This window comes from Sceloporus occidentalis, unplaced genomic scaffold (assembly GCF_023333645.1).
Source record: "Sceloporus occidentalis isolate IW3139 unplaced genomic scaffold, rSceOcc1.0.p SCAF_65, whole genome shotgun sequence".
NCBI lineage: Eukaryota > Metazoa > Chordata > Lepidosauria > Squamata > Phrynosomatidae > Sceloporus > Sceloporus occidentalis.
This window is the reverse complement of record NW_028317045.1, coordinates 1,579,323-1,723,501: the sequence shown is the minus strand read 5'-3', so window position 1 is coordinate 1,723,501 and position 144,179 is coordinate 1,579,323. Positions and strand designations below refer to the sequence as shown.

At 41.2% G+C, this 144,179-nt stretch overlaps 2 protein-coding genes across 4 annotated transcripts; both read left to right on the top strand.

Moving 5' to 3' along the window:
* Positions 1-4,142: 4,142 nt before the first annotated feature.
* On the top strand, positions 4,143-15,991 carry LOC149286951 (ras-GEF domain-containing family member 1B). 3 transcript variants are annotated; one of them, XM_089493552.1, is made up of 14 exons: positions 4,143-4,319; positions 5,268-5,390; positions 5,813-5,950; positions 7,853-7,855; positions 7,912-8,124; positions 8,216-8,290; positions 8,575-8,670; positions 8,845-8,947; positions 9,601-9,680; positions 9,894-9,989; positions 13,818-13,913; positions 14,676-14,799; positions 15,303-15,375; positions 15,967-15,991. In XM_089493552.1, exons 1-14 carry the CDS (start codon positions 4,143-4,145, stop codon positions 15,989-15,991), a joined length of 1,422 nt encoding a protein of 473 aa, XP_089349678.1. The 3 variants fall into 3 exon arrangements, with proteins under 3 accessions (XP_089349678.1, XP_089349679.1, XP_089349680.1); XM_089493553.1 differs by lacking the exon at positions 7,853-7,855; XM_089493554.1 differs by lacking the exons at positions 5,268-5,390; positions 7,853-7,855.
* Positions 15,992-77,505: 61,514 nt separating this feature from the next.
* On the top strand, positions 77,506-138,317 carry LOC149286950 (cGMP-dependent protein kinase 2-like). Its single transcript, XM_089493566.1, has 18 exons — positions 77,506-78,044; positions 87,806-87,972; positions 90,028-90,141; positions 92,202-92,307; positions 92,855-92,918; positions 100,176-100,253; positions 115,388-115,482; positions 116,626-116,691; positions 116,809-116,907; positions 117,091-117,235; positions 117,892-118,028; positions 118,673-118,762; positions 122,605-122,746; positions 129,569-129,732; positions 130,610-130,732; positions 131,758-131,820; positions 132,391-132,457; positions 138,222-138,317. Exons 1-18 carry the CDS (start codon positions 77,506-77,508, stop codon positions 138,315-138,317), a joined length of 2,355 nt encoding a protein of 784 aa, XP_089349692.1.
* The last annotated feature ends 5,862 nt before the right edge of the window (positions 138,318-144,179 follow it).

Genomic DNA, 144,179 nt, shown 5'->3' with positions numbered 1-144,179 from the left:
CAAACAAACGGTCTCGCCCAGAAGTTTACAATCAACTGCAACATTCTGACATGACTGCGTGCTATTTAAAGATCTTTTTGTACAGTTTGTTTGAGAAAAATACCACAAGTATGCACATGCTATTTTAACAGGTGTGACTGTTTAGTGATGAAAAGGGCTGTGACTGTCTCTTCCAGTAGCAGTTCAGAAATATTCCTCTCTGATGGCTAAATTTGGAATCACAGAGAAATTAAAAGCGTAAAAAATGTTGGCAGTGGTGTGTTAGAACAGCTATTGTAATTTGCAGAGTTCATTCGACCTAAAAAAAGGTCAGAGAATGAAAATGCCTAGATTATGTTAGACAATTGAGATAACAATACATTTTTGGTCTATTGCGTTAATAGAAAGTTACACAGCTCTGGACAAATTATTCTGCTAATCTCTACCCATGATGTATGTGGAACATTGTCACAGAGCAGTCTAAATAGAGACAGACATTAATAGGCTTGGTCAGAGACTTGTGGTTCTAGGCTGGGCATTCTTGTGGCATCATGGCATCAATAGCCCCTTAATGACAAAGCCCGTACATGTACGGACTCAAAATGCATTGTTTTCAATGGGTTTAGGGACTGGCCATTCTCCTTAAGGGGATAGAGAACTGCATCATGTTTATGTTATGCAAAACATAAAGAAAGCATAGGCATGTACTAACCTTCTTTGACTGGTATACCATTATTGGTGAACGATTTCAGGAATTATGTGTATCCTTGCCTGAAAACAAGTAATTTAATGAATTTTTTATTGTGATGCCCATGCCCTTGGAGCCTGTGTAAGTGAGGTATTTAGAATGTTTACCTAAATGCCTCACATCACTTTGTACAAATATTAATATATAATATATAAATATTAACATTGGCCCTTAGTAGTTGAATTAAGAAGGATTGTCTTTATCCTTGATTCAAAGTAGCCTAATATTAAAAGTTGGGGGGGAAAGACTACTTTTTATGTCTTTTTTTTTTTTCCTTTCAAAACCCATTGTTTATCATGGTGACACATCAGTCCCACGGACTCCTTGTCACCTACACTCTAGCTGACAAATAAAAATGATTTGTGAATGCTGTCAAAAATGATTCTCGTCTTTTGTCCTGTCTAGACAAGAGTCGGCCCGAAAAGGTGCGTAAATGCCTTCAGTCAGCATAATATAAAAGAAGAAATCAGCAAATCCCTACATGCCATGTTCAGTCTATGGATTTCATATATTTATTACTGCATGAACTGAATTTTCTAGGGCTGTTGTCAATTTAGTTATACACTCTCGGTTAATGCACCGTGCATACGATGATGTATACGTCTATGACAATGCATGTATACTTATAACCTGGTTACCTCTCTATGGAGGCTAAGTATCAAGTACTGCAGTTATTTCACACTACGTTAATAACCTTGAACGGAAATTCTCTTGATATATGACTATGTGTTATATCATTATTGCTATTTTTTGCTATATCATTATTATATATTGCATACAATATATATATATATATATATATATATAATGCAATTTTATGTAAAGAACTTTTGAAAATAACATTGTAGATAAGTGTTAACTGATGGTAGAATCAGGTCTATGCTGCTTTGTCCTTTAATTACACACATAAATATAAATACAAGCTTTTTAGTTCCTACAAAGATCAAAGACAGACTATGTATGGCAAGGAGATAAGGCAACCTGTCCTTCTTCCAGTTTATTTCTGTGGGTTGGACCTTTGAAGTTGCATGCCTCTGAATCAATGGGGTTGGTATTGTTATTGTATTTGCATGTTTCACAACCAAAAGGAAACGGTCAACAAGCATCGCATTTATTGGTTAATTTATACTGCTAATACATGTTCTTGCCTGGTGATTTTATGAATCACACTTCCTTTACCAAACAAGGAAGTAGATAATTCAGAACGATTTAGAGATTTTAATAAATAAAAATGCATTTTTAGTGTTATTTGTGATTTAAAAATCAAGGTTTGTCAGGCGAAATGTTGGACAAATAAAATAAAACACACTAACAATAGAAAGGAAACCAAGCATACCCCCAAAATACTTTATCTCTATTAAAAGGTCCTGGCAATTTTATAAAGGATGGTTTTCTGTCAAACAGTGTAGCAACAACATACTTAAATAGATTGTTTCCAAATGTCATACATATTCGGTTAACCCTTATCATACATGTCATACATATTCGGTTAATCAGTCTTGCTGTAGTAGGATTTGAGTATCCTTCATCTTTATGGTTTTGTTTTGATTCCCTCAATACAAAGGCAGTTACTGACAAGTACCACCTAATTCTTTAATTATCACCAACTAAGCTCTTTAGGCCTTTCTTGTATAATCGTTAATGCAAATTAGACCCATTGTCAAACAGAAAGGAATGAGAGGGTCTTAATTTAAGCACACATCTTGTTACATTCTTCCACTGTATATCTCAGTGTGCATATTGAAGGGGCATTCAGTTGTAAGTTACCCTGACAGGTACAATCACTATTGTTGCTTTGCTGTTAATGTTGTATTTTTTGTATATAGGCCAAGCTGCAGACACTTAAGCCAAAACTAATCTATTAAACCTATATTAATATAAAAAAGGGAAAACACAGACATAGCTAATAAGGTTTTCTTTTAACCATCAATAGATATAGTGAATAATCATCACTAGAATTATCATAGCAACTCTCCAGATAAATTACTGTCATACTGAGTAGGGTTGGCAAGATCACAATTGCAGAGTCGGTTGCATGGAGAATTGTTTTTTACTCATGCAAATGCAAAGGGGTATTAAACTTACATGGGGCTTTTCAATTTGTCTACAAATAATATTTAATAGTCTACAATTACCAAGAAGGGAAATTATGAGTTATTACTAATTGTGTTTTAGTTCTTGGTGTGCAAAAATAATGCACTAAATTTCAAGGCTTTACTTATTTGTTTGGTCATTAAAGGGTGTATTTTGTAATGTTAAATCCTGCTTTGTATCTGGTAAACTCAGTCCTATAATCTTGACCAGAATGTCCCAATTCTTATTTGTTTTACATTCTTGGCTTCCAGCCTTTGTGTCTGGCCAAAGAGACACAGTTGTACCCATTATATCAGCATTCAAAATCTCTAAACTGGGACACGTGTATTATTTAATTTCTCTTGTACTGCAGTGACGGCTGTCCTACTTGCAGCTGAGCAGATGCATGAAGTGGCTTTTATTTTTACTTTATGTGATCAGGAACTGTGCCCTATTTTAATGCAAATATTCATTTTTTTTGGAGTAGATAAAAAGAACCATTAGTGAGGCCTGAACTCCCAGCAGCCTCCATTGTTTATGTGAGTGTATGTGTGATGGACTTCTCGTATTGTGTACCCATTGATATAATCTGAATAGTTCTATTGTTTAGCTGTGCTGCCAGGGGCTGTAAGTGTTTGTGTGCTCTAAATTTTTTCCCCAGGAATCTAGCTAATAACTTAATAGTCCTGCTGCTGAACCCTTTTTGAAGACTCTCTTGTGCTGACAGTATAGATGTACAGATGGAAAGAAGCTACTTAACTGCAGGCTGTCACTTCACTCCCTGCATTTGTGATCATATGGCTGCACAGACTGGTGTTTGCTATTGTCCACAGTTCCAAACAAGGCTCCACATAATGTAGATAGCTCGAGAAGTGGGGGAGGGGAGCCATAACATCTGCTCCTTTATAAAAAGAATAGCACTCCTAAATTAGCCATAATGGATGATATTTTATATGAGCAACTTTTATTTCCTTTTCTAATTTTGGTTTATTATATATATATATATATATATAATTTTTTTTTTTGTTCTTAATTAGTTACATACAAGTTTTTCATATCTACACAAGCAGTAAGGAGGCCATGGACAAATACAGAGATTCTAAAATGGATGAGTTTTGAAAAATATAGGTTTCTATTTTCTTATTCAAATATCTGAACGTAGGCATATCATTTGCAAAATGTTTAACTTTTATTTTCCTATTAACACGTGTACCTGGAAGTCAAAATATCGTCTTAAATTAAGTTTTAGTTTTTTTCCAGAATATATGTTATTGTGTTTTCTTGAAATGTGTCAAATTATCATATACTTTTTTTCTATTCCTTTTTATTAAACTAGGAGAGAATGCCTCAGACGCCAACTCTTGTAGCCATGTTTGACAGCAGCGGTTTTAACCGGAACTTAAATCATTGTAAAGAAGAGGGCTGTTCTGACCTGTATTACCAAGATAATAACCTGCTTTCTGGATCTCTGGAAGCACTCATCCAACACTTAGTGCCCAACGTTGATTACTATCCGGATGTAAGTTTAAGGAAACTGAAAATAATCTGTTGTCAAGCCTATTATTTCTGGCAATGAATGCTTACAAAGGAAACTTTCTCAGCACAGGAAACACAGATAACTTATCACTGTAACACTTAGGGCTGGTCGATAGATAAAGTTTGCTACGCAACTAGTGGGTGACAATAATGTGAATTGGGAACATTCTGTAGTACTATATTTTTTCATTTTACTTTATTGTGGGGTGTGCCCTTAAACTTTAAATTCTGAAGACTGGTGATCCAGCCTCTATTAAAATAGTAATTTCAAAGGACAGGTTACTTTCCCTGACAGCCCAGATGAAAAAAAAATATAAATATAAAAAAACTGCCTTGGGTAGAAATTGTTTCACAGCTACCCTTGGTTTCACACCACTAATTGGCAGCTTGAAGTATTCATTCAGTGGCAGGGAGTGATGTGGGCACTTTCCGCACCTGTATAAAGTGTATAAAGTGTCTCCCTAAAACCCAGTGTGTCTTTCGGTGAGCCGGTGCTCAAGTTGTGGTAAGTATATAACTTACACGGAGATGCATTCAGCCTAAGACATCTTCTGCCCAGAAATTAACTGGGGGACGGGCAATGAGGCAAATGAATATGTGCATTATTTATCAAAGCAGCATATATTAATAAATATTGTGTTTATATTATTGGTCAATCCGGTAATTCCTAAAATGTAACAATAAAAATATTCTGGTTTAAAGTGATTACACTACTTTTGTCAAAAGTCATATATAGATAGCTTTTTTTGATGATGAATGTGTTGGACCTGTTTGGCAGTGAAGTGATTTTGTCAGACCAATCACTGTAATGAAATAATAATGGTTTTCATACAATGACACACGCATCAGTGTAGGAAATTACAAGGTATACAGTTTTTTTTTATTGCGTTATATAAATATGCATTTATATTTTTTTCTGTTTTGTCTTCAGAGAACGTATATCTTCACCTTCTTGTTGAGTTCTCGGCTGTTCATACATCCCTTTGAACTAATGGCTAAAGTCTGCCATGTTTCTTTGGAACAGCAAAAATTAAACGAGCATGGAGCTGATAAGGTATGTAATGAATGAGCAATTCATAGGCCTACAACCGGTGAGAAAAGTCACTGGTTTTATTATCCGAGCAAAAGGAAGTGACTAGAAATGACAGTGCTGTATAGAGCTGCTTCTGGTCATTTAGCCATAGCTGCAGCAGACATACTTGCAATTTAGCATTATGTCATAGCTTGATCTCATAGTATCCAAAACATAGATGTTACATACTGCACCCTAGAAGGAATCTATATACACACACACACACACACCTACAGATGGGCGATGCCAAGTTAATAACCCAGTTTTTGACAAAGGCATCACTGTCGTTTCATAAGCCCACTTGACTTCTACAGCACCAAATACATTCTAATTGTTTAAAACATGTTTTTGCAGTTTGGTTTAGAGATATCACCCTGAATAACCTCTGTTTGCTTCCTTAATAGAGTAATGTAAGAAAAATTGCTCAGAAAATTCTTCAGCTTCTTACAGAATGGACAGAGACATTCCCTTATGATTTTAGGGATGAGAGAATGATGCGAAATCTGAAAGACACTGCTCACCGAATAACAAATGGAGATGAGGTAGGGTGTATATTTATTTTTGTTTTGTCTACCAATGTTTGTCCAAGTATCTGCATCCTGACTGCAGAATAACACTGTTTGTCTTGACACGTACAGTATAATAAATGCTTGTGTGAACGCAGTAATTTTCCTGCAAAATAAGAACAGATGATTTTTGGCAATTGGCTGGTTCACAGGGAAAAATATCTATACATTTGCATACAAAAACATATAAAATATATGGTAACATTCAGCTATCATATCCACATACATTGCATATGATGGGTGGAATTTAACTATCCTAAAACCACATAGATAACCACATTGTCTACTACTTTTAAATGCATAAATGAATGTGTTCTAAAGCTGAAAGATGGATAGATGATTTTTGTTGGTTCTTGATGTATTGCTCACACTTGAAATGGTGATGTTGTTTTGACTGTTAGGCTTAATTACACTGCCAAACAAAGCAGTATTACAGAGTTTTTATGATTTTTGGGAATACCGTTTAAAAGGCCACACAGCAATATAGACCATTTCACATTGTAGATCTAATGCATTGCATTCAACAGATGGTGTTAAAAGCGTACACAGTTCTCTGTCACCTTATTGTGTCCTTGCTATCACATGGATGTTGCTTCTTAAAACCACTCATGGGCTGTTAGGAAAATAGCTACATGTATTTCCTCTTTTCATCAATCCAAGACTGCTGCAAAAAGTCCCCAATTCTCATGACTACACTTTTTTAAAAACGGTAGTAGAAGCGTTATTTAAACACTCATCTACAGACACCAGACAAGCCAGAAGGCTTGTTTTTCCCCTCAGAAATCTCATGGTGCTGCCACAACCACAAGGGATTCTGGGTAGGCGCAAGGTCAACAAGATCACGTCTTGCCTCTATATCCACTTTATACATGGATCCCTTGAAAGTGATTGCCCGCTGTACAAGAAAGCCTTTAGACAAAACTCGGGTAAGAGGTGCAGTAGCCAGATCACCGCTCATGGACGGCTGTTTCGTCCTTAATGGGGACTTGTCAGCATGAGGTTGTGATACTGGATTAACACTTGAGGCTTTTTAAAAAAAGAAAATTTTACATGTTTATTCATTGATGGTATTTTATTCAGTATCGATTTACTTAATTCCAGCTAATTGGGTGTCCACAGATTATTTTTTCCCCCAGCTTACTGTCGGGCATCTAGTCACAGCTCTTCTTAGACACATGGCAAGCAAATATATACATGGGCTTTCCTTATAGAGTCGAAACAGAATAGCGAACATACACGTGTAATAATCCACATCATACATCTGAAATCAGCAACATCAAATGCTTTCTACGTCTATTTTTATTTTGCAGTAGCTAACAATGGTGCATGTAATCTTGAAAATGAATACTGCTGTGGAATAATTACAGTAATTACATTAACGGTTCTGACTTTCATCTTGATAATTAATCATTTTTTCTGCAAGTATTATTAAAAGTTAGATCTTTTTGGTATCACCTTTGGGATCAAACCGTATAAAGCAATGTTGTATTAACATAGTATCAAAACGTGTAAACATTGTTTTTTAGTATCAAAACGTATAAACATTGTTTTTGTTCTGGCACATTTCTTTTCGGAAATTTCAGGAGGCATTGTGCCAACCAATCTTTGATTTGATAAAGCAAAGTAGGCAGTTGTCATGCTGTGGACTTTGAAATTCACAGCCGCGAACTTTCTAGATGCAAGCATTATATTACTAAGAATTCTACAAAATAACATTTGGGTGATTCACACTGGCTGCAGTGGTAATGTTGCTTATTTTACAAAGATCAACTAGAAACATTACTTTTAACTGTCACATCAGCTTAAAGGTGCTGTTGTACCTATTCTACTTGACATTTTTATAACTAAATGCAGCGTTAACAACATCATTCCCAGTAGCAAGTATACTTTTTCACACATTGTTTATTTTTGTTAATAACATGAATGTTTTGTTGCAGATGTACCGAAAAAATGTACAGCAGATCATCCAGAATCTTATCCGCAAGTTGGCTGCATTAAGTCAATATGAGGAACTGATTGCAAAAATCAATGCACAGTCCACTGATCGTATGACTATCCTCAAGACCAAGCCACAGTCCATACAAAGGGACATCATCACAGTATGCAGTGACCCCTACACCTTAGCCCAACAGCTCACTCACATAGAGCTGGTATGTGGCACCTGACATCAGAATTATATTCAGTATCTGGAATGTGACTTATGTTTCTAGTATTAATATGTTGTTAATGCTTATGTTCCAGGAGAGGCTAAGTTACGTTGGACCAGAAGAATTTGTCCAAGCATTTGTGCAGAAGGATCCATTAGACAATAATGAGGTATCATAAGCCATTTTTATCCCAGTTTTTGACAGTATGGAAATAAATATGCTTTATATTTACATATAAAAAAGAGAAAACCACATTTGAGTGTGCTATACAGCATTATACTGTACAATTTTCAAAACAATGCATAAATATATCAATATATAAGAGAAACTTAGGCATTGGTTTTTTTTTTTTTTATCTTTATACAAATAATAAAGACTCTTCATACTCTTCTCCAAAATGAATAACTTTTCATGAATTCAAATGGAGTAACAAATTGTTTCCCCCTTTCTTAGAGCTGCTATGGTGACCGAAAGAAGACCCGGAATCTAGAGGCATATGTTGAATGGTTCAATCGTCTTAGCTACTTGGTGGCCACGGAGATCTGCATGGTAGGACATTATTATCATCTTTTATTTATATAGTGCCAACCGTTTACACAACACTTGTTACAGTACATATCTTCAATAGTTATGACAAAATTGACAGACTTAAAACGATCAAATTAAAGTCTTGTTCTAAACTTTTTTACATATTTACAGCATTATGTTTACCTTTTTTTCCAGCCTGTGAAGAAAAAGCACAGAGCACGGATGATAGAGTTCTTCATTGATGTTGCCCGAGAATGCTTCAACATTGGAAACTTTAATTCGCTAATGGCAATCATTTGTAAGTGTTACAGCTTGGCTTTGTACCAAAAATGCAACCTAAAGGAACCCTATTTTTCTTTTATAAAACAGTACTAAATTCCTACGGATCACATACATATATGAAACTAACCTAAACCTAACTTGGTGTCGCATGTATTTGATCTATACATTTGATACATGTGATAAAAAGAATACACCAGGAAGGAAAGATTTCACGTTCTGTAAATTGTGTTTGTAACCTGTTCTCAAATCTTGCTAAGAACCAGACACTTTACATTAGCTGTACAAATGTCAACAATAAACCTTGGCTTAATAGCTGTATTGGCAGTACTCTTCTGTTTATCGCATTTCAAAATAATTTTTAACATGAAAAGGCTATATTTAGTTTTAAAAAAGAAAATGATATAGTACCAGTCTGTTTGTTCAAATCATGCTAATTTAGGAATGTGGAATATAAATTAGCTTCAAGAATAAATAATAAAATGCTCATTTGTCTGAATATATCACAGTTACATTTAGTCATGTATTGCAGTTAAACTAAAATGTTTTAGCAAATATACAAGATAAGTAAAAACTCAAGTTAAACATTTAAAAAAACAGGCACATGGTTAAACTCGGCAGAACCGGCTTTCGTATTTGTAATTAATTTCCTTACTTTGTGCTCTCTTAAAGCTGGCATGAACATGAGCCCAGTGTCCAGGCTTAAGAAAACATGGGCAAAGGTCAAAACTGCCAAGTTTGATATTCTTGAGGTATGTGACACAGATTTTATATAGTTTGATGCACACATATAAATATATAACACCAATGTAGTAGTAACCCAGTACAGTTAACAAAGATTCCTCTTGAGATTGGAGGATTAGATCACCAATGCATGTATGTAGAATTGCCAGGATAAAAACATTCCATTTTTGGGAGGATTAGTTTTCATATTTTGTTCTAAAAATTGTTATTTCACCCTACAGCATCAGATGGATCCTTCTAGCAATTTTTACAACTACAGAACAGCTCTGCGAGGAGCAGCTCAAAGGTCGCTAACAGCTCACAGCAACAGAGAAAGGGTATGGCTTAGCAAACAGACTGATAACATGTGCAGGTGGCCTGTTGCCACCCTGCTGTTTGTTCTGTAGATTCTGACAACCTGAAATTATTTCTGTGATATAGAATATTAATGTATACTCGAGGGTCATATAGGAACTGCAAGGTGCCTTCTAAGCATAACAAATAGAAATGGACAATAAACATTACGAAATAACATACAAGACACAATATAGGCTTTGACTCTTTTCTGACTCAATAGTTTTGACATTATTAATATTAACTTATAATTGAATGCTGACTTGATCCACAGTAATATGCAGTAGAGAAAAAATAGTATTAAGTAAAGTATGTGAGTTGCCAAATACTAACCAGTCCAGAAGCTAACCAATCATTTGGATAGGTCCAGTAAAGTCAAACCCTGATTCACTTAAGTGAAAATTCTAAATAATCAGCAGATACAGCTATACAATATGAGTTAAGATATATGTTTTATATATAAGTTGGCTGCCATAGGTATTAAAGCTGACAGGGCTTGGTATTCTTTTGGCCCTGATTCTCCCCACACATTTAAGATATGTACACAAGGTTCTACTGAGGAACAAAGCTCATTCACTGGCCATCATGGTGAGGAGGAGATAAATGATACAGCAATGGAACACTTGTCCACAAAAATCCCCTTTTAAACTACCTGCCAAGATAAGCTTGTGCATGCTAAGAAACTTTTAAATCATGTTTTATTCAGAAGCTGTAATAAACAGTGTCTGTTATGCTACATTGATTTTACAACAGCTTGCTTTAAATGGGACATTACTTTCCAGAAAACATAATTAAAAGCCTTGAATTGCTTGGGCTATAGTCTACATAAATTGTATGCAAACATATTTAATTATTTGTTTAACATGCATGCACAACCATGCAGTAAATAATGTTTATTTACAATATATCTTTTTAACACTGACAGTCGTGTGGCTTACATTTCATTATTGCAATCTATCAGCAATACATTTGCACATGAACACTATAATAGTATTATGTTAATAAGAACAAAAAGATACCTGAAACATTAGGACTCAAAAGTCATTCACAAAAATGCACTTTTCCACTATGACTCACAATAGGATAAGAAATGGAACTATATCAGGAAAATAAAGAAATAAGTTATTTAAATAATACATACATAGTATTTACTATACACATATCTAGATGATTAGAGGTGTGGGGGCTGGTAAGGGAGAGCAGTCGCCCAGGGCCCGGCCCGACAATGGAGCCGAGTGGGGCAACCGCTCCAGGCGGCACTTTTGAAGGGGCGGCACTTTGCCGCCCCAAGCCTTTTTTTTTATTTTTGAAAGCCGAGAAGAGAGACTCAGCGCCCCTCTCTCTCCTCCGCGAGCCCTCTAGCTCGGTCTCGGTGCCGGCTTGTAATGTTGAGCGCCGGAAGATGGCGTCATTTCCGGCGCTCAAGCATTACAAGCCGGCACCGAGACCGAGCAAGGAGACTCGCCGCAAGACTGCTGAAAGGTAAGTATGGGGGGGGCGGCAGGGAGAAGAAGGGTAGATAATGGGGGGCATTTTAAACTTTGCCCCAGGCGGCATTTTGTCTTGGGCCGGCCCTGCAGTCGCCTCTGGGTTGTTTTTAGTTAAAGAATTTGGGGGACCCTCTGAAGAGTGTTTTAATTACCGTTGTTAATACAGCCACCAGGGTCAAGCGTCTGAATTTAATCACCTGTCTAAGGTCTAGACAGACAATTAAGATAGTAAGATTGCATGCTAACATCATACCCACAATTCAGTAATTCATTTCCGAAGGCACAAAAAAAAGATTGTTGATGCACGTATATGGTTTTGTGTATCAAAGAATCAACAGCTAATTGTTAGTAGCTCAGGTTGTTGCTACAACAGAAGCTCATTTAAGGCAATGTGGGATAGTCAGCAGTACATACTACATATGCTGATGTTTATTTTGATGTATCAAAGTGAATACAGTATGGTAATAAATAAGTCTGTGCAACTTCTTCAGTGGCATATAGTTTAGCATAAACACAGCATAGATATTTTTAATGCTACATTCCATGTATCAGCTTTGAAATGGTTAAATTATTAATATACTTCTGCGTGCTAGTGAAGCATGTTAATTTCAGCCTTTAGACAATGCTATCTTTATATATGTGTCTTGTAGATTCTTTACATTTTTCTTATAGTGTGTAATATACGTATAAAATGTATCCATTTAAGTTATGCTAGTGTGTGTGTGCAGCCAATTGACTAACTAAATAGACGTAACTTTGTGTTGATAGCAATGTAGCTTTTCTACATTGTTTCAGGCAAGAATTTATGAATCTATTTGAGGATTAGTCAGGGTGTTGTATTGCAAACAATGCATTTTGAACTGTTTTACCACCAGTTCAGGTTTAGACAAGACACTGAACCCATCTTAAGGTAGTATTTACAGGACTAGATGATGTATAGTCTAACAGGTGTGCTTAGGTCTTGAAACGGCTCACGTGGCTGAATTTTTCTAGCTTCCAATAGACCAGATTTCACTTATGTAAAAGAATGGTGCAACTCGTAGCAGCAGCTATTTTAATGCACGTAATTAGTTATTGATATCACATGACAGTAAGTGATTATGGCTACTCGCTGGAATTAAAGATCATTTTTATTCATATATTTTCATTTTATTTTAATTTGGACACAGAATTACAACACATACCTTGATTTTAACTCGGAAACAGCATTACATAGCTTTATTGTTTATGTGTTTTCCCTGGCCTGTAAAATGTATATTTTAGTAAATCACTTGATTAAATCTATCTTTGCATTAAAAAAAAGTGTTCTTTCTGTAACTTTTATTTACTTAAGGAAATAGAAGAAATCTTTTATTCAGTGCTTTTCAAGTTACGTTTAAAACGTGTGTTTTGTTACATTAAACTCATATTTATTTCTTGCTGACAAGCTCCATTTTCTTAGCTATAAATCTATATTTGTTTTACAGCATGCTATATTAGTCATTTTTTTAATTAACAAGTCAAGCTTATGCTAAACTAAGTGCTACAGCTTTTAGTTTATAAATAAAACATTCACATTAAGCATATGTGGAGTTTATGGCTAAAAAAACCTACTGCTGAATCTATTTTATTGGTTTTTTTTGGACGGGGGGGGGGAGCAGCCAATGTGGCTCATTGCCCAGCATGCATTCTAAGACAGAGTTGTTCAATATTTTATTGCACTCATATAATGCTAGAACAGGGGAAGAGGTTTTCATTCATCATGTGCCATGCCATGAAGAAACTGGCTACCTGTGGTATCTGCCCATTGTCTACATTTTTATAGAATGAATTCACTTAAACTGAACTGCTGTGTTTCATCTTCTAGATTGTAAGCTTGTTTGAGCAGGGCCATCCTTACCTCCTTGTTTCTGAGTCAAAGTCGAATTGTTATGTTATTTACCACTTGTTAGGTCCTGTTTACCCATTGTACAGCTCTGCGGAATATGATGGCTCTATGTAAAACAACAAATAATAATAATGTTTACATATTTTATATTGGTATCTGGTACGGGGTTTTGGTTAAAAAAGGGAATTTGTGCCAGTGCAGGCCCAGTCTCTGTTTTGATGGATATAGACCAAACCCAGAACCTTCAAGATTTGCAACTATCTATCTGGTCTCTTCTTGATCTCATTGTTTGGTTTACTCCTGGCTCTCCTTACATATATACTTGAAATTTTACTTGTTCCAAATTAATCACAACCAACACATACTTACTGCTTTTCATAGGGAATATAAAAAATGAATCAACCGCATAAGAAAAATATGGATTTGTGAATTATCTTTCTTCTGTGTTTTTGTAGATTGTGATCCCCTTCTGTAGTCTTCTAATCAAAGATATCTACTTCCTGAATGAGGGTTGCACCAATTGTCTTCCAAATGGTCATATTAATTTTGAAGTGAGTACTGTTCATTATTCTGTGAAGCTTGTTACTGCAGAAAAAACCTTGGTAATGTCTTTGTGCATACTATGGACTGAAACCTTCAGTACCCTAAACCATGTCAATCTGCCTGATATAATCTAATGCCATCAAGAGCCAGAAAGCCTATTCCTGCTTCATAACCCTGCTGTTGTGAATTAACTTGCAGGAATAGGCATTCCAGTTCTTGTTGAATATACCATCGTTAGGCATTGTTGTGACAGACAGACAGAATAATTGTGAATTATTACAGACCTATGTTTGTAAGCGCCTTACCTATAAGTAAGGAGCATCCTGATCTGTGCTGCCAGATGGAGAACAAAAACAATCACAGAGTACATTAACATTACCATAACTGACAGGGTTTGTCACGCCCAGGTAAGATACTTATATAATGAGATAACATAGGTTTTGAAAATGCAATTAAACTAACTTATTTACTCGTTTACAAAAAAAATGCACAAGCTGTCAAACAGCTGAGACTGACGCAAGCGTTATGAGATCTGCTGCTTGTAGTTCATTTCAGATGCGCTGCAGTTCTAGCTTCTGTTCTAGATGAAATAACACTAGCAGCCTCTTCTATAGTCCAGTAATGGACTGGGTTGCAATTGCTGCTCTCTACATAATTTAATTGCATTGTATATAATTCCTACTCAGTGTTGAAAATAACATAAGTGGAAAGCTTCAAGATAAGTGTAACAGCCCTCAAAATGTTTGTGTGTATGCTTTCCCTGTTTTTAGAAATTCTGGGAGCTAGCAAGGCAAGTGAGTGAGTTCATGACATGGAAGCAGGTTGAGTGCCCTTTTGAAAAAGACCGGAAAATTCTGCATTATGTACTGACAGCTCCCATCTTCAGTGAGGACGGTAAGAGAAGGATGTGAATTAAACCTCTTTTTAACATGATTTATGATATTTGTAGTTAATTGTATTCATTATAAAATAAAATTAGCTTTAACAATACAGAGAGAGTCCAGCGTACATTCAGTGTCATCTGGTCTCTGGTTGTCCTCACAAAGGTCACAATTGGTATTTGAACATTATTTGTAATTTTAGGCATGTTGTTGTAGGAATTATTGTGGACTATATCTGCTCCTTGTACTGACAACATTGTCATCAAATGCCACAACGCTAACTTGGTTGTGAGGTATTTTTTTTACAATGTAAATGATCCTATTACCTAGTTTCCATTGTAAACAGTGGCACCATGCACATTGACAAATGACAATGAATAGTTTGTAGCGTTAACACTTTATCAGTTCTTCAGAGAGATATCAAGTCTTACATTCAGAGGTAATATGAAAAGTCTGTTTCAAAACGTGTTATGGGCAATGGTGCAGTACTAATAAATTTCTTGTTTCTGCTTTCAGCACTTTATTTGGCCTCTTATGAAAGTGAAGGTCCTGAGAATAATATTGAAAAGGACAGATGGAAGACTATGAGGTTTGTGTCACTAGCCATTTAAATCAATCAATCAGAGTTTCATACGAGTCTTGGACACTGGGAAGTCCAGCATGAAAATGCATGCACACCCATGCAGAACATGGCACTATACTATGCAAATCAATAAATAATAATGTTTTTCCTTTAGTATTGTGTGAAACCTAAATGATATATTTAGTATTGCATACATTTGAAATTAGCTGCACGTGTATGCTCACACATAGCATTATTTAACACCCAGCTACATCCACCAGACAAGCCAGCAGACTTGCTTTTCCCCACAGAAATCTCGCAAGGGTTTTGTTTATTTTTATTAACTGTCTATTAACATTGCATTTTTTACATCTGGTCTTTTAACTGAGATTGTACTTCTTTGGAATTATTAAATTTTTTACTAAACTCATAACTTGCAGTGGTATTTTTCTACGTTTATATATAGTTCAGTGTAATGAAAAATCAATTTGTCATGTTTTTTATATTAAATAAATACACCTATAAATCATTTCTTCTCTATTTCATGTGGGAAAAATCCTATTATCCAGATGGTTATTTGTGTCCTGATTAAGTTTAACGTTGTGTATTTTCTTCTAGGTCAGGGCTTTTGGGCAGAGTCTAATGTGTAAAATGACTACGTGTGAAGAAGGCCATTATTTATGGACACATATTGCACTGAGTGGGATATGAGTGATGACAGCTGAGTAGGCAGCTGAAACTTTACCTCACAGTGGAGGTAAATCATGACAGATTGAGAGCAGACAAGCAGAAGAAATGAATTTCTGGTGACTGGACCATGAAACCTACTTAGGACATTAATAATGGAATACTTCACAGTCCCCATTATGCTGAGTTTTCCTTTCTCTGTAGCATATTTTTAGAACTCTTACTGGACTCTGCAACATGCTTATCGATCTAAACACTGCTTCCAGCGATGCCATGTACACTATAACAAACACACGAAATAGAAGAAAACTGAAGCGAAGAAAGGATTTTCTGCGTGATCTTGGATAGCCACTCGCTGGACACTTGTTTCTTTTCTTAAAGTTCATATTTACTGCTGGATGGTAAATAATGTGAACAATATCATTTACTGGAAAACAATGATAATTGTAAATTGCCCACAGCGGTCTGCTTCCCAATGGTACATAGCTAAAGCTAATTTTGACTGCGATGGAACCTCATTGGACTTTTATTATAATAGAGAAATCTGTTTACAAACACTGTATATTTTTGTCGTCTTTTTTCCCAACCATTTTGCAGTCCCTTGTAATATTTTGTTATATATGCTGTATATTTTTTTCCCTATTTATTACTATGACCTGTGCAAAACTGAATGGTACAAAACAAATTGTGCACTGAAGGCATTACTGAAGTGATATCCTGTATTTTGTTCAACATTTTTATAAGAATTATTTTTTTATAATTGGGCTTTATTTCATAAACATCAGCTTTTAGAGTTCCTGTTTGTTGGGCTGAACAGTCATCTGATTTTATGGCATATAACCAGAACGAAACACACATGCATAGATTCTGAGATAACTGCTTGCAGCAAATCAGAAGAGGTCAGACACATAAAGTAAGCATGTTATCTAAATGGTGCTAGAGGTTTATAGAGCATGTGCATTGTGCTCACAGAAATACTTGGAAGTACAGAGACTGGTGGAAATTGATTTAAACTCCCTTTTGATGTTGTTTTTTTAATGGTAGCATAATGAGGGTATGTATAATGCTTGTGTTATATACTGTAGATAGGTATATATTTGTGTATCTGTGCACATATATGTATGATTTGCAAACATGTGCTTTATTAAGACGGGTTTGCTTTATTACTCCAGTTATAAAGTAGGTCACTAAACCTAATGTACCCTAGGTAAAAGGCGATACCAGATCCTTCACCTCTCTCCCCTCATTACGATCCCTTTTTCTGGTAGGGGTGGGCTCAAAAAACACACTTAGCCTTTGCTCAATTTGATCTAATTGGTGGGCCTACTGACCCATATACAATGTGGATTGTTAACATTAAACATTACAAAGCCCTCAGTGTAATTCTAACAAGCCAATGTTATCTCTGTATAATAGAGGTTTAGCAGGGTTTGGACAACATGGCGCCAAATCACCTTATACACTACATTTTGCATTGCCCTCTGGGAGTTGTAGTCCAACAGGCACGAGTACCAACCCGGCTCTGTGTATTCGCTCATTCTGAAATTTACAAAGATATTAATTTTAATTGTGTTGGAACAACCAAGCATATGAATTTATCATTAAACAAATAGCGCATTATTTATTGGATGTGAATGTGATAAGATACCTTTAATAAAGAATTGAGGCCTAATTGTTTAGATGAGATTCAAGTTTTATATACACAACTTATATGATCTGTGATTTTTAGCCAAAACACACACAGGATATCCAGAACTAAAATGTCGCTTTGACCTTTCAAATATTAAGTTTGTGTGATAAGCAGAAAGATTGCTTATAGTGAAAAATGCGTGGTTTGAAATTTTGTATACCCTACACATTTATGCAGATAACTGTGTATTCCTTTAACATAGTTAAATATATTCATTGAAGACTATAGATAATTATTAATAAGTGTTAAAATCCAATTTTATAAATTTTAATTGGGCTACCCCATGTATGGTATAATACACCAAGAACATTGTATACGTTAGGAGTGGACTAACTGGCCAAATATACTTGTGTCCATAAATTATTGGAAAGGTCTCAAAATTCTTGCTTTTAAAAGTGAGCAGACTAGATGGGCTGAGTGGTTCTTATCTGCTGTCAAATTTTGAAATATACATTTAGGGCCCGGTTTGATTTTTAGGAGCCAAAAACTTCTATTTATATCTATCTGAAAATATATTTGCTAGCCCTTGGCTAGCTTTGTTAAGCCCCATTTAAGAAAGGGGAAAATGTATGCTTAGAAATATGGATTTATGTCAGTTGTATGATTACTGTAGGGTGATCTGTGAATCCTTTGATCAAATTTTCTTAAAGATTTGCAGACAAGAATAGGTTTAATTTAAAAAAAAACCTTAAACTTCAAAGCTAAACATTACCTGGCAATGATTATTTTATTTTTATAATTATTGAATGCGTATGAGATGTTTGCCAGCATTTTAAAAAGGGCCACAGTACCCTAATTTAACTGTTCACAGGTGACATAACAGTTGGTTTCAAGGTAATGCAAGTTATATGTTTCAATCACACATCTGTCCTTCGGCAATGATATGCTAAAACATTGCATGTTGGAGGTATGAATTTGTACATATCATATCTGTGGGTTTCTTTAAGGAATATTAATATTTAAAAATTAAACCCTAGGTCCTAAGAACATCATATAAATCCCTTCTTATAGGATAAGATTTACAGCATATATAATTATATTTATTACCGTATTTGCTCGATTATAAGACAAGGTTTTTTCCAGAACAAATGCTCTGAAAAATACCCCTCGTCTTATAGTCGAGGTCGTCTTCTAATCAGACCTCAAAATGTCTGCTGGGGCCATGCTGCTTACCGGGCTTTGGTCGCGAGCAGCAGGAGAACAGGAAGCTAGAAGAGTGTCGCATAACTCTGCCTCCCCACTCCTTCCTCTGGGGGCGGGGCCAGAGAAGTTGCTCGCACAGCCGGGCCCCTGCAGAAGTCTTCCAGTGAGAGATCTGCAGTTCAGGTAAGGGGGATTAATGTGATTAATGTGTGAAGTATGTGTGATGAATGGAATGAATGAGTATTTAAATGTTTGTGAATGAGTGTGTGTTAGTATGGATGTGTAAGGGGGGTGGTGGTGGTGGTAGCATGGCATAGGGAGGCTGTACTCAGACTCCTATCATCCCCAGGTTCCAGCATTTACTGGCTGCCTTGGCTTGATAGGAGTGTGATTGCTGTTAGCAGTTTATATATATATATACCTCCAGAAATGCCTTTTAACCCCCTATATGCCACTCTGGCATATAGAGGGTTAAAAGGCACATCATGGGGCAGAGTGGCAAATAGGGGGTATAAGGCATTTCTGGGGGCAGAGTGGCAACCCTGGGGGCAGATGTGCATAACTGGGGGGGCAGGTTGGCAAATAAAAGGAAATAAAAAAAATATTTTTCTCAATTATAGCTTTTATTAAATATGAAAATATTGTTTACATGAATTAATATTTACTAGTAAAACTTTTTTCCCTATAGGGTAGTCTTATATTCAGGCTTTGTTTTTTTCTTAAATTAAGATTCAGATTTGGGGGGTCGTCTTATAATCGAGCAAATACGGTACATTTTAATGCATGATATGCCAAACTAGCACATTTTTTAGAAACATCAGGATTGTCAAAATTGTCCACTGTAATTCTCAATTGATAGGTTCAGGGTTAAGCTTAGATTTGCTTTCCAAATATGGTAAGTACTATAATAGCTCCCATGCATTTACAAAAAATGCTAAGCTAAAGCTAAAGCAAGGCCCTTGTGGTAGGTATGTGTGTGATTAAAAATTGCTAAAAATGATTTTTAATTTATGTAGATGAAATGAAACTACATCTATAAATACAATAAAACAAACTTGTTAATATTATCTGTGTGATTTTACATATGCTTATAGTCCCCTCCCCTACCCACCAACAGGGAGATTTATGACATCACATAGACATTAATAGGGTTGAGATCATGGCTGTGTGCAGGCCTTTTAAGTTCTTGCACATAAAACTCATCCAGCCATGTCCTTAGACCTTGCTTGGTGTACTGGAGCACAGTCATTCTGGAACAGAAAAGGCCCATCCCCACCAAGTTGGAAGCATAGCATTGTCTTAAATGCTGAAGGAGACATACCAAGACATTTTGGAAAATACTGGCATGCACAGAGCCGTGACATCAACCCAATCCAACACCTTGAGAGCCAACATCAGTGTCTGACCTCAAAAATGCTCTACTGGATGAATGGGCAAATATTCCCACGGAAACACAGAAACAAATCTTTGTGGAAACTTTTCCCAGAAGAGTGAAGGCTGTTTTAGCTGCAAAGGGGGCTAACTACATATTAATGTCTATGAATTTAGAATGTGATGTCATAAAAGCCCCTGTTGGTGTAATAGTCAGATGACCCAATACTTATGTCCATATAATGTACGTTGGGGCCCACCAGTCATTTTGACCAGAATACCGAACGGCCAGTGTGGTTTTGATTTTAATTCAGAGAAGTTGAAAAAAAATGTTTAGGCCTTCCACTTTTAAAAGGTTTACCTAAAACAGGCTTTGTACTGTGAACACGGTGCACAGAATATATTTCTGCAGAACTGTAGCGCCTTAAGGGAATTCATTTTTTTTGCAGTAGTTCATTCACATATGCATACCTGGGAACTTCCCAGGGGACACTACAAAGTCCAAAATATGTTTTCTATCTATAAATCTGCATACATTTCTGTAAACAAATGTGTAGGTCAACCATCCCCAAGACATTACAAGAAGAATTGAGTTGTCAACCTGGCGTAATCCTGCTGAGAATCTGCCCTAATTTAAACAAACACTTTTACCTCTCAGTTTCTCTCATTTGCATCACTGATGTTGTACCGCGGATATATTCATTTTCTAATCTTACCTATATTGCTATATTACAACCTTTATTGTTTGCATAGTTAGCGATACTTCATTTTGAAATTGATAGTTATTTGTTGTTTTTGAGAAAAAATATTCCATTAAAAAGAGTTAAGTAAGTAACTACATATTGTGTGAATGAGACTCCAACAATAGTGGATTTACAAAAAAGATGAAATGCATTTTTTTACGATTGAAAAGTTTTTTATTGACATCCAGGCACAGCAGACGACAGAATATGCAAAAATAAAAATCGTACAGGTCAGAGTAAAGCGGCGCCTAGACATCATTTCCTTTTTTTTGTTAACATGATAACAATGTGCAAGTAGCAGAAACATCAGCAGTCATCAACATAGGTATCATTGAACCAGTGCATACAAAAAGTAATATCGACATCACTAATGTCACGGAAAGTCACAGGCCTCAGCAAGATAAGGTGGTAGTGAGGAGACAAATAGGAGAAAAAAAGGCCCATAGACAGCGGCCCCCAGGAGCATGCCCGGAAAACAAGAACACGATAATTCGTAGTGGGAACAAACAGGGGAAGGGAAACCTCAACAGGGAACGGGCCAACCCGTAGGCAGAAACCCCAGGCGGACACCTCACAAACCACTGGGCAGCAAAAAAGAAAGGCGGAGCAGCCCTATTGGGCAGAGGTCTCAGCACAGGAACCAGGGGGAAAAAAAAAAAAAAAAAGGGAAGAAGGGGAAGAAAGAGACCACACCATGCACCCGAATGGTACCTCACAGAGCAGCAATCCGGCCTGTGGAGCCATCAGCGTAGGCGGAAGACATCCAGGGGGTCCACACCTTCAGAAAGCGTTCAGTAGTATCGTGTATGTATGCAGTGAGTTTTTCCATGTGCATAATATGCCAAATCTTAGATAAAATTAGTGATCGGGGAGGGATGCATGTGTTCCAATGTTTAGCGATAGAGAGTCGCGCCGCCGCGCATATCCTGTGAATGAGCCGCTGGGTGCATCTGGGAAATTGGGGGTCAGGGTGATCCTTATTGAGTAAAGCCGTCAAAGGGCACTTATCAACCCGGGTGCCCACAAGTTCACTGAGAAGATCAAAGACCCAGGTCCACATATCCACGGCCAGAGGGCACGTCCACCACATGTGAAAGTACGAGCCCCTCTCTCCACAACCCCTCGTACAGCCATCACCGGAGCCCGGGAACATCTGGGCAACCCGGGAAGGAGGAAGATACCACCTGCCAACCACCTTGAACGCGCCTTCTTTAATGAGAGTATTAGCGGTAAGTGAGAACGTGTTAGTGTATATTTCCGTCCAGTCTGACTGAGTGAAAGATATCCCAAGGTCATTCTCCCACAAACGGCAATGGGAAGGGGCGGCAGAGAAGGTATGCGCTGTAAGGTGGGCATAAAGCTGCGAAATCGCGCCCGGACGTCTCTCCCCAGCCCAGCACAGCCGCTCGAATGGAGTCATAAGAGGGAAGGTGCGGGGAAGCTTGAGCCCCGCCAAAAACGAGCGAAGCTGAAGGAAACGATACGTTTCCGCAGGGGGCATCTGAAAAGAGCCAGTGAGAGTACGCACGGTGTGTAAATAGCCCTGGTGATATAGGTGACCAACCTTCGAAAAACCATGAGACCTCCACCAGTGGAAGGAAGCCAACGCCAACCCTGCAGGAAAAGCAGAATTGTGGAACAGAGGGGTAAGGGCAGACGGCGTGCGGTACAAAGCGCGGCTCGTTTTAAGTCGGTCCCATAAAGAGAGGGAAAAGGACAGCGTAGGGCTATCGGTACAGGACGGGCGCGCGCTCCCCCCCAGCCAACAGACCCCCGAGACATCAGGTAAGTGACACAGAGCCCCCTCAAGGGCAACCCATCTAGGGGCTTGAGAACCGAGATGGACCAGCGCCAGTTGCGCCAACTGGGCAGCATGAAAATAGGACAGAAGGTGAGGGACCCCCAGGCCCCCCATAACGCGCGACCGGTAGAGATGAGCACGTCGCCACCTCGGCCTGGCCCCCCTCCAAACAAAGCGAAAGATCTCCGCCTGCAGAAGGTCCAGGTCCCGAAGCACCAGAGGGACAGGGAGCGAACGAAAAAGGTAGAGAATTTTAGGCAAAAGTGTCATCTTAACACTGTAAACTCTACCGAGTAGAGAAATATTATAGGGCATCCACCGACGGAGGTCACCCTTCAGCTTCTGCAGCATCGGGAGATAATTAGCAGCATAGAGGTCGGGAAGGCGGGCAGTCAGGTACACCCCCAGATAGCAAAGCCGATGAGGCTGCCACTTAAAATCGAAGTTCAAGGCTATAAGTTTAACGGTGTGGGAAGGTAATGAGATATTCAACGCCTCACATTTAGAGCTGTTGATCTTATAGCCCGAGATGGCCGAAAAGCGGGACAAAAGGGCATACAGGTTCGGCAGGGACACCAGGGGGGATGTGAGGGAAAGGAGCACATCATCTGCGAAGAGACTAACTTTGTAATTAGAGCCTCCCACCTGCACCCCCTTAATGTCGGGATTCAGGCGAATAGAAGCTGCCAGAGGCTCAATACACAGAGCAAATAGAAGGGGAGAAAGGGGACAGCCTTGCCGCGTACCATTGCGGATAGGGAACGGGGAAGACACTGCCCCCCTGGTGTCCACCACCGCGCTAGGGAAAGAATAAAGACCACGCAGAGCAGTGAGTATACCCCCAGTGAAACCAAAAGTCCCGAGCGTCGCCCACATGTAGTCCCAGTCGACCCGGTCAAACGCTTTTTCCGCATCCAGAGAAAGTAACAAGGTCGGAGACCGAGCCAACCGGGACGCATGAACGACACCCAGGGCGCGGCGGATGTTATCAGGGGCCTCCCTACCCAAGACAAAGCCCACCTGGTCCGGGTGGATCAGGCTTGGTAAGCATGGGGCAATCCGCATGGCCAGAATCTTAGCGTAGAGTTTAACGTCCACATTAATGAGGGAAATGGGACGGTAATTGGAGCAAAAGGAAGCATCCTTCCCTTCCTTGGGAATCACAACAATTTTGGCGGAAAGCATCTCTGGAGGTATCGGGGATCCCGAGAGGAATTTGTTGAACAGTACAGTCAAATGTGGGGACAGAATGAGTTTGAAGCGTTTATAGTAGGCGGCCGTGAACCCATCCACACCGGGGGCCCTAGCGCCCTTCATGGTACTTAGGGCCAAATCTACCTCCTCCTGAGTGATCGCAGCGGATAAATGAAGCGCATCGGCCGGGGAAAGCGACGGTAACCGAGAGTCACGGAGGAAATCCCGTATAGATTGGGCAGTGTGGGGTGTATGAGAGGTCTTATGGCCATCGTAAAGCGAGGTGTAATAGTTAGTGAATTGCTTACAAATGACATCCGGATGAGAGGATGTCCCCCCCGAGGACGTATGTATTTGCCGAATATGATGGGATCTCGCGGCTAAACGAAGGCGTCTCGCTAGCATGGAGTCGGGCTTATTGCCCTTTTCAAAAAATTTCTGGTTCGTCCAGCTAATGGCCTTCAGAACATCAGCCGAAAGGATCAAATTAAGTTCCCCCTTTTTGACTAACAAAGAACGAAGGGCCTGAGGGTCCCCAGTCGACTTATGCCTACGTTCAAGGTCGCAAATCTCGGTCCTCAAGAGGAGCTCCTGACGGAGCTTCTCCTTTTTCTTTTGGGAGGCCAGGCGAATAAAGGTGCCGCGGATAACCGCCTTGTGCGCCTGCCACAATGTCCCCACAGCCAAATCGGGGGAGGAGTTCAAGCGGAAGTACTCCTCCAGGGCGTCCGCCACAAAAGCACCCATGGTCTGGTCCGCTAATAAGGAGTCATTCAGCTTCCATGTGGAGCTCGGGCGACGGGGGGAAAGATCAGAGAACGTCCCTTCGACTATACCATGATCAGACCAGGTGATCTCATGGATTCGGGAAGACAACAAAGAGCCAAATAAATTTTGCGATATAAAAATGTGGTCTATGCGGGAGTAGCTATCATGAGGGTTGGAGTAGAAGGAGTAGTCCCTGTCACTGGGGTGGAGCGCGCGCCAGGCATCAAACAGATTCATACGGCGTAAGAAAAGTTGAAGGGGTTTGTACGAAGACCGGGGGAGAGCGACACGACGAAAGTCAGACCTGTCCAGGTAAGGGTCCGGAGTGGCATTAAAGTCCCCCCCTACAATCAGGGCGGTGGACCTGGGCACGTCAAGCAGAGCCTCCAGACGCGAATAAAAACCCGAGAGGTTGGGAGAGGGCGCGTAAACGTTGAGGATACAAACGTCCTTGCCAAACAAGGTACCTTGTAAGCGTAAATATCGGCCCTCAGGGTCCTTGACCAAACCAGTAAGGAGAAAATCGAGCCGTTTGCGTAACAGAATCGTGACCCCATTGTGTTTCGTGGGATTGGTAGCATGAAAGTGTTGGAGGTAATGTTTGCCCCAATACCTAGGGACATGGTCATGTTTAAAGTGGGTTTCCTGCAAGAGGACTACGTCCGCGCGAACGGCAGAATAGTTTTTGATAGCTTTGAGACGTTTTTGTGGGGAATTGAGGCCATGTGTGTTATGGGTTATTACCTTCAGGGTGGACCCCCCAGACGACTCCAGCGGATCCATCAGGCACCACAGCCGGCCGGCTCAAAATCAAAGAGGCGTGAGGTGACCCTTGAAAAGAAGAACACAAAATAAATAAAAGGGAAAAGAAGAACAAAGGAAGGAGAGAGGAGAAAAAAAAACAAAAAAAAAAAAAGGGGGGGGTACCACAGGGGCTGGGAAGGGGAATCCACCTACAGGAGCCCAGTAAAGGGGAACGTGGAACGATCTCAAAGAAAAGTATAAATGTAGCAAAAAAACAATACGTAACAAGGGATAAGCACCCCAATCACAGGAGTGAAAAGGGAGTGCCTATGAACTGAGATCACAAACGAAGAGCAGGACCCACACCGAGACCGGCGAGCCTGTTCTATGGGGGGACCTGGGAGACCAGACGGAACCCCCCGCCGAGAATAATATAGCGCAACGGAAATAAAACAGAATGTTAACTCAAACAGGAAAACTGCCGTGTGTCGTGGTGTGTGCAGACTTATGTGTATATAAAAAAAAAAAATAAAAAAAAAAAAATAAAAAAAAAATAAATAATGGGGGTGGTCAAGGATCGGAGGCAATAGCAACCTGAAGCCCCCTAAGGCGAGAGACGTCAGGGCCCATAAAGCTACAATTTGAGGAGAAATAAATGTAATGAGGGGGGGAGAGAACAAAAACAAAAACAAAAAAAAACAAGAAAAAAACAAAAAACCTAAAGGTATACAGAGCACATAGTAACAACGTAGGTGGAGCCTATCTACCCCTGACATGAACAGTAGAGCATGCGCCTACAAAGGCTGTAACCCCCTAAGGGGAGAGGCGCCACCAGGGGAGCAGTTGAGCAAAGGAATGGAGAACGCACATGTAAAAAGAAACAACCGGAGATATACATACGTGTAATAATAATAATAAAAAAAAAAAAAAAAAATTAATAAAAAAAACCCAAACAAACCAAAATTACAGAAAAAGCGAGCAATAAGGAAAAAGAACCCCAAAAAAGCTCTTAGTCCCTTTGGGTAGGAAGCGCCGGAGCGGGATCCTCAACAATGTCAGCGGCCCCCAAAACAGTCTCGGGTGAGGAAGAGGACAAAGCAGCCAGAGTAGACCGAGGACGAGGATCCATCAAATGTTGCAGGCGCAGGACTTCTTGGGTGGCGGTGATCCCCAGGTGTTTCAGAAAATCCGGGCCTTCGAAGGGGTCCCGGAGAACATGAAGAGTGGAGCCATGGTGCGCAATAAGGCGAAACGGGAACCCCCATCTGTACTTTATCCCGTTCGAACGAAGGAGCTCCGTGATGGGTTTAAGCACCTTCCTCTTCTGCAGCGTAGATGGAGCGACGTCCGCGTAAAGATGAGGTGTAATACCGTCCAAAGACGGAGAGCCATTGCGAACCGCCCGAAAGATCGCCTCCTTCGTCGTGTAGTGGTGGCATTTAAGGATAATATCCCTCGGATTATCCGACGGTGCAGGACGCGGCCGAAGCGCACGATGAACCCGGTCCAAATGTAAATCCTCAGCCGAGGCCCCGGGCAAGAGAAGGCGGAGGTAGCGGTCAATAAAATCAGGTAAGAGAGCCGTTTCAGGCACATTACGTACCCGAATATTACAGCGTCGCGACCGATTGTCCAGATCCTCGACTTGTTCCTGTAAAGCGTGGTATTTGGACCGGAGGTTTGCCATGTCCGCGGCAGCGGCCTGGTGATCCTCGGCCATAGCCACGTGGCCGTGTTCGAGCTCTGTGGTGCGGGTTTGCAGGTCACGAACCTCCTTGGTTAGGGTCGTCAGACCATCCTTGATATCACGGTGGAGGTCCTTTTTGACCGTTTTGAGGAGGTCAGCAAGGTCCGCTATGTCCTTTTTGGTGCACGGGGAATCCAAATCCTCATCCCCAGGATCCGGGCTGCTCGAGGCACGTGGTGTCGCGGAATCCTTCTTCCGAAAGTAAGAAGCGACCGCAGTCGACGAATCCCTCGGGGGATGTTTAGGCATCTTTGCCTGTCGAGATGGGGCGCAATAAATAGCGTTTAGCGCTGAAAAAAGCGGAAGTTCTCGGCCGATGAAATGCATTTTAAAGATTATTGATATCATTAATCTCTTCAGTCAAACTAAAAAAAAACCTAAATGAAACACATCTTGAGTGGTTTGCCATTTAAATAGAAATATTGATTTACCCTGCAAGAGCTGAACACCCATAAAATTAAGGTAAACATAGAAGCTAGAAAGTGATGGCAGATAAGAACCATTCAGCCTATTTAGTCTGCCCAAAGACAGCAGAATGTAAAGAAAAATATATTGCTGCAAAAATTGCTAGTTGTAGCAAAAATGTTGGTAAATGTTTGCATTTATAAATTATTAGCAGAATTCATTAATTAGGTTTTGTTCTTAAACTACTCCATGGAAATCTATTCCACAGCCTGACAGAACAAGATAAAAATTTAATTTGAAAGGTCAGTTCAGCTCTTTTGTTTTAGGGGTAATTCACTGGGATACCTTGCTACTTGTGTTCAGGCCCGGACTGGGACAAAAAATAGGCCCGGGCATTTCAGACTGAGCAGCCCATTTACATACACATACATAATAATTGGTCATTCAACATGGGAAGCCTGAAGCCACAATTTAGTGCGGCTAATCCTTGAAATAAATATTATAGCGTAAATAACACAATACCTTATCTTTTCCCCTAAATGATTTCAGGGCCTTGAATGTTTTGTCCCCTGAAGTCACAGGAGGACGTTTTATCTCTGGATAAGTAAAAATGAAATCGTTCCTACTGTAAATTAAGGAAACAGATAACCAAATACACACACCAGGACAGGCTTTTCCACACCGACGCCCAGACACACACACCAGGATAGGTTCTGCCACACCGACACCCAAGCACACACCAGGACAGGCTTTGCCACACCAACATCCAAACACACACACACACCAGGACAGGCTCTGCCACACCAACACCAGGACAGTTAAAAAAGCTGGATGCTAGCAGGAAAAAAGGGACAGCATAAACACTTTTGAAGTATACGAACACAGAAAAGAATCCCAGCACACCAATCAGCTTCCAATCCTTAGGTTACTTTATTCAGAGAAAGCAAAACAAAAAAAACAGCGTTCCGACACACCAACACTCAAACAGACACACAGAACAGGACAGGCTCTGCCACACTGACACACAAACACCGGGACAGGCTCTGCCACACTGACACCCGCATCCGGAGGGTTTCCATGGACGGTTTCACTTTGGTATTGATTTATGTGATGGTCGCTGCCCCCAAAACAGCCTGCCTGTGGCATCTTTGCCCCCAAAACAGCCTGCCTGTGGCATCTTTGCCCCCTTACACATCCATGCTATCACACACACACATTCATTCACTCGTTCACAAATATTTATTCACTAAGTCACAGATTATCATTTACTCATTCAGATATTCATTCATACATTGATACTCATTAATTCCCTCATTCAGATACTCATTTACATATACTTATTCACAAACATTCATTCACTCACTCCTTCACAGATACTCATTAATTCACTCACTCACTCAATTTCACATACTTCTTCATACAGCCTCACTCACCCCCCTTACCGGAACTGATAATGTATGTACCACTCGCAGACTTCCGCAAACAACCTGTTCTACTGCACAGGGGAAGCAGACGCACAGCAGGGTCATGTGACGTACGTGACGTACGTGACGTACGTGACGTACGCGACGTACGCGACGTACGCGACGTACGCGACGTACGTGACGTGATTCTCTTGGATTCCTGCGCCCCCCTGGCGGTAGAAGAGACGCTGCTCGCGCGTCTGCAAGGTAGTAGCGGGCCCGGTCGCAGTTGCTGCGGGCTTAAGGGGCAGGTGCCCCTTTTGCCCTGCGTTAAGGACGGCCGCATTTTAAGGTAGGGGCCTGGAGCTGCAGCTCCATCAGCCCCTTCGTCAATCCGGCCCTGCCGCCGGCCCACTGGGCAAATGCCTGGTGTGCCTGATGGCCAGTCTGGGCCTACCAGAGATAACTCAGAAAGCACCGATCTGCATCTAGTCACCAACTGTTTACTAATCCTACGTGAATTTGGTACCATATATGGTACAAAGACCAACTGCCAATTAACATTCTGTATGTAAATGAGCAAATACTGTATAACACATGACATGTTTATAACATTACATAATGAATCATAACTTGTGCATAACAGTTAAGTTGTTAAATATTATTTGAGAACCTGTACCTTCTTTTTTGCTTCTGGAATGAATTACTGATGCATTTCACCCAGAAGAATACAATTTTAAAGGTGATTCAATGCTGACACCTGGTGATCAAACAAGGGAACTAGTGTTCTTTTCAGAAAAGCATGTAAATATTCAAATACATTTTCAAGGCAAAAACATGAAATTTGTGTATACATAAAATACCGTATTTACTTTAATTATAAGAAGGCCCTGATTAAAAAAAAAACGAACCAAAATTTGAATATTAATTTAGGAAAAAAATAAAAGCCTGAAGAAAAAATATTTTCTGAAGAAAAAAATCTACCCTATAAGAAAAAAGTTTTACTAGTAAAAAGGTCACTTCTCCATTCTACATCATCACCTCTTCCACTTTAGGTTGGCATCCCCCAAGGTTCAGTCCTTGGCCCTCTGCCTGTTCTCTCTTTATACTTCATCTTTTCTTCTTTTGGCAAACTAATCAACTCATTTGGCATCTAGTATCATCTATATGGTCTACCTGTCTTTTCCTGCTCTCTCTCCATCTCTCATGTCCCGTATTACCAATTGCTTGTCTGCTATTTCTTCACGGATGTCACAACTCTACCTGAAACTTAATCTTTCTAAAACGCATTATCTTCCCTCCTTCCATCTCCACGCCACTACCTGAATTTTCTATCACCATTAACAACGCGACTATCTCTCCTACTAACCAGGCCCTCACATTCAGTGCCACACCAGATCTCTCGCATCCGCCCATTCCTCACCCAAGAATCCACAAAAACTCTGGTTCATTCACTTATCATTTCCCGTTTTGACCACTGCAACACTGGTTGGCATTTCACTTCTGGTCTCGACTCTCTTCTGCAGTCTGTCCTAAATGCTACTGCTAGGCCTTGCACACCGCTCCTCTTATGCTTCCCCACTCTGTGAAATCCTCTACTGGCTCCCTATTACCTTTAGAATTAAATTTAAAATCTTGGTACATATAAGGCCCTGCATAACACTGCTCCTCCATATATTTCTGCCCTCATAAGCAAATACTCACCTACTCGATCCTTACGTTCTTCCCATGGGCTAAGGCTGTACTCCTCACTTATCTCCTCTTCCCTTTCCCATCTACAAGATTTCACTTGGGCTGCCCCATATCTCTGGAATCTACTTCCACCGAACCATCAGAGCATTAACCCTCCCTCCTAACATTCAAGAAACATCTCAAAACTCACTTCTTCAGAGAAGCATACCATCGTAGCTGCTAGAACTTCCTTGTCACTGATAAAACTGATAAAAGGAGGGTAAGAGAAGAAAGATCAGGGCTGGTAAATACATTAACGTCTTTGACCTGATCAAAGAAGCAGTGAAGGCCGACGAAGATGTGGAGGAGAGCGGGAAAGGTTAAAAGGATCAAAGAGGCATAAAAATATATTTTAGTGGATTCGGGGTTTCTACGTGTATGCTTGAACCGACTTGATACTAGAACTGTACACATATGTAGGGTTACATGGCACGAGTATGGTAGGGAATTCAGAAAAAAGGAAGGATCGAAATCGTTAAGCTTTGGGAAAAAAACATTGATGTGTGGACAAGGGTGGTGTCCCTTAGAAAAGGGCTGAGCGCAGAGGGTGGCACGCAGAAAACTCATCTATTGGGCCTTTAACAAGAAAAAATTTAGCAAAGGTTTCAATTGTAAATATAAACACAAATGGAGCATGTGTGGTGGGGGTCACCCAGCTCCTAAGAAATACATGAGCTAAGGGCTCAACATGGTAAAAGCTCAAACACCAATAGTAATAGGCAAACTCAGTGAGTTGCTGGACAACTATCCAGATAGAAAGAAAGCTGGGTTTTTATTGAATGGGTTTAAGTTTGGTTTTAAAATTTCTGTTAGAGACGTTGTGGTACAATCAGACCTTACAGGTGCCAACTGGGGATCACATGAATATGAATATTGGGGATACATGAATATTGGCTGACTCAGGAAGAGAGGAATGACAGTAAAAGGACCTCTCGCATGCTAGACCAGGCATACCCCTCCGCTGAAGATATGGGTCAGTGGCAAGCACTGACTTTGAGGTCGGGCCTTTTTCTCAGGGCTGAATGGGGCTTTTGCCAGAGGCACGCCAGGGTATGGATGGGGAGGGAATTTCTGATAATGCCCCGTCGATCCTCCGCTGTAGCAGCTATCTGTTTATCAGGGGGTGGACGGGGTGGACGGCTAGTTTAACTCATAGCCAGCCCCTCAGACCCACGCGTCACTCCAGATGCAGGTTAATCTGGGCACTGACTGGATGCTGAGTGCACGGTGACTTAGCAGCAGTGGCGACTCTAGAAACAATATATAGGGGGGCACACAAGATACCACAGTCAAACTGGGGGGGAATTAATAATTTCCAAAAGTAATGTGCTATGGAATTATACTTTTGTTATTGGGCTAAAATAATACTTGATCATTCAACATGGGAAGCCTGAAGCCACAATTGAGAGTGACTAATCCTTGAAATAAATATTATAACACAATAAATAACTTTTCCACTAAATGATTTCAGGGCCTTGAACGTTTTGTCCCCTGAAGTCACTACAACTTCAGGAGGGCATTTTATCTCTGGATAAATATAAATTAAATAATTCCTACTGTAAGTTAAGTGCCAGGAAACAGATGACCAAACACACACACACCAACACAGGCTCTGTCACACCAACACCCAGACACACACACCAGGACAGGCTCTGCCACACCGACAACCAAACACACACACCAGGACAGGCTCTGCCACACAGACACACACACACACCAGGACAGGCTCTGCCACACCGACACCCAGACACACACACCAGGACAGGCTCTGCCACACCGACAACCAAACACACACACACACCAGGACAGGCTCTGTCACACTGACACCCAGACACACACACCAGGACCGGCTCTGCCACACCCACATCCAAACACACACAAACACCAGGACAGGCTCTGACACACTGACAACCGAACACACACACCAGGACAGGCTCTGCCACACCAACACCCAAACACACACCAGGACAGGCTCTGCCACACCAACACCTATACACACACACCGAGGACAGGCTCTGCTACACTGATAACCAAAAACACACAAACAGCAGGACACAATCTACGTCACAGACGTCTACATCAGGATGGATTTTTCACACTGCATTGTCATTTATACCCCCCTTAGTGTTTTTGCCCCCTGTGTATTGATGCCCCTGCTGCCCATATATATTAACATTAGCCCCAGTTGCCGATAGCAGGTAAAGATCAACACATTAACACACAAACCAAGCTTTGCATGTCTATACATGCAACTGAAATTGAAATTCACTTGTGATCTCAAATAAACAGAATCAGACATACAAATCCTGTATTTGCAGGTATACAATAGTATATGAAACGTAGCATTGCAGGTATAGATCAAATAAATACATGGAAACAGCATTGCAGGTATTAATCAACTGAATAAGACATATTAACCCTGTATTTGCAGGTATACATAAATAATGTATGGAAACATAGCATAGCAGATATGGATCTACAGAATAACACACAACCCCAACTTTGCAGGTATAGATCAATTGGAATTCACAAAACACGTAATTAAAAAGGTATATTTAAAACCCCCTAAATTACACGCATAGATCACAGGTTGCATACCCCAAAGCCAGCCCTGGCGTCCACACTGCAATCACACTCCTATCATACCCAGGCAACCAGTAAATGCTGGTACCTAGGCATGATGGGACTGTGCTTGCTGTGGTTGCTGTTAGCAATCACACTCCTATCATGCCAAGTCAGCCAGTACATGCTGGTACAGGGTGGCTGTAAGTGATGTGCAGACCCCATACTGCTGGCAGCATCAATACACGAGGGGGGCAGCTAGCTAGGTTTCAGCATGTACTGGCTGACTTGGCATGATAGGAGTGTGATTGCTAACAGCAATCACAGTCCCATCATGCCTAGGTTCCAGCATTTACTGGTCGGATGTGTAAGTGCTGGAACCTAGGCATGATGGGACTTTGATTGCTGTTAGCAATCACACTCCTATCATGCAAAGTCAGCCAGTACATGCTCGAGGTGCGGCCCGCGTAAGATCGGTTGCACTGGCTGGCGAACTTACGCGGGCCGCACCTCGAGGTCTCGCGGGCCGCATGTTGGACGCCCCTGCCTTATCACTTTCTAACCCCCTCTCCCTCCCTTATCACTTTCTCACCCCCTCTCCCTCCCTTATCACTTTCTCACCCCTCTCCGTACTCACTATCTACCCTCCCCCTTTGTAGTTCTCTCACCTTTAGGTCCAGCGACGGGAGCACGAGGCTTCTGTCTTCGTTCTCTGCTGCGGTGGCCGCTGCTTCACTGCTGAGCGCCGAAATATGACGTCATATTTCGGCGCTCAGGATGAAATGCCAGCACCGCGACGGAGGTAGAGGCCTCGTGGAGGAGAATGGGGGGCGCCGAGCGGTTGCTAGGCGCCCCTCTATCTCCTCCGCATTAAAAAAACAAAACAAAATGGGATTTAAAGTCGCATTGCGACTTTTTTCCAAATTCGGCAGGGGGGCAACAGCAATTGTCCCCCCTTGCCCCCCTGTAGCAACACCACTGCTTAGCAGCTGTCCTCGGGAGAGGGAATGCCGCATTATACGGGAAATCCTTGTTTTTTTTTATGCGTAATCAGTGGCGTTTCCAGCTTTCATATTTAGGGGGGGCACATGGGGGGGCAGGGACCAAAGCGGGGGGCCAATTATAAAATGCTACATATACACTATATATCAGGGGTGTCCAAAATGCGGCCCGCGGGCCAAATGCGGCCCGCGGGACCTCGAGGTGCGGCCCGCGTGAGATCGGCAGCCAGGATCACAAGAGCCCCGCTGCTTACTTGTGGGAGGGTCTATTCTCTGCTCCAGTCCTGCTTCCTCTGTGGAGAGAACGAGGGAGGCCGCGCCCCCTGCTGAAGTCTGTGATCGGCATTGAGAGAGCTGTAGTACAGGTAAGGGGGTGGGGGAGGGTGTTTGAATGAGTATGCCTGATTGAGGGAATGAATCTGTGAATGAATGAATTTATGTGTATGTGATAGCATGGATGTGTAAGTGCTGGAACCTAGGCATGATGGGACTGTGATTGCTGTTAACAATCCCACTCCCATCATGCCAAGTCAGCCAGTACATGCTGAAACCTGGCTAGCTGCCCCCTTGTGTATTGATGCTGCCAGCCGTATGGGGTCTGCACTTACAGCCACCCTGTACCAGCATGTACTGGCTGACTTGGGATGATAGGAGTGTGATTGCTAACAGCTAACAGCAATCACAGTCCCATCATGCCTAGGTTCCAGCATTTACTGGTTGCCTGGGTATAAAAAGAGTGTGTTTGCTGTTAACAATTACACTCCTATCATGCCAAGTCAGCCAGTACATGCTGAAACCTGGCTAGCTGTCCCCCTTGTGTATTGATGCTGCCAGCAGTATGGGGTCTGCACTTACAGCCACCCTGTACCAGCATGTACTGGCTGACTTGGGATGATAGGAGTGTGATTGCTAACAGCAATCTGCTAACAGCAATCACAGTCCCATCATGCCTAGGTTCCAGCATTTACTGGTTGCCTGGGTATAAAAAGAGTGTGTTTGCTGTTAGCAATCACACTCCTATCATGCCAAGTCATATAGTTGATTTATTTGTCCAATTGTGGTGTGTTACTTTTAATAAAAGCATGGTTACACACTAAAATTGGACAAAAAATACAATGCCCAGCCAACCAGTACATGCTGGAATCTGGGTATGCCTGAGATTGCTGTTAACAATCATAATATATAATTTTTTGTACAATTTTGGTGTGTAACTTACTCTTATTAAAAGTGTGTGGGGGGTCATTTTCAGTTTCGGCTAAGTGAACCCTGAATTTTCGGTTTTGGTCCAGAATTTTCATTTTAGTGCATCCCTAAAATAAATAGAACTATTTTATTTTTACTTATACAGAATCCTGCATTTGTAGTCACAAAACTTTCTAGGCCCAGAAATCAGTGAGAGGAAAAGTAAAGGTTTTGTGTCATTTAATTTATTTTAATCTGCATATTTTATTAAAGGCCATATTTTCTCACAGTGAAAAATGAGTGCGGCCTGCGCACGTATACAATTCTGATGATTTCAAAACAACAGATGAACTGGCAGTTATTTTTCATTCTTTAATATTAGACCCTGCTGCCAATATATACTTATATTAGCCTCTGCTGCTGATATATATACTCATATTATACCCTGCTGCCGATATATATAAAAATTATACCCTGCTGCCAATATATATTAATATTAGCCCCTGCTGTCGATATATATATATATTTGACCCTGCTGCCAATATATGTTAATATTTGACCCTGCTGCCAATATATGTTAATATTAGACCCTGCTGCTGATATATATTAATATTAGTCCCAGCTGCTGATATATATTAATATTAGCCACTGCAGCCAATATATATATATATATATATATATATATATATATATATATACAATATTAGCCCCTGCTGCCAATATATGCATACATTTTAGACCCTGTTGCCAATATATTTTATAGTGAAAAAATTGAACCCGACCCAAGCATTTTCTTGGGCCCCGCTCCACGCTCCCTAGCATGCAAACACTCCCTCCGCTACCACACAAAAAAACGTTTGCTACACTGACTGCAGATCAGGGGAAGACTGTGAGAGTAAGTACAGTCTTCCCTCCTTCTGACTGCACCGTGACATTGAGAAGTCCTCTCCCCATAATCATCCTCAGAGTCCCTTTGTCCCTCATTCACTAAACCACACCTCTCTTTTACTTACTCCCTGTAGTTCAGGTATATATCAAATAAACAACACATGGAAACAGCATGTGCAACTGAATAAGACATAAAAACCCTGTATTTGCAGGTATTTAAATAATGTATGGAAACATAGCATTGCAGGTATAAATCAACAGAACACACAAACCCAGCATTGCAGGTATAGATCAACTGGAAATCACATGTAAACTCAGCACTGAAGGTATAGATCAAATAAACACATGGAAACCGCACTCCAGGTATTGATCAACTGAATAAGACATACAAATCCTGTATTTGCAGGTAAACATAAATAATGTATGGAAACATAGCATAGCAGATATAGACCAACACATTAACACACAAACCCAGCTTTGCAGGTATTGATCAATTGGAATTCACATAAAAACTCAGCATTAAAGTTATAGATAAAACGCCCTAAATTACAGGCATAGATCACAGATCTGCCCTATCTACCCCCTTCTGCCCTATCTACCCCTTCTCACTCCCTTCTGGCCTATCTACCCCTTCTCACTCCCTTCTCCCCAATCTACCCCTTCTCACACCCTTCTCCCCATCTACCCCTTCTCACTTCCTTCTATCTACCCCCTTCTCCCTATCTACTCCCTATCCCCCGTCTCACTCCCTTTTCCCTATCTAGCCCCTCCTAACTATATACCCTCTCCCCCCTTTGAAGTACCTCTCAGGAGTCCTGCGGTGGGATCGCGAGGCCTCTGTCTCCCAGCTCTGCCGCGGTGTGCGCGGCTTCACTGCTGAGCGCCGGAATATGACGTCATATACCGGCGCTCAGCATGAAATGCTGGCACTGCGACAAGACAGAAGCCTCGCGGAGGAGAGTGAGAGGCGCCGTATGGTTGCTGAAAACATGTTCCGGCGCCTCTCACTCTCCTCCTCATCAGGTTGATGAGATATTTTAAAACATTTCACCTTGTATTTCCATAACCCTCTTTGGTTATCTACCTACTTTGTAAACTATGCAGTATTCCCCCTGCCAGACATGTACTCTGCACCTGCGCATGTAAATTTGATAAGGCCTTCTTGCATTGATTAAAATAGTGAGTCCAGGTCAAAACCGTTAAAGTAAAATTAATTGTTCAGAGACTACATGTCTCTGGCCCTCAATAAACCCCTTATAATTTACTGCACAGCATACCACCTGTATGATACAGCTGTCTCAGCCATTATACCGACAGAAGAGAAAAGTGATATTTGGTGCAGTTAAAAACATATGCTTTTGAGGTTTCCATTTTCAACTAACTAAAAACATGTGTAGCATATGTACGAGAGAAGCTGTATTTTCAACCAACCAAAACAACTAGACCTTTCTGCGTCAGGCTAGAGAACTGCAATGAAGGAAAAATATACAGAATCTATACCTCTTTATGTTGAAGCGCTGAGGGGAACTTTTTTGAAATGTACTTACTCGTACACTGGCTTCAATTTAATGGAAAATTATACCCTATAAATAAACAGAGTTCAATTATATTTAGATCCACTAATCATATATACAGGCCCGGACTGGGACAAAAAATAGGCCCGGGCATTTAAGCCTGAGCAGCCCATTTTTATTTATTTATTGTTAAAGCCCACCCTTCATATACCATCTTTGCATTTACTCACTCATTCACACAAATCATTAACACATTCATTAATGCAGTCTCACAAATCATCCACACATGAATTCATTAATTGTCATATGCATTCATACAATTCATGCACACATTTATTCATTCACATACGCATTCACACTACCCCTTCTCCCCATCTTATCTGCCCCTTCTCACTATGTTCCCCCTTTTCACTATGTACCCCCTTCCCCACTTCTCAATATGTACCCCCTCTCACTATCTATCCCCTCTCTCCATTTCTCACTATCTAACCCCTCTCTGCCCCTTCTCACTGCACCCCCCTCCCTCACCCTACTTACCTTGTTGCCGGAGCAAGCAGCAACTGCGACTGGGCCCGCGGCAGGGCCGGATTGATTTAGGGGCTGATGGAGCTGCAGATCCAGGCCCCTACCTTAAAATAGGCCCAGTCAGGACCAGACTGAGTGGGCCTATGCGGCCTCTACGGCCGCATTAACACAGGGCCCCTTAAGCCCGCCGCAACTGCTGCTGGTTCCGCCACTCTAAGGGGCCGGAAAGCCCCCACCAGGGCCGGCCTTAGGGGTCTGCGTTAACAAGGACAATGACTCAAAACACAAACATGTAAATATATACAATAAACAATGCACACACCAAGCTTGCCAAGTAATCCAGGTACCATAACCAAATACCACTTAAGGAAGGGACATACCCTAATGCCCTCACCTTGACCTGAGGTTCCCAGCACTGACAGCCAAGAACCTCCCACCAGATGTTACCAACAATTCACTTACCATCACATTAACTCCCTGGATACCTGGCAAGCTGCCGCCCCACAGACTGTGACAAACAACACAAACCAACATACAAAATAAAGGGAGGGAGGGTAGGACACGCAACCAGGTAAGCTTACCACAAGAATGGTTCCTGAGCCCGGGAAACAGCCACTTATATAATCTACCCCCAAATCCACCCCCAAATTTCCCGCTGAAAAAGCCTACCCCTCCTCCGCACAACAGTCAGGGCCCATTATAGCCCATGCTGCCCCCCATGTGGGCATCAGGATTTGCTGGGTTTTTTTGGGCGCACTGAGAAGTTTCTTTAGTTGCACTCTCATAGAATTCGTTCAGTAGGAAGTTGATGTAATTGTAATATCCTTTTAGGAATCCACACTGGCAGGGCCGTAGCTAGGGCGAGGTGAGTGAGGCACTCGCCTCGGGCGCAGCTGTGAGGGGGCGCACAGCCGCTCGATCAGCAGCTGCAGCCTCCAGGACTGGTTGGGGAGATCACGGATCTCCCTAACCTGCCCAACATTTAGGAAACCATATAAACGCATGGGCACTCTGGGCAGTTGCCCAGGGGCCCAGCGTTCTAGGGGCCCCGTGGTGAATTACATTGCTGCCAGCCGGGTGCTCCTGGGACTGTAGAGAGGCAGTATCAAAACATGTGGTAATTACTCTTAGCCCGTAGAGCTTTTTCAAATAGGTGCAGGTCCTCCTTTCTTACTACAGTTCCGTTAGAGGCAATGACACAGTCTGAGGAAAGGTCATCTGCAGTGCAGTTATAAGACATAGTGGTATTGGATGCTGGATACATAGACACGATGGCACTGTTCTGTACTCTCTCTTTCTTGGCTGTCCATGCACCAGGGGCTACGAAGCTGCCCTGTACCCAGGGCATCTCTGGGGGCAGGGGGGACACAGAGGTAGTACCAGAACTGCACTGGTTCAAGGCTGGAGTGGCAGGCTTAACAGACTTCAATTCACGCAGCTGTTGCACAATTGTCCCTCAGATGCTAGGATGTAACCAGGAGCCCCTAGGGAATGCTGTTTGGGGTCTATGATTCTTATTCCTGGGAGTGATGGGAGTGGTCCCAACGGCACTAACAGCCGTGTGGTTATCAATTGCAGGTGTGTCCGTTATATCAGCAATAGAAGCGTCTAAAGACACACTGTCCATATCAGACCAGTCGGTTTCATCAGAGATGGTCTGGAGGTCATCCAACATGGCTACAGATGGTGCAGAAGTGCCAGGTACTGTGGATTGGTTAACCCCAGGATCACCAGGTTGGGGAAGAGATAGGGTGTACTCCAGCTTTGATGCGTTGCTGTTGTCACATGCAGGTTCCTGAGCCTGGGGTTTGTTGGTGTAGGTTGCAGAGGGTTTAGCTGGTTTCAGAGGACATTGGGTGATCCAGTGTCCTTTTTTGCCACAGTAAAAGCAAGACTCATCATCACGCCTTTGTTGCAATTCGGTTGTGGCAAGGGGTTCACGTTTCCTAGATTCCTTTTTCATACGAAAAGGCACAGAGCCCACTTGGAGGGGCACAAAAAGGCACAGAGCCCACTTGGAAGGGCACAAAAGGCACAGAGCCTGCTTGGACAGGACACAAAGCAGGAAAGCAGGAAAGCAGGAAAGCAGGAAAGCAGGAAAGCAGGAAAGCAGGAAAGCAGGAAAGCAGGAAAGCAGGAAAGCAGGAAAGCAGGAAAGCAGGACAGATGCAGCACCACAGCAGAAAGGTCCACAGACTTCAATACAAAAGCCCTGACTGAAGGGCAGGGAAGGTTCATAAAGGCAGGGTAATGCAGGTAACAAGGCCCAGCTGGATGTATTGATTAGGGCTCAACTCAGGTAACAAGGCACACCTGATCCTAGTAATTGAGTTCTGAGTGCTCCAGAGGGCAGAGGGTGGCCACTAGTGGTAGCAGATTTATATACCACAGGGATGAAAAAGCCATGGGTCAGGCAGCGAAAAAAAGTGGTTCTTGACAAGAGGGGTGCAACTTTTGCAGGGTATCATTCAGGCTAGGGTTCATTAAATTAATATGGCAAATAAGAGAGTAGGTAACCACAATTACAGAATAAGGAAGAGATTTTAAAAGATTCATGAGGAACGTCTGTGCCCCAAGGTACTCAGAGATGGCTCCAGCCTGGCTGCCAAACAGGCAGGAACTCCACTGTTTAAACTAAAGCCATTAACAGGATTGCTGCCAGGGGGAAATTCAGTAGCTAAAGGGGATTAAAGGTTGGGTTGTCTACATGTACCTGTTTATCAATGTTGATTTATGTTAATGAAGTTCTGTGGCTATATGAGTCTTTGTTTACAAGAATAAACTGTTAATTCCTGCTGTACTCAATTCAAGGTAGTTGTGTCTACTAATTGGGTACTGTGACATTCTGCAGTGGTTTCCTGGCTCCTGTATTGTGCATTCAGGTTTTTGGACTGTTCCTAGTTCAGCCTCTAGTGGCCACTCTGCCTATGTTTCTGCTCTCCTCCTATTGTTGTCACCTGGCCTCGTTACCTGCCGCCCTGCAGTATAAAGGGCTGTAGCTTCCTGCAAACTGGGCCTTGGCAGTGTAGTAATAGGACTGTTTTGCCTTGGTCCTGTTCCTGAATTGTTCCTGGTTTCCTTTTGTACCTGATCCTGTATTGCTCCTGCCTTCAGCCCTGCGAGTGGGCTTCCTGTCGTGTGCCCAGCCTGAGGGCTTCCAGCAGCACGTCCAGTCCTGTGCTCTGCCAGTGAGCTTCCAGTCGTGTGCCCTGCCGGTGGGCTTCTATTTCAGCATCAGCCTTGCCAGTTTCAGTCCTGCACTTCTGTCTGCCGTGTGCCTGTCTACCTTGCACCATGAATCGCAGTGTACAAACAGACAACGCTATCCCTGCACCGAGGCCCCCTCGCTAACCTGCTTACCCAGTGTGTGACAGAATGCCAAGGCCATACTGAGGAGTCCGCAGGGATACCATCGGTGTTATTGATGCCGGCTGAGGGTATGCTGGTGTTGTGCATGGTTGAGTGCAACACTAGGAGTGCTAGTACCAGTAAGTCCAGGGCTGTGTCTGAACCTAAAAATGTCCAAAACAAAAGTTATAAATGAGAACCCCTCACTAAAGCCGAAAAACAAAAGCGACAGGAGGACAATTTATGCTTTTATTGTGGGGGGATAGATCACAGGATTTCTTTCTGCCGGTTCAGGCCACCTAAACCAGCTAAGTCCTCTGTTGCTGATGAACAAAATATACAAGCCTCAGAACATGAAAGTCATGGGGAAACTAGAGGTGAATCGTGGGAGGGTGAACCCAGTGCTCCCATTAACCCTTTCAATCCTGTCGTTGGGCCTAATGATCTTGAAATGCCTAGTGTGTCTGAACTTACAGGGGAGGAAAATATGTCTTTCAAGGCTCCAGATCTCAGTGAGGAGGACATAACTGAGAATAATTTTTGTAGTCCTATTTGCACTGTTAAAGAGGCTGTTTCTTCTACTCCCCACAGACGCAAAACTTATAAAAGGAAAACTGTTGCTGCAAGGACTCCTATGGTGATTGGTTCTTTCTGGAGTACTACTCCTATCACTCAAAGCAAACGAAAAAATAACTCTGGAAAATTGCAGACTGCACGACATCCTTTAGGGGCCCCAGGTCTTGTCTTGGCTTCTGACGGGACAATCTTAGGTAGAGAAAATCTTGCTCGGTATGAAAAACATTTAAGTGAACACAAGTCACTCCAATGTAAATGGCTACCTAATGAGTCTAAACATGTTTCTTTGATAAGCCAAAATGATTCTGAAAGAACCCCTAGCTCCTTTTCTAAACCCCTTGTCCTTGGCACAGTTCTGGTCTCTGATAAAGCTGAGGTAAAGAAGGAAAAGAAACCTGGTGGTCGCCAAGAGAAAATTATGACAACCCATACAGAGGAGTCGTGCTACGTTCTGACACCAGATTGTACCTATGCCTCTGATGGAACTGTAGTGAAACTTAAAGACCTACAGATTTATGAAAATATGTTGTGTACTAATTCTGACTAGTTACCTGTTCATGCCCTGTCTGTCTGGTTTTCTGCATTAGGGACTGGAGTGTGCTGTTTTCAGCAGCTCCTTTTAGTGTGGCCCCTCTTCGTTTCAAGTTTTGTCGCGTCCTGAGTTCGCTCCTTAAAGAGGGGGTACTGTGACATTCTGCCCTGGTTTCCTGGCTCCTGTATTGTGCATTCAGGTTTTTGGACTGTTCCTAGTTCAGCCTCTAGTGGTCGCTCTGCCTATGTTTCTGCTCTCCTATTGTTGTCACCTGGCCTTGTTACCTGCTGCCCTGCAGTATAAAGGGCTGTAGCTTTCTGCAAACTGGGCCTTGGCATTGTAGGAATAGGACCGTTTTGCCCTGGTCCTGTTCCTGAATTGTTCCTGGCTTCCTTTTGTACCTGATCCTGTATTACTCCTGCCTTCAGCCCTGCGAGTGGGCTTCTAGTCGTGTGCCCTGCGAGTGGGCTTCCTGTCGTGTGCCCAGCCTGAGGGCTTCCAGCAGCATGTCCAGTCCTGTGCTCTGCCAGTGAGCTTCCAGTCGTGTGCCCTGCTGGTGGGCTTCTATTTCAGCATCAGCCTTGCCAGTTCCAGTTCCAGTCCCGCACTTCTGTCTGCCGTGTGCCTGTCTACCTTACACCATGAATCGCAGTGTACAAACAGACAACGCTATCCCTGCACCGAGGCCCCTCGCTAACCTGCTTACCCAGTGTGTGACAGGTACACATAGCAGGGTTCCAAGGTGGGCATGCTGACTGGTGCTGGAAGTGATTCCGGGGACAACAGGAAGATACATCTGGGTGATCTCTGGGAGTTACTACAGCTCTCTTGGTGAACCCGCTACAACGTCATTCCCAGTTACATAGTTACATAGGTTGAAGAAAGACATGCGACCATCAAGTTCAGCCTTTCCCATATCTGTTAATTGCTGTTGATCCAAAAGAAGGCAAACAATCCTGTTTGTAGCTCTTTCCAATTTTGCAACAAACTAGGGGAAACAAAAATCTTCTTGACCCCAGAATGGCAGTCAGATCTTTCTTTGGATCAAGAAGCTGTTTCCCCCTTCATTTAAAAATTATATCCCTGAATATTATGTTTTTGCAAGTATTTATCGAGTTGCTGTTTAAATGTGTGTACAGACTCTGATAAAACTACCTCCGCAGGCAGAGAATTCCACATCCTTATTGTGAAAAACCCTTTGCCTTAGAATTAATCTTCTTTCTTCCAGTCTAAATGTGTGACCACGTGTCCTATGCATAGTCCTGTTTACGAATAGGTTTCCAGACCATGGTTTGTATTGCCCCAATTATATTTATATAATGCTATCATATCCCCTCTGAGGCGCAGTTTTTCTAAACTAAACAGATTTAAATTAGTTAACCTTTCTTCATAACTAAAGTGTTCCATTCCTTTTATTAATTTTATAGCCTGCCTCTGCACCTTTTCCAGTGTTATAATATCCTTCTTTAGAATAGGTGCCAAAATTGCACAGCATACTCAAGATGTGGCCTTACCATTGATTTATAAAGAGGCAAAATTATATCTATAATGATACCCTTTTTCATACATGACAATACGTTACTGGCCTTAGAAACTGCTGACTGACATTGCACATTGTTGCCGAGTTTGTTAGCTATAACAATTCCCAAATCCTTCTCATTTTTTGTTATCCCTAATTCACTACCATTTAGGGTATAAGTTGCTTGTGCATTCCTTACCCCGAAGTGTACAACTTTGCATTTATCTACATTAAATTTCATCTCCCATTTGTGTGCCCAGTCCCCTAATCTAAATCCCTCTGAAGCAAAGTAATATCCTGCTCACATTGTATTACTTTACAGAGTTTAGTGTCATCTGCAAAGACGGAAACATGACTTTCAATGCCTATTGCAAGATCATTTATAAATATCTTGAATAAAATTGGTCCCAGGACAGAACCCTGAGGAACACCACTTACCACTTGTCCAGCTTGAAAAATTACTGTTTATGAAAAAAAACGAACACGAAGAATGTACATGAATATTTGCCAGAACCGAACACAGGAACACAAATATTTGTGGAATACGAAGATTCCCCCCCACACACACGAAAACGAACATGAAGAGTTGGCCGGCGCTCAAGTCTAATACCTACTGTCACTAACGTAAGTGATGCTGGTAGTAAAATGTGGTTCCATGATGCAAGGTTAACATCCACATGGTGGGTTAACAGCTATACCCAGAGGAGAGCCCCACCAGTAGCACAGTTAACAGTGTGGGTAATCAAGGAGACAAAAGGGTTAAAGAGAATTTGTAGTCAGGTCACGATAGCAGGAGGTAGGGAACAGCCAGAAATATGAGTTGATAAAACGAGCCAGGAGTCTGTAAACCAAAAGTTGAAAGGGTAACTAGGAACACCAAATAATAGGTGGATAACCAGCCAACAACTAAGCAATGCTTTAGGGAGCTGCTTGTCTTTTTATATTTAAATATAGTGCCAGTTAGTGACGCACACGGCATGGCCGCTCCCCCTTCTGTACTGCACTCAGCACCCTCTGAGGATGCGTCTTTACAGCAACCTTGTTCATTTACGGGCCAGTGAACAATAGGGGAGGCTGCGGCAGCATCTTGCTTCATCATGGGACAGGTGGTAACTATGACGGTGTCAACCTCCAGGAGCCAATAGACTGTTTGGCCGTTAGACTGCAGGTGGTATTCGGAAGACAGGGCCGACTGAATTCACAATCACATACAAATGCTTGGAACTTGGAGGTGAATTGTGAGCTTCGGTCAGATATAATCTGACTGGGGACCCCATGAAGCTGTACAAGTTCTTTAATAACAAGGTTTGCCGTTTCTGGTGCTGACAGGAGGTGTGGATAGGGAATGAAATGGGCCATTTTAGTAGGTCTGTCCACAAGGACGGTGTTGTTGGGTGGTGGGTAAATAAAAATAAACTCCATAGATACAAAAGACCAGGGAGTCTGTGGTATTTGTACGGGTTGTAGGAGGCCAGAGATTCTGTGATACAAGACTTTTTTATGAGAGAAGTTTGGCAAGAGGAGACATAATATTTTACAGTGGTCATGAGTGGTCATGAGCCAGGGCCACCACTAGGCTTTGGTTCCAGAAATTCCGAGATGTCCTTCAAGAGGGGTATCATGGCACGCACGAAGTACCTCCTATTGACAGTGTGGTGGAATGATTAAGTGACTTCAGCATCTTGTATGCCTGTGTGGTGTGCTTGATGGAGGTAGTATTCTCGTATACAGCTGTTACGTTCCTTTTGTGTAGCTAGAAAATGTTGTGATGTCAACACGTCATGGGAATTATTGGTCCTCTGTCACTGGAGAGATCATCGGCCTTTCGGTTCTTACTCTTGTGTCTTTTGGATTTTTGGTAATTTACGAGAATAAAAGGGTGAATAAGATTTTTTGGACCTTGATGTTGTTCCTACTGCAATGGTTGATGCGTCTACCTCAACTATAAAAGGAAAATTGGCTTTAGGATGAACCAAGATGGGTACAGATATAAACTGGAGTGTTAAATCCTGGAAAGCTTGCTTAGTGGCATTATCCCAGTGAAAGCAAAGGTGTTTTTAAGTAAGACGAGTGAGGGGAAGCTCTACCTTGGAAAAGTTCTGTAAAAATTTACAAACCCCAAGAACCTTTGAACCTCACTACGTGTATGGGGTCTAGGGCAGACAGTGATGGCTGTTAATTTATTTAAATAGATCTGGATGCTTGTGGCCGAGATGGTGAAACACAAAAAATCAATCTGACTCTTCAAATTTTCATATTTCTAATTTAGCATACAAGAGGTATGTGCACAGTCGTAATACTGTTCTGACATCTTAGCGGTGCTCCATCAAAGTAGTAGAAAAATTTGAATATTAAACAAAGATAAATCACTTAAAATGTATCAAGCAGGTCCTGGAATATGTGGTTCACAAAATGTTGGAATGTTGCAGGGGCATTACACAAACCATAGGGCATTACTAGATATTCACAATGTCCATAATGGGTCAGGAAGGCCATTCTCCATTCATGCCCTTTCTTTTATATAGACTAAGCCGTTAGATCTAGTTTTGTAAAGGTTGCTTGTTTCAGTCACACAAGATTCAAAGATGAAAGGTAAAGGATAGTGGTTATTTATGGTTATTGCATTTACTTCACGGTAATCTACGCAAGGGTGAAGGCCATCTTTATTCCCCACAAAGAAAATGCCTGCCCCAGCCGGGAAAGTGGATGGGCAGATGAACCCTTTGGCTACATTTTCATCAATGTAGTCTTAAATCTGGTTTGGCTAATGGGTAGATGCAACCATATGGTATCTTTGCACCAGGAAGCAGATCTATAGTGCAGTTGTATTCTCTGATAGGGTGGAAAAACGCCATAACACCTTTGTCAAAGATATCTGCATAATCGAGCATGCTTCTGGCAGAGAAGGGACAGATTCTAACACCTTTATTTAAAGGTTTAGAACAGATGAGTGTATTTCCTAAACAGTGAGTATGGCAAAATGGAGCGGTGAAGAAAAGACAACTTGTGGTCCACTGGCTGATGGGGTCATGTAAACGGAGCAAGGGAAGTCCCCAAATTACTGAAAACAGAGGTGATGTGGTTACATTAAAGGTTAGGTGCTCAAGATGCCTGTCACCTAAAGTACATAATAGAGTTATTGCTGCTGGCCCTGGAATCAATGATAGGTGGTACTCGCAGACACTGTTAACCCCGCTATAGAAGAAGAAAGATAGAGAGGTAAGTCAAATCAGCTACAGACATAGAAGATAGGCAATTCTTGGTCTCCACTTGCATAGGTGTGCTCTGCCTGATAGGGCGGTAATATGGGAGTCCCCTCCGCAGTAAAAGCAAAGTTTGAGCAAAGACAGAGAGGACCTATCCAGAGCTACTTGCCTGGGGTCGGGGTCTGACGGTGCTGGTAGCTGGTTGCTTGTCTGCTTTACGTTCTCATAAGCGTGGTCAATTGAGATGACTAGTGTCATTCAGGTATGGGGCCACAAGCCAATTCATCCTTGATGGCTTCAGAAAGCCCCAGATGGAACTGATCTGTCAAGGTGAACTTGCACCATCTAGTATCTGCAGCAAGACAACGAAATTCTGTAATGTACTTTTCTACCGTCCTTGAGTCAGGGCACAAATAGCAGCACAGGCTGCGGAGGCTCAGTTGGGATCATCATAAGGAGTACAGAAAGCTTCCACAAACGCAGAGTAGTCATGTACTACTGGGTCATTAATCTGTAGCAGTCAGTGGGTAGGTTCACCGTATCTTAACAGCATCAGTGGCATAGGTACGAGGTTTCAAAGATTATTATTAATAAACCTCTGGAAGATTTTTCAGTCACCGCTGAATTTAGCCAGTAGTTGTACCTGTGGTTCTAACGCTGTAGGGACATTTAAGGTCGAAACAACAGTGGCTGAAGATGTTATATGGGCCACAGGATCTGTTAATCTTGCCTTTAGATTTGCGTCTTCATTGTGCAGGTTACCATAATATGCCAGGGAACCATGATTTTAGCTTAGTTGTATTGTCACTTATGTAAGTGATGCTGGAGTAGTGCATGGCTCCGCAATGCAGAGTTAATATCCAAACGGCGGGTTAACTACTATACCCAATGTGGGTAGGCAAGGAGAAAAAAGGATGAAAGAGAATTCGTAGTCAGGCCATGATAGCTTCAGGTCTGCAACAGCCATAAGGTCACAGAAGGTCAACTCCTTAGGGATCTGCTTGTCTCTTTATTTTGAATTATAGCACCAGTTAGTGAGGTACATGGGATGACCGCGCCCCCCCCCCTGTACTGCACTTAGCTCCCTCTGAGGATGTATCTCCAAAACAACCGTGTTCATTACCGGGTCAGTGAACAAACGGGGAGGCTGCGGAGGCATCTTGCTGCAGCAACGGACAGATGGTGGGTATGACACCTACACTACCTGATCTCTGATTACCCTGGTAATGGTCGTACCCCTGATGGCAGACCTGCAACAAACAGCTAGGCTTTGTGGTAGGCATTTAACTTAATACCCCACGCCAGGGGCTTCCACATGTCTCACTGTGGTTAGATGCCTACCTCTGGGAAAACAGCTCATACACGTTCCGGAAGGAAAAACTATTCATATAAATGCATCAATATGGTTTCAAATGGCTCTGCTAAGGAAGTTCTTTAAACTAATATTTAAAATATACAAGGCAAGAAGACCCTTTAAAAATAAAACGCTCTACCACTGAGTACCTCGCTAATCTTGGGTTTCCATCATATGTTTCTTACAGAAATATTCTTAGGCTACAGTTTGCTGTATCCCAACAGCATGAAACCATTAATGCTTCTGCTCTACTCAATGGAATGAACTGTGTGAAAGAACCCCATTCAGCTAAACACAGGAGTCATGTTTTCACAGCTGTTAATATTTTGTACACTTTCAAATCAAACGGATACTGTTAATACCCAACCAAATATACAGTATACTGTCCCACTCACTTTCATATATTGTTTGTGTTGTTTCTTAAAGCCTGTGCAACCATAGAAAATGTATTGCTCCTTCTTATATATTGTTGTTTTTTCCATAATTTTTGAAAATGTATTTTAAGGTATGAAACCACTGCAAAATAATAAATGTTTCCATGGCAGCAATTATGTCACTTGTAGACTTCTGGTATTACGAAACCAACAATGTCCTAGATGTGCCTGGCCCTTAGAAGATGACATGAGTATGAAATAGAGGGCACAGAAAAATCAATAGCTGTTAGATTTATGAGACAGTGGCAAGCACTGCATGGAATGTGTACATAATGTACACATTCCATGCAGTGCGTGCCACTACCTGATCTCTCATTACACTGGTAATGGTCGTATCCCCCGATGGCGGCCCTGCAACAAACAGCTAGCACCATAACACAAAAAAGAGAAGTGCAACAAAACAAGCAGAACAGATATGGCCAGATTGTATTAATAGTAAAAATGTCTATAACGCGATGGAGGGATGTGTCTCATGCCTCACTCAAGTATAAAATAAGCTGTCAGTCTGCTTCAGCCAATTAAATCAGAGGCTTGGTTTCCCTGAGAGTCTGTCAGCATCTCCATTATGTGTCTTGAAAGGTGGCTAGTTTGCAGTCTTTTTGCCATGTTGGTAAAGTTTGAATAAATGGTTTCCATACAGAGAAAATAAATCCCAGTTTTCTCTTTATCCAATGAAGCAAGAGGCTTCATAGATTTCCATAAATTCAGACTTGGTGAAGATATGTCTAGCCAGATGATCAAAATACATTTTATACCCAACATAATAGAGTAATCTAAAAGCCCAGTGTTAAAGTGGGTAAGGCCTGGTGGGTCATAGATTTTTGGGTAGATTAGTGGAGACGTTCATATTGTATTTCACAAAAAGGTAAGTTGAGACCAAAGGCTCTGAACCCTATAGAGGGTTTTGTGAAAATAGATGGAAGACTAGTAAAGACTTTACCCCATAAGTAGCCCTACTGCATTGTCAGGCAGTCACCCTAAGCCACCATCTCCTGTCTTGTATTTTATTGAAGGGGTAAGGACACTATACAGTTGAAACATAGACAATTTAGATATATATGCTTGTTTGGTATGGTGTAAATTTCTCCTGTATCTGGATTGAAAAATTCAGCCTGAGCCTGCTGGAATTCTTTATTCAACAATATAGGCAAAAACAAAGATGACTGTTTATTACGGAATTTAGCTAATCTGACATGTTTTCATAAGTATCTGACATCCAAATATGATAACTTTACCAGTCAGTAAAAAAATTGGACTGTGAAATCAAATCTTTCGCTATTTGGCAAAGCTTGGCTATGTTGTAAAGATTAAGATTAAGAAAGCTAAGCCCACCATAGCCCACACAACCACAAAATGGCCCTTGCTGTAATTTGCATATTGATTTACAGCTCCCGAATTGTGATAATTGTAAATAAACTATATGACTGGTTATTAACCTCTCATATCTCTTATTTATTACCTCCATTAAAATATACCAAGGATAGCAATAAGATATTCAAAATATGAATTTTAAATAGGAAGATGCTACACACATTTTTTTAGCAAACAAAATATTTGCATAATTGACCCTAACAATATTTGGTGTATTGATGACATCTTAAAGGGGACATTTGTCAGCGTTTTCACCTCTCCTATTAACTGCTTACCTATGTCAGGACTTTGGCCTACCTGCATGGTTTTCCTCATGGTTTTCAGTTTGCTAGGTCGCACCCACTTTCTTTTAATGCCTCTGAACACTGTTAACCACTCCTCGTCGTTTAGGTTGTGTCTTTAATTGCTGAGCTGCTTCAGCAGCTGATTGCCCTTTCATGGTTTCAGACCTGATTAGTGATTTTTTGACCACTGATTCCTGTGTATGACCTGGCCTGGCTGACATTCCTATTTCCTGACTCCTGATCCTTGCTTGTTCTTAAATACGAGTCCTCCCCGTTCCTGTGTGAATACCAGGTGAATACCTGTTCTGGCTCCTGACCTCTGGTTCTACGTTTATGTTTCTGGCTCCTGCTTTGGCATATTTGTTGTTTGTCATTATTTATTTTAATAAAGGTATGTCAACTAGCTTCCGCCCTGATTCTTCGTCTCTTGAATGTGCTAATCTGTCTATAATAGCCATGTGACCATGGGAATTGTTGGTCATGCTCGGTGGGTCACAAGGTGAAGGTGCTGCAGTCAATAGGAATGAGTTGAAGTGCAGGAGGCTCATCCACACTGTGAGCATGTTGGGGCTGCAGAATAGTAGTGTGTGCTGTGTATGGTGTGAATAAACAGCCTTTAGCGCTCCTACCTGCCTCTTTTACACTGCTCTTACACACACCTGCCCATATACACTGCCTTTACACACACGTGCCCATAAACAAACACACACATATACACAGCCCTTACATCCCTTTCTCCCCATCTCTTAGTTTTCTCATCTTGTGGTATGAGCACGAGGTCTGTCACTTCAGGCCTCTACTTTAGTGCTTCCTCAACACTATGCACCTGCTATTGATGCAGAGCAGCCTTCAGCACTCCTACCCTTCCCTTTTCTCATACACACTATAAATGAGCAGCCTCACACACACACACAAACCCTAACTGCACACATTATGGAGTATCAGCCTCCTGCCCCTAAACTCCTGCTCTCCTGAAGATGCACACTCTGTTGCAGTAACTCTACCCCATGGCACATAGTATGAAGTAGCAGCCTCCTGTCCTTAAACACCCCACTACAATGCACACACAGTGAATAAGCAGTAGGCAGGAGAAAGAGAGAAAAAAGGGGGAGATCAAAAAGAAAGTAAGTTGGAGAGAGAAGAAAGAGAGAACAATGGGAGGAAAAAGTGAACATGATTTCTAAATTAATACCGTATTGGCTCGAATATAGGCCGCACTTTTTCCCCCAACTTTAAGTCTTTAAAGTGGGGGTGCGGCCTATATTCGGGGTCTAGCGCCCGACGCCCGGGACATGCAGTTCCGGGCGCCGGGCAGGCAGCAGGGTTAGGATACAGATCCCCCCCAGCGGTGCAGGGGACCTGCATCCTACTCTCTGATACGCTCAGACAGCCTCCCCTGCCCAGCACTTCCCACGGGGGGAGTGTCGGCACGGTAGGTTGTCTAAGCGCATCGTGCAGACGTTCACCGGCAGCAGCGATGCGCGTAAACAGCCTCCGCTGCCGGCACGTCTGCACGATGTGCTTTAACAATCTCCCTTGCCGGGAATTCCCACGGGGGGAGTCCCAGCAAGAGAGATTGTTAAAGCACATCGTGCGGACGCTCACCGGCTGTGGCGATGCACGTAAACAGCCTCCGCTGCCGGCATGTCTGCACGATGTGCTTTTACCTCTGCCCCCAAGACTTACCAGAGCACACTCCCGGGTGACTTGCGGGGCCAGTGGGGGACATCCGCTGAGTGTCGGCACCGGAAGTTGTATACGCGTATTGCGTAGATGTCCCCCGCCGGCCCCGCAAGACACCCGGGAGTCTGCTCTGGTAAGTCGGGGGGGGAGGGCCGAGTGGCAGCATATCTCGGGGGGGAGGAGGAGGACAGTGGCAGCATATCTCGGGGGGGGAGGACAGTGGCAGCATATCTCGGGGGAGAGGACAGTGGCAGCATATCTCGGGGGGGACAGTGGCAACATATCTCGGGGGGGACAGAGTGGCAGCATATCTTGGGGGGAGGACAGAGTGGCAGCATATCTTGGGGGGGGGGCAGAGTGGCAGCATGTCTATTAAAAAAACTTTTTCTTTAAAAAAGCACCCAACTTTTAGGGGGCGGCCTATATCCGAGCCAATATGGTAATATGCTAGTTTTTAGCAAAGCTGTAAATATATATGTAAATCACACACACCCCTTCAAGTGGCAGTACACAGCATACTAAAGGGTAGACACATATAAGATTGGGGCTAAATTCCTCAAATATACAAAAGAAACAATCTAGGGAGAAAATACACATTTACAGAAATATAAAACTGTTCATGCAACTCAGGTGCACCCAGTTCCGTACACTATAATTCTCCTCATTGTGGCTGAGGGTCATGGAAGTAGTGTTTTACATTTAATGAAAAATAACTATATGTATTTTAAATTGTGTATAAGTGTGTTTGAAGTTTTTAAATTGCAGGAGGTGAACAGGAAAGTGAGGCACCAACATGCAGCCATTGTTTCTGAAGCAACACTTATTGCCATTGTACCAGCCATATTATGCTGCCTGCCCCTTGCACAAGTCTGCACCTAAGTGTGAAAGTGTTATAGTATCTAATTCAGAATATGATTATATTATAATCTCATGTTTCTCCTTATATATAGTCAACAAACAATGGGGCGAATGTGCATGCGGGAGAAAAAAATAAACAACAATAGTGCAATATTGCTAAATAACACTCAGTTGTGTGCGAATATAACTCACAAACGAATGAAGTTAGTCAGGCCTGTCAAGGATTCAGTAAAAGTATCTTTAATAAGTTTAAAAAATCTGTGAAGAATAAGTGCCAAAAATAGTGCAGTATCTTCATATAAAGCAAAGGAGAAATAGAAATGCACGTTATGCAAACTCGCTCAATGAATAAGAGTCCAAAACGATAATGGCAAATGTGCAATGATTATGTGGTTCTTCTCAACGCGTTTCGCCAATCAATCTGTAGCTTCCTCAGGAGAATCAAGTAGGAGCTCCTTAATAATAATAATAATAATAATAATAAAAAAAATTAAATTATCTACTAAGCCACAATTAGTCTGATCATATACTACGTAGCCCTAACATGACACTAAAATGTCTTGCTAAGTAACCATAACTTACTAATATTATAATAATAATACTGTTATTATTATTATTATTACTAAATTTAAAATGAACCCTTAAGGGTAAAAACAAATTAGTATATTTGATCACTAAGGATAAACCTCACCCAGCTTGTGACGGTGAGGGGAAGAGAACACAGACATAGCCAATGTTTTTAATATTGCCTTTGAACATTGAAGGTTTATGTGCACATGATTAGTTTAATAAAAAACATGATCACTTGTGTGGAAGAACCCCTGATGGGCTGATGCCAACATCAGCTACTCCACTGGTGACCGCTACAGCAGAGTGGCACTGGAGGACCCAGGACATAAACAATAGGAATATTATGCCCTGAGTCATAATGAATTATGAGTATTTTATTCTGTTGGGTATAGGGAAATAATATATCTAGGCTTAGCATCGATTACCTTGGCCTTTTATTTATATAGTGCCAACAGGTTCACAGCACTGTACACTGAGGTTATACACAAAAGTGACCAATTTAAACACATAAGCTGCATGGTCATCTAGGCCTGGTAGTCCACTGCCTTTGGGATTTTCATCAGACTTTGGAAAATGTGCAGACAAAAGCAATAGCAGATGGTAACAATTGACACAGAAAAATTGCACAGAATTCCACCTCCTACTCTTTAATGTCAGAGTATCATAAAAATTTGATGAGTTCAGCTGTTCGATGACTCTCCATGCACTAATTTCTGACATTAACTTAACCTTTAGATGGACACCAAATTGTGTTTCCCAGAAGCCTAAAAAATTAGATATTAATACTAAACAACAGAATTTTGTTTCGATAAAAAAATCAGAAGCACAAAATACAGAAATACAAAAACACTATCTCCCCACATTAAAGCCTTCCTTTACTACATCTCTGGAATGCCTTGACCAAACCATTATGCTCTACCCAAACCTCCAGATGTTGTTGCATTCTTTGAAAACCTAACCTTTATGTATTTCTTTACAATGCCCCCTGACCTATTCATCTTCCACAATTTAAAAACAAGATATACAGTTACATATGTAAAGAGGTTTAAAAGGCAATCTGCTGTATAGAAGAACACATATATTTTTCACAAGAGTTAGTACAGCTCTTCAGAGTAGATAACACCATTTTTTTCCCATTGGATTAGTTGACTGCCAAAAATTCTATTTATTTTTTAGCACATTTTTCACAACATTTCAACAGCCTCAATTCAATTTACATAATATATCTTATCCTAAATGCAAAGGAATTCCCTTTGCATTTAGTCAATGAGAAAAACTATTTTCTATTCAATAGTCCGAATTTACTAAAGAGTGAATTTGCTTTTCTCAATTTGAATGGATCATCCAGCCATTATTTATTCTTTAATGTATTTGATAAAGAGTGGTTCCTTTAAATTTATGTTTGGGTTGCAGAATCCCCAATATGCATTATCCCCTTTCCCATCCCCCAACTATTTGCAGTGCAAGAGATGTGTTTTAGCTAACATATGTACTGTCAAGTGATAAACTTGTTAAATGCTATGGGGTAAGGTTAACATCCCATTGATAAGAGCACCTAAAGGTAAGTGGTTATTTTCCCCCTAAAATGAACTTTAATATCTATTCTTTGTTGAACATCCTACTTGGAACAGTGTCCCTTTAATGCTATTTAGATGAGCAGGGCTTTCTTGTCTAGTTCAGAGAACCTACAGCGCACTGCCCCTCCGAGAACAGCCTACTTGCAGCAGTCTTAGTTGCTAGAATCAGGCTCCAGAATCCAGAAAAGGAGTTGGATGATGGTAAATATTCCCATGTTTGAGTAATGGCAGGCAGAAGTTAAGTTAACCAAACCAAATTTCATGCATTTGGGGAAATGGAGGAGGCAAATGCATAAAATGATATTGTGATTAATCTCTCCATTAATTTGCAAGTGTGATACAATGGCAATTTAAAGGGGTCATTTATCTATTCCACAAGAATCATTTTTATGATAAAGCTCTGGCAAGATTATTATTTAACTACAGTACCAATTATATTATAATGTCCCTATAAACTGTGTCTACTTCCTACACAGGCCTAGATAAGCTACAAGGAAAATATTGGTTCTTGCAAATTTAAAGGCTCTTGATTGGGCCTTCCAGTAACTAGGGAAGTAGAAAAACATAATTTAGGAGAATATCTGTTGCACTAAAATAATAAAAAATAACAATATAAAAACATTGATTTGTGTGCCATCTAATTTTGCTACTAAAACGTGCCCTTAAACCTTTATTATCTAACCTTATGACTTAGGGAAGCATAGTGATGTGTTATCATGTTTCACACAGCACCAGTGACAGGGGACATAGAAAGTTACATTTATAGTTTGGTTACAACCCGTCGCACATTATTACGTACTCTGCCAGTTGTGCTAGGATTATTTTTTAATATATTGTTGCACCTTCATTACTGATCACTTGTAATACATGATTCTGTTCTGAATTATGTATTGCAAATTATGGTTTGTAGGAAAGTCTGTCATTAAAATAGACGCAAAATAACATTGGACTTTTGGTTATACGTTATCAATGGTCACTGCTATACTATGTGTCCACCAAATCTATAGCTTAATAGTCATTAAATGCTGTTCATCAGAAGTTTTATGTACAATAAGGTTTGCATTATTATTATTAATGTTTGTGTAAAAAATAGGCTTTATTTACCATACCACTGATCACTTCCCGATGCTTCCCGGCCATTGAAAATGGCACCTCACCTAAATGTTGGGGGATCTCGATGGTGCAGCTCTCTTGTCACTGGTTTTCCTTTTTATGTTACTATTTTATATGCCTGTTGGTGTAAGTACTCTTTTTAGGTACATTCTGTCAATTGTTACTTTGTTTTTATAATTTTGTAAGATAGTTTTAGTGTGTGCACCTCCCTGTTTTATCTTAGATTACCATAAAACCAAATAGAAAAGGACAGTAAGGGCAAGGGACATGAAGCTCCCCCGAGCCATACATGCTTTCTAGACACTAGGGTGACAGAGATTGTGCATACTTATTCTCATTGAATTATAAAATTCATCTTATTCAAACCTTGTGTTAAAGTTTATCAAATAATTAAGTAGGTACGTCATTTCCTAGAAATAAAATGCACATGCTGCAAAAACTGCCATAGCCAACTAAGGATAAAATATAGAAAGAATATTAAAATCCTGACACTTACCACTTGAACTTAATTAGGAAAAGTCAGAAACCATATGCAACACATTTTTGATTGTATTAGTTTTTAAAGTCGGTCTTATGTAATTGAATAGATTGTTGGCAATATAATCTTTATTTATTGTATAATTTTCTTAATATAGATGATGAAAATTTCCACTATTTAATATGCAATTGATACAAAACATTTGGTCTCCTGGAAAACTGTTAGTGTTAAATAATGGGTTCTTTCTATAATTTTCTTCATCTACAGCCTTTTATATGCATTATTTTTTATTTAAGATCTTTAGAGCAGCCATTTTAAAGAATTCAGTTGAATTAACATGTAATCCCAAATGTTCTAAATGGTATAACGGACAAATTTAACAGAATAACAAAATTATTCAGGAAAATACAGAAAAATACCTCAGTATAAAACATTTACAAAACATAAGCTGTTACTCAGTAGCTGTTTATTTTCCAATTAATATTTATTAGGAAACAAAATACCGAGAGATTAGGGATATAAAATGATAATTTCAAAGGTTTACAAATATAAACAGACATATTTGCAATTGTCATCCCAGAGGTAAATCCTGTTAATATTCACTTTATAAAGGTCCACTAATAAACAGGAAAGCTGATCATCCTAAGCATTTCACAAGATAATTAAAAACACAAAACATTTCAGGTGTCCATCTGGGACAACTTTGTTTGTAAAGGTAGGTCCAGAAATATTTGGACACTGAGACAATTTTCATAATTTTGACCCTGTACGCCACCACAATGGATTTGAAATGAAACAACTTAGATGGAATTGAAGTGGAGACTTTCAGCTTTAATTCAAGGGGTTGAACCAAAAATATTGTATAAAACATTTAGGAATCACAACCATTTTTTATATACAATTCCTTTATTTCAGGGGCTTAAATGTAATTGGACAAATCAAGACAATCATAAATAAAATGTTAATTCTTAAAACTTTGCCAAGAATCCTTTGCAGGCAATTACTGCTTTAAGTCTGGCATGCATGAACATGACCAAAAACCGTGGTTCTTCCTTTGTGATGCTTTGGCAAGCCTGTAGCCCTCTTCAGTTGTTTGATTGTGGGTCTTTCTGCCTTAAGGCTTGTCTTCAGCAAGTGAAATGCATGGGTTGCTGTCAGGCTCATCATATCTCAGCCCTTACTGGATGTTGGAATCCAGAGCGTAGGTGTCAAGGCTGAGTGGGGTTCGGAGCGCAGCGCAGAGAGACACCGGGTGCAAGGGAGTGAAGTAAGGGCAATCCAACACACAAAGTCCAGTATCTTAGCCAAGGGTCAAAAGACCGTGTAATCAAATAGAAGGTGCGCAGTACAACAAGGGTAATCCAAAGACAAAGTCCATACATCCAGCCGAGGGCAAAGTCCGTAAATCGATCAGAAGGTTCGCAGTACAAGGGGTAATCCAAAAACAAAGTCCAGGAATCAAGCCGAGGGTCAAAAGTCCATATAATCCAAATAGAGAAATAACAGCTACAGGGTATAGGAATCCGGTAGGGAACTTGAACAACCAAGTAATGAAGTTACAGGGTTGCAGGTTTAAATAGCCCGCCTAATTGATACTCCTCCTCTCTCTGTGGCTGTCAATTAGTCCCTAACCCCTCCCCTGGCTGTCAGTGAGGTTTGGGACCGCAGGACACGCCCCCCTGGCTGCCAGTGGTGGTTTGGGACCGCAGGACACGCCCCCCCTGGCTGCTAGCAGCGGTCTGGGACCGCAGGACACGCCCCCCCGCCATACTGCTATTCCCTGCGTCTGCCGCGTGCGGCTGCCGCCGCAACGGAGACCGGGGACGCGGCCTGCGGCACGGAGATGCCGTGCCGTGAGGCCGAGGACGTGGTTGCTCGGCGGGGACGCCGCCGGGTAAGGACCTCCGCCGCCGACGGGTTGGGACCCGACCGGAACGTGGCCAAGGACGCGGGCGCCCGGCGGTGTCGCCGCCGGGTGAGGACCCCCGCCGATTACCGGTAGGGTCCTGACAGGATCCCCCCCGGAGACGCCACCTCAGGGGGCGAGCAGGTGCAGGCTTGGAAGGATGTGCCAGATGGAAAGCACGAATCTTCACTGGAGCATGGAAGTTGGAGGCAGGTTCCCATGTACGTTCTTCTTGGCCATAGCCCTTCCAATGAACCAGGTATTCTATGCGTCCATACCGATGACGAGAATCCAAGATGCTGTCCACTTCGTACTCGTCTGCACCCGACACCGAGACCGGGGGAGGTGGAGGAGCTTGTGGTTTTCTTTGGTGCGTATCGGGGAACCATTTCTTGATGAGGGATACATGAAACGTGGGGTGTACGCGCCATGTGGTAGGGAGATCAAGGCGAACGGCCGAAGGACCATAAATGGCGGTAACGGTGAAAGGTCCTAGGTATTTTGGACTTAGTTTCTTTGATGGTCCTGGTAATTTGATGTGGGCAGAGGATAGCCACACTTTGTCTCCGACTTGATAAAGGGGTGCTGCTTGTCTTCGTTTATCAGCATGCCTTTTCTGATCCAGTTGTGCCTTGTGTAAGTGGGTCTGTAGGGTCTGAAACCCCTGTAGTAGGAGTTGTAGTCGATCAACAGCTGGTGGAACGGTGGCAGTAGGAGGTATGTCCACATGGAACTGCGGGTCATACCCGTAATTAGCCCGAAAGGGCGTCATCCGAATTGAACTCTGTACCTGGTTGTTGTATACAAATCCAGCCACTGGTAACAGAGGGCACCAGTCGTCTTGGAGGTGTGACACATAGCAACGAAGGTACTGTTCCAGAATCTGGTTTATTCTTTCAGTTTGCCCGTTGGTCTGGGGGTGATATGCAGATGAAAGAAGTCTCTTGAGACGTAACCCTTTACAGAATGCAGCCCAAAACCGAGATGTGAATTGCACCCCTCTGTCGGATAGTACTGTCTTAGGGATGCCGTGGAGACGAAAAACGTGACGGATAAACAGGTCAGCGGTTTGTGCGGCGGTTGGCAATCGGTGAACAGGAATGAAGTGTGCCATTTTTGTGAGCCTATCGACCACTACCATGATAGTAGTATGTTGTTGGGATACCGGTAGGTCCACTATGAAATCCACCGCCACTTCTTCCCATGGTCGTTTAGGTATGGGTAGTGGTTGCAAGAGACCAGTAGCCTTGACTGGTTGTTGTTTGGCTCGGGCACATGTATCGCATGATTTGATATATGTTCTGATGTCCCGTTTCATCTCAGGCCACCAAAAGGACCTCTTAGCCAATTCATAGGTTTTCCGAACACCCCCATGTCCAGCTAGAGGATGATCATGCACGGCGTTGAGGATGTCGGGTTTGACTTGATCCGGCACGTAAAGCTGGCTGCCTCTGTATAGGAGACCGTCAGTAGAGTGGAGAGGAACGTCACACACCGGAGATGGTTGAGGGGTGCTGTGGGTTCGGAGTTTCTGAAGTAGAGACGTCCGGAAGGCAAGAAAGATGCCAGCAGGGAGGATGGTGTTTTCGGCCTCTGTGGTCTTTTCTTGTTCATCATATAACCGGGATAAAGCGTCCGCTTTTCCATTGCGGGCGCCTGGTCTGTATGTTATGTGTAGGGGAAATCTAGTGAAAAACAGTGCCCAACGAGCCTGTCTAGGACAGAGTCTGCGTGCTGTCTGGAGGTATTCGAGGTTCCTGTGATCCGTGAACACTGTGACAGGATGTTGAGCGCCCTCCAACAGGTGGCGCCATTCTTCCAAAGCCATCTTGATGGCCAATAGCTCGCGATCACCTACACCATAATTGCGTTCGGCAGGGTTGAGGCGCTTGGAATAAAAGGAGACAGGATGCAAGGAGTCCTTCTCTCCGTGTCTTTGTGACAACACCGCGCCTACTGCGGTTTCAGAGGCGTCTACCTCCAAGAAATAAGGTTTTTCTGGATCAGGCAAAACGAGTATGGGTGCAGTTGTGAACTTTCGTTTCAAGAGTTCAAAGGCATGTTGGGCTTGTGGTGTCCACTGGAAACGGTTCTGTTTGGTGGTCAACTGTGTGATAGGACGGATGATTCGGGAGAAACTGTTGATGAACCGCCTGTAATAGTTGGCGAAACCCACAAACCTCTGTACGGCTTTGACCGATGTTGGCGTGGGCCACTGTAATATGGCTTCTACTTTTTTGGGGTCCATTTCGATGTGACCTGGGGTTATGATGAAGCCGAGGTATTCTATCCTTGTTGTTTCAAAGGTGCATTTTTCAATCTTTGCGTACAGTTGGTTCTCCTGTAGACGGTTCAAGACCTGTCGCACGTGTTTCCGGTGTTCCATCAATGACGAGGAGTACACAAGGATGTCGTCTAGGTATATTATTACGCAGGTGTCCAATAAATCCCGAAATATGTCATGGAGGAAATGCTGGAACGTGGCGGGCGCGTTACAAAGGCCGAATGGCATGACCCTGTATTCGTAATGACCATAGCGGGAACGAAAGGCCGTTTTCCATTCATCCCCCCTCCTTATACGTACTAAATTGTAAGCCCCTAACAGGTCGATCTTGCTGTAGATGCACGCCCCACGTAGCCTATCCATCAGCTCAGGTATGAGAGGAAGCGGGTATTTGTTTTTAATGGTGATTTTATTTAGTGCACGGTAATCCACACATGGTCTAACTCCACCATCCTTCTTACCCACAAAAAAAATACCAGCACCCGCAGGTGACGTTGAAGGCCTAATGAAGCCCTTGCGTACACTACTTTCAATATAGTCCTTCAAAACCTTGAGTTCCGGTTCAGACAGGGGGAATATCCTCCCGAAGGGGATAGCGGCACCCGGTATCAAATCAATCGGACAGTCATACGTCCTATGAGGTGGTAATTGTTCCGCTTCCTTTTTATCAAAGACCTTAGCGTAGTCCTGGTAGGGTATGGGTATCTTGGTTGACGGGGTGGACACGGTGGATGAAACAAAGTGGGGTGTAGGTGAACGTGCATCGAGAAGACAGTGCCTGTTACAGTGAGGAGAGGAGAATGTCAGCGCACCAGCAGTCCAGTCAATACAGGGGTTGTGACGGCGAAGCCACGGTAACCCCAGAATTATGGGAAACAAAGGAGACGGTGCCAGGTTGAAACATAGAGTCTCTTGGTGTCCGGTCCCAACGGTGAGGGAGACCGGTATGGTTTCGTTGGTTACTGGGCCTGATTTCATAGGGGTGCCATCCACCAGATGGATCGTGAGTGGTTGTGCCTTGGATTGGGTTGGGAGACCTGAAGCACGTGCCAGCGCAAGGTCCATGAAGCATTCGCTGGCTCCGGAGTCAATGGTGGCCTTCTGCTGGATCCTTTTTCCGTCCCACTGTAATGAGACAGGGATGGATAAGTGGCTAGACAAGCCCCCAAACAATACAGGATACACAGGTGGAGAACGCTTACCTCTGGAGGCTAAGGCAGGGCACTGGTAGGAAGTGTGGCCCGGGCCTCCGCAATAGAGGCAGAGGTTGGCTTTCTTTCGTCTTTCTTTTTCTGCTTCGGGTAACGGCCCACGAGCCATACCTATCATCATAGGTTCCTCTGTCGTTGCTGGAGCAGAGGCAGGAGTTGTATGAAAAAACGGTATAGGACGGAGAGGACCAATAGTGGCGGACCGTTCCGAACGCCGTTCCCGAAAGCGCCTGTCCATCTGTATCACCAGTTGAGTCAGATCCTCCAGGGTCCCTGGTATGCCTACCCTGGCTAACTCGTCTTTCAATTGTTCAGAAAGGCCCAAGCGAAACTGATGCACAAGGGCTGGTTCATTCCATTGAGTTTCCACAGCCAACCCACGGAATTCCGCTACGTATTCCTCCACATGCCTCCTTCCTTGCTTGAGGACTCTCAGACCGGTCTCCGCTGTGGTGGTTCTGTGAGGGTCGTCATATAAGGCATCCAAGGAGCGTCGGAAGTCCTCCCAGTTATTCAAGGACGGGTGATCCGCCTGCAGAAGGTGGTGAGCCCAAGACATAGGGGCTCCAAGGAGCAAAGAAATGACGGTTCTCACTTTTACGAAATCCGTGGCATAGGCCCTGGGTTTAAGGGCAAACAGCAATTCACAGGTGGTAATAAACGCTTTATACTTGGAGCGGTCCCCGGAGAACCGGTCAGGGAGCGGTACGTGAGGGTCAGGTGCCTGTGCGGCCATAGCGTCGGCAATAGGAGGAGGGACAGGAGGTGCAGGTGGAGCCGCTGCTATGGGAGCTGCTTGTAGGGCTTGCACCTGGGCTTGCAAGGTCTGTTGATTATCCTGCAGCCCTTGCATGGTGTGAGCCAAAGTTGCAATCTGCTGCGTGAGCGCCATGAAGGCATCGGTGACTCCTGCAGGCTCCATATGACTTGGTTGTTATGTCAAGGCTGAGTGGGGTTCGGAGCGCAGCGCAGAGAGACACCGGGTGCAAGGGAGTGAAGTAAGGGCAATCCAACACACAAAGTCCAGTATCTTAGCCAAGGGTCAAAAGACCGTGTAATCAAATAGAAGGTGCGCAGTACAACAAGGGTAATCCAAAGACAAAGTCCATACATCCAGCCGAGGGTCAAAGTCCGTAAATCGATCAGAAGGTTCGCAGTACAAGGGGTAATCCAAAAACAAAGTCCAGGAATCAAGCCGAGGGTCAAAAGTCCATATAATCCAAATAGAGAAATAACAGCTACAGGGTATAGGAATCCGGTAGGGAACTTGAACAACCAAGTAATGAAGTTACAGGGTTGCAGGTTTAAATAGCCCGCCTAATTGATACTCCTCCTCTCTCTGTGGCTGTCAATTAGTCCCTAACCCCTCCCCTGGCTGTCAGTGAGGTTTGGGACCGCAGGACACGCCCCCCTGGCTGCCAGTGGTGGTTTGGGACCGCAGGACACGCCCCCCCTGGCTGCTAGCAGCGGTCTGGGACCGCAGGACACGCCCCCCCGCCATACTGCTATTCCCTGCGTCTGCCGCGTGCGGCTGCCGCCGCAACGGAGACCGGGGACGCGGCCTGCGGCACGGAGATGCCGTGCCGTGAGGCCGAGGACGTGGTTGCTCGGCGGGGACGCCGCCGGGTAAGGACCTCCGCCGCCGACGGGTTGGGACCCGACCGGAACGTGGCCAAGGACGCGGGCGCCCGGCGGTGTCGCCGCCGGGTGAGGACCCCCGCCGATTACCGGTAGGGTCCTGACAGTAGGAGTGTAAGAACGCACACAGTGACAGACACACACTTCACAAATGAGACAAAAGCTGAATGTTTGAATATAGGTATATTGTACTGGGGAGTACAAAGTTAGAATAGTCCAGGTAAGAATCCAAAAGGGTCTAGGACAGGTAACAAGCAAAAGGGGTAAATCCAATAGACAGACATGAACTATAGCTCCAAAGTAACTTAACGAACTCTCACCTCTGTTACTGAGAGGCAGAGATATAAAGCCTGTTTATTAGGCCAGGTGTGGTAATGACATAGGATTTAGGTGAGGGAGGCATGGATATAGCAAAGCCAACACAGCTGAAAATAAATACACACCCCTCACATTTTTGTAAATATTTTATTTTATCTTTTCATGTAACAACACTGAATAAATGACACGCTGCTACATTGTAAAGTAGTGAGTGTACAGCCTGTATAACCCCTTAACGTCCATTGACAGGTCAGGCACGTCACGAAAAACTTAACGACCTATGACGTGCCCGACACGTCATTTCATTAAAAGAGCTTAGAAAGTGATCTACGATCACTTTTTTCGCTTAACCGGTGTTGCTGTAATGCCTCGATGTCGAGGCATTCAGAAACACCGAGATTGGCATCGTGGGCCATGTGTGGCCCCTCCCGTGGGCATTAACATCCACCAAGCACTGTATGACGGCGGACGCCCATTTTAAAGGATCACCCCCTAAACTTCAATGGTGTTGCTGAAATGTCTCGATCACGTGGCATTCAGCGACACCGAACACTCACCCAAGGACACTCTGTGGCGGCTCAGGAGAGCGGCCACTAGCAAGATGGCGGTCGCCCTGTTAAAAAAATAACAAAGTTGGAAAAGTTCGCCAGAGGGTCTCCAGACCCTCTAGCGAACTCTGGCTCCACTTGCAGGTTGAATACAGGTACTGCAATCAACCATGCAAGTCAATGGAGCCCAGCTTTCTAATCACTAATTCCAGCAAAATGTAAAAAAAAAGGCCAAAAAGAATAAATTAATACAATTTGTAAAAAAAGTTTATTATTATGAGCAAGTGCTAAAATTAGCGCTGTATCATCCCAAAAATCTTGACATGGAAAGAGTTAAAATAAAAGAATTTCAAATACCCAAGGATTGTCTAATTTAAAAAAATGAATGGTCTGAGCGCACTTCCCAAATGTGGCCTTTTAACCCCAAACACCAGACAAATCCATGCATGGGGAGTATCACTGTACTCGGGAGATGTTGCTGAACACATAGATTTATACCCAAAGTACAATTTGTGTGAAAAAAAATACAAAAAAATGTACTACCAAAAACTAGCATTTGAAATACCTTGGGGAGTCTAGTTTTCAAAAATATATGGTTTGACGGGGAAAATTGAATTAGCCGGCTTCAAAGATGGCCCTATTAGGGCATGGGGGCAGTAGGACCAGATGTAAAAGTTTCAAGTAAAAAAATGCGCACTTCCTAAATGTGGCGTTTTACCTCCCAAACAACCCGACAAACCCATGCATGGGTATCACTGTACTCGGGAGATGTTGCTGAACACATATTGGGGTCTTGTTTGAAAGTGACCTATACCAGGAGCTATAAATCCATACCTGAAGCTCAATCTTAGTGATAATAATCACAAAATAAATTACTACCGCAAAGTGGTGGTAGTAGAATTAGTGCATGGAAAGGGTTAAAATACCAGGATTAGAAACCTTGAGGTGTCTAGTTTTCAAAAATATATGATTTGATGGGGTAAATTGCATTGGCCAGCTTCAAAGATAACCGAAATAGCACATGGGGCAGAATAACTAGCTTTGGAAAAAAATGGTTTTAAAATAGCAAAACGCTACATGTACTTATTGCCCAATAACTTGCAGAAAAAAGCAAAAACATAAAAACATTTGGTATATCCAAACTCAGGAAAAATAGTAGAATCTATTTAGCGGGATTTTTCATTAGCTTTTTTAGAGTAAAAGATTTTTCGGGTAAAAGTCAGAAAATGTGGGTTTTTTTTCAATTTTCCATCAAATGTTTTTATTTCTTATGGAAAATTAGATAATATGATCAAAAAAATGGTATATGAAAAAGCCCTTCTTGTCCTGAAAAAACAACATATAACTTGAGTGGGTACACTAAATGAGTGAAGAGAAAGTTACATCTAAACACAAGCACCGCAAAAGTGTTAAAACAGCCTAGGTCCCAAAGGGTAGAAAATGTAAAACACAGCCTGGTCCTTAAGGGGTTATGGAGAGATGCTTGGCCAGTCTATCACCTTTACCCTCAACTTCTTTAGCAAGGCAGTAGTCATCTTGGAGGTGTGTTTGGGATTGTTATCATGTTGGAAAACTGCCCTGCGGCCCAGTCTCCAAAGGGAGGGGCTCATGCTCTGCTTCAGTATGCCCATACCACGCAGGTCCAGACCATGACACTCCCACCACCAAGCTTGACTGTAGGTAAGACACACTTGTCCTTGTACTCCTTACCTGGTTGCCGCCACACATGCTGGGACACCATCTGAACCAAATAATCTTGGTCTCATCGGACCGCAGGACATGGTTCCAGTAATACATGTACTTAGTCTGTTTGTCTTCAGCAAACTGTTTGCAGGCTTTCTTGTGCATCTATAGAAGAGGCTTGACATGCAAATTCGTGAAGCGTTCTATATTTTTTTCTAATATACAGATTGCTTTTATGGAATCTAAACAATTTAACAGATATAAAAGGGTTAGTATGTTTTATGTACCAGCAATTGTTAACTAATACTTTTACAGTCAAAATAAAATTATTAGACCATTGGGCAACAGAAATAGAAGAAAAAATAGATGACGAACAATGGGATCAATTGTTTGCTTTACTGAAAGGCCCAACCAAATGTATAAAACTATCAGAACTTTATGCTAAAATACTTCATAGGTGGCACTACACACCTGAGAAATTGCACACGTTTTATCCCCAAAGACTGAATTTATGTTGGCAGAAATGCAACCAAATTGGTACTCATCTACATATATTTTGGTCCTGTCCACAAGTATATCAAATCTGGTCTCAATTATTCAAACACATGAGTGAAATCCTAAAAATCCAGATTCCAATTGATCCAAAGATAGGGATTTTGGGAATCTATCCGCATTATATACCACACAATTCAGGAAACTTTTAAATAATTGCTCAGTGCCTATCTCCAGCTGGCGGGAGGTTTCTCACTGTTGGGATCATCTAAGTCCTGGACTACTGTTGCAGGGAGCTCCTCTCTCAGCAGCAGTAGCTTGGGCAGAAGAACTTCTGCGGTGAGGACCTCCCTTAGAGACCAGCGTAATAGCGACAGTTCCCTTGACCTTGTAATATCTATGTCATTAACCAACACATTTCTTTATTCTGTAACAAAGTTTGATATACATGCAAAAAAAAAAATCTTTAATCAAAACTCTTCAATAAAAACTTATTATATATATATATATATATAAAAAAAAGAGGCTTCCTTCTGGGACGACAGCCATGCAGACCAATTTGATGCAGTGTGCGGCGTATGGTCTGAGCACTGACAGGCTGACCCCCCCACCCCTTCAACAACGCTGGCAGCACTCATACGTCTATTTCCCAACGACAACCACTGGATATGACGCTGAGCACATGCACTCAACTTCTTTGGGCGACCATGGCGAGGCCTGTTCTGAGTGGAACCTGTCCTGTGAAACCGCTGTATGGTCTTGCCCATCGTGCTGCAGCTCAGTTTCAGGGTCTTGGTAATCTTTTTATAGCCTAGACCATCTTTATGCAACAATCTTTTTTTAGATCCTTAGAGAGTTCTTTGCCATGAGGTGCTATGTTGAACTTCCAGTGACCAGTATAAGAGAGTGTGAGAGTGATAACACCAAATTTAACACACCTGCTCCCCATTAACACCTGAGACCTTGTAACACTAACGAGGCACATGACACCGGGGAGGGTTACTCACTTTTGTTGCCAAGGTTTAGACATTAATGCCTGTGTGTTAAGTTATTTTGAGGGAACAGCACATTTACACTGTTGTACAAGCTGCACACTCACTACTTTACATTGCAGCAGAGTGTCATTTCTTCAGTGTTGTCACATGAAAAGGTATAATACAATATTTACAAAAATGTGAGGGGGTACTCACTTTTGTGAGATACTGTACATGGTACAGGTCACCACAAAGGACAGGGAACCAGGCAAGGAACATAGGGGATGGAGTGAGACGCCGAGATCCTCCGGCGCTTCTCCTTTAAGCAAGGGACATGGGGAGAGGAGAGAGGAACCGAGATCCTCAGATGTATAAGGGAAAGAGGGGAAAGGTATATAAAATACAGAGACACTCAGGCCCGGACTGGCCATCGGGTGGCCCAGGGCCGGATTGACGTAAGGGCTGATGGAGCTGAAGCTCCAGGCCCCTACCTTAAAATAGGCACAGTCAGGACCTCTACGGCCGCATTAACGCAGGGCATAAGGGGCACCTGCCCCTTAAGCCCGCAGCAACTGCGACCAGGCCCGCCACTCTAGGGGGCCGGGCAGCCCCCATTAGGGCCGGCCTTAGGGGTGTGCGGCCGCACAGGGATTAAATTAAAACATTGGGGGTTTTTTTACTTTATTTCACATCCTCCATGTTAAATAAAGTTTTTTTTAACTTTATTTAACATGGTGGATTTTAAATAAAGTTAAAAAAAACCCCGGTGTTTTAATTTAAGCCCTGTGCGGCCGCACACCCCTAAGGTCGGCCCTGGTGGGGGCTGCCCGGCAACCTAGATTGGCGGGCCCAGTCACAGTTGCTGCTTACTCCAGCAACAAGGTAAGAAGGGTGAGGGAGGGGGTGCAGTGAGAGGGGGGAGAGGGGATAGATGGCGAGAGGGGGTACATATTGAGAAGTGGGGAAGGGGGTACATAGTGATAAGGGGGAACATAGTAAGAAGGGGAGGGGTAGATGGGGAGAGGGGTAGCGTGAATGTGTTCGAGAATGAATGAATGAATGAATAAATGTGTGGATGAATTGTGTGAATGCGTATGAGAATTAATGAATTCATGTGTGGATGAATTGCTTGAATGATTTGTGAGACTGCATTAATGAATATGTGTTAATGATTTGTGTGAATGAGTAAGTGTTTGTGTCTATCATGAATGTTTAAGTGATTTGGGGAAATGCAAAGATGGTACATGAAGGGTGGGCTTTAACAATAAATAAATAAATAAAAATGGGCTGCTTAGTCTTAAATGCCCGGGCCTATTTTTTGTCCCAGCCCAGGCCTGGATACACTAACAAAACAGCAAGCTGTAGAGAGGAAATCAACTCCAGGCAGACCCCTTAAAGTGGTGGCCACGCCTGGCCGAATCCTGACAGTAGCTTTCGCAGTATGTTTTGGGTCACTGTGCATATGTAAAGTGAAGCACCGGATAATGATATGGGATGGAGGTCTTCCACACACTTCACAGCTCAATGGAATGGTCAGGGGAGATAAGATGACCTCTCCAACTGGACCATAATCCTTATTGCCTTCAAAAGCGAGGAGCATGGTGGGATAGTGCCCAAAAATCAGGACTATCTTGTGGAAAACTGAACAGTTGAGGTATGCCATTCCACCTTACCAATCTGCCAACTTCAGGCCTCCCAAACATTCAAAGACAAAGAGGGACACTCTTGTTTAGGTGATTTGGTTAGAGTAGTGGCTGGGGTTAGGGGTTTATCATGCAAAATAATGCACTTGGGATGTAAACATCCAAACGTAACATATAGCATTAGGAGTCATGCCACTGAGTAATTACATAATTAGTGTTTTGCTATTTCAAAAACATTTGAAGCCGTCCAATGCAATTTACCTCATCAAACCTAGACACCCCAGGGTATTTGAAATGCTAGTATTTTAACTCTTTCCATGCACTAATTCTACCATTAGTCTTTGTCAAGCTTTGTGTAACTTTTTTGCGTTTTTTCCCACACACATTTTACTTCAGGTGTAAATTTACAGCTCCTGGTATATGTCACTGTCAAACAAACACCCCAATTTGTGTTCAGGAACATTTTCTGCGTACAGTGATACCACCCATGCATGGGTTTGTCGGGTTATTTGGGAACTAAAAGGCCACATTTGTGAAGTGGGCATTTCTTTTATTGGAATTTTGACATGGAAAATTCTGCCCACATATCCTATTTGGGATATCTTTGAAGCTGGTCAGTTCAGTTTATTTCAGGGTATTTCAAATGCTGGTATTTTAACTGTTTCTATGTACACATTTTACCTTCATCAAAGTTTGCAGTAGTATTTTTTATGTTTTTTTCCACACACATTCAATAGTAGGTATGAATTTACAGCTCCTTGTATATTTCACTGTCAAACAACACCCTAATATGTGTTCAGTGGCATCTTCTGAGTACACTGATACCCCCCCATTGTTGGGTTGTTTGGGGGCTAAAAGGCCGTATTTGGGAAATCTTCTCACCGAGGCCTTGCATTTTCTAGTTTGCCACTATGTTGCAGACTGTCTGGTCTCTGTGTGTCCGCCACGGGGTGCTGAGTTCTGTCTGCGTCGCAAGTCTGTAGCGGTGCTGTGTCTGCGTCCTTCAAGTGTATCAGCCCCCAGGCAGCACACAAACCACACGTGGACGGTGTTTACAAGAAATTTAGCGGGCGTAAGTGTAAAACTATTATTTAGCCCACTCCAGCTCTAAAAATGCAGTTATACCACTTTACATATCTTGGACCCATCATCTTATACCACCTCTCTTGCAAATTCACAATCAATCATATACCTTTAATTAGGTATTCAGCAAGAGGGCTTGTGGCTATACTATTAATTTGCATATATTTTTATATATATATATATAAATATAGGTAAATATGTATGTTAGATTTAGAAGAAGAATGTATTTTATTTGAATAATTGAGTTTTAAATAACGAGCAGTGTGGCACAATCATACCCAACTGACATTTTGGGCTCTTAAAAAAAAAAAAGAGGACTATCAGGAAAGGTAAAAGGGAGTGACGAAATTAGGTTCCAAAGAGGGACCGTTCACCTTAAAGGAGGATACTTTAGCTAACAGGAGTTAATAACATCTTAAACACAGGATTTGAGAAACTATGTCTGAACATGTATGTATTGTAAACACGTATGTAAATATACAGTTTGTTTGACCCAGACACTAGCAGTGAAGTTCTGTAAGTGCACTGTATTTTTCATATTATTTACAGTAGCTTTCTTTTTTTCTGAAACCCTTTTCGGTTATTTTCTAGTTTATTTTTACATATTAATAATCATCTGCCTGATGAACAGAAAATTATAGGGTTTGAAATCACCATAAATATATTTACTTTTTTTGATTCATCACACACACACACAACTCCTTCATACAGCTTCCTCCACTTGACTCGTTCAATGCCAGCCTAAAACTAATGGAGCCCTGTTAGATAAACCACTAACTGCTGCTAACGATAGTATAGGGCCTTAGTGATCTGCTCCATATAAATCATTTCGCATCTTATGTGCTGTCTGTGTGTAAGATAAATTGCTCAGAGTACACTTTCTCCTACCATGCGACATAATCACCTCGCTCCCATGGGTGACAATGGTGTCCTGCCGCGCCCTGGGCTGCTACCTCCCACCACCCAGGCAGAGGGTGTGTGGGGGGGGGGGGAGTCACAGCAGCCAAGGGACTCCTATCACTTACAGATCACTGTGTTATTGAATGGAGAGCATAACAGTGTCACTTCTCTCTTTTTTGTCAGAACTGTGCCCAGAGGAGAAGAGCGATGTGAAGGAGTTTCATGGTCTGATGAAAGACAAAAGTAGGATCATCCATAACCTTAAATAGAGGTAAGTGTCTCCACTCACTTGGCATTACTGATTATGAGCCTGTTATGAAGCAGGTGCATAATTTATGGTGGTGAAAGGGTTAATCATGAAATGCAAAGATCGTTTGTAAAGTGTTTAGCTATCAAAAGGTTCATTTTATTTTAAAATGACATTAATATTTTTTTAAGGTGAGGCGACTGTTTTGAAAATAAATTCTGCATACTTTGAATGCTTTATTATTTTTCTGGATTTTTGGGGGGAATTGGTCAATATTAGGAATTGTTCCTTAGTGGTCTAATAATTTAAAAGTTATGTACTGGTGCAAGTGTTTTTCCCCCCCTTAATAAACCACATTTGTGTTATTCAATAATTGATAATAGTCAGATTTTGCACTTGAGAACCTTAAACCAATCTTCTTAAACCAAATCTGGGTTATTATATAATATTTATGTGTTAAATACATGTTTTAATACAATGAAAAGGCACGATGAACAGTAAAGTACTGAACAAAATGATTTGTAGCATGAACTTCCCCATTTTAGTAATTACCTATATTGCTCCATTTTTATTGACGTTATCAACAGAAATATTGTACACTCAGATTAGTTGAGAGAAGTATAAAAATCATCACCTTGTATTCCATGATAAATTAGCTTTTTAACTGCCCTGTATAAAATAATCTGTTTCAGACTTTTCACTAAGAGGAAGAAGTAAAAAAACGAAAAACAAAATAAATAAATAAAAAGGTCATTTTATGATTTATTAGTATATAAACAAATGTAATTGTTAAAGAACATCTTATTTTGTGATTGAGAGCAGTGAATGTGATTGATGATTTATTTAGGTTTTAGGAGGCGGTCTTGTACCTTTTCGAGTTGTTATGCTTAGCAATAATAGCATTTCGATGCTGTCAGAAAGCTCTCTTGTCCTCACCATTGTAAAAAAGGAACAGTGAATAACAGTGGCCTTTTAACTATTAAAGCCATCATTGATTAATTGATTAATTTTAGCCATATGAGCTTAAATGCACTGGCAATTTATTACAGGTTAGTCCAACTTTACAGTAATGACATTCTAGCTCTTCTTTTCAAACTAATATGCCAAAAAGTACCGTATTTGCTCGATTATAAGACGAGGTTTTTTTCAGAGCAAATGCTCTGAAAAATACCCCTCGTCTTCTAATCGGGGTCGTCTTCTAATCAGACCTCAAATAGAGGTCTGATTATGAGACTAAGATCCAGATCCCCCGCACCGCTGCAGGGGACCTGGATCCTCCTGTCTCCCCCCCCCCACACTTACTTACCGGTGCTTCCTGCTGTATTGCCGGGGCAGCGGGTTGACGTCTACGCGATCCGCGTAGACAACGTCCGCTGCAGCCGGAAGGAGGTGTGGCTAGCAGCGGGGGTTGTCTGCGTCCGTCGCGGATACCTTCCCCGACTGTCAGAAATCAGAGTTCCCCGCACAGGTGCCGGAACTCTGATCTCTGACAGCCGGGAAAGGTATCCGCGACGGACGCAGACAACCCCCCGCTGCCAACTCCACCTCCTTCCGGCTGCAGCGGAAGGAGACGTCAACCCGCTGCCCCGGCAATACAGCAGGAATTTGGAAGCACCGGTAAGTGTGTGTGCGTGTGTGTGTTAAATGGGGACATAGGGCATTTCTGGAATGCCTTATACCCCTATATGCCACTCTGGCACTTAGGGGGTTAAAAGGCATATTATGGGGCAGAGTGGCATATAGGGAGTTATAAGGCATTTCAGGAAGCAGAGTGGCGTTAAGGGGGCATTTAATAGAGCACTCTGCCTCCTGAAATGCCTTATAGAGTGCTCTATACAATGCCTTTTAACTCCCTTAATGCCACTGCCTCCTGGAATGCCTTATACCTCCCTATATGCCACTCTGCCCCATAATATGCATTTTAACCCCCTAAATGCCAGAATGGGATATAGGGGTATAAGGCATTTCTGGAGGCAGAGTGGCACATAGGGGGTCAAAAGGCATACCATGGGGCACAGTGGCATATAGAGGGTTAAAAGGCATATCATGGGCCACAGTGCCATATTGGTGTGGCAAGCCTGGGGGCAGATGTGCGTAACTGGGGGACAGGTTGGAAAATACAAGGAAATAAAAACAAAAAAAATATTTTTCTCAATCATAGCTTTTATTTAAAAAAATAGTTTACATGAATTAACATTTACTGGTAAAACTTTTTTCCTTTAGGGTCGTCTTATATTCAGGCTTTTTCTTTTTTTCCTAAGTTAATATTCAGATTTTGGGGGGTCGTCTTATAATCAGGGTCGTCTTATAATCGAGCAAATACGGTATTTAATTGCAATGTTTCCATTTTCATACTTTCGCTCTCATTTCTTTTTCTAAATGGGTATTGTTTTATCTTGTGCTGTTCTGTGTCACACATAAGATGGTGTATATAGACTAAAGCTGTTACACTACACACTTTTTATAGGAGATAACCTACAAAATATTCAAGGGTGCCAATAATTGGTTTACCATAACTGTATATGTTTTTTGTGATGAACCATGTAATATTTAGGTTAATAAGCTGGTAGGCTGACGTACAAATTGAATAGTATAAGGAATCCAAGCAAACTAGGGCCCTGAAACAGCAGTGGCCACTATATTTTCATTAGGCCTCCAGTTGTAAAGCCATATACCGGTATTACATACTTGCTTTAATATAATTTAGATGTAAAATCCTTGCACCCTACGCATGACAAACTGATGTGGACTTGACCAGTCCAAGGCTTGTGCACCACTGAAATAAAGTTACTTATCAGTAATAGAGTTATGATGACTATGTAGGGCCCATTGTGGTACCATTGGTCTCTCCCTTAATGTCTAAACTATAGTAAGGGAGTTTGCCATGTGATGATGATGGTAGACCCCCTCCCAAAAAAAGAAAATAAACAGTATTTTGCCTCTGTTACACATTGCACAATGATGGGCATAAGCTTCATAACAACGGTTGAAAAATGTTATGCAATTATGTTTTGTGGTTTATTATAGTAAATAATCAATACCACAAATGGTTAATGCAGACTTCACAATGACATTACGCATTTAAAAAAAGGCCAGAATAAAATGTTTGGTTTATCATGGATTTATTTTCTCTCTTAGCAGAGGAAAAGGGGTTTACTTGCATGTCTTATGGTGCACGTTTTACAGCTTGGTTTCCAAATGCAATGATTTCCAATAAAGGTTACTTCTTAGGAGTGTTTTAGGATGAAATGGAATGTACATAAATAAATGCTGGATACTAGGCAAAATGACCATACCATAGTGTCAGGCTAATTTCAGTCAAGAAGCAGAGAGTTAGGTGGACAAAATAAGCTCACAAAAATGAAATGTTTACATGTTTTAAATATATTGTGTTATTATTTCATAGAAATGTTAAAAGGAGATGGGCGTAAAATCAAGGTGATTTCTGCTCAGGTGTTGTTGTCAGAGGAGGTGCAGATTGTGACTAGTAAACAGTGGAGCTAAACGCCTGAATTGCATAAAAACCTTTATGGTGAGATTAATAGCCCTGTCCTTTTTTTGGAAGATAAATGTGCCAGAATATCTCACAGACATGTTTATGATAGGACATAAAGGAACAGTCATGTCAAAATATTTTTTGGTCTGACTTCTTCATCATAAGTATAGAAGTACATCCCATGTTTCCTGATGCCTGTAAACAATGGCATAACTTACCATTTAATTAGTTCACAATCTAATATTGCCCAGTCCGCATATAGTACCTTTCTTAATTATTATTAACATTGCGAGTATAGCTGCTCTCAAAATTTAAAGTGGCAAAAGAGACATTTTTGTTTTAGTTTAGGGGCAGAATTATTTGGTACTTAGATGAAGAATCATGTATTTTAGTGCATTTTTATTATGGCTTTTAGGGCTGTAGTAGACCATTGTGATATACGATTTGTGCTCCCAGAGGTGGATCCTGCACTGCATTGGCCTCTACCTCTTCTGGTGGTAAACTGTTCAATTTATCTACCACCTCCTCAATAAAGTAAAACTTCATTTTTTTAGATTATGACCTGTTGTTGTAACATTTCTCCCCTGAAATAATCCCTTTAAGCATTTAACATCTCCCTTTCTCTTCTTTTCTTTCTTTTCTTATAATTTTTATCCTGCCGTTTACCATTTTAGTAGCGTTCCAACAATATTTTAATATCCTTCTGGGGATGGGGTCTCCAGAACTGTACACAATACTCTAGGTGAAGTCTAACCAGAGATCTGTAACGTGGCAGAACCACCTCTCTCCTTGGGATACTAATGCCCTTAGCTATACAACCCTGCCCTTCTTGCTTTTTCTGACACTTCATTACATTGTTTGCTTACCTTTAAGTCTTTAGAAAGAATTGTCACTGAAAGAACATGCCCCAGTACTATATTCTGCCTTGGGATTTACGTCCCAAATGCATTATTTTACATTTATTAACATTAAACTGCAGCTGCCACATTCTTGATCATTCTTCTAATTGACTTAAATAATTTGCAATTTGGCTTGTTCCACCAGGAATGTCTAACCTTTTGCAACTATCACGGAAATTGGATTATCTTATTTAATTAAAGCAACTCTAAATGTACAGCAATGGTAAACATATAAAGAAATATTAGAGTTGGTGGCACTATTGCAATAGGGGACAGTGAAAATTACAAATATCAGTAAAACGGATTTTAACAGTAAGATTTACAAATGTTAATCCATACAAGTACAGAAGGAGGCAAAGGATCTGCTCTTATAAGTTTACAATCTATTAGGTGGCATATTCTCAAGGCATTCAATGAATAAATGCCTTGCTTAACAACAGCGGCATGTTTCTAACAGTAATTTATTTTAACCTACTACAAAAGAGGCACCCTAGCAGGTCACACATAACCATTTTAAGTGCTAGGCACATGAAAACACATTATTGTTTTACCTTTTTTCAATAAGTTGTCTAGTGTTTTATGATAAAATAACAAACTAGAGAAGCTAACCAAAAACTTTATGAAAATATAATCAGGTTCCAAAAACTATGATTTACAAGAAATAGCTAAAGTAATAGACTTAGATTTCTTTAAAATCTATAAGGAGTTAAAAGAATCAATATATATCAATTTTAACAGGAGATAAATGTTCTAAGAGCACTCAACTGTCAAACTGTCAACCAGGGAAAACTAATTAAACAACATTTGTCATTTTTTGTAGGCCATCAGGAGAAATGGGAAATGGCTCCATGAAACCTAAGCCGCTAAGAAAGCCAGATGGACAGCTGGTGAACATCTCTGTAGGTTCCTGTAGCAAGCTCCGTAATGGAGATGTTGTTAAAGGTAAAGTATGGGAACTTGAAATAGAACTGAAGAAGAAGAATGAAGAATTAAAAAATAAAGAGCAGGTTCTCCATGAGCTGCAGGAGCAATTTAGCAAACAGACTCAGGTGATTGCCGAAATTACAGAAGAGCTTCAAAGCAAATGTGTCCAGCTTAACAAATTGCAAGATGTCATCAGTTCTCAAGGAGAAAATGCTACGCGTCTACCCACATTTCGAGTATTGCCAGCATCACCAACAAATTCCATGCAGGCCTCAACATCCAAAACATTGCAGACATCACCATTTAAGACATTGTCAGGCTTATTCAACAACAGTAAACGTAAGGGGGCCAAGGAAGGTATTTCTGCAGAACCAACCTCTACAGCATATGACCACGTTGGTCAGTCGAGATTCTCATTTGAGAAGGCGCGTGTTAGAAAAGACTCCAGGTAAGTTCACAGTTTCTGTCATAAGAATTAGCATAATAACAACTGTTCATATATCTGACCTTGAGCATATCAAAACTTAAGTACTTACTAAAAATCTGTTGGAGACACAGAATCGCTCGTGCAACATTTGCATAATTGTAAGAAAGTATGTCTAGGCCTTAAAACGTAAAATATTTGAACTTTTTTGAAGTCTTGAGAAACTGTTTTTGTATGCACTTGCTCTGAAACCACTATTTATAAACTGTATAGGAAGGAGGCAAGCGGAGGATACCACTGAAAATGTTGAGTGCAATTGATAGCTGCCACATCGAGTGCTCTAGCGCTTAGAGCGGGAGATCTTACAATGTTTACAAGCGGGTTCACTAAAGTCTATAAAAGGGGATCACAAGAGGATCTCTAGTGAAATAATTATAACAATGTGAAAAAAAAAAGAGGTCAAATGTGTAAACACCTCACAATACAAACTCAAACAACTCTATTGCGTCATAGCTGAAAAATAGCATAGCATTTCTGTCCCTAAAACGTAAAAATACTATATTTGTGTGATATTACTTACCTTGGTGATGTTGTTGAACATAAATAGTTTTTAATGCAGTGGCATCCAACCTGTAACAGGAATCCTAAGAAAAATTACAAAATAATTGTGTATTTTTTTTTTAAATTTTCTCTAAAGACAAAGTTATACTGGAAGAAGATCAATGTGAATGAGTTATGGCTGTGATGAGTCTTGTGGGAAGCACTGGTTCCTGTGGTGCATATACCCAAATTCTCCCTACAAATCTTCTTTCTGTTCTGTGTCTGCCACCTTAATTCTATCAAGATGCAGTGTCTTGTATGTGGGGGCACAATTTTAAACTATGAAATTGCCTAGGTTTTTATTAGAGTGTGGCCTTTGCCTGTTGCCAGAGTTTCTTGCAATGCAGCCCAGTGGCATGGTTGTAATGTTATGTTTCACTATTTTGCAGTCAGAGTTGCTCTTTTTTTATATGTGTCTCCAGTGGTGACCTTGTTTCGTAATTCCCAGCAACATATTGAACTAAATTTGGGCCTAGCAATAGGCTGTTAAGGGGTTTTGGTTTGATTTTGAACTTTTAAGTTAGCTGTGTTATGTGAAAATATATTAGTCAATGACATATGCAGGAGCAAAAGGGCCCTGGGTCAAAGAAATCACAAGTACCCTAAATATGAAAAGTAAAACAACAAATTGACACTTAAACTACTGTTCAGTTCATACATATTACGTCCCAGTAGGACGTACCTGTTATCACATGCCACAGCTATTTATTTTTTGCCCAATCATCAATCAACCACTGCTGGTGCATACTATCCAGCTGTCCAAGGACACCCATGAGCACATGATGTTATTTGCAAGTCTGCCTACAATGTAAGCAGAGACTTCTCTTTAATTTATTTATCCTGTGTGCATCTGCGGCTATCAGCAGTTCTGATAATTAGGACATTCATGGACATAATCAGGGACATCTGACAACCTGTATATTATTATTAATTATTATTATTATTATCGTTTATTTATATAGCGCCAACAATTTATGCAGCGCATAATACAACACATACCGTATTTGCTCGGAATATCAGGGAGGCAGAGTGGCATATAGGGGGTCAAAACGAATATCAGGGAGGCAGAGTGGCATATAGGGGGTCAAAACGAATATCAGGGAGGCAGAGTGGCATATAGGGGTAAAAGGAATATCAGGGAGGCAGAGTGGCATATAGGGGGTATAAGGCATTTCAGGGGGCAGAGTGGCATATAAGGGGGTATAAGGCATATCTGGGGAGAAGATGTCCATAACTGGGGCCAGGTTGACAAATAAAAGGAAGTAAAAACAAAAAATTCATTTTTCTCAATCATAGTTTTTATTAAATATGAATAAATAGTGAATTAATATATATTTTTTCTTTTTTTCCTAAATTAATATTCAAATGTTGGGGGCTCGTCTTTTAATAGAGCAAATACCGTATATTCAAGGGGTATGGCAAGATGAGACTAAGACAAATCGATGCATTAGGTGAAAAGAGGGCCCTGCTCGGAAGCTTACATTCTGTATATAAGCCTGGTTGTCAAGAGTGCTGATTTGAGACTATTGACAGCAATACTGGAGTTGGGTACCTATATGTTGATAATCTTGCTTTGCCACATAATCAATACAATCTAACATCAGTTATGTTTGCCTGACTGAAAAATATATCATAAACATAAAGCTTGTTATCTTTTCAAAAGCACATAGAGCCAAATATTTTCCAGATAAAGTTTTTTGGGGGTAAAATCAAAAACATATCCTTGTACATGATAAACAGCTCCAGCACTGACTTGGGAAATGCTTCATGTGTTGAAATATATGAAATATACTCCAATTGATTTCAGTTAGTAGCACTTTCCTGAAAGTGATTGGCTTCTTCATAGTCAGACCATGAAGGATGAAAACTGCAGCAGCAGGGTTCGGTCTTTTGTGTTAGGTAAGTGTTTTCGTTTTTTTTTCTCCTTTTTGGAAGAATGCTTATTATACAGTAGTACTCTCAGAGTACTTTAACATGCATTCATCTATAGTGGCCCTGTCACGGACATTAAAAGTGTGCTAACCCGATTGTTTTGTGCTTCTGTGATAGTCAACAGATAATCTGCTTTTGTTAAAGGAGTACAGAATGCAGTATAATGGTTGCCACCTTAAAAGTTTTGTCTACATCAGAAATAAAACAAGAAGCACATATGGGCATGTGATGGAACCCTCCATCACTGGGGCCACTAGAGAGGCCTGACGGCCAGCTTCCTCCCTATGGACTATGGGCCCTGACTTTGTAAAGACTTCTGTGGCTACCCCCAGCAGTATATCATCCCATCACTTGCTGAGGGGATTATCTCCGGCAGACAGCCAGGATCTGCAACCAGGGAGTGACCGCCATTGTTTTAGTTTAATATCAGACCCCTCTACCCCATGGTGCATTATTATGTTGCCCCCCCCCCATTTCCCCCCAGTTCCACTACTACAGACATTTACCCCGGCCATCCCTGGAACTGGTTTCGGCCAGTAATAGATAGTGGAGGTTGGGAACCTATTGTTTTATTTAATCCCGTTACTGCCCCTGTGAGTACACTCCTCACATTTTTGTAAATATTTTATTATATCTTTTCATGTTACAATGCTGAAGACATGACACTCGGCTACAATGTAAAGTAGTTAGTGTACAGCCTGTATAACACTGTAAATTTGCTGTCCCCTCACAATAACTCAACACACAGCCATTAATAACAACATAAGCGAGTGCACTCCTAAGTGGAAATGTCCAAACTGGGCCCAATTAGCCATTTCCCCTTCCCAGTGTCACGTGACTCGTTAGTGTTACAAGGTCTCAGGTGTGAATGGGGAGCAGGTGTGTTCAATTTAGTGTTATCTCTCTCACACTGGTCACTGGAAGTTCAACATGGCACCTCATGAACTCTCTGAGGAACTGAAAAAAAGAATTGTTGCTCTACATAAAGATGATCTAGGCCAGGGCATGACAAATTTGTTGTGAATCTAGGCGCCAGCTAAAAAAGTTAGGAGCCAGGATTTTTTTTAAACTAACAGTTGGTCAGGAGTGATCTGATCATCATCAGCCCACTTACTAAACTAACAGCATTTGACCTGGAACCACCAGGGGGGTGGTTGGGGCTGGTCTCCACACTCATGTGGAGACCGAAGAACCCTCTCCCCTGTCCCTGAAGCTGCCTCTGGCAGCTGGGACGCAATTGCTGGTCTATAGACCAGCCATTGCAGGGGGAGTCTCTTTGATGACTGCTGTAGGCTTCCATGTCTACAGGAGTCATCAAAGGGCTTTTGGGGTTTTTGCTGTTGCTGGTCTGCCTGCTGTTGCTGGTCTGCCTGCCAGCAGCAGAGCCCCTTACAAAATGGGAATTAACCCGGCATTGAAGGGGTTAACGCTGCACTGTCGCTCTCATGGAGCGATCAGGCAGCAGGGGGGTGTTGTGTCAGGTCCCCACACTTGTGTGGGGACCTAATCAACCCACAACTAGACTTGTGCATTCGTCTTCGGGCGAACATGGAAACGAACACGAAGAGTGCGTTTTTGTGTTCGTTCCGAAGACACGCCGAAGAGAAGACGGCGGCGGTAAAACGTAGGCGAAGACACACACCACGAAGATCTTCGTGATTGTCTTCGTCTTCGTCTACCATTCCCCCCCCCTCTTCTAACTTACCTTGTCTTTGCGGCTTCACGACAGTTCCCGGAAGTGGAAATCCGCAGGTTCGCCGTCACGGGTTACAGGGCAGTGCGAATGAGCTTATTGGTCGCCTACAGGGACCTCCTCTGGCATCAACCAATTGGTTGATGCCAGAGGAAGACCCTGCAGGTGACCAATAGGCTCACTCGCACGGTCTTTGTAACCCCTGCCAGCGAACCTATGGATTTCCGCTCCCGTTAACCCCTTCGATGCTGCGTTATCTAACACAGCATCGAAGGGGTTAACGGGAGCGGAAATCCATAGGTTAAAGGGCTGTGCAAGCGACCAATAGGCTCACTTGCACGGCCCCTTAACCCTTTAAAAAATAAAGTTAACCACTAACTAATTGAACAGGGAGGGAGACCAGTGGGATCTGCCGGGTAAGTTGCAGCATTGAGGTTTTAAAGCCCCAATGCTGCAACTTACCCTGCAGATGCCACTGGTCTCCCTCCCTGTTCAATTAGTTAAATGTCCGTACGAGCGACTTTATTGTTCTCTCTTACGGACATTTAATTAATTGAACAGGGAGGGAGACCAGTGGGATGTGCCGGGTAAGTTGCAGCATTGCGGTTTTAAAACCCCAATGCTGCAACTTACCCTGCCGATGCCACTGGTCTCCCTCCCTGTTCAATTAGTTAAATGTCCGTACGAGCGACTTTATTGGTCGCTCGTACGGACATTTAACCCGGCAGAGACTAACTAATTGAACATGGAGGGAGACCAGTGGCATCGGCAGGGTAAGTTGCAGCATTGGGGTTTTAAAACCCGCAATGCTGCAACTTACCCTGCCGATGCCACTGGTCTCCCTCCCTGTTCAATTAGTTAAATGTCCGTACGAGCGACTTTATTGTTCGCTCGTACGGACATTTAATTAATTAAACAGGGAGGGAGAACAGTGGGATGTGCCGGGTAAGTTGCAGCATTGGGGTTTTAAAAGTCTGCACGAGCGACCCCAAACCCCAATGCTGCAACTTACCCGGCACATCCCACTGGTCTCCCTGTTCTATCAGGTAAATGTCTGTACGAACGACTTTATTGGTCGCTCGTACGGACATTTAACTGATAGAACAGGGAGACCAGTGGGATGTGCCGGGTAAGTTACAGCACCAGGACCCTAAAAGTCTGTACGAGCGACCAACAGAGTCGCTCGTACAGACTTTTAAAATCCCAATGCTGCAACTTACCCGGCAGATACCACTGGTCTCCCTGTTCTATCAGTTAATAAATGATAGAACAGGGAGACCAGCGGGATCTGCCGGACAATTACGGCACCAGGAGTTTAACAGTCTGACCCTATTGGTCGCCAGCAGGGGCTCGTCTGCCATCAACCAATGGCCTGCATGAGTGCATGAGAGCTGCCGACAATGGGAGCTACAGTTCATTGAGGGAACCATGAATGCCAACATGTACTGTGACATAATGAAGCAGAGCATTATCCCTCCCTTCGGAGACTGGGCTGCAGTATACCAACATCATAACGACCCCAAACACACCTCCAAGATGACCACTGCCTTGCTAAAGAAGCTGAGGGTGAAGGTGGTGGACTGGCCAAGCATCTCTCCAGACCTAAAGCCTATTGAGCATCTGTAGGGCATGATCAAACGGAAGGTGGGGGAGCTCAAGGTCTCTAACATCCATCAGCTCCGTGATGTCGTCATGGAGGACTGGAAGAGGACTTCAGTGGCAACCTGTAACGCTCTGGTGAACTCCATGCCGAGAGGGTTAAGACAGTGCTGGAAAATAATGGTGGCCACACAAAATATTGACACATTGGGCCCAATTTGGACATTTCCACTTAGGGTTGTACTCTTTTGTTGCCAAAGTTTAGACATTAATGGCTGTGTGTTGAGTTATTTTGAGGGGACAGCAATTTTACACTGTTATACAGTGTCATTTCTTCAGTGTTGTTGCATGAAAAGATATAATAAAATATTGAAAAAAATGTGAGGGGTGTACTCACTTTTGTGAGACACTGTATCTAGGAAGCATATTTCTGCAATATGTATTCAAGGCTATCTAAAACTGGCAAAGGCTATCTGATTAAATATGTCAGCGGAAGCTTGTAAAATACTGCTAGGTTTAAATACACATAAAAAAACATGTTTGCTTACGTAAAAAATAATGACTGTCTTTTAGTGTTCTCCAGATGGAATGTTGAATGACTTTATCCCAATTAGCTGCTGCTGTTACTCATTTGGGGATATGCTGGCAGGCTGCACAAGCCACAAAGCAATTAGTACTGAACATACCTTTTGCTGGATGGGTTAAAAGGATTAATAGTGATGTCTTAATTGATTTTTCTGCCTCCAGGCTTGTAGTTTTAATTGGCAAAGCGAACAACTTATGTAAAAGCTTATAGTGTGTGGGGTATCTAGGCCACAAAATAAACCCAAATTGGAAAAAATTATCCTTTTTTCCATCATAGGAACTACTTATAGATTTGAGCACCTTTGCTTTGATTGGATTTTTAAAAAAAAAAGTAAGGAGTCATAAACTATGTGTGTCATTATATACTTAAAATGTGTGGGAAAACGGTCACCACCAAGGCTTTTAGCATAACTAAATTCATGTATTAAAGCTACTTATAGATTGCGTTTTTCTGTTTCGCAATCAATGTTATTGTATTAGAGATATTTAGTTTAAAAGTATACCTAATGGAAACTTAGCTCTCTGTCTTAGTTAGTATAAGTAGCACATGTAATCAATTTATTGTCCTAAAGTTCTCTCCTATTTCCTTTCTCAGCCCTTACAAGGGCAGCTTGAACCAATCAACAACAATCAGCAAGTTAACAATAGGAGGGAGATAAATAAATGTGGGGAATCCTGCAGGTCCTTAGAATAGGAAGTGAAGGTGGCTGGTATTAATTCAAGGTTGGTTTTAATACCTAAAGATTACTTCATTTAACCTGTAAACACTATTACTAAGGTTTAGTGTGTGGAATCGTTATTGTTCAATATATATAAAGGAAAACTCAAAACAGCTCACACTTAATAGCATATGTAAAACAATAAAATCAAGTTCCCTTCTCACCCCTATACGTGGTATGTGTATTCCTAAACCTTGGGTCCAGGGCCTGGGACTTAGAGTTTTATGCACAGTATCTTAGTTGTTCATAGCACTGCTGTTCTGGAGTCACATCCCCGAGTGCTCCTATGACCACTTGGACTACTTTGGCCTTCACTCTTCACATATTCTCTAGTTCTTCTTTCGGGCCCTGGTACTTCTCCAGCTTCTCATATTCGTTCTTCCTGATGTTGCTGTCACTTGGCACCACTACATCTATCACTCTGTGCTGATGTTCTTGTACACAATGCCATCTATGTGGTTGTGCCGTTCAGTGTACGCTAGTTTCTGCTAGCATCTTAAAACCCCACCTGTGGACTCTCAGAAGCCTCTCTACACAGTCTGCACCTTGGGTCCTGTCTGGTGCAGTAGATGCCTGCTTCTATGGATTTCGTGCTTAGTGCCTGCTTTTGTGCTGCTATTATCCGTGACATAGTACTGTCTTTGGGTCCAGCCATGGTGTACAGAGTGTTGGACTTGGGTCTTCACATCTGCAGCCTCCACGTCCTCCTTTGTCCAGCTCACTATGCAGGCAGGGTATGTGACAAGTGGCAGGGCGTATGTGTTCATGGCACAGATCTTGTTCTTCCCATTGAGCTGGCTCTTCAGGATCTGCCTTATCTTTTGGCAGTACTTGGATGTTGCTGCCTTCCATGCCTCCTTGTCAAGGTTCCTATGTGACTGTGGGATACCAAGGGACTTGTAGCTGGTCTGTATGCTATGTGCTCTGCTGGTAGTTCTACTCCATCGGTCTGAAATATCTTCTGTCTTTTTACTATAATCCGGCTGCAGTTCTCCAGTCCAAATGACATCCCAATGTCTTCACTGTAAATCCGTGTCAGGTGGATCAGAGAGCCGGTGTCTCGTTTGCACAGTTTGATGTCATTCATGTATAGGAGGAGGTTGATGGTAGTTCAACTCTTGAACTTGTACTCATATCCAGTCTTTGCGATTAGCTGGCTGACGGGGTTCAGGTCTATGCAGAACAGCAGCAGGGACAGTGCATCACCTTTGTACATGCCATACTTGATGAACACTTGTGTATCGATTGTTATTATATATATATAATAATAACCCTTTTCCAAAATGATCTGAAATCTGATTATTTTTTTTCAGATAAAGAAACTTCTGGGATACTAACAGGGAGTGGGCAGGAAAGAGGTGTCTGACCTAGTCAGTAGATCCTTTCCTTTTTGACTTCTCCCTGCTGTCTGCTCCATTGTTCTGGTTTCTCACTGAGGTCCCAATGCACTTCTACTCCCTTTTTATGGACCAGAAGTGCTCAGGGGAACCTGAACAACATACACGAAGAGTTCTGGGTCCGTGGGTGGGAAGCCTTAACAACGGAGTGGATACAGCTGAGCAGGGCCGGCCGAAGACTTAACGCCGCCTGGGGCGAAGTTTAAAACGCCGCCCCCCCCCCCCCGCCGACGCCGGGGGGGGGGGGGGGGCGGCATTTTAAACTTCGCCGACGGCATAATCTACGACCCCCCCCCCGGTACTTACCTTTAAACAGTCCTGCGGCGAGTCTCCCTGCTCTGCCACGGTGCCGGCTTGTAATGCTGAGCGCCGGAAATTGACGTCACTTCCGGCGCTCTGCATTACAAGCCGGCACCGGGACCGAACAGGGAGACTCGCCGCAGAGGAGAGAGAGAGAGGGGCGCCGAGCGGGTAAGCTAAAACCACTCGGTGCCCCTCTCTCTCTCCTCCGCTTCAAAAAAAAAAAAGCGCTTGGGGCGGCAAAGTGCCGCCCCTTCTAAAGTGCCGCCTGGGGCAATTGCCCCAGTCTGCCCCATTATAGGGCCGGCCCTGCAGCTGAGGACAGATTCGTTATCCCAACTTATTCCTTATCCGAAATACTTTTTCATTTCGGATAAAGGATTCTCAACCGTTAGTATTCTGCCTAAAAAGTGACTTAACCTAGTGCATGTAAACTGAATTATTGATTTTTTGTAAATTTGAAGACAAAGAGAATTAAGGATACAAAATAGTTCATATGAAAATGTTGCCATAGATCTTAGTATCCCTGGTAAGATTGTAATCTTTTATTGCTTTTCAATCCATACGATAGCCAAGTGGTACCCTTTAATTTTTTGTTTTGCCCCCTCCCCCTTTGCAAATGCATGAAGGGATTCTGCATTAGCCTCTTTCCCTGCCGCCTAGCTTGCCAAAACACATGTGCACTATAGTCGCTGCCAGCAAGGTCATAGTCGCTGCCAGCCAGGTCATAGCCACTGCCAGCCAGTACCAGTGAGTCTGGTGCAAAAAAAGGGTGCTGCATCTTGTCCTAAAGGTAAGTCATTTATTTTTTACAGATTTAAGAGTGCATATGAAAGTACTTAAAAACTAGTGTTGGTGCTCCATGGGACACTGGAGTATCCTTTTCAGTAGTAACAGGTCCTTACAAATAAACTCAAAACAAAACATGTTTCTTTCTCTCTTTTGCCTCATAAATGCAAGTAAGAAAAAGCTAATAATGGATGCATTAAACAAGAATCAATTTCTAAAAAGACTGGATCCTCATCAAGTTCAGGACATGGCCGAATGCATGTATGAAAGGACATATTCTCCAGGAGACTACATTATTAAGCAAGGTGAACCAGGAAGTCACATATTCGTATTAGCTGGTACGTATTTGTCCCTGTTCTCAAGTTTGTCTTCCGTTGAATCTCCCCTTAGAGATACTTACAAGGTTTAGGAAATGTTTAGCATTGACTATGACTAATGCTAGTCATGGAGAAATACAGAGCAGGTGATGTGGTTTTGCACAGCTTTTATAAAGTATACTTGAAAAATATATCTGCTAAAAAGGAAGCAGGGTTCAGATCCGTACAAATAAAGTACTGTCTCTACACAAATAAAATAGTAATGCCAGAGCTATTCCTGGGGCCTAAACTGACCGCATTCAAATTCCAATACACTTAAGGGCTTGCATTTCACTGGTTTACCTGCATTATATATGCAGAGCTTAACCTCTGCAAACATTTTGTGGATTTGACGTTAGTAGGCCATTTCAAGCACGCAATTTAAATTGAGGTACAATCACATGTACAAAACAAATATTTAACTTAAATTTTGTGGAGATTTTAAAATTACCATTCACTGAATTTAATGCCGTTGTATTAGCACATTTTTTTTTTTTTTAAATGTGGCAAACATGTTTTTATCAGATTTAAGGGGACTCAATATAATATTTTTATAACCCTGTTTACCTGGAAAAACAACATGAAATAGTACATTTTAGTTTTAGTTTAGACTTAGTATTTTCAGCTGGTGTGAGTTTACATAAAAATCTGTTTTTTAAATAGTCAACCATAAGCTGTCATGTTTTTTCAACTTGGTGAACTTTCTCACTCACTTTCACTTTCTTTGGACATTGCATACCATTTTATGTACAACATTGTATTGTAGCAATGATGTTTTATTTCCTGTTGTTCTCATAAATTCTTTTTATCTACCGTATGATACTTAGTTTTCAGTCCCTACTGAAACTTTGATACCACTAAGTTGATAAACAATTGTTAAGTCTTTTCCCTAAAGGTCTTCATAAATTATAGGATATCCCTGTGTGATTAAAGAAAATAAAGTATTGTCTCTTTGTGCCCTAACTAAGCCTCCCTTTTTCTTGATTAGCTTGCTTAACTGTTGCGTACAACAATTGCCAACATGGTTCAAATCTCTCCCTACCACTTGGGGAACTGTACACCCTGTTGTGCTGCGTGCCCACAAGTCTTATGAGGTTTATGTGGCGATACACAAAATGTGTCAGGCCACCATGTATGCCGTTATGGTGTTTTGTTTCTTTCTCAGTACTTATTTGGTACTTGCAGCTTGTTTTTATTAGTTGCTCTTTTCAGAGTTTTTAACTTTATCAGTTAACGAATAATTCTTTTTTTTAGGAAAACACATGTGCATGGAACTTTTCGGTTTCCTTTAGTAGACTTGGTACACAACAAGTAATGTGCATCTGCATAAAACACTTTTGGATGCCACTGACATATGTAGACAAAAGTGAGCATTACTGTTCCTGTAAGACCTTTGGCTAAAGATGCAAGAAATTCCTCTGTATACTTAATACCCTGTGGTAAATTAAATCTTCCTGTTGCACATTTCTCTGTGTTGCAGCCTTGTAGACTGTAACCTGATTTGGGTTAAGACCACCTTCCCTAATGTACTATATGTATATTTGTTATAACCTAGAATTAAATATCTATATGGCTGCCTGGAGTTATTGTATCTCGCCTTTCTTATAATGTAAACACTAAAGCACTAAGTACATCTTTTAAATGTAAATAAATAAAACATAAGTACATTCTAAAAGTAACGCATCAGTAAACACTTTTTACCTTATACACAGAAGAAAGCCCTGCGCTCAAACTCCCATCGTTCTTGGGCGGCAGCAACGGCTATAGTATTCATTAGCCCAAAATACATAGAACAAACACCGAAAAATAGTTACCTGCACACTATCCCAAACACCTGTGCTTATTTAGACAAATGGAGGTTTTTAGTTTCACTCCAATGGCCATTAAAATGGAAGCTCGCCTGCCACGTCACGGCAAACCTCTTAGGCAAGTCCTACACTATACAATTCACCTCGCTGCTGTGAGGTAAAGGTAAAAATCTCTAATGAGAGATTCTCTAACTTTTTACCTTATGTTTATTTCTCATTGATTTGTAAGAGGGAAAAACAGAAGTTTTTCAGCAAAACAAACTTTTGACTTCCATTCCTGTCTGGACAACATTTGGTGAGCTTGCAATATTATACAACTGCACAAGAACAGCCTCAGTAAAAGGTAAGCATTTTATATTGTATATATATATATATATATATATTTGACTACTACGCAAGATACTACCATATTAACTATATGTCCCTAAACCAGCCTTCACACTAGGGCCTCTGAAAACTGCACTAAAAAACCTTCAACTATACCACAGAGGACAAAATGACAAAACCAAACAAAGAAGTGGGCACACAGAAGGGAAAGGAGTATAGTATATAGATTAGAGATGCCCCATTAATTCTGTTCCTTTTTTCAGGCTCCCACAGCCCACCAATCCTAAGCTCACCTGAGAACTCCCCTGTCCTGTTTTGCACTCGTTGCATCCATATGGATGCCAACCTGACCTCAAGTTACATCAGAAGGAGCAATTTCCACATTCACATACATGTCAGCTATTCCTTGCAGTTTTCTAGATGACTTAACAATTCACGTATTCATTAATTGTCATGAAGTTGAAAATTGGATTGGATTGGGGTAAATTTTAAAATAACACGGAGAAGGTATAGGATGGAATGTACCTGTCATATGTTATATTTCACATTTTATGCCCCCATTCCACTGGGAACTGCTAGGGGCTGCTGGGGGCAGTGGAGATATAGGTGGGCTGTATACCTTCTGGGGTTAATTATTTTATTACCCCCATCCACTAGGTGAGGAAAGAGGGGTGGGTACTCTTCGACTCCCCTACCCTTAGTTAACAGAAATTCTTCATAGGAGTTTTTCAAATCAATGGCTTGGTCTATTTCATTGGTTTTCATGGTTTTCATAAGAAAAACAAAATCCTTGTTGGAACTCCTGTTCTGCAATAGACATCTGCTGTATGTGATCAACAATGGAAAATGTCACTATATATATACATTCAAATATATGTGTGTCTATAGTATATGTACACTTTTTTGTTTTGATTTTGGTCCATTTGATTTTGGGCAATGAACTTTGTTTGCTGCCCTTTTGGTGCGAATTAAATTTGGTGAGCATTTCCCGTTCCCAAAATATGTTGTCACTCACTCACACACCCTCTCTCTCACACTTACATGATCATTCACTCTCACACACTCTGTCAATGTCTGCCTGCCTTCTCTGTGTCTCCACTTCTTGTTCTTCATGTCCTCTTTTGTCTTCTTACTTCAGCCTTCTACAGTGGTCCACTCATCCCTGGTCTCTGCAGCGTTATTTCGACCTGGTGTTGTGGTTCCGTGACAGGGCAGAGCCAAGGCTCAACTTTGTTGTAGAAGTACTACACCTGGTAGGAATAATGCAGACAGATCCGCGGAAAAAGAGAAAGAAGTGTTTCTGCTCTTCTTGGATAAAATCACTGCCAACCCACCAATATCACTTGGTACAAGCGTATGGAAACAGTCAGGTTATTTTGTTTAAGATGTGCCTGTTATTTTTTTCCAAAAATGTAAGCCTCTTTTCTTATAATATCACTTATAGTGGTTCTGTGTGATAATTTATGAATGAATGCTTGGCCCCCTCACATCAGTTGACTAGTGCGAGTGGCATAGACAGCTTGCTGGCAAATTCTTGAAAGCAGCTCCCAGAGAAGAAAATTAAACACCTTATCAATTATCTAAAATAAATACCATGTTTGCTTTATGGAACCCTGAAAAATACCTGGCATAAAGGACACATCTGCCCCATCAAACTAACATTTTTAAAATAACTACTTCAAATAGCATAATAAGGTCGTATGGCTTTGATACAGGTAAAATACAATAGTTTAAAATTTAGGTATGCCCATGACACATGCAAAAATAAAAAACAATTATTTCTTACCTTTTGCTTTCAATAGTGCATTCAGTGACAATATCTTATCTGTGCTGGCTTTTGTGCCAAATGACAAGGGCACTGAACAAAAATTATGAATGTAGCAAAATTTTACATTGGAAATGTTTGGACAGTTATCAATACTGGAAATTTTTGTAATGATGCATTTAGTTGGATTTTTTTTATTAAATTAGCAGAGTATTTTAAACAGAGCCTTTAATGAACTGAGCATTCATTTTTTTTCATCCAGTATTTATATTGCTTATTGATAACAATAATTATTATCTATATTATTAAAGCCATCAGCCATGTCAGAACATGGGCTCTGGACAGAGAAGTATTTCAGAACATTATGAGGAAGACCACTCAAACAAGACATGAAGAACACAGAAACTTTCTCAAGAGGTAAAAGCATAAATTACATAATTAGATAGATACTTGGGATGATATTTTACCTATTCGCCATATTATAAATTGTTACTGTATGTTTTTTCATAACGTTGGCATCTTTTGTGTTTTACACGTTTTATTTTTTTAAGTTACTAGCTACTTTCTCAGGGCAACTGGCTTGCAGATAGTGATCTATTTGCTGACATTCACTCTCTGCTCTTGCAATAAGTGATGCAAATTTGTAAATCATAAATATATTTATTACAAAATAAAAGTAAAGTTTGTAAAAAAAAAAAACAACACACAGAAAAACTTTGTAAGAAGGCCAGAGCAAAGAAAATATCTACATGTTAATTTCATTTGTAGAGCTAGTACTTGCAGTAAATAATTACATAGCAATACTCATACAGACACTTTAGATGCTTTATTCAAACATTAGTGTTCAAATTATTTTTATTGGTTAGCTACGTTTAGATAAGGTTTCTAACCTAATGAGATTTTATTACCCTTGGTTACCACCAAACAAATGAATCAATCAATATATTATTTTCTTATTTCACAGTGTATCTTTATTGAAGAAGCTTCCAGAAGATAAATTAATGAAAGTAGCTGACTGCTTAGAAGTGGTAAGCCATTCATTTTTATATCCAAATGGAAATATAACAATTTTGCAGTGTTTGTTAATAATTCCAAAGCACTGTTATATTAATATTCTTAAAGGAATAGTTTTTCAAAGCAAAGTATATTGGGTTTACTGTCCCTGTCTCTTTGCAACTTCAGTTGCATTTCACTGGTTAAGCTTTAGTGAGATTACCAGTACACCTCCACCATTAGACTATGTTTAGCAATGAACCTCCAAATTGTCCACATCCTTGACATGGAAGCCTATCAAACAGGCCAAATGTCAGAACTATGGAGGTTCAACAGCTCTGCATAGTTTTTTTTTCACTTGGACATATTATGCATGCCATATGGGGGGTATTTTTAAGGCTAAAACATACTAAATGAAAAACATGTGGTTAAAGAAATGGCCTCATGGTGTAATTTTTCCCAGTTGACTGTAACAATGATCTCCTCAGATATCTGTTCGAGTTCAGTTATTTTCAGTTCACCCCAAATTATTACCCAGGCTTTAAAGGTTCTCAAAGCAAATGGAAAAAAGTTAATGATTTTCTACACTAAAATTATACTGCTTTATCAGTGATCAAGCGCTGTGGCCGAACACTGCAAGAAATACTCGGCTTCTATTAAATTAACTATGATATATTTTAGTTAGTTTTTCTTAAGTGGTTGTGGTTTTTTTTTTGGTTTTTTTTTAAGTGGAATGTTGATATGACAAGGTTTAAACCTATATAAATTGTTTTGCTGTATGTAATGGCTGCATATAAAATGATGTTTTTTCTAGTAATCGTTTCTCAGTGTCATACAGACAGGTAGGTATACAAAAAAATGTGTAAGTACAAATATACTGTAAAAATGACTGTAAAAGTTTATACTTATGTTGGTCAATTTCATGCCATTTTTTCTCTATCTCTAAAATAAAAGAATGTGTAATTCTTAAACAAGAGGGCTCATTAAACAGTAACTGACATGCACGTGAAACAACTTATAAAGAGGGTCTAGTTAGTTTGTTTTTTTGGCTAGAAACATAATATGGAACTTAGCCACTAGAAATACGTGGGCAGGAATCACACACTTTCTTTCTGAAAGATTCAACAGAAAGAAACTATTTTCAAGGTGTTGACTTTATGTCACTCCCGTGTTCCTGATATAATTTCTGAAGAAAAAAAGCAGCCTTCTATTGACAAGTAGTCAAAGACCATTTTGCACTTAAGTGTAAATTACACCAGTAATGTATCAATGAGTATTTCATACAAATTCCCTAGTGTGGGTTATTAATTCCGTGCCATGATGATACAGTGTTTGCTCTGCCATTTCTCATGGTTTAGTATGATGAAGTCACTCAGAACAGGTCTTCTTGGATCTGATCCCTCCAGAGAACCTGACCATGTAACGTAATACTGACACAGATGTTACAAATTAATAATTCAGCGTAATTTTGCTGAAGAGCTCAATTATTTTTCTTTAAAAGGGGAAAATGTGTTTTTAATAGAGTATTTGGATGACACATGTAATAATCATGGGAGAGTTCTATTTGGGTTCCATATATTAGATTGAAGAGAGTAATAATACAGTGAGAACATTTTCACATTTCGGGCAGCATTTTTATATAATTATTTAAATCATTTCTAGAGCTGTTTTTTCTTACCTTGTTATTATGTTAATATCTTTAATAAATTAAACTAACATTTGACTTTTAATGCAGTTCACATTTTAGCAGTTTGATTGGCTAATTAAATAATGCACGAAAGCCACAATTACATAGCATCTGTATGCTATATATATATATATATATATATATATATATATATTAGATTAGGCTAGCAGGAAGGGGATAAGCATATATTTAATATTGTTAGGTAGTGTGGGACTTTTTTACACTTAAGGACCAATAGATTTTTGCAACTTTTCTATCTTGTTTGTAAGCATAATCCCCGCTTTTTTTTTTTGAAACTATACCTACTTAAATAAACCGATAGGAAAAAATATTAATAAAATGAGGGAAAATTTGTGAAAATGAAAACTATACATATCCAGTGTGAATATATATATCGTAAAAACAACAAACAAATGTAGTTAGAAATGGTTTGGTGCCCTGTTATATGCCTCCCTCTGCCCTTGACAAAGTGCAGATGATTGACTCCTCAAGCAGCAATTCTGATGCCGATCGCGACTGTAAATAGCTTAAATGCCAGTTTTGTGAGGATGTAATATTTAAGTGATACAACTATATAAGCAGGCTCAGTCCACAAGTGATCCAATGATCTTTACCTCCATAGCTTTATAATCGTGTTCTCAGATCAAAACGGGAACTCCACCTCGTATTGCCTTGTATTTGTCAACTTTGAATAGATGGGGGAAAAAAGGCAACATTATGAAGTAAAAATAATTGTGTATTGTAGTCCAAAATCGAAAAAAGGCCACAATATGATAGTGATGGAGACAAAATCTATTTGTGCAAAACAGGGAAAGCAAACGTGTTTCGCGCAACTGTGCTTATTAAAACGCCATTATATGTAACACCCCCAGTCCTTAAAGGGATAAAAACCTTTAATGCAGGATTTTAGTTGATAACAGATTTACTCATTTTTAGACATCTCTTATTTTTAGATCTATGTTTACCTTACATCCAATAAAGAAAAAGTGTAAATTAAATGAGATTATCCAGAGCTAGGCCAAGACATTGTGGTGCCTGGATGCAAGAATGAAATGCTGCCAAAAGCATACAGGCCCCAGCAAATTTCCCCAGCAAATTGCCGCCTGGGTCTCATGGACCCACTGGGACTTATGTAAGTGTGAGTTTACCAATGGAATAACAAATGTCCCCGCTGTCTATATTAGTGCCTATGGATGCAAATGTAGCATGGGACTTGTCTTGAGTTTAAATTGAGTATCATTTGTGATAAAATAAAGATATGCCTTTTCAGGGCTGATGATGTGTTAATTGCCTGAGACTTGCAAAGAAGTGTTTTTACCAAACTACCTATGTTTACACGTTTCGATAAAAAATGTATCAAACCTACTTATGGACAAACTTTTATATCTTATTTGGTTATTAATTGTTGTTTTTTAGAAACAGCTGTGTTTGCAGATTCCACATTAGTTTAAATAGTCCTGGTTTAAACATTTTAAAATGTTTTGTACAGACACAAATATCAGTTATTTACAACAGGTTAATCTTCATTTGCTTGTGGTCTACCTCGTGTAGCTTAGCTGTTCCTAACACTGTTTATATCTGGTTTAAAAATAATTTATTAAAAGTGGCAGAGTCTAACACCTGCATCATGTAGAAAAGATGAAAATAATAATTACCAACAATATACAGTTCTTCTTACCCCAATGTTTTGCACCAATGTTGCAATATAAATGTTGTTTATGGGCCCGTAGCACCAGCTTTACCACCCTTCCGGATTTACTGTTAGGCCAGCGCTGTGAGCTGCGTTTCCTTAGGCACAACAGTCAGAGCGCCGGAATAGGAAGTAATTTGTCGGTGATGAGTGTATGTGTTTTAGTATTTGTTGTTAGCACGTGTGTGTTATTATGAGTTTGTGTGTCAGCGTGTGGTATTTCAGTGTCAGGGATGAGCCTAGGGTTAGTTGTGACTGGAAGGGGGAGAGGAGGAGCATGTGTGTATGTAAGTGTATTATCGTAGTGTGAGTGGATGTCAAAGCGAGCTTACATGTTAATATAGCTATATGTATGTTATAGGCAGCCTAGAAAAAACACTGCACCCAAACGCCACTAGCCCTTGGCTTTCCCCTGTCCTCATAAGGTGTGCTTATAGGAGGACTCAAGGCACTCCAGTGGGTTGAGCAATAGGTGGGTCAGTGGGATGGACATGGGTGGGCTGATGGGAGAGGCATGGGGGCCCAAACGTTAAGCATGTACTGGCCGCCAAGATTTCTGATGGCGGCCCTGAATACAACTGACATAAGACACAGGAGGAATAATGATAAATACTTATGAATAATCATGAAAATGATGTTAAAATGTCTTTCCTCCAGGGTATATACATTAAGTGGGATTTTTATTTCACATATTACTTATGTTAATCTATAAAAACATGTACCTCTATAAAGCTGTAAAATACAAGCTTTTGTGGAAAAAAAATTGAAATGGCACTATAAAAGACAGGGCTACATTAACTACCTACGGTATGTCAGATTTTAGTTGTGTGTGTCCTGATTGATATATTCTGAAATGCAAAACATAAAAATTAAGGCTGTTGACAGGAACGTGTTTAACAGTATAAAACAGTATGGCCTATTTTGAAACAAAACAAAATTAGAATTTGAACTAGTTCATGCCAGTAGGGACATATCAAGAGCTTCTACAAAATTTTGAAAAAGAAACTTAAAGACATAATATATTAAGAAAATATTTAAATGATGGTCAGTAGATGTAATGCTGAGTATGGAAGGCTGATCCTCATGTTACCATGCAAAACTTGGGGTTATCTCAGGGCGACTACCAAGGGTGTTGCTAAGTTTCAAAAAGATCTGGGGTAAGGCTCAATAAAATAATATGCATGCTTGTGGGTTTCCTCTGTGAATGAAAGCAGTGGCACTTGCATCATGGGGAGCCTACGTTGTCATGGGGACAGTGCAGGGCCGGCCCGACAATGGAGCCGAGTGCGGCAACCGCTCCAGGCGGCACTTTTGAAGGGGCGACACTTTGCCGCCCCAAGCCCCTTTTTTTTTTTAAGACGAGAAGAGAGAGAGAGGGCGCCGAGTAGTTTTATCTTACCAAGTTGTCAGTACCCGCTCGGCGCCTCCTCTGCGAGCCCTCTAGCTCGGCTTGTAATGTTGAGCGCGGGAAGATGACATCATTTACGGCGCTCAGCATTACAAGCCGGCACCGAGACCGAGCAGCGAGACATACCGCAGGACTGCTGAAAGGTAAGTACGGGGGGGGGGAGGAAGGGTAGATAATGGGGGGGCGGTAGGGAGAGGAAGGGTAGATAATGGGGGGGCATTTTGAACTTCGCCCCAGGCGGCATTTTGTCTTGGGCCGGCCCTGGGACAGTGAAATATCCCCCCTTTTTAATTATTAATTCCTGTAGATGGTAGGGTCTACCTTACATTTCTCACTCTGACACCTTACACTAACCCATACACTTTAACACTTTTGAGGGGACAGGAAATTTACACTGTTATACAGGCTGTACACTCACTACTTTACATTGTAGCAGAGTGTCATTTCCTCAATGTTGTCACATGAAAAGATATAATAAAATATTTACAAAAATGTGAGGGATGTACTCACTTTTGTGAGATACTATACTTGCACACACACATCCTAACACTATACATATACATACAGGCCCGGACTGGGACAAAAAATAGGCCCGGGCATTTAAGACTGAGCAGCCCATTTTTATTTATTTATTTTTAAAGCCCACCCTTCATGTACCATCTTTGCATTTCCCCAAATCACTTAAACATTCATGATAGACACAAACACTTACTCACTCATTCACACAAATCAATAACACATATTCATTAATGCAGTCTCACAAATCATTCAAGCAATTTATCCACACATGAATTCATTAATTCTCATACGCATTCACACAATTCATCCACACATTTATTCATTCATTCTTGTACGCATTCACACTACCCCCTCTCCCCATCCCCTTCTTATCTGCCCCTTCTAACTATGTTCCCCCTTATCACTATGTACCCCCTTCCCCATTTCTCAATATGTACCCCCTCTATCTCCCCCTTTCTATCTAACCCCTCTCCCCCCTCTCACTGCACCCCCTCCCTTACCCTACTTACCTTGTTGCCGGAGTAAGCAGCAACTGCGACCGGGTCCGCCACTCTAGGAGGCCGGGCAGCCCCCACCAGGGCCGGCCTTAGGGGTGCGCGGCCGCACAGGGCTTAAATTAAAACATCGGGGTTTTTTTTTTAAACTTTATTTAACTTCCTCCATGTTAAATAAAGTTAAACAAACTTTATTTAACATGAAGGATGTTAAATAAAGTAAACAACCCCCCCCCCGATGTTTTAATTTAAGCCGTGGGCGGCCGCGCACCCCTAAGGCCGGCCCTGGTGGGGGTTGCCCGGCCTCCTAGAGAGGCGGACACGGTCGCAGTTGCTGCGGGCTTAAGGGGCAGGTGCCCCTAATGCCCTGCGTTAATGCGGCCGCATAGGCCCAGTCAGTCCGGTCCTGACTGAGCCTATTTTAAGGTAGGTGCCTGGAGCTGCAGCTCCATCAGCCCCTACGTCAATCCGTCCCTGGGCCTCCCCGGCCCACCGGGAAAATGCCCGGTGTGCCCGATGGCCAGTCCGGGCCTGTATACATACATACACACTTACACTCTGTTTCTCTCTTTCCCCCTCTCAGGGTCTTTCTTTTCCCTCAGGTCTGTCCCTCACTATCTCTCTCTCCCACTCTTTTGCTGTCATTTCCCCTCCATCTTACCTCACATGGAGCCTTGTCTTCTGTGCTTTTACTACAGGGGCACATACCATTTGTTATGTGACCACGCTGGATGTCTCAGGGACGCTCCTGATTGGAGGCTGAGAGCGGGACAGGTAGAAGTTAACTAGGATTTGACCCCCAGTATTTTAATCCAATCTCAGTGTAATCTTACATATTTTTAGGGTCACACACTGGAGCTGGCTGCTTCACATTCTACACTACTTTAATCATATGTGAATAGCCTAACTTGTTATTTTTTGTTTCTGTCTCACAGATTAAGATGTTGCTTGAATACAGTAATTTATTAGAAAATATAAGAATATAAATTGTAAAACAAGTTATGGTTTTCTTAAGGACTGTAATTTGTTTATTGTGGCACTGAACGGTTCGTTCAGTGCCACAATAAACAAATCTACAATTTATCATTGGTTAAGTGAATTTAGTCAGCCCCCTGGAAAACAGGAACCAAAGACAGTATACCTATATATGTATGTTCTCTAATCTATAACATTTATATGGTACTGGATATCTGTTATGTAAATCACCTATGGGCAGATAAAAAAATATATCACATGGACATTCAAAATCCACTTACAGGTCTAAAGATGTTCAATGTCCTATATTCGGTATACATTGCATTCTGAAAATGGGAAGCTCATCAAAAGTGTTACATTTAGGGTACTGCAACAGGACAAAACAATTATTATTTTTTTTCCTTTGACCTTCCCACCATTAACCTTTATACTATTTGACTCCTAAGCTAGTCTAATGCTAATTCTTTTAATATAAAAAGGTCTAATGTCTTTCGGGTTATCTTACTCCTTTTTTTTTAGGAATACTATGAAAAGGAAGATTACATTATCCGAGAAGGTGAGGAAGGAAGCACATTTTTCATCATTGCTAATGGAAAGGTAAGGCCAAGGTTGTGATGCAATTTACGATATTATCAATATATGCCTATTTACACTGGTGATGTACAAATTCACTATACTTTGTTGCGTGTACATAAATTGGTGTCAGATGAGTCCTACTCCTGTCGGGTGAGGGCTGGCACCTTCTAGCCCAAGGGGCAGTTGCAGCCCTGGCCCCTTGACCACCCCCAGTAATATGCACACTCCCTCTTGAAGATATACACAATCAATAATAAAACACATAGAGTTTCAAAGCTATATACTGTATATATTAGACTTTACACATGGACCAACAATTATTTTTCATTTAGTTCTTTGGTCCATTATTTTTCAGCCAATGAATTCTTTTTCCTGCCCGTTTGGTTTCGATGAAATTTGTTTCCTATTTGGAAACAAAATTTGTTGTCACTCATTTTCACACACTCTCACGTGCACAATTTTGTGTGTCTGTTTTTTTTTGCGGAGGAGAAGGCCTGGCTCGCACTTAGCATTCCATATCACAGACCCTGAAAAACAGCGCCAGACCATTTTCCCTCCTCCACCAAACTTTACAGTAGGCACTATGCATTCCAGTAGGTAGTGTTCTTCTGGAAACCAACATACCCAAACTTCTAGATAGTGAAGCATGATTCATCACCCCAAAGTACATGATTCCACCACTGTACACTGGAGCAGTGTTATGCTTTACACCTCTCCAGCTGTGGCATTACACATAGTAGTCTTTTGCTTGTGTACAGCTGCTTACCCATGGAAAACACTTTTACGATGCTCCCAATGCATAGTTCTTCTGCTGATGCAGTTTGGAACTTGCATCAATTTGGAACTGTAGTGAGGACAGACAGTTTTTACGCACTAAGCACTTCAGCACTCAGAAGCACCACTCACCCTCACACACTCTCTCATGCTGTCTGTCCATGTCTCCCTACCTTCTCTGCTTCACTTCGTGTTCTCCGTGTCTTCAGTCTTCTTCAGTGGTCAACTGTTCTCTGCAGCGTTTTCTCGGCATGTAATGTAGTAGTTCCTAGACAGGGCAGAGCCAAGGTTCTGTACTACACCAGGCTAGAATAAAGCAGATGGATCAGTGAGAGAGAAGTGTTTTCCCACAGTAAATTTGTTCACACCCTCTCTCTCACACACGCTCACTGTCACATGCTCTCTCACGCTCTCTGTCAATATCTCCCTCCCTTCACCATGTGTCCACTTCACCTTCACTTCAATTCTTCTTTGTTCTTTCTTCAGCCTTCTCCAGTGGTCCACTTGTCTGGTGTAGTAGTAGAGAGAGCATTTAAAAGCATTGTTACTTTACATAATTTTGTTTACACATGCCTAAAACAGTACTGTACTATGCACTAACAGTAAAACACACTGTCAATCACACATCACCACACTCACCCCTCACACATAACACCCTTAACTTGCCTTGTCTTGGCGCTGTTCCTTAAGTTTCAATATTACTGTGGTATCACTTTACATCCAAGTCAGGTTGGCCCTGTGTAAATAAACCGGATGATGGGAAGTGTGCGGTGCTTTTATATGTACATCTCCAATTATACTCTCCAGCAACTACTTACAACATTAATCTTAAACATACATCAATAAAATTATTGAACCATTAGATTATTTAAATTTCATATAAATTTGGGTTAATGGAAATGTGTACTTATAGCATGAGATGTGGTATAATAAAGCCACCCATAACTGCTTCAATACAAAATTTTTTTTTGACTGTTTCTATAACAAACTTTCCTTGTTTTATACTCAAAACATATGTGAAAATTATGATTTTTTTATGAGCTTGAATGTTTATTTTAAGACCACAGATGTAATAATATTATGGTTTGGGAAGAGACTTAAATTAGGCATAATTCAACAGGGTTTTAGTATTGTTTTATTCACTTCATTAAATAATGAACCTTCCTATTCCTGTTTATGAAATAATGACTATGGCATAAGCTATAGAAAGAAACATATGTGCCGATCATCTACAGAAATTTTAATAATTGGAAGTGGAATGAAAAATATCACAGATGTAGTTATTAATTAAATGCATAATTATTCTAAACCATGTGTTCTAATGAAATTTGTTCCTGCATTGTACATGTATTAGTTAGACTTGTAAGTAGACGTGTGCATTCATTTTGGCACGAACTTTAGCGAGTTATTATTATTATTATTTATTGTTTTATATAGCGCCATCAAATTCCGTAGCTCTGTACAATGGGTAGACAGGACAAAACAAGTAGTAGGTAACATAACAATTTGACTTAGAGACAACAGGTGAGGAGGGCCCTGCTCAAACGAGCTTACAATCTAGAGGTTGCTCTTTTCGTGCATTCGTACGAATCAAAGATAACGAGAGCCATCTCCGACGAAACTGATGAAAACTGCAAAAGTTCTAAAAATTTGTCTTTACTTGTAGCCGCACCATTACAAGCCGTTTTGGCGATTGTGTGTAGGAGGGTACATTCCCTCCTAAAAAATTAAGGTTATGGCTGTGATTGTTGAGTTCAACAATTGCTGAATAGTAAATATTGGTGGCAAAGTCTGGCATTTGACTGTGTGAAACTCCTGAGTAGGGGGGTATACATTTTTACTGGCGAGCATATAAAACATTTGGAAATGTCCCTGGGTCAAGCAGAGCTTATATAAAAGGACCTTTTCTGAGTATGTGTGTGTGTATATATATATATATATATATATATATATATACACACACACACACACCAGTATATATATATATATATATATATATATATATATATATATATATATATATATATTGTAGGGAACAGCTCACACATGGGGCAGCAATGACAGTATTCACACAGGTTTCAAACGTAAAGCGTGTTTATTTAGATGATGTAGGCACAGAGCACCTTGTAAACAAAACAAACTCTAAGCCTGTCCGGCTCTAACTAAACATCCAGATACCTCTCTACAAGCCTAAGGTCTGGCACAAAGCAAAGTAACAGGTTTTACATAGGTAAAGCTTCATAACTGGTGGGCTGCAGCGCTGGCTGTAGCTGCTCCTTCACTCAGTTTCTCCTTCCCCCTTCAAACCTAACAGCCCTCTCTTTTAAGGCTTCCTCCCCAGTAATGAGCTTAGGAAGCCTCACCTGAGGGCTCCTGGGTTTGCTACCGTGCCTGGCTGAGGAAACCAGGTGAGATATATATCCCTTCAACCACTCTCCCATACACTTTACCACAATATATATATATATATATATATATATATATATATATATATACCGTATTGGCCCGAATATAGGCCGCACCCCCCCCACTTTAAGTCTTTAAAGTGGGGGTGTGGCCTATATTCGGGGTCTAATGCCCGACGCCCGGGACATGCAGTTCCGGGCGCTGGGCAGGCAGCAGGGTTAGGATACAGATCCCCCGCAGCGGTGCAGGTGACCTGTATCCTACTCTCTGATACCCTCAGAATGCCTCCCCTGCCGGCACTTTCCACGGGGGGAGTGCCGGCACGAGAGATTGTCTAAGCGCATCGTGCAGACGTTCACCGGCATGCGCATAAACAACCTCCGCTGCCGGCACGTCTGCACGATGTGCTTTAACAATCTCCCTTGCCGGCAAGGGAGATTGTTAAAGCACATTGTGCAGACGTGCCGGCCCCGGGAGTTGTATACGCGTATTGCGTAGATGTCCCCCTCCGGCCCCACAAGACACCTGGGAGTCTGCTCTGATAAGTTGGGGGGGGGGCAGAGTGGCAGCATATCTCAAGGGGGGGGGACACAGTGGCAGCATATCTTGGGGGGGGCAGAGTGGCAGCATATCTCGGGGGGGAGGGCAGAGTGGCAGCATATCTCAGGGGGGCAGGGCAGAGTGGCAGCATATCTCAGGGGGGCAGAGTGGCAGCATATCTCGGGGGTGGGGGGGACAGAGTGGCAGCATATCTATTACAAAACTTTTTCTTTAAAAAAGCACCAAACTTTTAGGGTGCGGCCTATATTCGGGTGCGGCCTATATCCGAGCCAATACGGTATATACATATATATATATATATACATATATATATATATACTGTATATACATTTTATCTCTATTGTAACCTTTTGAGCAGGACCTTTTTAACTTACGTATTAATTTGTCTTAATCTCTGTAGCGAGTGCTGCTAAAGAGGACAGTCGATTTTTACTTTCACTTTACAATAATAGCATTGGCAGTTGACCGGGGCAGATCTAGCAAAGCAGAAACTGAACTGTGGCAAAGTGCCACGTTTAAAGTCATTGAGCTTTTCAGTACAACCCACTGCTAGTGTGTTTATGGAGATGTGCCTATGTGTTTGATGTTATGCACCTGTTAGTTATGGTTGTGGCTGAAACTCAATAATTGGAAGTGTCCACAAACTTTTGGTTATATATTATAACTGTAGAACCTTTTAACCACTGATTGATACAACATCTGGCTTTTCATCCCTATGCTTCATAATCAGTGGGGGAGAGAGCTGGAGACAGTACTTATAAACACATGTCATACCAGCTGTGATCATTGTGATTGGTTACTACAGCAACCACCTACCAGTCAGATCCCCAAGTATTGCCTTGCAGCCCTCCACACTGGGACCCATGTAGGCGCAGCTGTCCATACACTCTGTCTATGTAGGCACAGCAGTAAATTTTACTTGCAACGTTCCATGCTGTTGCAGTGGCCCTAGTTTACATGGGGTCATAGAACATCCATTTGCACAAATAGGTTACAGAGGGGGTGAATAGGTTGACATTTTACCTACATATATTTACCTTAAACACTTGGCTAACCTTTTACTCTGTCTTTGTTTTAGTTGCAAATCTGCTTCTTAGTTAAAAAGTGTTGTTGCCATTGAAATTTTAACACTACTAAGGTGAAAATTATTTCAGCAGCTGCAGTTCTGTAAGGACAATTTTAGGTGGCATAATCACAGCACATATATAAACACAAACAGAAGTACTGTATTGGCCTGGTTATAGGCCGCACCCTTATAGATTGGTGCTATTTTAAAGAAACATTTATTTTTAAAGAAAAAATAGGGGAAAAGTACGGCCTTAAATCGGGCCAGTACGGTAATACTCTTCTTTTGAAAATAACTCTCCCAGGGGTTCCTCAATCCTGAATTTGTTCCACTAATTTAGTCTTAGCCCGGACTGGTACAGATATGGGCGGAGCACTATATACTATATAGTATACTATACTTTATCTTCTGTCTTCTCAGTACAACTATACAAAAAAATGATATATATGGATACACAGGTCATGCTAGTTTCTTCTTTATTGGTCTTTTGTACCCCCCTTCACTAACAGAGTAAATTATTATGCAGAGCCGGCCTTAAGTGTTCTGGCGCCCTGTGCGGACTACTACTCTGGCGCCCCCCATCCCCCCGAAAAAGGTATACATATTTGGTATTCCGCGACACTATACAGCCATATATCGCTTAGCCCGCCACTACTTCAAAGTACCCCAATTTCGGGACATCTTATCTAATGTTATATGGCTATATTGCTTACCCTTTCCATTCTGTATTTTATGGTCAACTCTCAGCACAGCATGAAAGCATTTCCTATATTTTAAATTGCAGATATTTGCATTAACAAAGTGAAAAGAAAAGAGTGATATTCAGTGCTTAAAATAAATGTGTAATGACACAACTTAAACAAGTATAATACCTTGGTGCTGCAGAACCAACACACTGACCACAAGTGTAAAAGATAATACACAAAACAAAGAAATAAAGTGCTGCGCAAAATTTAAAAACGACACCACAATATGTGCGGAAATTAAATTAAATAATACTTAAATTCAAGTGGATTCTTCAATAGGTTCCTCTGTTGGGAAGCCCATAGAGCCCCTTCTGGGGAATGGAGTTTCTTCTTTGTACCGGTGTACCAGAAAAGATCGGAGGAGAAAGAGTTAAAATAAAGTAGTAGCTTTAATATGAATAAAAAAGTAGTATCTTACATATAAGAATACTTTAACGCTCCCGTGGAGAGGACCGGAATAATGCTGTGTTGTAGGAACTTGGTTCTCACAGGATTCCTCTGTGTCCACTTCCTCAATGGGCTTATTCAGCACAACGCTGTTGTATATACTTCTCCTCTCTCAAACCAATACCACCAATTGATATGCGTGGAGAATAATCCGCTCTGCGTTGTGTATTAATGATAAATGTAATACCCTTGTTACCTCCTCCAAGAACTACATATAACCGTATCCCCTTTTCCAGATAATATATATGTCTAGTTCTACTAAGGTTTTCTACCTGATATTACAATAAAACAGCCAACCCAAGATTCTTACCAGAGAGAGAGCTTTAATTAGAATCTACCCAGATTAATGTTACAGCAAAGACAAAACCAGAGTTACAGTGATATACAGATGACAATCATTCATACCACTCACAAACATCCCATCTATCTAATATCTGCTGCTAAGTGTGTATGCTGTGTGGGTGATGTGCCAAAGGTGAGACTCACCAATCCAGTCTCCTTCTATGTGTTTCTACAATGTCTTTTTAAGGGATTTCTCTATTGATGTGTAAATGAGGTCCCTGTCCTCTGTTCCCAAGACCCCACCGTGTGATGTTATTGACTTGCTATGTTTCCCATGCCTATCTCCAGGTGATGCATTTCCTTCCTTCTCTACATAGTATGCAGGTGTGATATCTTCTTACAGCTGTCTTTCCTGTTACTTCCCCCCTAAGTGGCTTGCAGCTATCATACATACATATATACACATAAACTTAATCAAGCACATATTAATTACAGATATACATACTTTGTATTTACCCCAACACTCCCCCACTTGAATAAGATCCATATAGGAACTTATTCATAAAGACATATACCAACTCAAACCCAAACAGTATTACAAGAACCAATATACTGGTATTTTATATCCCTACAATTGATGCTAGCTCTAATCGTTCCTGCTTGGTGTGTGTTTTTTTCAGTTCTTTCCTCTAGAAGCAATATAAGATGAATAAGGAGCAAATTAATACAAATTGCAGGAATACAAATATTACAGAAGCAGTTCTTAATCCTGGGTGTGTATATACATTGTAGGGGATGCTCCACCAGGGCTCTTGAAAGCTGTGTGTAATTTCTTTAGTGCTGGCTAAATTTTCTTTCACCAGATCCTGCAATTGCACAACCCTTCTATTATTTCTTTTAAATAATGTATCCAAATCTATGTTAAGTGGCGGGATTGTTTTAAATAGTGAGGGAATCATCTTATTCCAATTTCCCAGCTCCTCCTGTACCATGTTCACAGATACCTGTGTGAGTTGAATGTTAGCTCTTATGACCTCCTTACCCACTTTCATGGAGCCATAGGTGAGATTAACACACCATCCTGTAGCAGGTACCTTACAAGGTACAGTTTGTTGCCAGAGAATTTTAGATACACCCAGTGCACAGATCGTAGGACCCTGCCCATGTACCACCCTTTTCCATCCATTTAAGGTGAACTGGGCAGCTCCCTGAGCTCTCCATTATGCATCCATCTGACCGGACTAGGGGTTCTAGTACACAGGAACAAAGCCAAGCATTTTTACGTCTGTCACAGCAACTGGGGTTAATAATCTTCCATAACTGGTTTTCTTTTACCACCAAGCGGGTTTGTGGCAGGAGTTGTTTTAAAACATTAGTGCCATTAGCCACGTCTAACTCACCCAGCATAGTCATCTTATAAACAGGTACAGGCTGTTCTGTCCAAACTGGAATGTCGATTAGTAATGGAATTACCTTTTTCCCTACTTTACACTTATTGCACCAACTCTGTAGACTTTTAATTTTGGAAAGGACTACATTCTGGCAATCTATGCCAAATTCCCTAACCAGATCAAAAACTAGGGTAGAATTCACAATTCTGGGCCATTCCCCTTGTTTTATTTCTTGGAGGCCTAAATTTAGATGTTCAACTAGTAGATTTCCGACTATACCACATACCATAGCCTTTATCATTATTCTCAACTGATTCTCTCAGAGCATTTACAGATATATTAATCCATTGCAAATCTGCAGCAACTGTGTGAATGTTCTGTATTGATAGATCAGTTTCGGCTAGAGTGTTAAATTCCACACGTCCCTCTTTAAGTAAAATTTGTTGCAACCCATCTACAAATTTTTGTTCTCGTGAGTTTAGATCCTCTATGTCTCCTCTATTCCAAATTGAGGTCCCCAAACTGAATCCTGATATTATATCAGTACCCAGATCCCTTTTTTCTCTCTCTCTAAAACGAAGCCCTTGTGTAGCATCCCAGAATAGATTAATATGTGCTTGAAACACCTTTTTAAACCATTCTTTCAACATTTCTGGGCAGCTCTCTGGTATATTAAATGAAGAAAAATTTAACAATAATGGTAATGTTACATAAGACACATCTGTATAAGCGACCGTTTGTGTTGGTTGTATGAATAATCCATGCTCTGGCCAGGGGGTGGTTGTTGGGCAGTCCTGTGAGTTAGTAAGTTGTACTTTAATTTCTGAGTCTACTATAGTATGCAGTCCACTGTGATTTGGGTTGCATGTCACAGAACCATCCTGGGTTAATGTAAAATTTCTTTCCAGCAGCATCTTTATTCTCACTTCCTTTGTGGTATTGGTCCAAAATGTACTGGTACTCTTATGCATATCACTCCGTCCTGGATAGCTCCAAACTGCAAATTCAGAGGGAAGGTTAGACTTAGGCATTGAAATATTACACTGTACCACTATCCATCCCCCTATAGCCCCAACCATGGTATGCTTATCCTTAAATGTAACTTCTGGCGATTGCCCCTTTACTCTTAAAGTTACTCTGATTTCTCCTTTTTCTTCTGAACGTCTTTCCTCCCTCTTATAAAATGTTAATTTCCTGCAAGAAATAACATGTTAATGTCCCGATCCACGGGTTTGTTTACTTTCTTCCTTTTTTTTTTTTTTTTCATTTAGTATCATCTCTTCTTTTTCTGAAAAACAAATACTTTAAAACAAATAGATTAGCATCATATGTTACAACAACAAATGAAAACAAATCTTGAAGACCACACTAGTTTTATTCTGTTTTTCAACTCTTTCTTTCTGTGCCTTAATAACATGGTAGGGAATCCAAGGCTTGATATAGTCTTTCCTAACATCATTACCTCTTCCCTGAGATCCCCACCTAGTGTAATTAAAACAACTCTTATCTACCTGCCTCCAACTATCAACCATGGGTCTTTCCTGAACATCGTGTTCTTTAGCAGAGTGAGAGTGGCAATTTCTGGCAAAATGTCCTACTTTACCACAAGCAAAACATTTAAAGGCTTCCCTTTTACCTGTGGGTCCTTGAAATTTATGTTGTAGCCTGCTCTGATACAACTGTCTCTGAAGCGAGGGGCTTAATACAGACACAGGCTTTGCAATGATTTTGCTGTGATTTCGGATTATTTTATGATTAGCATTACTTTGCTTCTCCTCTAAACCTTGCCCATCTATTTCAACTGCAGCCACAACATCATTTCTTTTCTGTAGCTGTACATTTAACTTGTTACCGTTAGCTGTGCAATGCACAGGATCAGCCTCCCTCTTACTGCAGGCTGCCAGGGTCCTAATCTCCCCCTCTGCATCCCTCAGCCTCTGAGTAAGGCACTCATTTGCACTACGCAATTCCTCAATTTCTTGCAAAGTCTGCTGGTTGCTTACACATAAAGCTGCAGCATTCTGTGCAAAAAGCTTACACTTCTCAACTTCAATGTTTAAACCTAGAACTTTTGCTTCCAAAAGTTCTTTTTGCTCTTTCATTGATTTGTGCTGCTCCGCTATCCAACGAGCAGCAAAATCCAAAGCAGTTTTCACTCTAAGATCAACAATCTTATTATTTAACGCGTTATACATCTCATCATGCTTCTCAGATTTTACTTTAATTGAAACATTCAGCTCTGCCAACTTATCCTCCTTTGCTTTCACAATTTCTTCTAATCTTAAACAACAAGAGAGTAGTCCTTGCACAATGCAACCTTTTCTTTTACTCTCCGACACCTTTTTTTCAAATAATGTCTCTCCCAAAAACTTCTGCAACATCTCCCATGACTGTTTACAGTCCTGTGGGATTTCATAAGGACCACCATGTCTCTTAATATAATTCAGAAGCCATTTCTTAACATTTTTAGAATAAGTAACTTTTGCATCCTCCATGTTGCATGTCATATTAAACGAACAAATCACAGCAATATAATATAATAACAATTATACTCACCACACTCCAGGCAGACTCTGTAAAGTTCTTCTGGCCAAGAGTCACGGCACCAATATGTTGTATATACTTCTCCTCTCTCAAACCAATACCACCAATTGATATGCGTGGAGAATAATCCGCTCTGCGTTGTGTATTAATGATAAATGTAATACCCTTGTTACCTCCTCCAAGAACTACATATAACCGTATCCCCTTTTCCAGATAATATATATGTCTAGTTCTACTAAGGTTTTCTACCTGATATTACAATAAAACAGCCAACCCAAGATTCTTACCAGAGAGAGAGCTTTAATTAGAATCTACCCAGATTAATGTTACAGCAAAGACAAAACCAGAGTTACAGTGATATACAGATGACAATCATTCATACCACTCACAAACATCCCATCTATCTAATATCTGCTGCTAAGTGTGTATGCTGTGTGGGTGATGTGCCAAAGGTGAGACTCACCAATCCAGTCTCCTTCTATGTGTTTCTACAATGTCTTTTTAAGGGATTTCTCTATTGATGTGTAAATGAGGTCCCTGTCCTCTGTTCCCAAGACCCCACCGTGTGATGTTATTGACTTGCTATGTTTCCCATGCCTATCTCCAGGTGATGCATTTCCTTCCTTCTCTACATAGTATGCAGGTGTGATATCTTCTTACAGCTGTCTTTCCTGTTACTTCCCCCCTAAGTGGCTTGCAGCTATCATACATACATATATACACATAAACTTAATCAAGCACATATTAATTACAGATATACATACTTTGTATTTACCCCAACAAACGCGTTTCACCAATCGGCTTCCTCAGGTGCATGCCGGTACAAAGAAGAAACTCCATTCCCCAGAAGGGGCTCTATGGGCTTCCCAACAGAGGAACCTATTGAAGAATCCACTTTAATGAATTTAAGTATTATTTTATTTAATTTCCGCACATATTGTGGTGTCGTTTATAAATTTTGCGCAGCACTTTATTTCTTTGTTTTTAGGTATTTGCATTAAATTGGTTGTGATGAGCACATAATATTGCATATCAAATTTTTCAGAAAAGGAAGTAGAAACTGTATTCACTACCCCCTCTCCCCATCTAATTATCTGCCCCTTCTCACTATGTACCCCCTTCTCACTATGTACCCCCTCTCCCCTTCTCACTGCCTTCCCCCCTTTCTCACTATGTACCCACTTCTCACTATCTATCCCCTCTGCCCCTTCTCACTGCCCCCCCTGCCCCTTCTCACTATCTACCCCCTCTCCCTACTTCTCATTATTCTTACTACCTTGTTGCTGGATTCCTGCGGTGGGAGCGGGAGGTGTCCGTCTTCCCGCTCTGCCGTGGTGCGCGCTTCACAGCTGAGCCGCGGAATATGACTTCATATTCCGGCACTCAGCATGAAACGCCGGCACCGTGACGGAGTCGCGGAAAGTGAGCGGTGCCGAGCGGTTGCTGAAAACTTCACGAGCGACCGCTCGGCGCCCCTGCCCGGGACTTAAATTAAAACATCGGGTTTTTTTGTGTGTTTGTTTTTAACTTTATTTAACATCCTCCATGTTAAATAAAGTAAAAAAAATGTATTTAACATGGGGAAAGTTAAATAAAGTAAAAAAAAACACACACACAAAAAACGATGTTTTAATTTAAGTTCCGGGCAGGCGTCCCTGCTGCCATGGCGGCCGCACAGGTCGCACACCCCTAAGGCCGGCCCTGTTATTATGTATAATATATATATATATATATACACTGCTCAAAATAATAAAGGGAACACTAAGATTACACATCCTAGATCTGAATGAATGAACTAATTGTATGACATACTTTCATCTTTATATAGTTGAATGTGCTGACAACAAAATCACACAAAAATTCTCAATGGAAATCAAATTTATCAACCCATGGAGGTCTGGATATGGAGTCACACTCAAAATCAAAATGGAAAACCACACTACAGACTGATCCAACTTTGATGTAATGTCCTTAAACAAGTCACAATGAGGCTCAGTAGTGTGTGTGGCCTCCACGTGCCCGTATGACCTCCCTCATCAGGGCATGCTCCTGATGAGGTTGCGGATGGTCTCCTGAGGGATGTCCTCCCAGACCTGGACTAATATGTGCTCAATCGGATTCAGGTCTGGGGAACGGGCGGGCCAGTCTATAGCATCAATGCCTTCCTCTTGCAGGAACTGCTGACACAGTCCAGCCACATGAGGTCTAGCATTGTCTTGCATTAGAAGGAACCCAGGGCCAACCACACCAGCATATGGTCTCACAAGGGGTCTGGGGATCTCTGAATAGCAGAAATAAAATGTGGTCACCTTAGCCTTCACTGGTAGAGTGGTCGCTAGTTTGCTGTGATGCCTCCATAACGTCTGTGCCCCCAAATGGCTTGTCTGTGCCATGTTTGCACCCAAAAGGCTTGTCTAAGCCATCTTTGCCACCGAAAAGAGGAGTAGAAGAGGAAATACTGGTGGTGCGGGGAGGGTCATCTAGGTAGAGTGGCCCAGATGATTTGTTTTGTAAGTGGCCCCAAAACTACAGGTCACCCTCAATATTCAGATGGTGGGCTCTGTCACAGGCAGTCAGACAGTGCTCCAGTCTTTCAGGTAAAGTCCATACAGTGAAGGAAAAAAAAATTTGATCCCTGCTGATTTTGTACGTTTGACCACTGACATGATCAGTCTATAATTTTAATGGTAGGTTTATTTGAACAGTGAGAGACAGAATACCAACAAACAAATCCAGAATAATGCATTTCAAATAAGATATAAATTGATTTGCATTTTACTCAGTGAAATAAGTATTTGATCCCCTATCAATCAGCAAGATGTCTGGCTCCCAGGTGTCTTTTATACGGGTAACGAGCTGAGATTACAATCACTCTCTTAAAGGGAGTGCTCCTAATCTCAGTTTGTTACCTGTATAAAAGACACCTGTCCACAGAAGCAATCAATCAGATTCCAAACTCTCCACCATGGCTAAGACCAAAGAGCTATCCTAGGATGTCACGGAGCAGCTTGGACCATAGTCACCAAGAAAACAATTGGTAACACACTATGCCGTGAAGGACTGAAATCCTGCAGCGCCCACAAGGTCCCCCTGCTCAAGAAAGCACATGTACAGGCCCGTCTGAAGTTTGCCAATGAACTTCTGAATGATTCAGAGGAGTACTGGGTGAAAGAGTTGTGGTCAGATGAGACCAAAATCGAGCTATTTGGAATTCACTCAACTCACCATATTTGGGGGAGGTGGAATGCTGCCTATGACCCCAAGAACACCATTCCCACCATCAAAAATGGATTTGGAAACATTATGCTTTGGGGGTGTTTATCTGCTAAGGGGACAGGACAACTTCACTGCATCAAAAGGACGATGGATGTGGCCATGTATCGTCAAATCTTGGGTGAGAACCTCCTTCCCACAGCAAGGGCATTGAAAATGGGTCGTGGATGAGTATTCCAGCATGGCAAGGTGGAGGTGAGAACACACGGCCAAGGCAACAATGGAGTGGCTCAAGAAGAAGTACATTAATGTCCTGGAGTGGCCTAGCCAGTCTCCAGACCTTAATCCCATAGAAAATCTGTGGAGGGAGCTGGAGGTTCGAGTTGCCAAACGTCAGCCTCGAAACCTTAATGACTTGGAGAGGATCTGCAAAGAGGAGTGGGACAAAATCCCTCCTGCAATGTGTGCAAACCTGGTGGCCAACTACAAGAAACGTCTGACCTCTGTGCCAACAAGGGTTTTGCCACCAAGTACTAAGTAATGTTTTTGCAAAGGGGTCAAATACTTATTTCACTGAGTAAAATGCAAATCAATTTATAACGTATTTGAAATGCGTTATTCTAGATTGTTTTGTTGTTGTTCTGTCTCTCACTGAACAAATAAACCTACCATTAAAATTATAGGCTGATCATGTCTTTGTCAGTGGGCAAACTTACAAAATCATCAGGGGATCAAATAATGTTTTCCTTCACTGTATAGATGTTGGGTCACATAGTGTAGGTTAGCATGCACTTATTGAATCTATTAACTAAATTACTTTATTGGATTTATTTAATAATTTATTTAATAGCAAACCAAAAAAGGATGCTTGTTAGCAGCAATGTCTTACCTAGCAAATCATTGCACTGTTCCACTTAATTTATTTAAGCATCTTAAAACTAAATGCAGCATTAGAAACATAATTTCTTTTATCATGTAAAAGTTTGCCTCATTTATATATTTTCAAGGAATGCTTAAGACACAAAAGCAGACATTCATATGTGTTGTTTTTATGTAGACTTTTGCTTTAGTATTTACCATATTCAAACAAAGTAATTCTTTGCCTACCTAACATAGCATCTAGAATTCAAATACAATAAAGATACTTTGTAAATTGCCACCGAGAGCCTTGCCAGCTTTCTACAGAACCAACACTTCTGGATCACATGCAGAAGAGCAAATTGCCCTGTCAGTAAAAAAGGGAGATAAAACATTTTTTAGATATATAAATGAGAAGAGGAAAGTAAAACAAGGATTAGTTAGATTAAAAACAAAAGAAGGAAGCTATGTAGAAGACGACAAAGATCTAGCTGAAAAACCGTGAATGTCTGCTTTTGTGTCTTAAGCATTCCTTGAAAATATATAAATGAGGCAAACTTTTACATGATAAAAGAAATTATGTTTCTAATGCTGCATTTAGTTTTAAGATGATGATCTATAATGTTCATCAGAAAATGGGGTAAAAAAAAACAAACTTATTTTGGGAACATGAGGTTTTGGTCAGTAAAAAGTAAGTTGAACAGTCATTTTTCATATAGCCTTCATTGTAAAGCATTGTGAATTTAACATTACCAGCCCACTGTAAATCTTGTTTTATCTAAACACATGTTTGATGCCGATATTACACCTCACATGCAGTATAATCTAAACTATACGGTTTCATATAAATAATATTTGTCTTCACAGGTAATGGTTACGCAGAGTACTGAAGGGTACCATGAACCCCAATTAATTAAAACACTAGAAAAAGGAGATTACTTTGGAGAAAAAGCCCTTATCAGGTTTGTAGATTATGTGCTACCATATTATTTCAATTGATTTCAATTAATTAGTCCCACAAAGATGATTTGTTATCCTCTTATGTGTATGTTTTTCTCTGTAATTGTGTCATAATACCAACAGCAATAATCTACCCTCTACAATCATTTTTTTAATATCTGTCAAGGACACAAGTGGCGTAAGAAAAAATGCTAACATACTAACATACCGTAATTACATAAACACTAATGCACACACACAGTAATGTACTTACCGTATTTGTTCAATAATAAGATGACCCTGAAATGGGATTGAAGATCGTCAAAAACAAGAAGTTAGCCTTTAGTAAATACAAAAATACCCAAAGTGAGGAAGATAGACAGATCTATAAGATTAGGCAGAAAGAAGCAAAGCAATTTATAAGAGCTGCCAAATCACATGCAGAAGAGCAAATTGCCCTGTCAGTAAAAAAGGGAGATAAAACATTTTTTAGATATATAAATGAGAAAAGGAAAGTAAAACAAGGATTAGTTAGATTAAAAACAAAAGAAGGAAGCTATGTAGAAGACGACAAAGATCTAGCTGACTGTCTGATTACAATTGAAAATTAGTCATTTGGTAGATGTGAGTTTATCAAGGATGAGGTTCTACTTCAGTTGTCTAAGGTAAAGACAACTAAGTTGATGGGGCCTGATGGGATACACCCCAAGTTATTAAAAGAGCTTGGTGGTGTACTAGCAAAACCGTTAATGGATTTATTTTACGAATCATTGGTAAGGGAAGTCGTCCCAGGGGATTGGAAATTAACAAATGTTGTGCTTTTTCACAAAATAAGGCAGTAGGAATAGGATTGTTGAACATTTGGAGTCACATGGGTTTCAAGATCAAAAGCAACATGGGTTTACCTCAGGAAGATCATGCCAAACGAATCTTACTGATTTTTTTGATTGGGTGACTAAAATAATTGATAACGGTGGTGCAGTAGACATTGCGTATCTGGATTTCAGTAAGGCGTTTGACACTGTCCCACATAAAAGACAATAAGTCTTTGTTGATTTTTGGGTTAGGTATGGGTTTGTCTCATGCTGTAAATATTTCGGTTTTCAGTTTGTTTATTGGTTGAATGTTAGAACCTCTTAATACCTTCATCCTCTTTATCCATGCAGTGATGATGTCAGGTCAGCTAATATAATCGCAGATACTAATGTGGAGTGCCTAGCCATGGACCGAGAGTAAGTAGCATTACAAATAAGTAAGTAGCAGTACAAGTGAACATCTCATCCTTAAATGGCTTGTAAAGTGCAATTTGTTAAAGACTAGTTAAATACATTAAACTTTGTATCACTTAGGATGTTTAATCAAACTGTTGGAACTTACGAAGAGCTCCAAAAGTACCTTGAAGGTTATGTGGCCAATCTAGCCCTCGATGATGAAAGAAGACATGCAAAGTAAGCCTTATATACCGTTTGCAGCTACTTTTATTTCTATCCTGAAATATATTACCTAGTCATTAAAGAAGTAGTCTAGCATTTCACATGGTTTGTTTTCCTTCTTCTTTAAATATTTGTATGTAAAACTCATTCATGTTCTGAATACATTTGTATTAATGCTATGTTCTGTACATTTTCTAGGGGATCAACAAATGGACAACATGGGACAGCTGTTTCTTTGGAAATGATTCAGATGAAGGAAAAACTTTCTAGATTTTCATCTCCTTTTGAGAACCTAGACGTTATCACTACTTTGGGTGTCGGAGGATTTGGAAGAGTGGAACTTGTAAGGGCTGCTTCATAAAACATTAAAAAGAATATAAACATTTTTCACATATCTATGGTACACAGCAGAGCATACATTTTGAGTGCCTATTCCACAAAATTTTTATGGATATTTCTGCTAAAACTCAGATGAGCATTGACCCAATAACCACCTGAACTGTTACTCAATGTCAGTTATCACTCCAACCAGCATATGTTTTGAGGATGACCACATATGAGAACAGGTCAATCAAGCATACAGCATGCCAATCCATCCATGCCATCTCTACCTGTTTTAAGAGAATGCACCATTGGCGATACCTAAGCTTTGACCTTTTTCAGAAATGATGTACAATGAAAAATTGTTTATTTGCAAGCACCAACCACTGAACCAAATTATCTATTAAAAGATAGGGTAATTCCCATCTATAGTTTATTGAGGGTAGTGTATGAAACAACAAAGGAAAAATAATAAACCCAGCAGAATATATTTTAATCATGCAGCATTGTGTTACGTGATCACGTGGCCAGGTTTTTAAAAAAAAAAACCTTTTCTAAATTGCGACTGTGGTGGTGGTAGTACAACAGTGGTATATGTACTGTATAATTTGACAAGAAAATTAAAACGCCTAGTCCCAGTTTTGTGGATGTGGAATTAAATTGTTTATTTTTTTGCAGGTAAAAGTAAAAAATGAGAACTTAGCATTTGCTATGAAATGTATCAAAAAGAAGCACATAGTAGAAAACAGACAACAAGAACACATACATTCTGAAAAGAATATTCTAGAAGAAGCCCGTTCTCCATTCATAGTAAAGTAAGCAAACCATTGTATGTTAAAGGTATAATCAATTGTAGACAGTGTACATAAAGGTGTATGTTTTTAACATGTGTTATAACTGAGCATATTTTCTTGTGTTAAAACCATAACCCATAACCATTGAATGAATAACTGTTATTTATAAATGTAAATTAAACAGTCTAAATTTCAAATTGTGTTTAATAATTTCAAAATTAGATTTATCCATTAAGCTCAAGTGGCCAGTCAAGGGAAAAGGTTGCTGGTGCAAACTCTCACTAGCAATCATATATGTACATGCAGCTAAGTGAATGGACCACAATGTGTAGAGGATGTAAGTCTTACTTAGTCTTACTGTACTCAGAGTGTGCTAGTTAAGTGAAACAGCCTCCCAGCAGTGGCAGATGCTCATACAGTGAGGGAATTTAAACAGACATTAGATGTATCCTGAATCTAAAATGAGGCCAAGGACTGATTAAGTTTGAGTATTTATAGCAGAAAGGTCAAATGGTTCTTGTCTTATTCCATATTTCTGTTTCTACTAGCCCCGGATGGATTTCACCATAGGTAAATGATAACCATCCAACAATAATGCACGACATATATGTATTATATTTAGTATATCTTAATTTATGCTTGATGAAAACATTTTATTTTTTTAGGTTATATCGTACTTTTAAGGATAATAAGTATGTGTATATGCTCCTTGAAGCATGTCTTGGAGGGGAGCTTTGGAGCATTTTAAGAGACAGGTAAGAATTATGGGTATCACTTGAGTTTTAAATCTTTTTAAATGAGAACATTCCTTAAAACAAGGCCTTGCATGGAAGTGAATTTTATGTTTTTAACCTGCTGATTGATATATAAATGGTAGTTAAAGACTTCAGAGTTCTCTTCATGAGGTACAAGGGAAGCAATTTTACTATTGATTTCAGTGAACGTATATTGTTTTTCCTACTGCGTTACATTAACCATTTACACCAGCCTCTTTCACCTGCCATCCTACTCCCCACCAATTCTGATCAAATAACACTTCACATCTGATTTCTTTTGAATGGCCTCACATTTATTCTGAAAAAATGTAAAGTGGAATAAAAAAATAAGTAATTCATGTAACACATTAACAAACCATGTGTTGACAATGAACCCTAACCCCACCCTCCAGCCACTAGCTACAAAGCAACAGCTTAGAAGCAACTACACTTCCATCACATTAATTGCTCTCTTACAAGTGCACCTGGAAACCCACATAACGGTTACTACTTTCCTCAGTACCCAATATTTTGTGACTCCCTGACAACACCACGGAAGAAGATTTGATCGCCTTAAAATTGACCCTGACCCTTCCAAAACACTCAAAGCACATTCCGCACCATTTTGAAAACCTAACCAAACGATGTCCAAACCAATATTATTAAGCTGCATCCCGTCATCCAACAACAACCCACCAAAATCCTGCTGATAATGCAATTCAATTCCCATTATGAGCTACAAATCATGACACTGATTTGTTGTCCTTTATGCGAGCCTTGTTAATAGTCCCAAATGACCGCACCATCCCCCATACCTCTTGTGGGACTATCTTAGACCAGTCCACCACCAAACAAAGGAAACAAGACCACAACCTTAGCAAATCAAGCTTAATGTCCTTGATTAACCGTTGAACAGGTACCATCCACAAGTCATTTCCACCAACAATCACCAGCACAAGATCAGGACGTGTGACCACCTGTGTTTGACACAACTTTTTGGAGCATGTTTTGCCAGACCATATAATTCAATGCACCTGCACCTCAGTGGAATATTAGATACTGCCCAAAAAACCTGAGAATTCATACCAGTACGCATCCTCTGCCTAAGAAAAAAATGAACAAAAACAAACCGATTACTACAACTCCACCCCAACATCAATTTTATCTATTGCAAAAATGATATACAAACGTAAGATCTGAACCTTCGAGATTTACAGCATCCTAAGTGCATTATCGCCTGCTCCAACAGACTCCACCTTGCTGCTTCAGTGGCAGTGCCAATGCTAAAAGAATGAAATCTAAAATCCTGCTGCAAGAGCTCCAAACTCTGTATGCATATTTGAACACTACCCATAAATTGAAAATGAAACAAAACAGAGCCGGACTGGACACACAAAGCACTTTGGCACAGCACAGAACTACCCAAAAACCCCTACCAGCCTTGTCTGTTTTGGAGTGCTGTGTCAAAAAAGCTAGTGAAACCTCTGATGCCTATATATTCTTAGCTAAGGTACCACCAGCCCCAGCTCTGTTCATCCTAACAAGCACATCCTAAAAAAAGTGAAAATTGACCCCCCATCAACATATGCCTTACCAAAAAACATTTGTGCTCAAAATTAAAAAAATTCTTCCTTGGAGAATTGGTAATAAATGTACCATTTTTAAAGAAATCATGAGTAAGCAGGCAAAACACATTTCTTATGGGATTCATATTCAACTATAGGTTATACCAGAATGGCACAATCATAAAACAAAACATGGCAACAAAGCAAAAAATGAAATGACGCCTGTTCAAAAGTCTGCATCCCCTTAGTTCTTAATACTTTGTATTGTCTGCCAGTATTTTCTGATAACATACCATCAATTTTCACAAGATTCTCTGTGCCTTTAGAGCTCACACAACCTGTCAGGCCCCTGACTCACCAAAACGCTAGACCAAGAGCTCTCCTCAAGCTGCATCCAAACCCAGATGCCCGATCCTCCGTCCGGGGACCATGCGATTGCAGAATAGGCTGCATTCCTGGCACCTTGCGGAAAGAGTTGCTGATGGTGGAGGGGCATGTCCTGAAACCTGATGGGGTATCTTCCTTGAAGGAGGCAGGGCCAAAGGCGGGGGATAGTAAAGATGGACAGCTCCACTCTAAGAGTAGATAATATGAGGGGGAGGTGCTCTAGGAGGTGAGGAGTCAAAACCTAGCATAGCTATAGAAACCCCCAGCCCTGCTCAAACAGTGCTTGCACTTTGACCAAGCTGTGCTTTGTTCCCTGTATCCTGTTTCCTCATATTTGCTTTGCTTTATACCTGTTTCTCTGAGGATTCCCTGGCTTTTTTGAATTTGTGATATTCTTCTGCCCTTGACCTTGGCTACGTTATCTGGACTATTGTATGATTCTACACTGCTCCTCCAAGCCATCTGGATCTGGTAAAATAAATTCTTGTTTGGAGTACTTTTGACATTCCTTGCGTTTGTTTCCTTCACTGACTATCCCTCATCTCTCTTGTCTCTTTGTGTTGTGCTCTGCTCGCACCAAGCCCTGACACAACCCCAAAACATCAGTGAGCCACCACCATGCTTCACAGCAGGGATGGTATTCTTTTCGCTATAGGCCTTGTTGACCTGTCCAAACATAGCACTTATGTTTATGACCGTAAAGCTCTATTTTAGTCTCGTCACTCCAAATTACTCCCACTAACTAGCTTACCTTTCATACCACCCATACTAACCACTGGACCCCTAATACACCCACAGACAGAACAGGCATATCAAAAGGAATGAAGCAAAAGTAGAAAGATCAGACCCACGTGGCCACTCATCAACTGACTTCGCCACACTCTTCCCACCATCTGCAAGTCTTGATTGGTCAGCAGAATTTGCTGTCGTAGCTCCAGCATCTTCCAGCCCAGCCTGGGGAGGCTCCAACAGTCAAGTGGACATAGTGCAGGTTAGAGCCACTGGCACTCACAGAAGCCCCAGCAACATCTGGCCATGTTAAAGCACATGGCCTGTTTCTCCACTAAGCCCTGTTCTGGCCTACAGGCCCTTTCCGCATTCCACACGTCTGCTCTTTCAGAACACTGGAGTTGAGCATCCACCAAAGTGCCTCCATCCCCGTCACAGGAATTGCTGTCACAGCCTGTCAAAATGAGATCTGCTGCTGAGCACTCAACTGCCAACATAGGCCTAGCTTCTAGTTTGATGCCTTATGCAAGGCCTGCATCCCCTCTGTGCCTACATTAATCTCGCCAGAACAGCGGGGGAAGTAAGGGGAGACCCAGCAGATGGAAAGGACAAGGAGGAAGAGCCATAAAGGGAGATAGCTAAAAATGCCTACTAAGAAGATACTGTGAGGGAAGAGGATCCCTGGACTCTGAAGAGTGGCAGCTACCCACAGCTACCTTCGATCCGTAAAAGGCTTGCCCTGCCGAGTGACGTGACGCACGCTGTTTACTGACTTGGGCTGATGCTCGACATCAAAGGTGGACTTAGCCACTCAGAAAGCATAGACATCATCTTGCTTCATGACTGCACCACTGAAGCAGGAGTAGAAGCCGCCACAGAGGAGCCAAGGAACTGGGAGCCACCCGTCACCATTCTGCAAGGCCACTTTACCAACTCTGGATAACAAGGAGCCTATATCCAACATAATAATTAAGTAAGTGTGGAAAAAAGAGACAGAAACCCCTTTGCATCCTCTATTGAATTACCCCCTTTCCCTCCATGGCTCTCACTACCTATAATGTCATTATCAAAATATGCTCAGACTTTTTTGTTTCTCTGCAAGGAAAAAAACACCTTGTGTCCATTTGTTAAAAGTAAGACATATTTTTACTTTGTTTCCAGTGGTAGTTTTGATGAAGCCACTGCAAGGTTTTGCATTGGGTGCGTTACTGAGGCGTTTGAATACTTGCATCAAATTGGAGTAATGTATCGAGATTTAAAGCCTGAAAATTTACTGCTGGATTCAGAAGGATATGTAAAACTGGTATGTATGTTTACACTTTGAGTGCCAGAGGTTGTGTTACATTTTACCCTAAGAGGCTGGGCAAATTTACATTTTATTCTATAGTCATATTTAGAATTCAACCCTTTAAATAAATCACTCTCTGCCAGGGGGTGTATATTTGTGAGTATATATATATATATAAATATATATATATATATATGTCCACAAGTATGGCATCCAAGGTAGAGTATGGATTATGTGAAACTGTACAGGCCCAGGTCATGTTTTGTTGGATTTTGTCCAAGGATCATGTGCAAACACAAAATGTATTTTTAAATGATTTCATGTAAAAGTTTTGAGTATTGGTCTTCACAAAGTTTGCTGCTTCAGTGTTCTTAGATATTTTGTCAGATGTTACTATGGTATACTGAAGTATAATTACAAGCATTTCATAAGACTTTTATTGACAATTACATTAAGTTTATGCAAAGAGTCAATATTTTCTTTTTCAAGACCTCTGCAATCTGCCTTGGCATGCTGTCAATTAACTTCTGAGCCACATCCTGACTGATGGCAGCCCATTCTTACATAATCAATGCTGGAGTTTGTTAGAATTTGTTTTTGTCTGTCCACCTGCTTCTTGAGGATTGACCACAAGATCTCAATGGGATCAAGGTCTAGGGAGTTTTCTGGCCATGCAACCAAAATTGAAATTTCAATTTTTCTCCAAGTTACTTAGTTATCACTTTTGTCTTATGGAAAGGTGCGCCATCATGCTGGAAAAGACATTGTTCATCACCAATCTATTTTTGTATGGTTGAGAGAAGTTGCTCTTGAAGGATGTGTTGGTACCATTCTTTATTGATGGCTATGTTCTTAGACAAAATTGTGAGTGAGCCCACTCCCTTGGCTGAGAAGCAACCCCACACATGAATGGTTTCAGGATGCTTTACTGCTGACATGACACAGGACTGATGGCAGTGCTCACCTTGCCTTCTCCGAATAAGCTTTTTTCCAGATGCCCCAAACAATCAGAAAGGGGATTCATCAGAGATTTTATTTTTTTTTAACACTTAAAGTTTATTGGTTTTACAATAGACCATGCCAAGACAAAATCAGCAAATGTACATAGATCAGAAAGATAACAATGGCAATGAGAACCAAAATACACGGGACCGAGGTTCCCAAACGCTCTCAATACATCCTCGTAACATAACATATGACATGTGAAAAGAAAAAGAATAACAACATATAATGGAAGGCACAGAGAGACAAAAAAACCCCACATAAAACAGAGACAAGGACACACAAAAGGGAAAAGCACACCAAGGGAGAGACAAGGAGGGGGGGACAAGGATAGGATACCAAGAACTAGGCCGCAACCAATCGTTGATACGCCTGAACTATGAAGCCGCAGTAGCCTTGAGAAACCAAGGCGTACGGAGTGACCCCAATATGAAGCCCGAAGGGGTATGACCAAATTGATTTTGATAGAACGTAAGCCAGCCTTCCCAAGTCTCCTCAAAAATATGCGGTGTGTTACCGGCAAAATGAGCCGCCCTCTCATATTGGCAAGTCGTAGTAAGAGAATAAAGGAATCAGAGATTTTTTTTACCCCAGTCTTTCTTTGCTGCCCTTCTTGACACCAGGCCATCCTCCAAAGGTCTTCGCCTTACTGTGTGTGCAGATGCCTGCTGCCATTCCTGAGCAAGCTCTGCACTGTTGGCGTCCCGATCCTGCAGCTGAATCAACTTTAGTAGACGGTCCTGGAGCTTGCGGGACTTTCTTGGGCATCCTCACACATCCTTTGCAATTGAACCTCTCTCCTTGAAGTTCTTGATGATCCGACAAATCCGATAAATTTAGGTGCAATCTTACTAGAGGCAATATCCGTACCAGTGAAGCCCTTTTTGTGCAAAGGAATTATGGCAGCAGATGTTTCCTTGCAGGTAACCATGGTTAACAGAGGAAGGACGATGATTTCAAGCACCACTTTCCTTTTAACCCCTTAATGACAATTGCCGGTTCTGGCACGACACGGAAAAACAAGTCGTTTACGACAAATGACGTGCCAGAACCTACGTTCGCTTTCTGCACCCAAACGGCGTTGCTGTAATGCCTCGACCTCGGGGCATTCAGCAACGCCACGATCGGCACCAGGGGCCATCTCTGGCCCCTCCCCGGGGCGTCAACAACCGCCATACATTGTATGGCGGCGGACACCCGTTTTAAAAGCGTTTAGGAGGCGATCGACGATCACCTCCTAAACTTAAATGGTGTCGCTGGAATGCCTCGATCAGGAGGCATCCAGCGACACCAAACACTTGTGAGCAAGTCCTAAAATTAGCACTTTAGCTTTAAAAAATTCTCGCATGTTAAAATATTGGCATATTAAATGCCCATGGGGTGTCTACTTTTAAAAAATGTATGATTTGACAGGGTAAATTGAATGGGCCGGGTTCAAATGTCCCAATTAACACGGGGGGAAGGATGGCCACACATCTAATTTCCAATTAGAAAAATGCACACGTACCAAAATGTGGCCTTTAGTTCCCCCAAACCCATGCATGTGGGGTATCACTGTACTGATGTTGCTGAACACATTTTGGGGTGTCGTGTGACAGCGGCATATACCAGGAGCTGTAAATTCATACATTACATAGGTGTGTGGGGGAAAAATACACACAAAAGAATACTACTGCAAACTTAGAAAAAATTCTGGTGGTAAAATGTGTGCATGCAAAGAGTTAAAATACCAGCATTTAAAATACCCTGGGGTGTCTAGTTTTCAAAAATATATGGTTTTGTTGGGCATACTGAAATGGCCCGGCTCAAAGATGTACCAAATAGGGCATGGGCAGTGGATCCCCATATGCCAAAGTTCAACATTGAAAAATGCGCATGTCCCAAATGTGGCCTTTTTGCCCCCAAACAGCCAGGCAAAATCATTCATGTGAGGTATCGCTGTACTCAGGAGATGTTGCCGAACACATATTGGGGTGTTTTGTGATAGTGACATATACGAGAACCTTTTAATTCATACCTGAAGTAAAATGTGTGTGACAAAACAAATGCAAAAAAATGACTACCACAAAGTTTGACAAAGACTGGTGGTAGATATGGTGCATGGAAAGAGTTACAATACTAGCATTTGAAATACCCTGGGGTGTCTAGTTTTCAAAAATATATGGGTTTATTGGGCATACTGAAATGGCCCGGCTCAAAGATGTACCAAATAGGGCATGGGCAGTTGATCGCCAAGTGCCAAAGTTCAACATTGAAAATGCGCATGCCCCAAATGTGACCCTTTTGCCCCCAAACAGCCAGGCAAAATCATTCATGTGAGGTATCGCTGTACTCAGGAGCTTTCAAAAATATATGACTTGATGGGGTAAATTGCATTGGCCGGCTTCAAATATACCCGAAATGGCACATGGGGGGAAGAATTACCAGATTTGGAAAAAATGGCTTTGAAATAGCAAGACGCTACCTGTACTTATTGCCCCATAATGTGTAGAAAAAAGCAAAAAAACGTAAAAACATTGGGTATTTCTAAACTCAGGACAAATAGTAGAATCTATTTAGCAGGTTTTTTCATTACCTTTTATAGATGAGTAAAAGATTTTTCAACTAAATTTTTCACCATATTTTATACTTTTTAATAATATGATACAATCAAAACAATGTAATCTAAAGAAAGCCCTTCTTGTCCTGAAAAAAACAATATATAATGTGTGTGGGTTCAGTAAACGGGAAAGAAGAAAATTACAGCTAAACAAATTGTCATCCTCTAAACTGAGGCAGCAGACTTTGTTGAAAATTAATATTTGTGCCATTCTCAAAGCTTCTGGCCACGACTGTATAGATTCTACCTGGCCCTATGTGAAAAAGTAATTGCCTTTAGTATTATCCAAATAATAATTAAATGTCACTAGACATAACCAGACATGATTACTGTCCTATTAAATATAAACATCAATTACATAGAACCTGTCATGTAAAGTGAAATAGGCTAAAAAGGTCTTCAAAAAAGCAGCACATGAAGCTGAGATGTAAAGAAATTCAAGAACAGATAAGAAACCAGTCCATCAGTTTGGAAAGGGTTAAAAAGTCATTTTCAGGCTCTGTGTCTCCATCAAACGATTTAGAGAACAATTATCTTCAAATGGAGAAAAGGTGGAACAGTGGTGAACCTTTATAGAAGTGGGTGGCCTACAGAAATCTTTCCAACAGCGTGTTGACGACTCCAGGAGGTCACAAAATAACCCAGAATAATGTGTAAACAACTGCTGGCCTAACTTGCTTCAGTTAAGGTCAGTGTTCACCATTCCAGAATAAGAAAGTGACAAAAATCGCATCCACAGGAGTGTTGCAAGGCAAAAACCACTGCTGATCAAAAACACAAAGGCTTGTGTCATTTTCCAAAAAACATCTTTATGGCCCCCAAGATTTTTGGGATAATATTCTATGGAGTGATGAGTCAAAAGTAGAACTTTTTGGGACTCCACTGAATCGTGATTCAGTGGAGTTATAAAGCAGGGCAATGATCCAAAGCACACAAGCAAGCCCACTCTTTACCCTCAATACATCAAATTAGCATTTAAAAGCTGCATTTTGTGTTTACTTACTTTGTCTTATATTAAAATTAGTTGGATGATCCGAAACATTTAAATGTGACAAATAAGCAAAAATAGAAGAAATCAAGAAAACAGGAAAAGGGCTAATACTTTTTTTCCGGCACTGTAACTTGTTAGAAAGATGTGATTATTTGATGATAACTTGATGATCCAGCAAGAAATCAGTTTGTTATTTTGGCGTCAAGAAGGAATTAGCTGGCAATACAGGTGTTAAATTGCTGTGTGTTCTGAAGATTATGGTAATTGTACATCTGGAAAGCCTTTACTGCTAAGCCCTGGATAAGCAATTTTAAATTATAATGTTTGCACGCAGAGAGGGGCGGGCTGGGCAATTGCCCCCCAGGCCGCCCTGAATCTAAGTTGAACGGCCGCGAGGCCGCCCATTTAAATAGCAGATTCGGCCATACCAGTGCCGTCTTTAATGCGGGGCAAAAGCCTGCAGCACCCGTGGTGGGCCGACCAGTCTGTGGGCCGGCACACCGAGATGTGATTGCAGCCGATGCGGCTATGAGTTTTAAAGGGACCGTAAGACACGCCGGCCACTTTAAAATCATTAAGCGGCCAGCGTGCCTGCAAAATTCCGCCCAGTGCCTCATTGAGGCTCTTCGTCCCGCCCCTTTAAAGACGCTCAAGGGGGCAGGCTCACACGGAGCAGCTCCTGGTGACAGGGAGAAGAACAGTTGGAGGTGAGCAGTCTGTGGGGAAGGAATCAACAAAAAAAGTAAGTATTAAAAAAAATAGTTGGGGTGATATGTGGAAGGGGACCCATATTCAAAAGGGGGGCTGTCTTGAGACAACAATTAAATACAAAAATGGGGAGGCTGGGGGCTGGGGCATCACATATATTAATATACAAAGGTGGTGGGGCATAAATGCACAAAGGGGGCTGGCTGGGCTAATACACAAGGATTTGGGGGAATACATTAAAACCAAAGGGGGGGGCGGCCTAGCTGGGGCATCAATACACAAGGGGGGAAACACAAAAAACAAACCAGTGTGGAAAGCATTTTTATGCTTTGTGTAGATTAACCCGTACTGATGGGGGGGTCGGTGTGGCAGAGCCTGTCCTGGTGTGGGTGTTTGCGTGTCGGTGTGGCAGAGCCTGTCCTGGTGTGTGTGTGTGTGTTTGGGTGTCGGTGTGACAGAACCTGTCCTAGTGTGTTTGGATGTTGGTGTGGCAGAGCCTGTTCTGGTGTGTGTGTGTGTGTTTGGGTGTCGGTGTGGTAGAGCCTGTCCTGGTGTGTGTTTGGGGGTCGTTGTGGCAGAGCCTGTCCTGTTGTGTATTTGGTCATCTGTTTCCTGGCACTTTACTTTCTGCAGGAATACATTGAACAAATATAATTCTTAGTTATCCAGAGATCAAACGCCTCCTGAATTTGTAGTCACTTCAGAGGACAAAACTTTTTAGGCCAGGAAATCAATGAGAGGAAAGGTAAAGGTTTTGTGTTATTTACTCCATTTTTTTTATTAAAAATGATTAGTGGTACTAAACTGTGACTTCAGGCATCGCATGTATGATGACTTATTTTTTAGTGTACTGATGTACTCACAATCCAATCACATTACATCAACATGTAATATCAGGAAAAGATGGGCATGGATGGTGGGCTGATTCGGTGGCACAACGGGCCACTTGACTAGACTTGCCCCCCAGGCCATAGGCTGCCAGCCCTCCCCTGTGCGCAGACAATCTCCGCTTCTGCCGGCACTTCCGCTGGGGCTTCTATGGTGGAGCACTGGAAGATCATGCCATGCCGACGTTCGGTCATAGAAGCCCCAGAGGAATTGCCGGCAGCAGCGGAGTTTGTTTGCACGCACCGCGCAGATGTCCACTGGCTGCCAGAGAGAAGAATGCAGGTCCCCTGGAGCGGTTATAGTCTGACCTCTATTTGACAACCTTGAATATAAGACGAGGGGTAATTTTTTTAGGTTTTGCTCTGAAAAAAACCCTTGTCTTATATTCAAACAAATACGGTGCTTGAAAGCTGCGACCAGAGTAAACTAAGGGACTTCAGGAACCAACATAATGCACAATCATGGAACTCTTGCAACTTAAAAAGGCAGATACACAAGTCTGGAAACCATTGCACATTTGAACATTGGATAGTAATAACTTGCCTCAAGAACAATACACCAGAAAATGATATGTCAACAATTTTTATGAACGAGAAAATCGTGATTCAGTAAAATGTGCCTATCCATAAACTGTCTGTGTGTGTTGTAGGTGGATTTTGGCTTTGCTAAGAAAATATTTCCAGGGCAAAAGACATGGACATTCTGTGGAACACCAGAATATGTGGCTCCAGAAGTCATTTTAAACAAAGGACACAGCTTTAGTGTGGATTTCTGGTCCCTTGGAATTTTATTGTATGAACTCCTGACAGGAAAGTAAGTTTTTGCAAAATAGATATTTTGTATATGTTTAATTATATGTGGAATATGTACAAAAGCAGAACACCCCTGGACTGGAAAATTTTTAGAGCCCCAATACATTTCATCTTCTGCCGACAGGGCTGCCTCTAGTGGCCCAATCAGAGAGATCTGAGTATTTGGCTAACCTGCTCTATGGGGGTTTATTTACTAAAGCAGATCTTGTGCTGTAACTCACTGTGCGTTATAAAGGACCAAGCTGAAGCTCCCCAGCAAATGGCCCTGCCAACTCTCTCTTTAGTGACTTAAACACATAATATTAATATTTTCGCTGACCAAGGTGGTGAAAACCCTGTTTTTTCTTCACCGTATACCTTTGTCTGTGTTCCCTTCATGGTTTCAGTGAGATATGACATCATATGTATATAAAATTAACAAGGGTACGACTGTCCATAGATTAAATGTATATTATAAATTAATAGAAAATAATATACCCTGATAATATTTTTCCTGCCCCTTTAGAGTGTATTATAGCCCTAAGTTTATGGTCTATTATGTACATATGACTGACCGTCACAACCTTAGATATCTACGCAAGCATGCACAACCCTGGGTCTCTTCATTGTTGAAAGATTTGCGTGTAAAGGTAGAAATATGTGGAGCAGCACTCACAGTAAAAATTTACAACAATAAACAGTGTATTAGCTGTGAGTTTTCTTTCTTTAGTTTAAATTTCCATGGTGGGCAAGAAAAAATGTTTTCTTTACATGTTTCTGCAGCTGAGCAAAGAGATTAGAAATGCACAGTTCTGTTTTTCTTTTTATATATTCCTATGCAGGATTAATTTCATGTGGTTTCCTCATAACATATACATATGTGAAATATTTTTATCTAGTCCTCCTTTTACGGGGCCAGACCAGATGATGATCTACAATCTGATTCTTCAAGGCATTGAGAAAATCGAGTTTAACAGAAGAATAACAAGACGGCCTGAAGAATTGATTCGCCGTCTATGCAGGTAAAACACTTTTAATACTTCATCCTTAATGCAATATGCATATAATATATGTATATGTTATATTTAAATGACTTTACATATACAAATAAACATAATAGGCAGAGTGTGTTTTTACCTAATGCATGTGATCAAGTCAATTTAAAGTTGATACCTTTGCATCTGAAGGAGAGACCTCTGAAGCCCTGAAAGGTTGTGTACCAATGACTAATGACTCCATCTTCTCTTAGCCCAAAACAGCTGTGTCAATTTTCCTTATCCCTAATGGGTGTGAGAATTGAGCCACAAACTTTAAAAAAATGCAGCATTGAGAAGAAAAGTCACTTCTTTTGAGTCCTTTTGAAAGACAGAGGATGAAGGCAAAGACAAAACAGGAACAGGGCATTATTGGAAGTAGAACTGATCCTATTACACTATAGGTGTCTTTTATGGTTACCTCTAAAAAGTGTCCGTTTTGCCACAAGTAGCACATTCAAAATGTAATGCCTTTTGGCGCAGGCTTCCACATAGGAAGGAAAGTTGTTGGCAAATACACACTTGGAGTTGGATAAAGTAGGATCTCATTCATATTTAGGCAATTCTATTCAGACAATTCTCCAGTATTACTATCATGTAGTTATTTTTGGGTCAGCTTAGGCCTTTGTGAATAAGCCCTCAACACAACTCATTACCTCAATAACAATCTTTAAGCATTGATATCCTCTAAAGGGATTAGGGATCTTGTTGCTATATAAATTAGCTTTTTTTCTGCTGGTGTACATAGCACTATATAACAACACTATTTTAAGGCAAGTTTTAAAAAGAATCTGCATCACCTTATTCTTTTAACTTTTTCATTTAGTATGTGCAAATTAATATAGCATGTGCCACTAATAAAAGTAGTATATCTTGCTTAAGGCAACAAAACATTTTTTTTTTTGCATTGGAACATAACTAGAAAATACTACCAGTCACTAGGAATTTAAAACAAAATAGACGAAGATGTGTCGTTCCTTATTGAAACAATTTTATTATGTAATGTTTTACAGGCAGAATCCTGCAGAACGTCTAGGATACATGAAGAATGGTATATCTGATATTAAAAAACACAGGTATCATGTAAAATATGTGATTTTTATATTACATTTACTGCTCTATACAGTTTCTAAGCATATAAAACAATTTATATTGTTATAATGAACAACTAAGCCTATTTATCTATTAGACTAAAATTGAAATGCAATATAGTTAATTGTTATAATCAAAGAATAGAATAATATACCCAAATGTCAGTGATAGTTTGATGCACCACCTTCTCCTAATTAAAAGGACACTTCAGCCATAATGCACTGTGATGCATACTTAAATGCATATGGTAGCTGAGAGATATCTTTACATTTACATGGTGTCCCCCCTTCCATATACATTTTCCCATTCCTTCACAAAACCCCTAGCTATATTCCATGCAGGAGATGTGTTTGGTCAAATATTCATGTTATTATGCTCAAAATGTCTTTGCATGAAAGTAGCTTTTTTGACTCATTTAGCATTTGATGTGACTTTTATAGGCCCTGTCAACTTGAAGGAAATGCATGTGTTGTATTTATGTAACATTTTCTTTTACAGCTATTAAAAGCAGCAATCTAAAACAATATACATTATATGGTGTTATTTTTTTTCAGGTGGTTTAATGGTTTTGACTGGGATGGATTGAGGTCTAGGAGTCTTCCGTCGCCTTTAAAACCAAAGGTATTGTTTGTCATTGTTTTCTTAATATTAGCATGCGTGTTTCCATGTGTATGTGCCAAAAAACACAGAAAAAGATTCACTGGTTTATCTAGGGATGTTAAAGGTATAACTTTAATCTGGTGCCATTATATAGTAGCAATAGCATGTGGAGAAATTTGGAATCTCCAGCTGTGACCAACATTCACACACTTCTTGATGCTTTGTAAAAATATCCAAATGTATGATCCTCCTCTGCTTTTGCTAAACTAATAACACTTATCACCTCTTTTGGTCTCTCACAATGGACGACCTACCTCACGCAGCTTGATGGCCACCAAATTGACTTGGTGTTCTCTCACATTTGTGTAATCTCATAGTTCTCTATCATTGCCTTCTGTCTGTCTGACCACATCCTGCTAACATTCAACCTTGCCTCCTATACATCCTCTACCTAAAAGACCACTACAAACCTACCAAAATCTAAGTGACCTTAACCCTCTACAGCTAACAAACACATTTCTGCCTCTACTCTCAAACATCTTTACTTATGCTTGCCGGTATGTAGTCACAGCACAGTATAACGACCAGGGGAGGGCTGGCAGCCTAGGGCCTGGGGGGCAAGTTTAGTCAAGTGGCCTGTTGCGCCACAGAATCAGTCCACCATCTATGCCTATCTTTTCCTGATTTTCTAATGTATGTTGATGTTATGTGAAAAGATTGGGAGTACATCAGTACACTAAAAAAAAGTCATCATATATGGGATGCCTGAAGCCACAATTTAGTGCAATTAATCCTTTTTAATAAAATATGCAGATTGAAATAGAATAAATAACACAATACCTTTACTGATAACAAAAACTTGCTGATTTCTGGGCCTATAAAGTTTTGTCCTCTGAAGTGACTACAAATTCAGGAGGGCGTTTCATCTCTGGTAAAGTTAAATGTATTCCTACAGAAAGTAAAGTGCCAGGAAACAGATGACCAAATACACACCAGGACAGGCTCTGCCACCACAAAACCCAAACACACACACACCAGGACTGGCTCTGCCACACCGACACACAAACCCACACACACCAGCACAGGCTTTGCCACACCAACACCCAAACACACATACAAGGACAGGATCTGCCACACCGACACCCATACACACACCAGGACAGGCTTTGCCACACCGACACCCATACACACACACCAGGACAGGCTCTGCCACACCGACACCCAAACACACACATACCAGGACAGGCTCTACCACACCGAAACCCAAACACACACACCAGGACAAGCTCTGCCACACCCAAACACACACATACTAGGGCAGGATCTGCCACACCAACACCTAAACACACACACCAGGACAGGTTCTGCCACACTGATACTGTAAGGCACCTACCTTAAGCAGCTCCCGGCCGTCCTCTTCTCCTCCCCGGCAGAAACGCCGGCACCGCAGACTGGAGCTTGAAGCAGCCGCTCGCGCACGCGGCCGCTTCATGAATATTCATGAAGCTGACCGCCGGCTGGATTCCGCGATCCCGGGGAACGCCCCCCCGGGCTATTTAAACCTCGAGCACAGTATCCACAGTGCTCAGTTATACTGGTTCTGTCCGTATTACGTGAGCTCCTCCCGTATCCTATATATATATATATCTTGTTCCTGTTCTCCCGGTATCCGACCCTGGTCTGCTAAACGGCTTCCTGTGTTTCTCTGGTTTCCTGACCCTGGCTCTCCCTGCTACTACGTGTACCTCTGGCATCCTGACCTTGGCTATCCAACCCGACTACGTGTACCTCTGGCATCCTGACCTTGGCTATCCGACCCGACTACGTGTACCTCTGGCGTCCCGACCCTGGTCTGCTAAACGGTTGCCCTCTGACCACTCGTGCTTACAGTTACACCACCAAGTGCCCTGTTATCCTCACCAGGCCCCTTGCGTGTGTTCTGTTTTTTTTGTGCAAGTGTGTTCCAGTCCTGCATATCGGATTCCTTCTTGTAAGACAAACCTTACAGATACCCAAACACACACACCAAGTCAGGCTCTGCCACACCGACACCCAAACACACACACACACACCGGGAAAGGCTCTGCCACACCAACACCCAAACATACACACCAAGACAGGCTCTGCCACACCGACAGGCAAACACATACACCAGGACAGGCTCTGCCACCCACACACACCAAGTCAGGCTCTGCCACAACGACACCCAAACACACACACTAGGACAGGCTCTGCCACACCAACACCCAAACACACACACATACCAGGACAGGCTCTGCCACACCTACACCCAAACATACACACCAGGACAGGCTCTGCCACACCGACACACAAAAACACACACCAGTACAGGCTCTGCCACACCAACACCCAAACACACACATACTAGGACAGGATTTGCCACACCGACACCCAAACACACACACCAGGACAGCCTCTGACACACCCACACACCAGGACAGGCTCTGTCACACTGATACCCAAACACACACCAAGTAAGGCCCTGCCACACCAACACCCAAACACACACACATACCAGGACAGGCTCTTTCACACCGACACCCAAACATACACACCAAGACAGGCTCTGCCACACCGACACCCAAACACACACACCAAGACAGGCTCTGCCACACCGACACCCAAACACACACACACCAAGACAGGCTCTGCCACACCGACACCCAAACACACACACCTGAACAGGCTCTGCCACACCGACACCCAAACATACACAACAGGAAAGGCTCTGGCACATCAACACACACCCCAGGACAGGCTCTGCCATACCAACACACAAACCCACACACCAGGAGAGACTCTGCCACACTGACAGGCAAACACATACACCAGGACAGGCTCTGCCACACTGCCACCCAAACACACACCAAGTCAGGCTCTGCCACAACGACACCCAAACAGGGTGGACAGGCTCTGCCACACCAACACACAAACCCACACACCAGGACAGGCTCTGCCACACTGCCACCCAAACACACACCAGGACAGGCTCTGCCACACCGACAGGCAAACACATACACCAGGACAGGTCTGCCACACCAACACGCAAACACACACCAGGACAGGCTCTGCCACACCGACACCCAAACACACACACACACACACACCAGGACAGCTTCTGACACACCGACACACAAACCCACACACACCAGTCAGCCCCCTTTGTGCATTTATGCCACCACACCCTTGTGTACTGATTTATGTGATGTCTCCAGCCAGTTCCCCTCCTTTGTGTGCCCCCTTTTGTACTGGTTAATGCATCTATGTGTATTGCCACGAGCCACCCCCTCCCTTTGTGTACTGATTTATGTGATGCCCCAACCACCCTGTTGTGTACTTATACCCCCCAGGCCAAGGCACCCCTTTTGAATATGGATCCCCTTACACCTATAACTATTTTTTGAATACTTACTTTTTTGCTGGCTTCTTCCCTGCAGACTGCTCTTCTCCGACATGTTCTTCCAGCTGTCACGTGGAGCTGTTCCGTGTGAGCCCGCTACCTTGAGTGTCGCATCTTCAAAGGGGCGGGATAAGGCACAGGGCGGCATGGTGCACCCCCCCGGGCATTAAGCGGACAGCGGAGGCGGTCATACAGCCACTTTAAAACGTGCAGCCGCATTGGCTGCAATGGCACCAGGTGCTGCAGGCTTTTGCCCCACATTAAAGGCGGCCATTTAGTTTAGATTCAGGGCGGCCCAGGGGGCAATTATTAACTTTACCCTACCCTGTTCTGTCAGAATTTTTCCCTCTTACTCTTTCAAATGCTCTCTAAAAACCCACCTTTTCTCTTTAGCAACCTAAATAAGCCACCTGCAAGATCAACAGACCTCTTCGTATTGTCATTGCTTAAATTGGCTTATCCTCACCCAAGCAGTCCTCTCCTACTGCCTCACTTTTCCCCTCAAACACCTTCTTCTGTACAAGAATGTTTTAGCATGCAAGATCAACAGACCTCTTCGTATTGTCATTGCTTCAATTGGCTTATCCTTACCCAAGCAGTCCTCTCCAACTGCCTCACTTTTCCCCTCAAACACCTTCTTCTGTACAAGAATGTTTTAGCATGTGTTATGTCATTTCAAATTGTCATTTAGTTTTACTATGCCCTATGGTAACTGCTATGAAATCTGCTGGCATTATATAAATAAATGTGAAGTAAATTGTTAATTGTTTGCTGACAAGTAAACTTACCGTATTTGCTCGATTATAAGACGACCCTGATTATAAGACGACCCCCCAAAATCTGAATATTAACTTAGGAAAAAAAGAAAAAGCCTGAATATAAGACGACCCTAAAGGAAAAAAGTTTTACCAGTAAATGTTAATTCATGTAAACTATTTTTTTAAATAAAAGCTATGATTGAGAAAAATATTTTTTTTGTTTTTATTTCCTTGTATTTTCCAACCTGTCCCCCAGTTACGCACATCTGCCCCCAGGCTTGCCACACCAATATGGCACTGTGGCCCATGATATGCCTTTTAACCCTCTATATGCCCCTGTGCCCCATGGTATGCCTTTTGACCCCCTATGTGCCACTCTGCCTCCAGAAATGCCTTATACCCCTATATCCCATTCTGGCATTTAGGGGGTTAAAATGCATATTATGGGGCAGAGTGGCATATAGGGAGGTATAAGGCATTCCAGGAGGCAGTGGCATTAAGGGAGTTAAAAGGCATTGTATAGAGCACTCTATAAGGCATTTCAGGAGGCAGAGTGCTCTATTAAATGCCCCCTTAACGCCACTCTGCTTCCTGAAATGCCTTATAACTCCCTATATGCCACTCTGCCCCATAATATGCCTTTTAACCCCCTAAGTGCCAGAGTGGCATATAGGGGTATAAGGCATTCCAGAAATGCCCTATGTCCCCCATTTAACACACACACGCACACACACTTACCGGTGCTTCCAAATTCCTGCTGTATTGCCGGGGCAGCGGGTTGACGTCTCCTTCCGCTGCAGCCGGAAGGAGGTGGAGTTGGCAGCGGGGGGTTGTCTGCGTCCGTCGCGGATACCTTTCCCGGCTGTCAGAGATCAGAGTTCCGGCACCTGTGCGGGGAACTCTGATTTCTGACAGTCGGGGAAGGTATCCGCGACGGACGCAGACAACCCCCGCTGCTAGCCACACCTCCTTCCGGCTGCAGCGGACGTTGTCTACGCGGATCGCGTAGACGTCAACCCGCTGCCCCGGCAATACAGCAGGAAGCACCGGTAAGTAAGTGTGGGGGGGGGAGACAGGAGGATCCAGGTCCCCTGCAGCGGTGCGGGGGATCTGGATCTTAGTCTCATAATCAGACCTCTATTTGAGGTCTGATTAGAAGACGACCCCGATTAGAAGACGAGGGGTATTTTTCAGAGCATTTGCTCTGAAAAAAACCTCGTCTTATAATCGAGCAAATACGGTAATTATTTTGTCCATCTTAATCAGTGGTACAGTTCAGACAGGGGAGGTAGTGAAAAAAAACACACCACCATTTACAATCTATAGATCCAATTGCTCGTGTCCACCATAAACAGATTGGATGTGGGCTGGATGAAGCTCTTAAGTGATTTCACAGCATTTCTCAAACTTTGCTCAAACGTATATGGCATCATTCATGTAGAAGATTTAAAACACTGAGATCATCATGTATATTGTGGAAGCATCATGGCAATGATTTTCCTAAAACTGCTGCATGTCACTTCTTAAATATTGCCATGGAATTGAGAAACATTGTTTAGTCGTTGTACATATAGATTTCATTCAATATCAACACTTATTTTTTCAGCTTGAAGGACCAATAGATCACAGCTATTTTGACAACTATCCACCTGATGAAGAGATACCCCCAGATGAGATGTCAGGATGGGATCAAGATTTCTGAAAGTATCTGAATAATATTTGACTGAAGGAAATTTAAAGGGGAAATATAAACCAATGATTACTCTGAAAAATCTGGTGTAATATGTATGTTTATTAGATTTATTATTTCCAGCAATATAACTCAAGCTTCAATAGGGTGAAACCATCTAACACATAAACCTAAACTAAATGTCAAACACCACATATTTCTGCATAGCATTTTTGCAGAGAACTGTCAATATAAGCCTTAAAGCAAACCTTTTTTTAAATCGAAAACCTTTTTATGAACATGGCAATAATGCTTAATATTTTGTTGTAAAAATATTATGTTTATGTTTTGTACGACCTATCAGTATTCTATTATTTAAATAAATCATGGGAGTCAGTCTGTGGCAGCTGGAGTGACAGCTAAAGTTTCATGTGTGATTCAGACTGGATACTGAATGGTTGTGTCAGATCGTTGTTGATGATTTTATGTCTAGTTGAAAACAATGCACATTTTCTCCAAATTCCAGTTGTTGCAAATAGCACTTTTTTCTTATTTGTTGACTATTACAATGTAAAGGCTGACTAATTGCAATAATTACATTTGTATTTAAAATAAAAACATTCCAAAGTATCCAGTGAGCTTGCCTTTCAGTATCAGTACTTTACATCTGACCAACTCAGACAAACTAATGCACAAGCCTCATTGAAACCATTGCAAAATTGGTTCAATAGTTTTTTGCTTGTTTTCATTTGCATTTCTGAATGTCACAGTTGTGACAAACCCTGTAGAATGAGGGCCATAAATGTCACATTTAGGGGTCCTAAGCACAGTTCTCAGGAACACCAGCTTGTAGCAAAACAGTGCTTTATTTTAACTGTTTAAATGCAACACCCCAAAAAAATCATAAAAAGAAACATCTAGCTCCCAAGTGGAGCCCTCACTAAATGTACGATGCTGGCCCAGACTAACCAGCCTAATCACCCACTGACTTGACCTCCCAGCCAGACCCAGCTAAGCCAGGCTCTGGAAAACCTCCCCCCGACAGCACACAAAACGTCCAGGCAGGTATTGCCTCACTTGTCTCAGGGATGATCGTCTTCAGGGCCTCTCCTTGCCCTGGGAGTGCAGGCAAACGTCCTCTTCCCCCAACAGTCTCCCTGGTTATCAGGCTCCAGGGGTTTTTAATGCCCAGCACCTGTGCCTGATGCAGGCCCCACAGGAATCCTGGACCGGATCCTGCAGACGTCTAGCCTCCTGGAAAAGCCGGCAGTGACCCATATGTATGATTTCCATAGCACCTGCGCCCCAAATGCCATGCTAATCATCTCCCTGGGGTTAACAGCCTTACAATATATATATATATATATATATATATATTTTTTTTTTTTTTTAATTGTGTTTACTAAAAAAAATTAAGAACACTAGATAGAACGCTTAAGGGCCCTGATTCATAGGGTGGAAAACCTGTACGAAATACTCAGGTATGATAAACACCATGGATAATAACCCCTTCAGGACCGGGAGTTTTTTTTTACCATGTTTGCACTAAATAACCAGAGCAGTTTTTGTGCTATGTCTTTATTCAACTGTGATTGCCCACTAACTCATTTAGTGCACACACACACACACATTATATATTGGTTTTATAATGGTTGGATAATTATTATATATACAGTGGGGCAAAAAAGTATTTAGTCAGCCACCAATTGTGCAAGTTCTCCAACTTACAAAGATGAGAGATGCCTGTAATTTTCACCATAGGTACACTTCAACTATGAGAGACAGAATGGGGGGAAAGAATACAGGAAATCACATTGTAGGATTTCTAATGAATTCATTGGTAAATTCCTCGGTAAAATAAGTATTTGGTCACCTACAAACAAGCAAGATATCTGGCTCTCACAGACCTGTAACATCTTTAAGAGTCTCCTCTGTCCTCCACTCGTTACCTGTATTAATGACACCTGTTTGAATTTGTTATCAGTATAAAAGACACCTGTCCACAACCTCAAACAGTCACACTCCAAACCCCACTATGGCCAAGACCAAAGAGCTGTTGAAGGACACCAGAAACAAAACTGTAGACCTGCGCCAGGCTGGGAAGACTGAATCTGCAATAGGCAAGCAGCTTGGTGTGAAGAAATCAACTGTGGGAGCAATTATTCGAAAATGGAAGACATACAGGACCACTGATAATCTCCCTCGATCTGGGGCTCCACGCAAGATCTCACCCCGTGGTGTCAAAATGATCACAAGAACGGTGAGCAAAAATCCCAGAACCACACGGGGGACCTAGTGAATGACCTGCAGAGAGTTGGGACCAAAGTAACAAAGGCTACCATCAGTAACACACTACGCCCCCAGGGACTCAAGTCATGAAGTGCCAGAGTACATGTCCGGGCCCGTCTGAAGTTTGCTAGAGAGGATTTGGATGATCCAGAAGAGGATTGGGCGAATGTCATATGGTCAGATGAAACCAAGATATAACTTTTTGGTGGAAACTCAACTCGTCGTGTTTGGAGGAGAAAGAATGCTGAGTTGCATCCAAAGAACACCATACCTACGGTGAAGCATGGGGGTGGAAACATCATGCTTTCGGGCTGTTTTAAAATTACAGGCCTCTCTCATCTTTGTAAGTGGGAGAACTTGCACAATTGGTGGCTGACTAAATACTTTTTTGCCCCACTGTATTGTTGTATTGGTCACCAAGAAGTGAACCACTGTTCCTACAGCAAGAGGTAGAGTTAAATTCCTCAGTGGTCCCTTCTTCCAATAAACATTCTAAACAAAGTAAAATTTACAAATTACCTTAATGCATTGATTTTTATTTACTACTGACTTGAATTATGCATTTGTGATTTTAGCGTCCCAATTCTTCCTTTCGTGTACACTATTCCCTTCATGTACTTGCAAACCTGTGAAAGTGGAATCATTCAGTGATATCTGTTTGTCAAAGTATATGCATACATTATTATAATGCATTTGTGAATAAATATATATATATATATAATGTCTTTTAAATATCCTTTTAGTTTGTTTAACCAAAATGTTCCTTTTTGGAACATCTCGATGAACCAATAAATGAAAGGCTTTTAAGTGTTTCTTTCCATATATAAAATATATTATTTTTTCTAAAATGCTTATTGCATACAAATCATTTTTTATCTAACATTCAACATTTAAAGAATATTCTTTTTTTTTTTTTGACAAACAATAGAAAACAAAAGAAAAAACACAGAGAAATAGATTTCAAAAAGACTTTCATTGGAAAATGAGGACCTTACATTGTTTTCCTTCTTCAAACAGTTACAATTTAAGTAGGTTTTTTAAACATTAAAAACAAATAGTCACAAAAATCCAACATAATTGTATACTTACATATTAAATAAAATAATTGTTACAACTAAAGTGAGCATGTAGTATATGGTTAAATAGTATATACAGATATTAAAAGCTAAAATAATTAAATTCATGTATGTACATGGTTTTCCCCCTCATTGTGAGGGAGTTCATATAATCATTAAATTATAGCTCTATTGCAGTGAAAAAATATTGAAGGTTTTATGGTAATTAAGAGAGTACAGCCATGTTAAATTAATCATCATATATAAGTATTTTGAATAGGGCATACGTTTGATTGTATCCACTTCACAAAATATGTTTTGTTTCCTCTAGGTAAAGGAAAACCATATTAATATACAGAAATTAACTACAAAAATATGCACAGCTTGACACATCAAAGGGTTCAACCACTATATACTGTACTCTTTAGCCAAACCATATTCTGCCTTATAGTAACATATTCATAGGAGTCACTTACTGAGCTGTGAAGAGCTCTGGAATATGACATCATACCCAAGCGTTCTACATTAATTCATGCAGTTTTATCCAACTGTTCCATTGAAAGCTGTGGCATGTCAATGAGGCATATCGCTCAATAGGATGATTTCAAACACAGAACAGATCCCATAATTTTCAGTGACTACTTTTTAACATTTGCACGCAATCATATTAAAGTGTCTATATATTTAGAGAACAAATTGAGCTAAGTATTAAACATTAGTAGCATTACCAGCATTATTTTTACACTAATATTCAAAGACGTGATATAACAAATGTCACTGTTAGCATCATATTTAGCACTCAGGTTGCATGCAGCCCTAAAGTGTGTATATGTATAGGAAATAATAACAGCATGAAAGTTATTCCTTACACATAGTACGTGTAAAATAAGGCTGACAATGTTGTCTTGGAAAAAATGCAATAAACTAGTGATAATTTTATTGTTATGTTAGAAAAAAAACATATTCCCTGACTGGAATTTTCTATATTATATTTTTTTCAGTTTCTGTTATAGTATGGTGCATGATTCCTATAAAAACAAAATACAATAGGCCTGTGGGTCTACATAGGGATAGGTTGAAATAGATTAACAAACACTCGGTAGCCAATGGGAAAAAAGCAGAGCACATATTTTTAATTTCCATTGGCTGGACAAGCCTGGTTTCTCGTTCCCCTGCTAATCAGTGGATATTACAGTTTTTATATGTACGTCCCTGCCAAAAAAGACACTTTTGTACTCCCATCGTCCAGTGCTTTAACAGAGGCTCCTGTTATATAACCACATCCTGATGCAGTCAGAACCTTATCTTCATGTTCTCCTTGTATGAAACAGTTACTTCTACCAATGCTCAAAAGTACTTTAGAGCATTAACTCTATTAATAGTGTTATTTTTTACACCTACACTGTCAGAAGGTTGAGGCATTATTGCTACAAGCTCCCTGTACTGGCCATCTGGAAAATTGGGCAAATGACTTCATGCTGCTAGAGTGTAAGGTATATATCCAGCCGGTGCCCATTGTAAATGAAATTGCAGCCAATAGGCTTAAATTTGCTTCCTACATACCTGTGATTTATTCTTCTTTTTCAGTACATCACAGTACATCTTATTATGACTCACTCTTCAGTTTTTATGAAACATTTCTGGTTTATAAACTAAGAGGCTAATACTATCAAGTGGATATCTGCTTACTGTTGATCTTACCCCCCAAAAATCACACAAAACCAAAAATAGACATTTGTAACATGTTGTACGTTGGCCAATCTACTTAATCTGCTAGATGGCTTAACCCATTTTTCCAATGCATACTGATAAGAACATATGATATTAGCGCTATACTTTTTTTTAAGGACAAAGTATTCCCTTAGGAGAAGGAAACTGTATTTGTTATGAGAGTGCATACAGCATTTCTTAAGCTTAAACTTACTAACAGAAACTTATTTCTAATTGTTTATCATTATTTGTTCAGATGTTCTATATTAACCTGGCAAAAAATAAAACTATTTAACAAGAGAAAATCTCAGTGCCTCTGTGATAAAGGTTTACATGGTAAATGAACACCTTTGGTTTTCACAGTGCTAAAAATAAGTATGTCTTCTTGGCTATAGGAAATCTTTAAATTAGTTAACATTAACATAAACTTATTTTAATATAACAATGTATTCACTAACTTGCACCCATGTTGTTGGACCTCAAGATATTGAGCATTGTATATGCCGATGAATACTAGGCCTCCTTCCAGGTGAGATGAGTGGTGTTTAGCTCTACCCTCCCCACTTAGTTCTCTATAACTTAACATGAAAAGCCCTCACCTTCGTCCTAACACCACAGACTTTCCTGGTACTATATGTAAAGGGAAGAGGAGACACATTTGATTAACAGTGAAATGTTGAAAGAGGCGCCTGTCAGAAACAAAGTGTCAGGCGTGAACATTAAAGAAAAAGGTTTCTTCTCTCTTCCACGTCAGCTACAAGGCCTGTATTAATGAGGTAAGTGCAATATGGGTGCCATATGGCCATAACTCAAATATTGGACACTAACATATGGTAATTAA

Bases quoted from the DNA above. Each gene is read 5' to 3' on its own strand.
- LOC149286951 (XM_089493552.1), top strand. From the start codon at position 4,143: ATGCCTCAGACGCCAACTCTTGTAGCCATGTTTGACAGCAGCGGTTTT. The intron at 8,125-8,215 runs GTATGTGGCACC...CTTATGTTCCAG, and splicing joins AGCTCACTCACATAGAGCTG to GAGAGGCTAAGTTACGTTGG. The intron at 13,914-14,675 runs GTGAGTACTGTT...CCCTGTTTTTAG, and splicing joins ATGGTCATATTAATTTTGAA to AAATTCTGGGAGCTAGCAAG.
- LOC149286950 (XM_089493566.1), top strand. From the start codon at position 77,506: ATGGGAAATGGCTCCATGAAACCTAAGCCGCTAAGAAAGCCAGATGGA. The intron at 118,029-118,672 runs GTAAGCAAACCA...TTATTTTTTTAG, and splicing joins CGTTCTCCATTCATAGTAAA to GTTATATCGTACTTTTAAGG. The intron at 129,733-130,609 runs GTAAGTTTTTGC...ATTTTTATCTAG, and splicing joins TATGAACTCCTGACAGGAAA to TCCTCCTTTTACGGGGCCAG.